The following is a 113,150-nucleotide window of genomic DNA, read 5'->3' as shown; positions in this document are numbered from 1 at the left end:
TATATAGGGTCCTTTGAGTATGTGTTGAGGTCAGCAGAGCTTTCGTTGGACTTGTCCCTATACCAATCATTGTCGCTTCCTTCGGCCCAGTCGCCATCTCTGTCACAGTCCCTGGTACTACAGCGCCTGTTCCTGTCTCTGTCCCTGTTACTAGAGCGCCTGTCCCGGTCTCGGTCCCTGTTACTAGAGCACCTGTCCCTGTCTCTATCCCTGTTACTAGAGCGCCTGTCCCTGTCTCTGCTACTAGAGCACCTGTCCCTGTCTCTGTCCGTGGTACTAGAGCGCCTGTTCCTGTCCCTGGTACTAGAGCGCCTGTCCCTGGTATTAGAGCGCCTGTCCCTGGTACTAGAGCGCCTGTCCCTGGCACTAGAGCGCCTGTCCCTGGCACTAGAGCGCCTGTCCCTGTTTCTGTCCCTGGCACTAGAGCGCCTGTCCTCGTCTCTGTCCCTGGCACTAGAGTGCCTGTCCTCGTCTCTGTCCCTGGTACTAGAGCGCCTGCCCCTGGTACCAGAGTGCCTGTCTCTCTCGCTGTCCCTGGTATCAGAGTGCCTATCTCTCTCGCTGTCCCTGTTGCTGTCTCTGGTACCAGAGTGTCTGGAACCAGAGTGTCTGTCCCTGTCCCTGGTACTAGAGCGCCTGTCCCTGGAACCAGAGTGCCTGTCCCTGGTATTAGAGCGCCTGTCCCTATCTCGCTCAGATTTGTCCCCGTCTCTCTCTCGGTCTCGCTCAGAACTGACCCAGTCTCTCTCTCGGTCTCTTTCTCCGTTTCTCTTAGATCCGTCCCTCTCTGTGTCCTCGTCTCGTTCTCTGTCCCAGTCTCTAGTTCTAGAGTGCCTGTCTGACGTCAAGGGACTCCTCTCCTGGTCTCTCTTCATCCCGTACAGCCTCTCCTTGGTCCGGTCTGACAGTCGGCCCAACTCCTCCACCCCCAGGTCTAGACCGATGGACTCCAGCAGGCTCTGGAGCTGGCCGTGTGGGAGATCCAGCCTCCTTTCTCCAAGAATGTGTGAGTGACTGTGGTCCTGTGGCAGAGCTCTACTGTGGGGTCCCAAGCAATCCTGAGAGCTCTGAGCTGGGGCCCCCTTATCCTCACTCCTGTAGGTAGTCTTGGGATGGCCCTCCTGCATAGGGGGTAACTCATTCACGTTGTTGACAATCTTTGAGAGCTTGTTGATGTCCACCCCTTTGTTGAGGACATTGAGGAAGCGCTGGAAGCCTGTGGCTGCTGTGTCCTGCTCCTGTGTCCTGAATGAGTAAATGGTGGATTCGTGTTGTTTATCCTTAGGGTCCTATCAGGAGACATGAGAGAATATCAATGGATAACCATCCACTAAGACAGCTGCTTGCTTTATACCTTAAAAATTGATGAAGGTTGACAAGATTCATACCAGTTATATGGTCAAGTGCTGCTAAGACAGACATAGGCAAAGTACAGTTGGCCCAGAACAGAGTAGCATGTCTGGCCCTTAAATGTACACGGAGGGCTAACATCCACAACAGACCGAGAACTTGATACTTCGAAGTTAGTTATTTATGAATTGTAGTTTAGAAAACGATCTTTCCGCAGAAGCGACTGTTACAGGATTGTAAAAACAGCTTGATTGCCATAGCTACATCCGGGAAACTGGTCAGAAGTGAGTTGTGCTTCAAATACAGCAGTTCTGCAACATCTTTAATTGTGCCTCTCATTCTCCTTAATTGCCGGCTTCAACACGTTACGGAAAGAAATTAACGTATAGGAAGCTCTAGGGAGAGGTCGTCTGGATACTGGACAGACAATACATTTGCAGATACAAACACAGATTATCATATTTAGCGGACAACCGTTCTTGAGGCTTGAACAATAAAAAGCGATTTGCGATTTCGTTCATACTGGTGAACCGGTGTTTGAGTTGTGTGGTTGCAAATATGAACAGTCCCTTATCTCAGGTATATCTTGGCATGTAATTATTCAAGAATAGGTTTACATTTTGTGCAGCGAAATGGACATAGGCCTATAATGCACCATGTCTCATGAAAGACTGTCTGGGTTGGCAATACAGTCGGGGCCGCAACCTGGATCTACAGGCTGCGGTGAAAAGATTTGCACACACACAAAAATGAGGACTTCAGGAGACTCTCTCAAGTTAGATTTCATATACCTTGAATATTGCAGCCCATTTGTGCAGGCTATTAGCCAGTCAAAACCCGCTGAGTTCAACAATAAATAGTGGCTGATTTTACCCTCAAGCCAAGTACTTTTTTCCAGTTTATTTTATTTTAACTAGGCAAGTCAGTTAAGAACAAAATCTTATTTACAATGACGGCCTACCCTGCCAAACCCTCCCCTAACCTGGACAATGCTGGGCCAATTGTGCACCACCCTATGGGACTCCCGATCACTGCCGGTTGTGATACAGCCCGAGATCAAACCAGGGTCTGTTGTTTCGCCTCTAGCACTGAGGTGCAGTGCCGTAGACCACTGCGCCACTCGGGAGAGAACTTGTTTGGCTATTTGATGTGTCATTTTTTATAAAAAGCAGCTAAATACAGTACATAGCTATAGAATGTACACTGAATAATGAAACAATCCCTAGTAAACTAGTGTTTTGAGGGAGGACTGACTATTACTTGGCATTAATAGACTGGTTTTACTCACAACAACTTTCTATCCAAGCTAGGAGAGAGCACTAGGACGGCTCATGTCATGCAGGTTCAGGTAGCCTATACAGGACAGTTGTATATTATTAAAAAATCCATTGGTAGGTGATTAGTATGCTGTTGCATAAAAACATTATTTTACCATCTGTAATGTTTGAATTTCCAACTTTGAGAAAATGACTACCAAATAGGCCTACCAATAAACATTTATCCACTAGCCAAAGCAAAGCTATAGATGCCCTCACAATTTCAGCACCATGGACAGCCATCAGTTTATTTTAGGGGGTGGGGGTCAAAGAAAAAGTACCAAACTATCTGTTCAATAAGTTAACACACAGCTCAGACACCCATACATACCCCACAAATACTAACCTTGGGTTTGTAGTAGTAGATGTAGTAAATAGTAAGTGAGAGAGTTAGCTGTGCTTGAGTTTTGTGTGTCGGAAATACATGGAGGAAACTCATACCTACACTCTGTTCTCTGTTCTGTATTTCGACTGCCAGCGCATGGAACAGAAGAATCCACTTGGCAAACCACACTATTTTCCTAACTTGCAAAATGTACAATATATGCATCTTCCAAATAAAACCTGAAGTTTGGTAATTGAGAGAATTAGTAAGGAATGCTTGCATGTGGATGTGCATGCATGTGGTAGATCAGACACAGTTTAGTTTGTTGTCATACCCGTTACATTGAATTAAACTTGTAAAAACATTATATATTTTTAAAAATCCAGTCCACATATTTTAGAAGCAGATCAGAGTTTCCTAGCAACTAGCTAGTTTACGTCAGATTAGCTAATGTTATTTTCAGAGCAGGCTGGCTATGTAAACATAAGTATGTATGCCAGTCAGGAAGGTACCGGCAAATAAATTAAATCACCAAATGTAAATAGTCACATTGCCAATACTTCTGGAAATGCATGTGCAAGAACTGACAAAAATGATTATTTACCTTCTCGCTTTTCCTCCTGGTAGCATCTCGCAGGTCTTCATCATATGTTGTGTGTCGTCTCATTCTGGATTTTGAGGGTTCAAAATTTTGATCGCCCTACCACTAAACTCTTTGACTTGAAAACAAAATTGTAGTATTATAGTAGAAATAAAAAGGTTTATAAACTGTGGTTTCACAGCTAGTTAGCTTTCCCAGTCATACCTTTCCAGTGGGGTGGGGAGAAAGCAGATGTTTCCGGTTTTCACGGATACAGTATTTTCAGCCTAATTTTCCGTTTCCACTGAAAAACAGATGTGGGGACTCCGTAAGGTCAGAGAGCAAGAGGCAAGACTTGAGGTTTTACTCCGCCCAAAATCTGGCAAAGAAAATAAACCCAGGAAGTGAGGAATTTTTGTAGTGAGGTCAATGAGAGCGTGTCAAATTTGGTCAACAAAAAATGTTATTCTAATTTGCTACGTTAGGCCTATTTGATCGAATAGAAGTTCCGTAGTTGCTAGATTTATGCGAATGCACCAATATAAGTGGATGCACGTGGCATTTCGGCAAATTAAAAACAGAAAGATTTTATATCAGAGTTGTGCCATAGAGCTAGATAGACACATCATGGATATAACCTGTTTTAGCATGGACATTGAACTTGAGGGCGTCCACTATTTTAAAGTAGTCAACTGGGTGGGCATTCCAATAAGTTGGAATAAATCAGACAACGCAAAATAAAATGTACCGATACAATAATTGAACAGATAAAGAGATGAGTCTTCTATCAATCTCTATGGCTGTTGTTAAAACGCGGATCTGCCCTCTCATTGGCTGAATGGTTCCACCTGGTCTCGCCGCCTCAAACCTGTATTCAATCTTTGAGGACATGTATTTCCATTTCCATTGTTAGAGCGGTCACTTAAAGATCTTGTCAATATAATAGACAATCTTTGGTTAGGTGACTTCTGAAGCTGTGAGCTAGGATATTTTATAAAGATTGGAAGTGCAACACTGCCACCATCAGGACGGAGTTAGAATTTCCTCAACTTCAACAAAACTACAACATTTGTTGAATTCTTTACTTAACTGTACTAAATACGTCAGTACATACTGAATTACTGAATTGAATACCGCAGTGTTTGTTTTAAACTACTGTGTTAATAAATACAGGACACATCAGCAGACAGAGCTAATATTTTATTAGTTAATTCTCATGGGGCAGTCAGTCAACTAACCCCCATTCACTTGTAACAATGAATTGCACATTTTACAAATGGTGTACTTACAGTAGGTGTTTTAATGTGAAACAGATCTACACATAGTCACATACATACAGTACCAGTAAAAAGTTTGGAACACCTACTCATTCAAGGGTTTTTCTTTATATTCACTATTTTCCACATTGTAGAATAATAGTGAAGACATCAAAACTATGGAATCATGTAGTTACCAAAAAAAGTGTTAAACAAATCAAATTATATTTTATATTTGAGATTCTTCAAAGTAGCCACCCTTTGCCTTGATGACAGCTTTGCACACTATTGGCATTCTCTCAACCAGCTTCATCAGGTAGTCACCTGGAATTCATTTCAATTAACAGGTGTGCCTTGTTAAATGTTAATTGATAGAATTTCTTTCCTTAATGCATTTGAGCTAATCGGTTGTGTTGTAACAAAGTAGGGGTGGTATACAGAAGATAGCCCTATTTGGTAAAAGACCAAGTCCATATTATGGCAAGTACAGCTCAAATAAGCAAAGAGAAAATGACAGTCCATTACTGGTCAGCCCATCTGGAACATTTCAAGAATTTTGAAAGTTTCTTCAAGTGCAGTCGCAAAAACCATCAAGCGCTATGATGCAACTGGCTCTCATGAGGACCGCCACAGGAAAGGAAGACCCAGAGTTCAGAGCAGATTGTGTGAATCAGGTCTTCATGGTCAAATTGCTGCAAAGAAACCACTACTAAAGGACACCAATAAGAAGAGACTTGCTTGGGCCAAAAAAACATGAGCAATGTACATTAGACCGGTGGAAATCTGTCCTTTGGTCTAATGAGTCCAAATGTGAGATTTCTGGTTCCACCCGATGTGTCTTTGTGAGACGCAGAGTAGGTGAACGGATGATATCCGCATGTGTGGTTCCCACCGTGTAGCATGGAGGAGGTATGATGGTGTGGGGGTGCTTTGCTGTTGACACTGTCAGTGATTTATTTAGAATTGAAGGCACACTTAACCAGCATGGCTACCACAGCACGCTGCAGCGATACGCCATCCCATCTTGTTTGCGCTTCGTGGGACTATCATCTGTTTTTCAACAGGACAATGACCCAACACACCTCCAGGCTGTGTAAGGGCTATTTTACCTAGGAGAGTGATGGAGTGCTGCATTAGATGACCTGGCCTTCACAATCGCTCGACCTCAACCCAATTAAGATGGTTTGGGATGAGTTGGACCGCAGAGTGAAGGAAAAGCAGCCAACAAGGGCTCAGCATATGTGGGAACTCCTTCAAGACTGTTGGAAAAGCATTCCAAGTGAAGCTGGTTGAGAGAATGCCAGGAGTGTGCAAAGCTGTCATCAAGGCAAAGGGTGGCTACTTTGAAGAATATCAAATATATAATGATTTGTTTAACACTTTTTTGGTTACTACATGATTCCATGTGTTATTTCATAGTTTTGACATCTTCACTATTATTCTACAATGTAGAAAATAGTCAAATAGGAAAAACCTTTGAATGAGTAGGTGTGTCCAAACTTTTAACTGGTAATGTACACTCCTGTAGTGGTCTATCACATACTCACTAATGTGGGGCGAGCATTGCTCCCTAAAGTGATACAAATGATAATGATGCTCCAATCCCATGGAACGTTAAGACATTTATATTCTGTGTTAATGATGGATGGAATGGCATCAGGGGGTTCGTATGCGTGAGATGGGAGGGAGCCAATCTAACAGGAGCACAGGATGTAACAGTCCCAGGGCCATCTCCTGCCGATCTGCAAGCACTAGCATTCTCCACATGAGGGCGCTGTAACAGAGAGAAATTGGAGGCAGCATTGGCGTAATGAGAAGGTTACTTGTGCTTCTGAGAGACACACACACACACGGTTCTTACCTCCTCACTGGTAGAACTTCAGCTCCGTGTCCACACAGTCAAAGAACAGGTCCCCCAGTTCCTCATCTGCTGGTATTTCTCCACTGAGCAGGGCTGATATGTCCGTCAGACACTGGCCCTCCAACATCCTCAATGTCTCCGTCAGAGCATTCCCTGCGTCCTGAGGGACAGAAACACACACACACAAAAATACACACATGAATGCCCCCCCACACACAAGCACAAGCAGAGAAGACCTGACAAACAGCAATTTGTGAAGTTTATAGGGAATTATAAAAGTTCAAAGTCGGTGATGTACGTAACACAATATCCATCAGTCTGTACCCACACTCAAAGTAAAAAATGTAACACTTAAAAAACTTTTTTTTTTTTATACTCTATGAAAGTGTAGCCTATTACATTCAGCCATGGCATATTCAACACATATTTCATTCTAACTAACCCCTTCTACACGTACCGGGTTGGTCTCCATAGTCTGCAGGGCCCCCTCATGGGCCTTGTACAGGTCGTGCCTGCGGTCCACTTGGCTCTGGAAGCGTGGCTGCTTCCTGACCGGGTCGTCTGGGCCGTACTGTGGGGAGATCACCCTCGACACTGGGGTCACAGACTCAGAGAAGATAAAAGGCTTGAAAACAGACCTGGCAGGATGGAGGACAGTCCGGTAGGAGGAGGAGGGCAGGGGGTAAGGACCAAATGAAACACACAGACACAGAGAAACTCCTATCAAGACGCAGTTTTGCCAAAGGGGGAAATGATGAAGATGAAAAAGAGCAATAGAGAGATAAACGGCAAAGAGCGAATCTGAGTCTGAATCTTAAGAAGCACTTCCAGATAGCCTGAGGGGTTCCTGGGCCTGGTTCCAAACCAATCCCTTGCCACTTCTCCTACACCCTTGTTGAGTCCCTCTTGCCAATCTGAAAGAACTGGAAAGGTATCAGCAAAATAGCAACATTACCACATAGCTCTCTGGTAGGCTAGGGGGAGTTTCCCAAACATTTCTCACACACTTATCCAGCTCATTTAGATCAAACACAAGGAGTAGACAACAATGGGGTTAGGGTCAGAGTGATTAGTTCGGGACCAGGCCGGTGAGGTGACGCACCTGGAGGGGTCGGGGGTGGCAGTGAGGAAGTGGATGCACGGCAGGCTGGGATCGCGGGGCAGGATGGACACCATGCTGCCAGTGGTGCGGAACCCCCCAGAGTCCATGCAGATCCCACTGGGCTTGTCCCTCAGGATGGACATCATCACCTCGGCCGTCACAGAACCTGGGGAACCCAGAAAATGTATTGTCTAAGTACGTTATTAGTCGTCTATTTTTATGGGAAAGCCGACCGGAGAGGAAATGGCAGGACATGAAATGGCAGGAGACAGGAAATGACATAGCTAGTTACATATAATGTACTTTCAATGGTAAGAGGGGATACCAGGCCTTTATTATGTGTAATAAAAATAGCTGTATAAGCAATACGGCAACCAAACCAAACCTGTATAGTGTTGTTAATAGTCTGCTTTAACATCATTTTGGGAGTTTTTACAGTTATAAGGAGTTGAAAGTGTTGAATTAGATTAGAATATAAAGAATGGTCTCCCTCACCATCATGCTGTTGGAGGAGCTGTGTGCCCCCACTGTAGCGCTTCTTGGCCAGTTCCATCCTGGCGGGGGGGTTTTCAGACTTGAACACCTCGTTGAAGCAGAACTCCCCCTCGCCGCTCCACCAACCCTGGGCCTGGGCCACACTCCGCAGCTCTGGGTGCTCAGCCGAGATATCCGTCCCGATGGTCAGCGCATTGGAGATGTTCTTCACCCCCTCTGTGGGAAGCAAAGACAGGCGGGGGGTGCACAGTTGTATACTGCTGGTAGAAGTTGCTCAGATATACACAGATATACACAGATATACACAGGGATATACCCTCCCCACTGTCCTAACCATAAGGGTAAAACCACAAAAATAATCTCCTGTGGGCAGATTTTGTTCGTAGACTGAATCATCTGCAGAGACTGAATGGGAGGTGTGAGATAAGGAGCAGCATTAGTTCCGGTTTTGGGGTTTTCCTCGCTGGTTATTTGCACGTATCATGATTGGGTGAAGGCGGTGCTAAAACTGCTTCAGTTGGGGGGCTTTGGCTGAGAGATTTCTTTATGCCAGGGTGGAGACTTCATATTTGCCACTCTCAATTTCTAACACGGACTGTATGAACAAAGAATTTAATCCCTCAACTGACCAAGTTACGTGGGATTTTACTTCTTAACAGAGATTAACCCAAAACTAACCTCTGATTCAAAACTTATGTCCATACTACAGCTCCAGTGATGTTAGAGCAATTTTCTCACCATGTAACTTCCTGTGCCACCCTCAGTTTCCCCCCCAAAGTCCATTCACACTACAGCTCCCACGGTGTTACAGCAGTTTCCTCACCGGTGACTTTCTGTGCCACCCAGAGCTTGCCGGCAGTCTCCAGGACCCAGGCCTCGTTGCGGTCCACCAGAAGGAAGGAGTTGTGGTAGCTGAAGGGCGCCGGGTCCTCCCTGCATGGCCCCCCCTGGCCGTGCTGCTCCAGCAGACCAGTGATCACACTCACCGCCCCCCAGGCACTGTCCGCACGCTCAAGCCCCAAGCTGTCAAGCAATAGAATAGAGTAGAGGAGTAGAGTAGAGCAGTAGAGTAGAGTAGAGCAGTAGAGTAGAATAGAATATAGTAGAATAGAGTAGAGCAGAGTAGAATACCTGGAGAATAGAACAGTGTTTCCCAACCTTGGTCCTCGAGTACCCCCAACAGTACACATTTTTTTGTTGTAGCTCTTGACAAACACACCTCATTCAGCTCATTGAGGGTTTGAAAATTAGTTGACAAGTTGAATCAGGTGTGCTTGTCCAGGGTTACAATAAAAATGTTTACTGTTGTGGGTACTCGAGGACCAGGGTTGGGATACTGGAACAGAATAGTGATAGAATAGATTATGAGTAGAATAGAATCAAATAGAACATTCTGTCTTATATTATTCCACTGACACCACATACACACAGTTGTGAGGCTGGTAGCAGCATAGGGCCAGCCAAAGAGCAGCATAGGGTCAGCCACAGAGCAGCATAGGGTCAGCCACATAGCAGCATAGGGTCAGCCACATAGCAGCATAGGGTCAGCCACATAGCAGCATAGGGTCAGCCACATAGCAGCATAGGGTCAGCCACAGAGCAGCATAGGGTCAGCCACAGAGCAGCATAGGGTCAGCCACAGAGCAGCATAGGGTCAGTCACATAGCAGCATAGGGTCAGCCACAGAGCAGCAGCCCCTGGAGTAGGTTAGTCCTGCTGCTGCTATATCACTGCTATATCACTGCAGTCAGTGGTACAACAGGACCAACCTGCGGCTGCCATTGCCAACTGTTAAAATGATTTGTTCAGCGTTACACTTCAATCCTTTAAATGTTATGCTTATGACAATGTAAAGACAGCTTTAGGACATAAGTGAAAACACACTTGGGCCAGATTCAATCAAAACTCCTATGGAAATGTTTCGGCAGTAGGGCCTATCTTTGTTTACACGACTAGTACCTACGCACACATGTAAGTATTAACCTGTGATGAAGGAAGTCTACCTAGTACATTTACAGTAGCACATCTGCTACTGCATAGCCCTATATTGCTTTTCTGACTACAGGCTGACTAAGTATATCTACTTTTCAACAAATTTACCAATTACAACAATGCATTGATTATTCACACCAAACTTTGAGTGATGTTAGTAAATTGATTCTCAAAGGGTAGTGCTACCCTATCGTTCCTGGTCCTGGGATCCAATGTTGTCTGACATAGCCAGACAAGTCATTCAATCAGACCGCTCGGTCAGGAACCTGGAACCTGACCATACAGCCAGCCAGCCCGTCTCTCCATCTTTCAGACCAGGAGGTAATTCTGAAGTTAGGATTCACTTGGCCCCCAAAACAACACTACTGTTTGGTATGCTGGCCTACGGTCAGCCGGGCTTACCGGACCAGGTCCATTCCTAGCAGGGCTTCCCCTGGATCGATAGCTTCGCGGGTCCACACAGCCTCGTTCCCGATGCAGACCCCCTTGTCGTTGGCCCCCATCTCGGCCCCCCACAGCCAGGAAGGCCGGCTGAGGACCACAGCATGGGTGTATTCTGCTTGGGGGATCTGAATGTACGTGCACTGCAGGACGAGAGATGGAGACTTACATTGTTGTTCAATTCTCTTTTTTTTGGATTGTAACATCAAATATACTGGCAAACCCTACCAACACACACTCAGCCAATACCTTAAGCCTGTCGTATAAACCGTTGATAACATAAAGGCGTGAAAATAAATATAAATTATAGTCTATCATTCAAACTTTAAACTTTGAGAATCGTAAATTAGAAAATGTTGATTGTGTATACCTAGGTGGGGTATTTTAGAGGTTTGATAACCCTTCTCAGTTCTATTGCCCAGACTGACTGCTCACCAGTGAAAACAACTCTAATCCAATTAGTGATGTTGGTCACAGAGCAAAACACCTGTTGTGAACATTTTTAACATAACTCTGACTACAGGCCTACATACAATGTTCAGAGGGCAGATGGATTTGAGTTCTTTAACCATGCTTCATCCAGGTTTAATCTCATTGAGATCAAATCTCTTTTTCAAGAGAGCCCTGATCCAAGATGGCAGCAGGCTTGTAATTTGCAGCAGGGTCAATCTATGGGGAGAAGTGAAGCTAGGCCTAGCTTACCTCCAGCATGGTCCCAGATGGGTGACTGGTTGCCGGGTAGTAAAGAACCTCCTGGACCTCATCTCTAGGACGGTCTGAGTTCTTCCCAAAAATCACGTGATCATCTTGCGAGCCGGGGGGCAAGGACACAAAGCAGTCACACGAGAGGGGTGGCTCATGCTCTGCCATCCTGCATGAACAAGAGGACAAAGCAAACACCAGAAATATATTACCAGAAAATAAACTGCTATCATATCGGAGGCCAGGAGTTTTTCCTGGTCAGGCCAAATTATCAGGAAAAAGTCCTAGCCTTAGTCATACATTGGTCAAATCTGGAATACTCATAGTTATGTTGGTCAATAAATTGTAGAAGCGTTTAAGCAAACTCAACAATATAGACATACTGTATATCGCTGTCACTATTCACTACCAATTAGTCATGTTTTTACAGCTTTTCAATTTAAATGTCTCACTCTGACTATTGTATATAGCCTAAGAAGCCTATACACTGTAAAGACACAGTATCTTTAGGGAAGTCTCAGGTATAATATGTTCTTCCTGTCAACTAGTGCATTGACCATCCCTTCTCAAACAGAGCGATAAGGAGGCAGTCTTGTGCACTGCACTTCTCGGTAATCTTTACAAATCCGAATGGTCCTTGCCGTCTCCTTCTTCTTATCAACATGGCTATTTAGTAACGCTGTCCTATTATAAAATTCGGAAACATTTTAACCAATGTGATCGAAGTCTTGTGGAGACATTATGGCCTAAAATGGTCTTTAGTCAAACGTTTATTTAAAATAGGGCCTATATAAACGGTAACGTTAGCGATGTGCCCTTGCTGTCCCTTCCCGGTTTCAGGAGATATCACGCTAAAATGCACAAATAAACGACTGTCATTTCACTTCAATCCAAGGGTTATCTGTCATTATAATCTGTTGAGCAATAGAGCTACTGATATGTTTCAAATTCCTACAGTAAAATCGTTACCTTTTTAATCGCAAAACCAGACGCGGTAGCAAAGAGAAGGCAGGTTGTCGTGGAGCTACCGTACCACGTGATCGTTTCCAAAGGTTGTATTTAAAGGTCTAGTCTCGTTGATTACTTGCTGCAAATACATAACAGAAAAACAAGTGTATAGCCCTTTTCAACAATTAGCCAACAAATGTTGGTGTAACAAGGCACAATGAGATTGTTCCACATAAAGTAATTGGATAGATTCCAGATGATTCAAGAATACATCATCACAACTTTTTAGATTTGAGCCCTCTATATTCTATTATCAAATAGATAACTGAATTGCTCAAAAAGAGCATATCCATCCCATCCATCGAAAATCCGACATACTTATTATTCTCCTTCTGTTTCCACCTGTAGCCCAAAACTGTAAAAGCAACCAACACCAAAACAACTTTAAAACGTGCAGGCTTGCTGTCTTCAGGTTGTAAGAACAATACTTTTTGATACTACTTATAGCTTACCTTTCACACTACAAACACTTTTGCATAAATCCCAATCACTTTTAATGGTCATAGGTTTAAATGGAGAGGATATGTTTAAAAAATGGAGCCCCTACTCCTCTAGAACTATTAAAAATAGAAACTCCATTCAACCTTTAAAACGTGCAGATGGTCTGGAATTGTGTGCTTGTTGATACTATGTATACTTTTTGAACGTAACTGTTTGAAATTAGCATAAAAGCTCCATAGATTTAAAGCAAAATGTGGATTTGCCACTGCTCTTGAACCGTTTCAGCTACAAACACCAACCCAAAGTTGACATGTGCAGACTGACTCAACTTAGATTGCTTTTCAGAAGATTGTTTATACCACATGTACTTTTTGAACTATAATCATTTTAAACACCAACCCAATGTGGACATGTGCGGACTGAATCAACACAGTTAGTTGCGACTATTCATACTTCATAAACTATGAAGCTTGTTATATCCCATTTCATTTTAAAGGCAGAATGCAGGTTTCAACATTCTAAACTGAAATCACTGCCACAAAACTTTCAGAATGTTCAAACTGAAGACCTTAGAGAGCTTAAAAACGCATAATATGGCTTATGATGCTGTAGTACTCATTCTATCTTACTATACTAGCCCACTATAACCCACTATAATAACTCCAAACCAACAAACCACCCCAAAATAGGTAACTATAACTAATCCCCGTAGCCTATGAAAACCCTATTACTACCAATAATACTTCTACTATTACTACAGCTGTTGCTACCACTACCACTATACTACTATTTCACAACCATAAATACTTCAAGACTTTCAAGCACACAAATTTATGTCATTTTCTAGTCAATAAAAGTTATATTTCAAGTAAGATTTGAAAACTTATGTATGAAGAACTTTCAAATTTGAGAGTCATTTGAGAGTAGACTCTCAAAAGGCTTTATGTTACTTTGCAAGATAAACAACCAATTGATAAGCTGCCTTTCTGGAAAGGTGGACGTAGCCTCAGTGGCCTCAATAGGCCTCTATAGCATGTTGCTGGTTCAGGGGCTTGAACAATGGAGCTAGCAATTATTTGGGTTTGGTCTGGTATAAAAGAAAGGGTTAAACCTGGTAGGAAGTCAGTTCGGGAGCAGCAACCAGCAGCACAGTTAGCAAACATGTCCACCACCAACATGAACAGAGGCAAGGTAAGCACTGGGAAAGTTTTGAAAATACATACCAACATTTTTCTAGATTGGTATACAAAAGGGCTCTAGCACTCTAGCACCCCAAACTAAATCATGAACGTTTGACTCATCCCAATATCCTGGTCGCCATTGGGACCGAATAGTAGACCATCCCAAATGTCTCAATTGTTTAATTCATAGAAATGATTCCATTTTATTTTCAGATCGTCTTCTATGAGGACAGGAACCTCCAGGGTCGTTCCTATGAGTGCAGCAGTGACTGCAGTGACATGGGCTCCTACCTGAGCAGGTGCCACTCCTGCAGGGTTGAGAGTGGCTGTTGGATGCTGTACAACCGCAACAACTACATGGGAAACCAGTACTTCATGAGGAGGGGCGAGTACCCTGACTACATGCAGCACCTCGGAATGAGTGACTGCATCAAGTCCTGCCGCATGATCGCCATGGTAGGTTGAAAATATTTCAGCTTAAAATTGTCACATCTTGTCATTGAAGGTAAAACATATTTTAATGGTCACACTCTCATATTAAACAATGTTCTAAATAATTATCTCATCAATGAAAGTTGTACTTTTATCCTAACAGCACAGAGGAAACTACAGGATGAGGATCTACAAGAGAGAGAACTTTTAGTGTGACGAAAAATGTGCCTGCTGATTTGTTGTTCACACACCTGCATCCCTTGTCATATACATTCACCTACATATATATTTGGGCAGTGAAGCTAAGAATGACAATTTTGAGTATTTTGGATTTGAGATCATATGTTTCATATGATGTGACAGTACATAAAGTCATGTTTTATTTGATGGTATTTTCATTTAGCGCAGGAAGATTCACAGCAACAACGGAGTGATCAAATGAAGATATGACATATGTGTGTATCTAGTTGTCACTCATTGTCGTGCAAAACATGCACTAGGCCTTCTATGCCAATTGTTTCAGTGCTAAAACTCTCAATGTTACATGACAGTTGGTGGTCTTGTAGCTGGACTAGACTGTCAGCCTCAGGACACTGACCCTGTCTGTGAGTTTACTTGTTTTGACAATGATACTCCATGGAAGTAGCTTGGCAATACAAAACGAAAATATATAAACCAGCCAAACAGCATTTCTGAAATTGTTGTCAAAATGAAGTTTAGGACATTTTTATTACATTCTGTAACTAATATGTTTGGCACCAGTAAAGGGGTTGAGTCCATTCCAAGTCTACAAGTATCTTCACTCTTTGATCAATAGCTAATGGATTTCCCTTTGTTGCCTAAGCCTAAGGGTGTCGTCCACACATATGAAATGATACCTGTGAAAGTGAAGTATAAACACAAACACCTTTAACCTTCAGGTTTTTGGCTTGTGATTCCAGTTGTCGTTGAACACTTGGCCATGTCAGTGCTCAGCTATGCCCAGCTTTGTTTGGGTGTTGAGTGTCTAGGAAAAAGGATGTCAAAGCACTAAGGTGGTGAAAGGTGTTTCCTTGTGACACTGTGCAGCACACATGGAATGTATGTAGAGGTGGAGGTGGAGGCAGCAGGCTCGGATTCTTTCAGGTAGACAGCCTGCTATCGGACTGGCTCGACTACCCCCCCGCGTTCTTTCATCTCATGAACCATGCTGACAACCTCTGCACATCCTGTCTGTGCTAAGACACAAACACTCAACTAAAAGCCCTGAAAAGTAAACACCCACCTCTGGCACAGACAGCCACACCCAGTTAACACAGCTCAGACTGACACACACACACACACACACACACACACACACACACACACACACACACACACACACACACACACATGTACACACAGTCAGACTCACACTTACGCACTTACGTATACCACACACAGACTAAACAAAACAGACACACTTTATAACAAACAAGCACACAGTGGGCGTACACCCCCCCCCCCCAAGTCACTCTCAAAACAACACCGGTTAATGACGTACACAGCATATTTACGTAAGTTAACATTACATCTCTATATTTAGTTGCATTATGATGAACAAAATGGTATTATAATCTAAAATGTTACATTTTCTGATTTAGTTCATATGAATAAAGTGAAAGGCTATCATTTAATTTGATTTCATCAACAAAAGGTGGGGGCCCTTCAAAATGTTTAGCTATGTGACACAAGGCTCTTCCCTTAAAGCTGTCTATACAGGTAATTCATTTTCATATAACCTCAATTATGACCAAATTCTTATTTACAAGGGCGGTCTGGCATGTGGCGATGTGAACACACTGACACTCCTGCTAATGGGCGTGAGGGCGGCTATTCTCTCATAGACACGCAGGCACTGCGACAATGCGGCCCTATGGCCCAGCCCCAGAGACTGACTACCATCTACCACTTGAACCAAGAGGCCAGCGGCCCGGGAAGATGAGGGGTGTTCTGGCACGGAAACAGCTGGTGGAGAGCGGAGAGGACATTAATCTAGAGGGGAAGACAGGATGGCAGGGATGAGAGGTTGGGTATTAAAGCCTGGTATTAAGGGCGAGGGGAAGAGGGCCTTTGTGTGTGTGTGTGTGTGTGTGTGTGTGTGTGTGTGTGTGTGTGTGTGTGTGTGTGTGTGTGTGTGTGTGTGTGTGTGTGTGTGTGTGTGTGTGTGTGTGTGTGTGTGTCTGGTCTGTTCACACTCTTTCTGTACTGTTTATACAACCTAAGACAGGGCAAACAACTCTGACAGCATTTTCTACTAAAGTTACCTCTGATTCTCACTTTCCTCACATTCAGGAGAATAGTCATGGTCTAGCTGATTTAGAGCTAGAATGTTATGGCTCTGCTTCCTGGCATGATGATTATTTTCTGATTCTTTCTGATTTACGCAGCTGTCACACACAGGAATTTGAGATTCAAAGTCTTTATCTACAACTGAGATACTTTGGAATGGTGGAATTTGGTTCCAATAGAATGGAGCTCGCCATACTCCGAGGCCAATTCAATTTCTCTTTTAAAATGAACTTAAGTGGAGGAGGAGGAGGGGAAGCAGGGCGGCATCAGTCTCTCAGACAGTAATGGCGGCGCCACTGCTGTTTAACAATCAAAGATGGGAGGCGGGGGCTACTGAGGAAGTCTCTCCCCAAAAATACAGGTGTTTGGTACAATCAAAGTAGCAGCTTGCAGAAATAACTGGGTTTGAAGTTGAAAGGGGAGGCAGAGAGCGAGGGAGAGGGGGCTGCTGTGGTGAGTGAGTGTCTAGGTGTGTTTGCATGAAGAAGGGAAGAAAAAAAAGGTGACTCAGTCAGACTCAGAACCCCCGGCAGCCGGTACCTCCTCTTATGGGATTTTGAATAGTAAACAAGGATATGGGAAGTCTACTACTGTACACTTACTGTGTACTCTAGTTGAGGGGAAATGAGGCTTTACCTGGCCAATCCCTCTGGAGGCTCCAACGGTGATATTAGGCTTTAGCCGAGACACCATTGAAGTTCCCATGGGACTCACGTAAAACATGCTTCATGGTTGGTTAGTCAATGTTAGGCTACTTACAACAGGTTACATTTAAATGAGATTTTTATCTCTATGAGACAAATCTGTACAAATAAAAGTTAAACAAGGTATAGACATAAACTAAAAGGAACTAGTACACCATAGACATGAACACATCAACTATGAGTACGATTATGACAATAATTGTCTTCTTTTATCATTTGCATTTTTTAAATGTATTTTTATCCATCTCGAAGCCTCTTAATGATATTGGAGGACGAAGGCAACGGTGTAACAGAAAACTACAAAAGAGAAGTTCCTTGAATTGTTTATCATTGGATACTTCAATGAAACGGCTGTAGTCCAAGGAGAACGGCCAACAATGTGACAACGATGTGATGGATGATTCATTTCATAGGGATTTGTGGGATTTTATTTCCTGCTGCATTCGACTAGAGAGATTCAGCTATACAGAATGTGCCTCAGGACTAGAGACATTCAGCTATACAGAATGTGCCTCAGGACTAGAGACATTCAGCTATACAGAATGTGCCTCAGGACTAGAGCGCTATATAAGTCTCGGAGAGTGTGAATGGATTTATATGACTTGACACATAGGGTTGATGAGGTCTATAGTGGGTCCTTGGCACCCGGGTTACAGCTGAAGGATTTAAGGTCCAAAATGATGGTGTGTCCTGTCCTGAAATGGAGTCTGTGAGACGGTGTACTGTCAGTATATACGATATACTATATATTTACAGTATATGACTAAGCATCTCCAACCAACTGCTAGAGGTTCAAGTCCAGCTGTGAACAGTGTAAAGGCCTACGAGCAAATCTACGCCTGAAAGAGGGCGGATCGAATTTGAGGTAAACCACCTTTGACATCTGAACAGACTACAGTTTAAGTACGAGCCCTATCAAATGGTCTTTGATGTCAGTTTGAGGGGTTGAAGGTCAAATCCACGAACATACTCAAGACAATTTAGAAACACACACAACCTTATGAAAGACGCTTAAAAGAATGCAATCACTGACAGAAAAGAGGCCAACATGCCGTCTAAACAGATTTAAAACCTTAGGAGAATTTGTAAGCCCCTTGTAATTGATCTTAAATGCACTGTAATTAAATGTTATTAAACAGTCTCTTTTGGAGTTGGAAGAATTTGATTCACAAGGAAATATGCCTGACTATTGAAAGACATTGGTAAACATCATTTAGGCATTGTGTGTGGTCCCCAATTCAGCAACTTGATCCCTCTCTGTGTACATGCGTATCCAGATTCATTTCACTAGTGAGAACGCACACAAGATCAATCCCCTATTGAAAGGAATTCTTTCTGTGTGAACTTTCCAATACAGGTTGGGAAAGCTAGTAAGTATAGAAGAAAAGCATACATCCCTTATCAAAGAAGCACTTTTATAGCACAGTGCATGTAGGCTACAGTTGTCTGTTGTAATACACTGTCAGTCTGTTTTATTGAAACACGCTACGCACATACAGGGCCTTCAGAAAGTATTCACACCCCTGGACTCTCCACATTTTGTTGTGTTACAGACGGAATTTAAAATGGATTAAATTGAGATTTTGTGTCTCACTCTGTGTGCAATAATAGTGTTTAACATGATATTTGAATGACTACCTCATCTCTGTACCCCACACATACAATTATCTGTAAGGTCCCTCAGTCGAGCAGTGAGTTTCAAACACAGATTCAACCATAAAGACCAGGGAGGTTTCCCATTGCCTCACAAAGAAGGGCACCTATTGGTATAAAATAAAATAAATCAGACGTTGAATATCCCTTTAAACATGGTGAAGTTATTCATTACACTTTTGATGGTGTTAATACACCCAGTCACTACAAAGATACAGGCATCCTTCCTAACTCAGTTGCCAGAGAGGAAGGAAACCCTCAGGGATTTCACCATGAGGCAAATGGTGAACTTTAAAAAAGTTACAGAGTTTAATGACAGTGATAGGAGAAAATTGAGGATGGATCAACAACATTGTAGTTACTCCACAATACTAACCTAATTGACAGAGTGAAAAGAAGGAAGCCTGTACAGAATACCAATATTCCAAAACATGCATCCTGTTTGCAACAAGGCACTTAAGTAATATTGCAAAAAATGTGACAAAGTAACTTTAATACAAAGTGTTATGTTTGTGGCAAATCCAATGCAAGATGTTACTGAGAACTACTCTCCATATTTTCAAGTATAGTGGTGGCTGCATCATGTTATGGGTATGCTTGTAATCGTTAAGGACTGGGGTGTTTTTCAGGATAAAAAAAATCTATAGAATGGAGCTAAGCACAGGCAAAATCGTAAAGGAAAACCTGGTTCAATCTGCTTTCCACCAGACACTGGGAAATTAATTCAACTTTCAGTAGGACAATAACCTAAAACACAAGGCCAAATTTACACTGATTACCTAGAAGACGATAAATGTTCCTGAGTGACCGAGTTATAGTTTTGACTTAAATCTGCTTCAAACTCTACGGCAGGACTTGAAAATGGCTGTAAATTTACAAAGATTTTGAAAACCATGTTTTCACTTTGTCATTATGGGGTATTGTGTGTAGATGGGTGTGAAAAAAAACATGCATTCATTGCATTTTGAATTCAGGTTGTAACACAACAAAATGGTTATTGTTCATGGTTATGATCAGGACCATTTTTTTTTTTTTTACTGAAAATGTGAATCAGTCAATATTTCATAATTTGATACAAAACAAAATACATCTGTATCCTATTATGTTGCAGTCCAACCATAGGCACAATGAACATGCATTATTGATACAAACTCAGCGTTTTAAAAACGGCTGCTTCAGAGAAAGAGAAGAAGACGGCAGTAAGTAAGTAAACCACTTCCCGCCGGTCTGTCTGTGGCCTCTGTTTGTCAGTTGATTTGAAGTCACTCCACCAACATGCTGTGACAGGAAAGGAATTAACTGAGAAGAGGGAAAAAAATAAAACACTTTAGAAGAAGAGGCTAATAAAACAGTGAAGAGCAGTGATGTTGGATTGGATTTAATCCGTATTTTCATTGGTATGACCGACAACAGTTAACAAGTGTTTCCTCTCATTTGGCAAACGTAAGAGGACCAGCTATGTATTTGGGCACCACTGAGCTTTGATAAGGCACCTATACTGCCTGTAACATGCAGAAGATGAAAGGATATGATACTGTTTTGTAAATTGTGGTTTCTTGACGGTTGAGAATTGAACTGATACTGAAGGTTATAGTACATTGTGTAACCTGTTTATACATTGTGTATAAACAGGTTACAGTACATTGTGTATGCATAACAATTAAGAGATACAATCTGTGCTATAGAGACCTGTTGCCAGTAGTTTACATAGGATGACATAGGAGCCTACATGGTGACCAGACCAGTGACAGTCATGACCAATGCAATGTTACCAGATGCCACTGTGTCAACATGGGGTCAATAAGATGGGTGACATGTATTGGTGAACTCAGCTTTGATGTTTTTTAATGATTCATAGTTTATTCAGTTATAAATGATTTATTATTTTTAACACACAATCTAATAAACGAGTAGGCTACTGTTTTGTAAGTGACTAGCTGCTAGTAATGCATTAGTGCATTGCGACATAATTCTTTATAGAATTGCTTTGAGTAAAGTTTTTCTGAGAGTAAGTCGCAGTGGGCAAACATTAGATCCATTTGAAATACAAGTATTATACACTGAGACAACCCCAAATGATGTAACAAGAGTGTTCAAAAAGTTGTCAACTTTCTAATGGGTCCGAATGTTGTAACGTAAGTGAGCCATGCCCATGTACCATCTTCAAAGGAAAGGCACACACCGAAAGAGGGCGGAGCCTGCGAAAAGAAAAAGAGACATAGCCTATTATAAACTTTGCCACCATTGAGTATGCTTACCTGTACGTGGAAGCGTTGTCTTGTCTCACCTGAACTGCTCGAGATGGAGGGAACTTTATGATATACCAGGATATCTATTTCTTTATTCGAGTTTTTTTTATTTTACCAAAGGCTTTTACTTGACTTCTGCCAAGGTGATTTATTTATTTTCATACCAGTGAATATAATAGGCTACAAAAAGCTATTCGTACATCGCGTCGGAATAGAACTACGGGCACCATTGGATAAACAGGTAGCTATATATGTTTCAATATAAAGGTTTTTGTTTCATAAGCATCGCATTGTTTACCAACGAGGTAACCGTTGCATTGTATTTCTTGTGTAGTGGAACAATATCGAAGTGACGGGTACATCCTTTTGACAGTTGCATGAACAATGAAACAGAGGACTGTACCTGGAATAACTAGAACCACTTGAAATAAAGAAATATGGTAAAAATTTAAGCATTTCTTTTTAAGAAAAAGTAAGAAAAAATATTGGAAATATCGTAGTGTAAGTATTTATATCTTCAATTTGTATTTTAATTTAGATTTGGAAAGACATATTTCAATTCATAATCTGTAATGAAAGTCGTGAAGTCATGAATATATATATAAATATATATATTATTGTAGGCCTAATTCAAATTAATTCCCCACTCATGGAAAGGATTGGGTTTGAGTGACAGGTTGTGCATTTGATACCATATTTGAAAATAGAAAAATGTGTACAATTTGCATCAAAATAAAGTATAATAAAGTAGAAATTTGAATAAATCTCCTTTCCAGTTTGAGTTCATATTTAGGGGAATGTTTCCTGGTCACAGATGAAACATAAAGCAGGAGGTAGAGTCCCTAAAAGGTTGTTGAATATCTCCTGTTTTTATGTTTTCACCACCCCAAAGACCTCGATTTAGAAATTGGTTATGCCACACAAGGGTATTCATTATGATTGAGGGGAACAATTAGCTCCAGTAATCTGTATGCCTTCCAATGTTGAAAAGCACACTGAGGATGATGGTGAACCATCATCACCATCAAAACCAACAATCAAAATCAACGAAAAAGCATTTTAGGAACTTTTTTAAATATTTTGTTTTACAATAAATGGTATTCCAATTATTAGAATATGTTATAGTGAATCTTTTACCAATTTGTATAGGGGAGTAGCCTATCTTGGACTCTCTCGTACAATATATTCCAATGCTGTAGTAGACTACAAAACTACAGTATGAATGTTATGGTGACTGAAATGCATAACAAGGTGACTTTTAGTTGACAGAAATAAAACAACATTACCTCATGCCTCACATAGAGCTCCGTAGGCCTGATTCTCTTCAACCCAAATTGATCCAAGACATTCAGGACCTTGATAATGTATCTGTAATCAACAGGGGCAGGGAACAACCCATTCAGTGAAAGGGAATGATATAATCCTAGGTGATTTAAAAAGAAAAAATGAAACAAGAAATCACGAATGTCAGAACTAATCCAGTAGACAACCCAAATAACACTGTATTAGAAATCCAAATGTAATCTATGCGTATATACACCAAAAACAATTTGTACAGCAGTTGATCGAGAATCCAGTATATGTAACAGAATGCAATGTACAGCAGTAGATACAGTGCCTTCAGAAAGTATTCACACCCCTTGACTTTTTCCACATTATTGTTATGTTACAGCCTACATTTAAAATGTATTCAATTTAGATTTTGTGTCACTGGCCTATAAACATTACCCCATAATGTCAAAGTGGAAAAATGAAAAGCTGAAATATCTTGAGTCAATAAGTATATTATCAAGCCTAAATAAGTTCAGGGGTAAAAATGTGCTTAACAAGTCACATAATAACTTGCATGGACTCACTCTGTGTGCAATAATAGTGTTTAACATGATTTTGGAATGACTACCTCGTCTCTGTACCCCACATACAATTATCTGTAAGGTCCCTCAGTCGAGCAGTGAATTTCTAAAACAGTTTCAACCACAAAGACCAGGGAGGTTTTCCAATGCCTCACAAAGAAGGGCACCTATTGGTAAAACGGTTTTAAAAAAGCAAACATTGAATATCTCTTTAAGCATGGTGAAGTTATTAATTACACTTTGGATCGGGTGTCAATACACCCAGTCACTACAAAGATACTGTCGTCCTTCCTAACGCAGTTGCTGGGGAGGAAGGAAACCGCGCAGGGATTTCACCAGTCCAATGGTGACTTTAAAACAGTTACAGAGTTGAATGGCTGTGATAAGAAAAACATATGGATGTATCAACAACATTGTAGTTACTCCACAATACTAACCTAAATGACAGAATAAAAATATTCCAAAACATGCATCCTGTTTGCAATAAAGCACTAAAGTAAAACTGCAAGAAATGTGGCCAAAAACACAACACATCACTGAGTACCACTCTTCATATTTTCAAGCAAGGTGGTGGCTGCATCATGTTATGGGTATGCTTGTCAAGGACTAGAGAGTTTTTAGGATAGAAATAAACTGAATAGAGCTAAGCACAGGGAAAATCCTTGAGGAAAACCTGGTTTAGTGTGCTTTCCACCAGACACTGGGAGACAAATTCACCTTTCAGCAAGACAATAACCTAAAACACATGGCCAAATATACTTACCAAGACGACATTGAATTTTCCTGAGTGGCCTAGTTACAGTTTTGACTTAAATCGTCTTGAAAATCTATGGCAAGACTTGAAAATGTTTGTCTAGCAATGATCAACAACCAACTTGACAGAGCTTGAAAACTTTTTAAAAGAATAATGTACCAATATCGTACAATCCAGGTGTGCAATCTCTTATAGACATACCCAGAAATATTCACAGCTGTAATCGCTGCCAAAGGTGACTCTAACATGTATTGACTCAGGGGTGTGAATATTTACACTACAGTTCAAAAGTTTGGGGTCACTTAGAAATGTCCTTGTTTTTGAAAGAAAATCTAATTTTTTGTCCATTAAAATAACATGAAATTGATCAGAAATACAGTGTAGACGCTGATAATGTTGTAAATTACTATTGTAGCTGGAAATGGCTGATTTTTAATGGAATATCTACATAGGCGTACAGAGGCCCATTATCAGCAACCATCACTCCTGTGATCCAATAGCACGTTGTGTTATCTAATCCAAGTTTATAATTTTAAAAGGCTAATTGATCATTAGAAAACCCTTTTGCAAATAAGTTTGCACAGCTGAAAACTGTTGTCGGATTAAAGAAGCAATAAAATTGGCCTTATTTAGACTAGCTGAGTAATTGGAGCATCAGCAGTTGTGGGTTCGATTACAGGCTCAAAATGATCAGAAACAAATAACTTTCTTCTGAAACTCATCAGTCTATTCTTGTTCTGAGAAAGGAAGGCTATTCCAAGAGAGAAATTGCCAAGAAGCTGAAGATGTAGTACAACGCTGTGTACTACTCCCTTCACAGAACAGCGCAAACTGTCTCTAACCAGAATAGAAAGAGGAGTGGGAGGCCCCAGTGCACAGCTGAGAAAGAGGACAAGTAAATTAGAGTGTCTAGTTTGAGAAACAGAAGCCTCACAAGTCCTCAACTGGCAGCTTCATTAAATAGTACCCGCAAAACACCAGTCTCAACGTCAACAGTGAAGAGGCGACTACGAGATTCTAGCCTTCTAGGCAGAGTTGCTAAAAAAAAGCCATATCTCAGACTGGCCAATGAAAAGAAAAGATTAAGATGGGCAAAAAAAACACAGACAACTGACAGAGGAACTCTGCCTAGAAGGCCAGCATCCTGGAGTCGCCTCTTCACTGTTGATGTCGAGACTGGTGTTTTGTGGGAACTATTTGATGAAGCTGCCAGTTTCCAGCTATAATAGTCAATTACAACATTAACAAAGTCTACACAAAAAAATTGCTTTTCTTTCAAAAATAGGGAATTTCTAAGTGACCCCAAACTTTTGAACGGTAGTGTCTGTAAATGAGATTTGTATGTATTTCGTTTTCAATACATTTTCAATATATTTCTGATTTTTTTCTTCACTTTGGCATTATGGAGTATTGTGTGTAGATGGGTGAGAAAAAAACATCTATTTAATCTATTTTGAATTCAGGCAGTAAGAAAATGTGAAATAAGATAAAGGGTGTGAAAACTTTCTGAATGCACTGTATATTACAATGCTATATGAAGCTATATGAAGAATACAGTATATGAATACACAGAGTAAACAAAAATATAAAATAAACGGTCCAGTGTTTAATGTCTCTATATACATGGGACAGCAACGTTGGCTGTGTGTGTGTGTGTGTGTGTGTACTATGTGCATGTGTTTGTGAGTTTGTGAGCCTATTTGTGAGACAGGAGTCTGTGTGTGTATGAGGTGTGTGTGTGCGTGTGCGTGTAAGCTTGTGTGTGTGTTTTGTGTGAGGGAGTGAGTCTATCTTTGTCTCTTACTACAGAAGATGGCTCGATGGATGTTGAACAGTCTGATGGCCTGGAGATAGAAGCTGTTTTTCAGTCTTTATGTCCCAGCTTTGATGCACCTGTACTGTCTCTGTCTGCTAAATGGTAGCAGAGTGAACAGACCGTGACTCGTGTGCCCCCGGTGATGTGTTGTGCTGACCGCACCACCATCTAGAGAGCGATTTGGTTGAGGGCGGTGCAGTTGCCGTACTAAGCGGTGATGCAGCCCGACAGAATGCTCTCAATGGTGCATCTGTAAAAGTTTGTGAGGGTCTTAGGGGCCATGCTGATTTTTTTCAGCCGTCCGAGGTTGTATAGATGCTGTTGCGCCCTCTTCACCATGGTGTCGGTGTGGTGGGACCAATTCAGGTCCTCAGTGATGTGCACTCCAAGGAACTTGAAGCTTTTGACCCTCTCCACTGGGAGAGGTCAACTCCTTTGTTTTTTTTTACATTGAGGGAGAGGCTATTTTCCTGGCACCACTTTGCCAGGCTCTTACCTCCTCCCTGTAGACTGTCTAGGCAGGTTTCCATTGACCCAGGATTATTCGACAAAAGCAATGTTGAATAAATCATTGCGACATGTGTAATGGAAACGGCAGTAATAAGCACATTTTTCTAAAGATCGACAACATTTTATTCCATTTGACGGGTGGATATTTATTTTGTCTAACTTTCTGTATTGTGACAAATGGTGATGGAAACTGTGTTTTTCAAATAAATGATGATTGACAAATAATTGTTTTTTATCATCACTTAACATAAAGCTCTTCAACCACTTCCTGTTATTCGAAGTAGGGGTGCGGAGGGTGCTGCAGCACCCCTTTGATAAATACAAATGGAATACAAATCAAACATTTCATAAATCACAAAATACTATTACTGCTGTGTGAACTAGAGCTTTTACTACTCCTGTATGAGCAAACAAAAAAATAGTCCTCAGTACAAGTTACATAGCTACTTGTGAGTTTGAGTAGAATACTGATCAATGGTAGGCCTACACAATAATCACTATACTAGCCCTACTTGTGTAAGCTCAACCTTGGAGATCAATTTAGGGCTTATTGTCAAACAGCTACAGTGGGGCAAAAAAGTATTTAGTTAGCCACCAATTGTGCAAGTTCTCCCACTTAAAAAGATGAGAGAGGCCTATGACAGACAACTATGACAGACAAAATGAGAAGAAAAAAAATCCAGAAAATCACATTGTAGGATTTTTAATGAATTTATTTGCAAATTATGGTGGAAAAAAAGTATTTGGTCACCTACAAACAAGCAAGATTTCTGGCTCTCACAGACCTGTAACTTCTTCTTTAAGAGGCTCCTTTGTCCTCCACTCGTTACCTGTATTAACGGCACCTGTTTGAACTTGTTATCAGTATAAAAGACACCTGTCCACAACCTCAAACAGTCACACTCCAAACTCCACTATGGCCAAGACCAAAGAGCTGTCAAAGGACACCAGAAACAAAATTGTAGACCTGCACCAAGCTGGGAAGACTGACTCTGCAATAGGTAAGCAGCTTGGTTTGATGAAATTAACTGTGGGAGCAAATATTAGGACATGGAAGACATACAAGACCACTGATAATCTCCATCGATCTGGGGCTCCACGCAAGATCTCACCCCGTGGGGTCAAAATGATCACAAGAACGGTGAGCAAAAATCCCAGAACCACACGGGGGGACCTAGTGAATGACCTGCAGAGAGCTGGGACCAAAGTAACAAAGCCTACCATCAGTAACACACTACGCCGCCAGGGACTCAAATCCTGCAGTGCCAGATGTGTCCCCCTGCTTAAGCCTGTACATGTCCAGGCCCATCTGAAGTTTGCTAGAGAGCATTTGGATGATCCAGAAGAAGATTGGGAGAATGTCATATGGTCAGATGAAACCAAAATATAACTTTTTGGTATAAACTCAACTCGTCGTGTTTGGAGGACAAAGAATGCTGAGTTGCATCCAAAGAACACCATACCTACTGTGAAGCATGGGGGTGGAAACATCATGCTTTGGGGCTGTTTTTCTGCAAAGGGACCAGGACGACTGATCTGTGTAAAGGAAAGAATGAATGGGGCCATGTATCATGAGATTTTGAGTGAAAACCTCCTTCCATCAGCAAGGGCATTGAAGATGAAACGTGGCTGGGTCTTTCAGCATGACAATGATCCCAAACACACCGCCCGGGCAACGAAGGAGTGGCTTCGTAAGAAGCATTTCAAGGTCGTGGAGTGGCCTAGCCAGTCTCCAGATCTCAACCCCATAGAAAATCTTTGGAGGGAGTTGAAAAGTTGCCCAGCAACAGCCCCAAAACATCACTGCTCTAGAGGAGATCTGCATGGAGGGCCAAAATACCAGCAAGAGTGTGTGAAAACCTTTTTATTTTATTTTTTACCTTTATTTAACCAGGCAAGTCCGTTAAGAACAAATTCTTATTTTCAATGACGGCTTAGGAACAGTGAGTTAACTGCCTGTTCAGGGGCAGAACGACAGAACGACATATTTGTACCTTGTCAGCTCGGGGGTTTGAACTTCCGGTTACAAGACCAACGCTCTAACCACTAGGCTACCCTGCCGCCCCTGAAAACCTTGTGAAGACTTACAGAAAACGTTTGACCTCTGTCATTGCCAACAAAGGGTATATAACAAAGTATTGAGTTAAACTTATGTTATTGACCAAATACTTATTTTCCACCATAATTTGCAAATAAATTCATTCAAAATCCTTTTTTTTCATTTTGTCTGTCATAGTTGAAGTGTACCTATGATGACAATTACAGGCCTCTCTCATCTTTTTAAGTGGGAGAACTTGCACAATTGGTGGCTGACTAAATACTTTTATGCCCCACTGTAAATACTTACCTCAAACATAGGTGTTTAAGAAGGATACCGTAATTTGTGATTAAGTCTAAAAGGAATTTGGGTGCCAAACCTACCAGAGCACTTGACTTTCTAAATGACATTTAAATGTCAAAGTTGACAGGCAATATGCCTCAGAGGACCCTAAGCCTCACAGGTTTTCACAATGGCTAGGGAGTTTTCCCATTCAATTACCATAGAAATGGGAAGGTGTATTAGAAGTTTATTTCGTTGTCTAATACAATGAGACAGGAGGTGTCATATCACTCGTGTACTCTATGTCCAACTGTCAACACATGGGTTGTGCTCCTCTGTGTAGACCTGTCTCGATATGAGTCATGATGATTTATTGACACACCAGTTGAGACACTTCCTCTACTCCATCTTCACATGTTGATTGAGTATTGGAATTTCGTGTCTGTGCAAGAGTGTTTACAAATATGCTCAAATTTGGACACATAATGCGTAACATTTACAACATTTGATGTAAAACCACATGAACATACAACAAATCAAGGTTGTTGCATTTGTCCATGATACTAGTAGACAAACAACTGTCAGGCAGTCACTATCCTACGGGAATCTTAGTCTTCTATAACGTATTGGAACCTGTGACGTTATATCACATATCAGACTAAACTACAAGATTTTCTCAACTCAAACACCATTCAAACACAAACACAGATATTTAGAAGTAGGCATACAGATACTTTATACTAAACTGACCATTCTAAATGTCTGTGTTTGATAGAAATACATTTTGGATGGTAAAAAAGAAAAGTATGGAGAATCCACAAACTCCGGTCCATTATCAGTTTTTATTCATTGGTGTGACAGTTAAGATTGGGAATCTTATTCTGCTATTAAATTGAATCTGTACTTTTCCCTTTACTGGCTGAATCAGAACGATAACCAACATGGAATAACCCTAAAGTCAGTTCGTCATCTACCGTGATGCGTTCCTCCCCTGGAGCACCTCCTCCTCTCTGGCAGACTAGTAAACCGGGGGGGGGGGGCTGTGCTGGGTCTTGGTAGGGCATAGCCTAGTAAACCTGGGACTTTGTTAGGTCTTGGTCGGGCAGGTTTTACGATGCAGCCCTGTCGTCCTGCACCTTCCTCCTCCCCGGCTCCCCACCCCCAGGGGCCCCATGCCAGCTGTTACTCTCAGGATACTCTTGAGTGTTCCAGCCAGCCACTTTTGTGAATGGAGGAGGATCGGCCACTTTCTTACTTGTTTACAGGGCTATTATATCAGAGAGCGAACGAGTGGAGGGGAAGAGAGGGAGAAAGAGGGGGACGCTTCATGCCACGGTGCATCTGACTCGCATTCCCCCAAAATTACAGAGCATCGTTGGAGCTCTGGCTCCAGGGCGACGTGAAATAAACCAGCTTGACCTTTAACACCAGACCTCTAATTCTGGAATTCCAAACTAATCGCTTTACGATTTCATTCCGACTCAAGAGCATCTCCTCTCTAGTGTCTGAAGAGGGCCATGGGAAGACCCGTTCAAAGCATAGCTCGTAATCCTGTTGGTATTCAAGGCTTTGTTTGTTGTCTCAGCAAATTGAAAATCCATTGAAGGGATCTGCGCTTGAGTTGGCCCCGTGCTCATTGGTAGGGAGTACCCACAACCCAAATGTTCTATTGCTTGAGTACCAGTACCTAACGTGTACTGATACCTTGTCCATTCCCTTTCAAGCACTGGAAGGGATAAGAGTGAATCTGAATCTCACAAGTTGTATGCTATCTTTTCAAAGTTTCTGTAAGTTGTGGAAATAGCTTGGCTTTAATGGTTTTGTGGACAAGGGACAGGATGCAGGTCTACCATTGAACCTTGACCTTTCTATTGAAGCTTAATTGTCTGGGTGCTGTATGGTCTCTCCCTCCCAGATATGGTATCACGACCTAGGATCTTCAGACAAACAAGATAGTAACCTCTTCCGACCCTTACAGCTTTACTGTTTCCTGCAGTAAAAATAATGGCATATATTTGGGGGGTAGACGACAACTCATAATTTTGGGCCAGAACATTTTTTGAATCATTTTTGTGACTTGAACCAAGTAAGCGTCTCCTGTAGATTGGGTTACAGCTTTTTGGCAAAAATGTCTCTCGACTCCTATAATTTGAACAGGTGCATTCCGTCACCTCTCAAAATTCTAAGGTAACCTAATTTGTGGGGTATGTATTATAGCATTTGTATGGTCCATTGGAGTTTACCCACTGCAATGCAATGGGGACAAGATGCTGACTGTCTTCGAGCATGCTGCCACAATTATATGGATAAAGTCATTGTTCTTGTGTTATTGTTGGACTTGTATTCGCAGGCTTCTGAAAGCCGTCAGTCAGAAACGGCTGCCGCCAGTGTGTAGGAGGCGGGTTTTTCATCGCAACGTCTCTTTTTTTGTTAGTCGCCTCGAAGGGATGTTGTTGTAAATCATGTGTGATTCATAAATAAAACTGGTTCTTCTGTCTGCTAGGCTTCATCTCTGAAAATCTCAGAGATGTACAAACACTGTAGATCTTGGCCCGCAGCCATTACCTCCCTGGATCTTCTTCCTTTTTTTTACCTCCGTCTCTGCACGGGGCTGTTCCTGTCAACACTCCTCTCTCTCTTTCTCGCTCTCCTCCTCCTTCCTCCACCACCTTTCGTATTTATCTCCACTCTGCCTCTGCCTCTTCATAGGGCTGCTCAAGTTGTTTTCTTTGTTTTCTCTTTGACTGTCCTCCACCATGGGAAGTACCTGGCATCGGATGCATTTGGCAGGTTTCTGTCCGGACACGTTTCTGTTCCCCTCGTCTCCTTCCCCTCATTCCGTCTGCTCTCTCCTCGGCCACGCAGCGTGAGAAATGGGGTGGGTGTCCATAAAGACGGGGGCGTGTCTGTTGGGTTTGGAGGGGAGGGGGAGGGGGGGGGGGGGTTACATGTGGTTGGAGGATTTGAAATCAAGTATTTGCATGTTTTGTGTTTGTTACATTGTAGCCCAACAGTATTTCAAGTCATTTGGCTAGAAGCAGTAATCTTACAAGAATTGACATTCCGTTTTTTTGTCCACAGGTCTGTAATCGTGGACAGAACCCTCAAGCTCTCCATCCAGCCATGTGGTAGTCTACACATCTTTACCCAGTTATCAGTCAGCCCACCACACCCCGGACCCACCCGGCTACCGCTCACTCCTCACCAGACTCAGCCTTCAACACCAGTATCCCACAGACAGCAGCTGGTCTCATGGCCCACCCCTATGAACCCTGGTTACGGACAGCACCCCCTGGTGGCAGCTCAGATGAGATGAACGTTCCCTCATGGTGGGACCTCCACACCGGGCCAGGGAGCTGGATGGACCTGCAGGCGGGCCAGGGTGTGGGCTTACAGGCAGTTGGTCAGAGCTCCATGGGACTGCAGTCTTCCCTGGGGCCTTACGGCTCCGAGCCCCAGCTGTGTTCTTCTGCTCAGCTAGCCCAGCTCGCCCCAGCCTCACACTCAGCTCACTCTCACCTCTACCCCCAGGATGGCTTCAAGATGGAGCCGCTGGGAGGACCTGAGCTCCTGCAGCCGGAGTCATACTCCCTGGAGGAGCCACAGGAGGGTGGCACCTCGGTCCGGCCCAAGCCCCAGCGCCGCTCTGCCTCCAGGGGCTCAGGCCAGTCTGTGTGCCGGTGCCCCAACTGTGTCCATGCCGAGCAGATGGGCCAGAGCACTGATGACGACCGGAGGAAACACATGCACAACTGCCACATCCCGGGCTGCGGCAAGGCCTACGCCAAGACCTCTCACCTGAAGGCCCACCTGCGCTGGCACAGCGGGGACCGGCCCTTCGTCTGCAACTGGCTCTTCTGCGGCAAGCGCTTCACGCGCTCTGACGAACTTCAGCGACACCTGCAGACACACACCGGTGCCAAGAAGTTCAGCTGCACCATGTGCCCCCGCGTGTTCATGCGCAACGACCACCTGGCCAAGCACATGCGTACGCACGAGTCTCCATCCGGTCCAGGGGAGGAGAGGATGTATGGAGAGGGGGGCCGGATGGGGAAGAGCTTTGACACACCTTCTCCTCAGCCCTCCCACGCCACTGCATCTGACACAGAGGCACCCCTTAAGCAGCCGAAATGTGAGAAAGACCCCTCTGGGACAGGACAGTCCAGCTAACTGTATCCCGTCCACATCTGGAATGCTATACAGATAACGTCGGTGGGCTACTATCAGCCCCTTTCTATCAGACAGAGAATCCATAGTTTATAATACATGTAGTCCAGTGGAGGTAGAATCATAGAGGGTTTTATATTATAAATTGATAGTTTATTTCTACCAGATGCATTGAACAACATAAGGCAACAAAGGCCCCTCTGATTTTAAGAATGCATCATATCACACATAACAGCACCATACAGCATAGACAGACATAAAACCAAAGAGCATATGTTACATCACCAACAGAGGACAAGCTGTCAAGTGCCTTACTGGAAGGATATCCATCTAAGGAATCAAGGAAAATGATTTTTTAGATGTTGTCTTCCATTTAAGGAAAGCTTTGGTGGCAACCAAACCAGAGCCAAAACTTGCTAGGTGCTAGGACTTCCGTTGCTGCTACTACTATTATACCATCTATCCATAGAGACTTTGAGAACGAGCTAAACTGAAGATGGTGCTTGATGTGTTTACAGTAAAACTACTAGCTACTTGGAGAGATATTTATTTCCAGGAAGCCATCAATCTCTCCAGTCTCCACTGCATACATCTAACTGAATTTAAGGCAATGGAAGTAGAGGGTTAGAATATGTTGGTATGTTGTGTTGGCTGCCTTTCCCCACCCTTTAACCCACCCCCTTGCCTTGCTGTGTATAATATACTGTACGTGAGTGTATGAACATGTCACTGGAAAATTCCACACTGTATTTTTGGTTTTGACCACGCATAATGTTGGCGTCAACCTTTCGCCAAAGAGCACCACAGTAAAGCACCACTAAAATTAATTTTGGTGCGGTATGTGGGCGGTTCAAATAAAAAGGACGCCATTTGCTCTGTAGACGGCAAATGAATTAAAAGTATGGCACTTGAAGTGCAGAGATGTCCCACTACAGCACATTACAGCATGGTATTCATACTCCATGTTTTACGTCAACAAATATATTTTCTGTTTAATGTACATTAAGAAGACATTAATTGTGTTATCCATGTATTCCACTTACAGTAAATGCACCGTATGTATCATCACGTTTAAATATCCCTCAGCTGTGACTGAAAAGCACCGTTGCTCATCTTTTGACACTCCTTATCTCGGCTATGCTGGTGTGAATGTCACATGATGACAGCGTATCTCATTCACAGGAAATGTGTAATTCCTTTGTCTTGTCGCTGATAGTGTACGATCCACACAATACCCATTTCACACTTCACAGAACCTACTGTAGTAACAGGCTGATAAGGATTTCCTTGGACAAAAGACAGGCTGGATACATCACTAATCATGAAATGTACGCTGGACTGAAATGTAAGCTGAACTGAAATCCCTAATTGAGAGGAATTTATGTAAACCATATTTTGTCACAACAACAACTTCCAGGATAAGCAACAATTCCTCCTCCAAGGTTGTTCAAGCATAAAGCCAAAAACAGATGGAGTGGAATTGTTTAGAACCCATTTTGATATTAATAGTCATAAATAACCATTTATATCTTGATAGAAGATGCACTTCGATAAAGTTTTAGGAATCCAGTATAGACCTTTCTAAATAGGCTTAGGCCTGTGTGCCGTGGTTTAGGCTTCTTAGCTTATAGTGCTCACTGTAAAACAAATTAGCCTTGTTAGGAAAACATTGTTGCATTTTGAGTCAAAATGTGCTTAGCTATGTAGAGATCTCTTACTGAGGTGTTTATTGTAGCCCCCATTAGAAACATCCCTAAATAAAATAAAATGTGTTTTTTTGATGGTTTTACTTGCCTTTTGTGTATCAAATGTGATGAAATGACATCACTTTGAGACTCATCTATTGCAAATCTCTTGGGGCCTGATTCAGACTTAGGAAATGTACGCCTTTGCTACACACGTCTTTCCTACGCACTTCACAGTAGTTGGTATTCAGTCTTACCTTATGCAGGTGCGGTTCCCTTGCGCGTGCTGATACATATAATTAAACCGCTGAAAACCCGCCCACTTGCTGGCCAATAAATTTTGTTGTGGAGTTTTCTTCCAATAGGGTTTCCAGTACATTTATCTAAAGCTATCCCTTTAAATGTGGTGTACCTTTAATAGAATTGTCTTGACAGACTCATTAGAATATATGGATAGAACAGTTCAGAATATTAGGGATCAATGAAAGAAAGCCATGTAGGCCTAAATACACGCATATTCATCTCCTTTTCAGCACCAATTGGTAGATCTTGTATATTATTTAGGGTTAGGAAAGTATTCATGAATAATCAGTTATGAGGGAATTAAGTCAAGACAAGGTTCAAATATGGCGTATCTGAGGGCCTCCCAAGTGGCACAGCGGTCTAAGGCACTGCATCGCAATGCTAGAGGCGTCACTACAGACCCCGGGAAGTCCCATAGGGCGCCGCACAATTGGCCCAGCGTCCTCTGGGTTAAGGGAGGGTTTGACCGGTGGGGCTTTACTTGGCTCATCGTGCTCTTGCGACTCCTTGTGGTGTGCCGGGTGCCTGCAGGCTGACCTTTGGTTGTCAGGGTTTGGCGGGTCATGTTTCGGAGGACGCATGACTCAACCTTTGCCTCCCGAGCCCATTGGGGAGTTGCAACGATGAGACAAGATCAAAATTGTGGAGAAAAATACTAAAATAAAAAGAACATGGCGTATCTGTAGACACACCTTCACCACACCTTCTTTTTTTAAAATGTCCACCCCAAACAAATAGCAAGTGAATAGCATGCTATTCTCATGCTTAAGTTCAAGGTCAGAATACCTGTAGAGAGAAAAGTGCATAAAAAAGGAATGACATTCCCTACTACACGCGCTTAACTCGGGTCAGAATTCCCCTGTTGTAGTGCATTTCCAATAGGCCTACCTAGGAACACTTGATACATGTATAAAAAAAGGCCTATTGGCTATCTCTATTATTATTATCATCAATGCTATTATTGAGTTGTATGTGTTAGATAGGAGCAGATTGAAGATTATTAAAATATTATTTAAAACTTACCTTATTTTAAGGATTACTGTAGTATGTTGTCGCAGTATATATGAATTTAAACAATATTTTGTAATAATTTAAGTACTGCTGTACTATTGCTTGGTTTTAAGACTTGCTTGTAATTTTAATAGAGAAATGTCCTTTATGGAAATTAAAATAGAAAGAAGTATGACGTATGTTGTCTATTTATTCAGTACTTCATCATGATTTATTATAAGACGCACTGCTGGAACCAGCTCGTGTGTGTGTGTGTGTGTCTCCTCTTACTCACAGAATGCGTTCAAGACAAGAGCCACATCAAAAACCTGTTCCGGGTGCGTTCAAGGACAATGCACAGCGCAGCATTGTCCTTGAACGCACCCGGAACAGGTTTTTGATGTGGCTCTTGTCTTGAACGCATTCTGTGAGTAAGAGGAGACATGGGGAAAGTTAAAGGAGCATTGAGATGTCTTAAAGAGGAAATGGGAGTCAGGAGAAGCAATGGATGCAGAGTTTTCTATGTTTGAGACGACAAGGGCGTTGGAGAGCTGTGGAGAAGATCAAGTGTGTTATATGATGTTTAAGCATGCACTGGACAGTGTGTTGGAAACAGTGTTAGGGTTGTATACCTGCTGGGTGGAAAATGTGCAGTGATATTGCCATCTGTAAAACCAGGTAAAGATCCGGCAGTTATAGGCCTATCGCACTTACAGCCAACGTGTAAGTTGATGGAAAAGATGATAGTGAGTAGGATTATGTATTTCTTGGGAGTTAGGGGTTTGATGAGCTTAGCACAGAGTGGGTTCAGGACAGTGGAGGCTGGTTGGAGGAGATATAAGAGGACAGGTTCATTGTAATGGATGGAATTGGATAAATGTAACGGAGTCAAACGTGGTTGCCATATGTTTGATACCGTTCCATTTATTCCATACCAGCTATTACAATGAGACTGTCCTCCTATAGCTCCTCCCACCTGCCTCCTCTCATTCAGGAGAGGGAGGTCTGCCATGGTTGCCCTGGTGACAGTTAGTACAGAGATAACCAAGGCCCTGACAATTAAAGAGGTGATGAGTGTTGTGTATTTTGACATTGAGAAAGCTTACGATATCGTGTGGAGAAAAGGGTTGTTGATCCAGTTGAGTTCATTGGGAATTGGGGGACGTCTGTATAACTGGATCATGGATTTCCTGTTCGATCGAGTCATACGGGTGAGGGTGGAGTTAGAATTGTCAATGCGGTTTGAAGTGGACAATGGTACTCCTCAGGGAAGTGTGGTTAGTCCGATGTTGTTCAACCTGATCATAGATGACAGATTTAAGGAGGTGGGACAGGGAGACTAAAGACGGAAGGAAGGAACGAAGACGGGCAGGTCGGATAGGGGAGACTTGTTGCTGTTAATGAGACTCGAAAGGATGGGAGTGGTGGCAAGCTTTTGTTTGGTTCCTGCCCACGTGAGTGTGGAGGGTAATGAGAAGGCTGATGTGGTGACTAAGAGTGCTGTGAGGAGAGAGGGGGTAGATATTCAGGTCCCACTGGGTCGCAGGGAAGTTAAGTCCTTGATCTGGGCAAAAGGGCTCAATTTTTGACAAAGGGAGTGGGATGCTAGTAGTAAGGGGAGGCCATTTTATTGCGTGCATCGGTCAGTAAAGGAAGAGGTGGGGAGTATGGGATGTAGGACAGAGGAAGTTGTGTGCAGTAGACTACGATTTGGGCACACAGGTTTGAATGCCATGTTGTGGATAATAGGAAGACGTGAAACAGGTCTGCATGATGAATGTTTAGTGGAGGAAACGGTGGAGCCTGTGTTGATATTTTGTGAATTGTATGACAGGGAGAGATTGTGTGAAAGGGTCTGAGAGGCTGGACGGGGTTGAGGTTTGGGTGGTGAAGTGGGGGAGGGAAGGGGAGGGAAGTGGTGACTACGGCTCTATTTCACTTTCTTAGAGGAACAGGACTAATGAAGGGAATTTAATATAGTTACACCGTGACTAGCCTCACACTCCAGTACAGTAGGTGGCGGTGTATGCACCTTCAAAGTTTGATGCTATCCGCCAACCCAATCCCCAAGAAGAAGAAGAAGAATCCAAAGAAGAAGAAGAAGAACGCACTCTTAAACAACCAGACAAATATTCAGAAAGTCCGGAAGTACAAAGAAAACACAACACGCTAACCTAGCATGCAAATGCCGATGTTATTTAGATAATAACATAGATGTGTTTTGTCAGATACAATAACCACATAGGTAGAGGACACGTTTATTCATATCTTATTACTCAATTGGACGATCTAAGTCAACATGGGAGGAGGTGACCTCGTAAGTATCAAATATTAGATTTAAAAGCTAACTAACTTAGCTAGCTACGCATGCTTGTTTTGTTTGTGTCTAGAAAGCTAACTAATCACAAAACCACCTACATGTTCGACACAATTCAATTACTGCCAACTTCTGAACTAGCGTTTAGTGAAGAGAAACGCTATTACTGCCACGACAACGATGGCTAGTTGGCGTAGCTAGTTAACTAAGTTGACCCTTAACTAATTACATTTTGAAGGTGTGTTTATTTAATATTTTCCCAGTTATGTTGTTACACAACTACCTAGCTAGTTAACGTCACTCAGAAGTAGTAATTCCTTGCCTTCCCTGAGGAACAATTGGAATTCAGAAATGATGGTTGTATTGATCAATTGTAGCTGTCTTTCTCTGTTCTGTTTAATTATATCGAATATCACTTTCTCTTATCTCTGTCAGAACTTGAAGAAGAGCTGGCATCCCCAGACTATGAAAAACATAGAGCGGGTATGGAAGGCTGAACAGAAGCACGAGGCTGAGGCGAAGAAGATCGAGGAGCTTCAGAAGGAGCTGAGAGAGGAACGAGCTCGAGAAGATATTACCAGATTCGCTCAGCAGACTGGGGCTCTAAAGTAATGCTCCCCTCACTGACCCTTGTGATGAGGAGGAAGTAATAGGTCTCACCTTGATAGAGAAACCACTGTCATGTCTAGGTTTAAAAGTCAAATGAGTTAGCTTTATTTGATATTATCCTATTTTCAAGTGTGCCCTCACCACAGACAAATGGATAGAGATACTCCCCTTGGATGTTGTCGCTAACACTCGACTGCTTTTTTGTTGTTTTACTCCAGGAAAAAAGATGACCGGTTGGACTGGATGTACCAGGGGCCAGGTGGTCAGGTGTCCCGTGATGAGTACCTACTGGGACGCCCCATCGACAAGCAGATCACCCAGCAGTTTGAGGAGCCAGAGAGCGGTCCATCCGAACAAACCGGCCTGCTGCCTGGCTCAATCTTCAACCCCTCCACCCCTGCATCCAACCTCGACATGGCCGCCAAGATCAGAGAGGACCCGCTGTTTGATATCAAGTCAGTCACTCTTGTCTCTTTCTTTACCATTTAGTGTGTCCAGCTAGCAACTGTTATACCATACACTGATGTTCTGCTGTTAGCCAAGAGCTGATGATAATGACACGTCTAATTTTTCAAGGAAACGGGAGGAGGAGAAGAAGAGGGAGGTCTTGACAAACCCAGTGAAAATGAAGAAGATCAAAGAAATGGTAAGTTGGATGGCTCCATTCAAACTGGGATGAAATCCGTTTCAGCCTGTTGTTGTTTCAGATTAACTGGGTTCTAAAGCAGCAACAGTTTTTCACTTTTTATTTTCTTTCAGCTGCGTCAGAATCTTGAAAAGAAAGACAAGAAAAAGAAGAGGAAGAAGGACAAGAAGGAGAAAAGGGAGGAGAAAGAGAGGAGAAAGGAGAAGAAGCGTAAGAGAAGGAGCTTGAGCTCAAGCTCTGTGGACGAAGACAAAATACACAGGTGCCCCTGAAACCTAACTTCAATAGAGGTTTCTCAGGATCAGTAAACAGATGCCAATATGACCAGATGTTCAATTGAACTGTTTTGATCTTGTAAGCATTTTGTGATAGTTTACAAAATATAGCTTGCCGCTTCTATTGTTGACAGCAACTTCTGGATGGGGTAGATTGTTTGTTTATTTAAAAAAAAAAGATATATTTAACCCAGTTAAGAACAAATTCTTATTTACAATGATGGCCTAGGAACAGTGGGTTAACTGCCTTGTTCAAATTTTTACCTTGTCAGCTTGGGGATTCGATCTAGTAACCTTTCGGTTACTGGCCCAACGATCTTAACCACTAGGCTACCTGCCGCCCCAATCCTATCAGTCCTTAGACCCCAGCAAAATTCTGCATGTCTAGCTCTTATGTTTAGCCTCTCAGTGAAGTGTTTTACTCTTTTCTTTTCAGGACAACCAGGGCTACAAGTAGAACACAAAACAATTTGACTTAAGTAGTTGCGTTAATTGACAAATGTCCATAAAGAAAAAAGGTCCGCCAAAGCAAAAACCTGATAAAAATTAATTTATATGAATGCTGTAATTACAGAAACCGTTTGCTCACTGGGAAATGGATATCCAACTAGTCAGTGACAACTGAGCTTATTTCAGTGTCATGGACACTATGTCTTGGGATGTCCTATGATATTCTATGTAGAAGAACCTCTTACCTTCTAATGACTCCTTTGTAGCTTGTGAGCGTCATAGAGCAAAACATGTTACGTGTGTGTGTTGTTGAGCTTTTCATAGATGGGTAGCTGAAACTATTCGGACTCTACAGACATTCGCCCGTGTCTCTCAAACACAGCTCTATCTCAGCCGCCGTTAATAATCACACAGACTAATGGTTAGCACCGACGGATGCAGAATAAGTAGATTAATCCAATGGTACAACCCATAAGTATGTAGCTCAAACACACCATGTTTAAAAGTGGTTAGAAGTCCAAAACATTCCAGCGTTGTGGTGGGACTCATTGGGTTAACTGAGTGATGGATCTTTACTTAGGCACCATTCTAAAGAGGAATCCAAAGAAACAACCCACTCACATTCCCACCATCGCAGTGTCCCCGCTGGCTATGGACTACAGGTCAGTACGGCTCAATCTTTATATATTGACAGTGAACGTTGTTAGATCTTAGTCCAATCAATTCAAAGTGACTTTAATCCTCATGAGAGAGATGTGTACCGCTCATCGCCTAATTTCTTTCCTCAGTTTCCAGCTGGGAGGCATCATCAGTCCTCAAAGCCCACCAACCACTTAAGGCACCGTTCTCAGGAGAGGAGCCGCTCTCGATCGCCTCAAAGGACAGACTGGAACGGCCATCATTCCTCTCACAGGACAGACAACCACTCTTCTCACAAATCAGAGAACCACTCATCCCACAGGACAGACCAGTTTAAAGTTCCACAGTTCCAGCGCCCCAGCGCCCCCCCCAGCCCACAGAAAGATCGCTACCAAAGGCGTCAGAGCAGTACTACCAAGTAAGAGTCCACAGCACCTGTTTATACAAGTATCACACCTGGGTTCAATCATCAGTGAACTAATGGTAATCCCACCACCCCATCCTAAAGGGTTTTCTTATCCCTATATTTATCTGCCTGATATTCTCTTAGATGTCTCTCTGCTGAAGAGCTGGAGAAGAAGAGGAGAGAGATGATGGACTTTGCCAAACAGAGAGACGAAGAGCGCGAAAGCAACATTAGAAGTTACAAACGACAGGATGAACAGGAGAAGGAGCGGGAGAAAGAGAAAGGCGGCAAGCATGACCGCAACGCTGGCTTTATCCAGTAAGTATCTCACTGACTGACACGCACGTATGGCATGCTTCCTCTGGCTGTTGTCTGGTCCTCTAAAACTGTTGCGTCCTTCCCTGCAGTAACATGAAGCTGGAGAGTGCCTCCACCTCTTCCTTGGAGGATCGAGTCAAGAGAAACATCCACTCCATACAGAGGACCCCCGCATCCCTGGAGAAGAATTTCATGAGGAGATGAGAACTAGAAGAAGCAGGAATGGGTTGATTGAGGAGAGAGTAAAAATATGCACCAGCTACCACACTGAAATATGTGCACCGGTTTGCCAGGACTGCCAACTAATTTATAATTTAATAAACAAAACAGACACTGCAGAGGCACCATGTATTTGTACTCGGAGCCCTGTGAAACTTCCCCTTAGCCATTGCCCTGACTAAAGCAATGCAAAGGATCTGACTTCCTCTGTAATGGAAAAACTCACCCGTGCCATTCACCAGCAACAGCAAGCCATACTCACCTTTTATAGAATGAGCAATGTTGGATTTATTTTAAGTGGAAATTGTATATTTTGTTCTCTGTAATGTTTAGGATTATTCAAACTTATCAGACACAACCCTTTTGTAAATGATGCTTCTTGGAAATCTTTAGTGTATTGCTGTAACGGAGAATAATTTTGGATCTTAATAAAACATTGTTCCTAGAGCTTCTATTGAGATGGGGGCTAACAAACTAAATACTCTGAGTTTACATGTATGTGATGCTGATTACTGCTTTGATACACCTTCAGAAAACTATAATAATTGAAAACGTCCTATGAAGACGAAATTCTCAGGCACACTGCCACCAGCATCATCATAAAGTAGACGTACATTGTTCAATGAAAGCCTTTTGTTTTATAGGATAATAATGCTGGATTTAAGAGGTGCCCATCGCCAGTGGTTCGGTGTTTTAGTCACAGGCTCATAGTTTACTGTACATTTTTTTTTCAAAGTTTGGTCCCATAACTTGTCTTTATTTTCATTGTTTCACTTTTGCACGCTTCAAACAAACTAGGAACGTTAGCACAGTCCCCTAACAACCGTCAACGATAACACCAATGGCCACCCGGAACTTTTTACAGACCCAATCATCGTGTAGTACAGAATGACGTTTCAAACAGCAAGGGTGGCTGATTTCCGACTGTTCTAAATCGTGTAGTCACTGGGATTGTTATCCGCAGTCATTAAAAATAGTGAACATTTACAAGATATTTCACGACTAAGGAAGATACCTCAACGTATTCACAATGGTAAGACGATGTCAAATAATGTATGCATGTAGCTTGTGGTCCGTAGATTGGTTTGTAAAACTAGCTTAGCTAACGTTAGCAACCGGCTGCCTAATCAGTATGGTAGCTAGCATTTAGCTTGCTAACGTTAGCTAGCTAGTTACCATTGCAGGGGACTTTTGGCATGGCTAACTAACTTGTTCAACGAAAATGTAACTAGTGTTAGTCATTTTCCAAACATAACTACTATATTAACTCGCTACCTAGTTAGCTATAAACTGGATTCTTGTCACTAACGCAAGTCTATGAATGAGCTGACTAATGTTATCACTAGTTATCTGAAGAGGGATGCAACATCATGCAACTTGAGTCTGATGGAAGTTTAGAATCTTGTCGTTAATAGGTATGCCAATGTTTCTACTAATTCACCTATGTTTGAAGTAATGAGGGTCACCCGTCAAAGTTAGTAACTCAATAGTTAGTGATGGAAACAATGTTTGGGTTTTGAAATTGTCCCATGATTGCTACTCATAACTTCTCTCCCTCGTTTCCTTCCTTGTGTTCCATCTCCAGTCTATTATGTCCTATAATGGTGGTGCCGTCATGGCGATGAAGGGTAAGCAATGTGTAGCCATTGCAGCAGATCGAAGATTCGGTGTACAGGCTCAGATGGTGACCACAGACTTCCAGAAGATCTTTCCCATGGGAGACAGACTCTACATTGGTCTGGCTGGCCTAGCTACTGACGTACAGACAGTGTAAGTGTGCACTGGTCCATCAGTGCACGTCTTCTCTCCCAAGTTCCAGAGTATTTGGATGGTCAGTGGAACAGATTGACCTTGCAGGTGATATTAATTGTCCACTTTGTTTTTCTAACAGTTCCCAGAGGCTCAAGTTCAGATTGAACCTCTATGAGCTGAAGGAGGGGCGTCAGATCAAACCCAAGACATTCATGAGCATGGTCTCCAACCTGCTGTATGAGAGGAGGTGAGTTTACTGATGTGAAGAAGCACAGTATTTCATATACAAGTCTCCACTTCCGCCTTGGTGGCAAGTCTGTGACTGATCAAACGTGTATCCCTCGTCTTAGATTTGGACCATACTACATTGAGCCTGTGATCGCTGGGCTGGACCCCAAGACCTTTGAGCCATTTATCTGCTCGCTGGACCTGATTGGCTGCCCCATGGTGACAGAGGACTTTGTTGTGAGCGGCACTTGCTCAGAGCAGATGTACGGCATGTGTGAATCTCTCTGGGAGCCAGACATGGTAGGTTGTGTACTGTATTGTAAGATAATACATTGACTGTGATAGTTGATTATATCTCTATTTTTTATTTACAATGGTTATTTTTGACACCTGCAGGAACCAGAGGACCTGTTTGAGACCATCTCCCAAGCCATGCTGAATGCAGTGGACAGGGATGCTGTTTCAGGCATGGGTGTCATTGTGCAAGTCATGTAAGTACAGTCATACTTTTCCTCTTCCACTGCCTACATTTTTTATTAAATACCTGCTAAATGTGTAATTAATCAGAGGATTCATACAAATGACATTTAGATGGTGATATTAATAATGCTCTGGTCAGTGTTGTTGTAGTGACAGTACCTTGATTAACTTATTTTTACAGTGAGAAGGACAAGATCACCACACGTACCCTGAAGGCCAGAATGGATTAAAGCTCCTCTCCCTCATCTCTACCACCTCCTATTTTGTATGAAAATGATCAACACTGCGTGTACTGTTTTTCTTAAGATACTGTTCAATAAAATTAATATTAGTGTTACAATGACTCTGGTGTTCCTGGTATGTTATTTGTGAGCAAGTAATGAAAGATGAGGGCTTAACTTTGTTAAATGCCAGATTTATCAGATTGATAATTGTGTGGATTATCCGTGCTGTAATGACTTAATAAAACGGAAAGATAGCCAGTAACCTTGTGAGAAGAACAGTCTCCAGGGACTAATTTGAATTAATTGAGCGGCTAAACAGCTATTGACACTTGTCTCTCGACACGGAATAAGTCATTATAATAACCTAATTTAAAACCATCGCTACAAAGCACAAAAGAATGATCTTTGTTAGTCAAAGGTGAGAAAATGAATTACATTCAGGAAAAAAAACAATAACTCCCTTTTAATATGTAATGAATCCTTTTCAAGTAACTTTTCTGATCTAATGTCTGTTACAAAACAATACTGTATACAAACACAAATGCTACATTAATGTAAACGAGATATAAAAATGATTCATATGGTAATAAAACAAGCATTTGCTTTAGTATTCCCCTTTTTTATGTGGATTTTCCTTTACCAACCAAGTTCATGGTAAAAATGTCAAAAGTTTTCAGAACAATATGGCAACGTAACATTCAGACACTTGTTTTTTTCTTTTTTAGTCATAATGCTCAGATGCTAAATTCAGTGGTTTGACGTTTCAACTAACTGGCAGAGTCATGTACATTTCAGCCATGCATTTTGATATTGCATTTATTTACGTAAAACCCTTATTAATCTCCTGCATTTCCAATTTTGATACTGTCGGCTGCGGACCTCCTGACAAGTCAAGGAGGCAGAGTTCGGTCAAAAGATTCATGCGATCTGACCGCTTCTGTGTCTGTGAGAGGTTTGTGTGTGTCTGAAAATAATAACGAACAGACGGTACTAAACAGACTCCTACTGCTGAAGCTGACACTCTTTCAAGGCATTAGTGAGACAGTTCCCGTGCTGGCGTGAGGACTAGTATAAGGTGGTGGGGAAGGCAGAAAGGGGGAGGGTCTCAAATATCCTATTGAACTCTGTTTCACAAGCCTTCCTTGTCGAGCGCTCAGATTGAGGTGGCTGGGGAGTGGGACATGGGGGTGGAGAAGAGACACGTTGCTTTTTTTTTTTAAGAAAAAGTCCGGCGCCCCCTCTCTGTGGGTCAATGTAACAGGCTCTTCGTCTGTGCATCCTTTCAGTCTGTCATCCCCAGAGTGAGTAAGGGGTGGGGCTAAATCAGGTGGGAGGGGCAGGAGGAGGGAGAGAGGGGTGGGTGTGGCTGATGACAGGATGTGATTGGCTGGGGTAGGAGAGATGATTCTATGACAGGATGTTGGACATGAACTCAAAGAATCTTTTGGAGTACTGCTCTGGGTTTACGGTGGAGATCTCTGCCCCAGCCTGAAGGAGGGAGAACAGAGTTCAGTGTAAACACATGCACATTAGGAACATACAACTACAATTTATATTTAATAACACATCTTCTCCTTGAAACTACTATATGATCTAGCATCTTTGCAGCCTAATCACTTGGCTTCATGTTTGGTCAAAGGTAGTCCATTACTCACCCCATGTTTCACAGTTTTGGCAGCATGTGCAGCTTTTTTCTTAGCATCGTAGTGTGTGAGGATGTCGATGATAGCCATGAAGTACACTTCTTTCTTCACAGCACCTACCACAAGGAGCAAGACAGTGCATAAGAGTATAAATAGCAAGTATTACGTTTCACTGGGCAGTCCCATTTTTTAATTTTTTTATTTCACCTTTATTTAACCAGGTAAGCAAGTTGAGAACAAGTTCTCATTTACAATTGCGACCTGGCCAAGATAAAGCAAAGCAGTTCGACACATACAACGACACAGAGTTACACATGGAGTAAAACAAACATACAGTCAATAATACAGTAAAAAAAAAAAAAAGTCTATATACAATGTGAGCAAATTAGGTGAGAAGGGAGGTAAAGGCAAAAAAGGCCATGGTGGCAAAGTAAATACAATATAGCAAGTAAAACACTGGAATGGTAGTTTTGCAATGGAAGAATGTGCAAAGTAGAAATAAAAATAATGGGGTGCAAAGGAGCAAAATAAATAAATAAATTAAATACAGTTGGGAAAGAGGTAGTTGTTTGGGCTAAATTATAGGTGGGCTATGTACAGGTGCAGTAATCTGTAAGATGCTCTGACAGATGGTGCTTAAAGCTAGTGAGGGAGATAAGTGTTTCCAATTTAAGAGATTTTTGTAGTTCGTTCCAGTCATTGGCAGCAGAGAACTGGAAGGAGAGGCGGCCAAAGAAAGAATTGGTTTTGGGGGTGACTAGAGAGATATACCTGCTGGAGCGTGTGCTACAGGTGGGAGATGCTATGGTGACCAGCGAGCTGAGATAAGGGGGACTTTACCTAGCAGGGTCTTGTAGATGACATGGAGCCAGTGGGTTTGGCGACGAGTATGAAGCGAGGGCCAGCCAACGAGAGCGTACAGGTCGCAATGGTGGGTAGTATATGGGGCTTTGGTGACAAAACGGATTGCACTGTGATAGACTGCATCCAATTTGTTGAGTAGGGTATTGGAGGCTATTTTGTAAATGACATCGCCAAAGTCGAGGATTGGTAGGATGGTCAATTTTACAAGGGTATGTTTGGCAGCATGAGTGAAGGATGCTTTGTTGCGAAATAGGAAGCCAATTCTAGATTTAACTTTGGATTGGAGATGTTTGATATGGGTCTGGAAGGAGAGTTTACAGTCTAACCAGACACCTAAGTATTTGTAGTTGTCCACGTATTCTAAGTCAGAGCCGTCCAGAGTAGTGATGTTGGACAGGCGGGTAGGTGCAGGTAGCGATCGGTTGAAGAGCATGCATTTAGTTTTACTTGTATTTAAGAGCAATTGGAGGCCACGGAAGGAGAGTTGTATGGCATTGAAGCTTGCCTGGAGGGTTGTTAACACAGTGTCCAAAGAAGGGCCGGAAGTATACAGAATGGTGTCGTCTGCGTAGAGGTGGATCAGAGACTCACCAGCAGCAAGAGCGACCTCATTGATGTATACAGAGAAGAGAGTCGGTCCAAGAATTGAACCCTGTGGCACCCCCATAGAGACTGCCAGAGGTCCGGACAGCAGACCCTCCGATTTGACACACTGAACTCTATCAGAGAAGTAGTTGGTGAACCAGGCGAGGCAATCATTTGAGAAACCAAGGCTGTCGAGTCTGCCGATGAGGATGCGGTGGTTGACAGAGTCGAAAGCCTTGGCCAGATCAATGAATACGGCGGCACAGTAATGTTTCTTATCGATGGCGGTTAAGATATCGTTTAGGACCTTGAGCGTGGCTGAGGTGCACCCATGACCAGCTCTGAAACCAGATTGCATAGCAGAGAAGGTATGGTGAGATTCGAAATGGTCGGTAATCTGTTTGTTGACTTGGCTTTCAAGACCTTAGAAAGGCATGGTAGGATAGATATAGGTCTGTAACAGTTTGGGTCAAGAGTGTCCCCCCCTTTGAAGAGGGGGATGACCGCAGCTGCTTTCCAATCTTTGGGAATCTCAGATGACACGAAAGAGAGGTTGAACAGGCTAGTAATAGGGGTGGCAACAATTTCGGCAGATAATTTTAGAAAGAAAGGGTCCAGATTGTCTAGCCCGGCTGATTTGTAGGGGTCCAGATTTTTCAGCTCTTTCAGAACTTCAGCTGAATGGATTTGGGAGAAGGAGAAATGGGGAAGGCTTGGGCGAGTTGCTGTTGGGGGTGCAGTGCTGTTGACCGGGGCAGGAGTTGCCAGGTGGAAAGCATGGCCAGCCGTAGAAAAATGCTTATTGAAATTCTCAATTATGGTGTCTGTTCTAAAATTAGTTTAATGTTAATTAAAGATGCACTATACAGAAATTGCTCTAGCATTTCCTGGTTGCTTACCCAGCTATACACAATACCCCATAATAACAAAGTGAAAACATGTTTTTTGCTAAGTATTGAAAATGAAATATCTAATTTAAATAAGTATTCACACCACTGAGTCAATACTTTGTAGAAGCATCGTTTGGCAGTGATTACAGCTGTGAGTCTTTAAGGGAAAGTCTCTAAGAGCTTTTCACACCTGGATTGTGCAACATTAGCCCATTATAAATTTTTTAAAATTCTTAAAGCTCTGTCAAATTGGTTGTTAATCACTGCAAGACAACCATTTCCAGGTCCTTTTTTGCAGTATTATTTAAGTGACTTATTGCAAACAGGATCCATGTTTTGGAATATGTTTTATTCTGTACAGGCTTCCTTTTCACTCTACCAATAAGGTTAGTATTGTGGAGTAACTTCAATGTTGTTAATCCATCCTCAGGTTTCTTCTATCACAGTTATTAAACTCTGTAACTGTTTTAAAGCCACCATTGGCCTCATGGTGAAATCCCTGAGTGGTTTCCTTCCTCTCCAGTTCGGAAGGACACCTGTATATTTGTAGTGACTGGGTGTATTGATACACCATACAAAGTGGAATTCATAACTTTACCATTCCTCAAAGGGACATTCAATGTCTGTATGTTTTGTATAGCTATCAATAGGTGGCCTTCTTTGAGAGGCATTTCAGATTTCAATTTTTTATTAATATGTAAACATTTAGAAAAACACAAGCCCACTTCGACATTATGGGGCATTTGTGTGCAGGCCAGTGACAAAATCAAAAATGTAATCAATTTGAAATTCAGGCTGTAACACAACAAAATGTGGAAAAAGTCCAGGTGTGAATACTTTCTGAAGGCACTGTAGATAGAGAGTAGCACAAATATAGCATAATTGCATAGAAAAATCACTTGACAACTCAAGAAAGACAGTCTCTTACTGTCGTTGCTCTTAATTGCGTAGACGTCCACGGAGGGGTCGAACTCGCCAGGGCCAAAGAACCCGCCAAAGTTGAGGGGGTTCCCAGGGCTGTCTGGAGGGGTGCCGAAGGAGCCGGTGAGTGCTCCTCCCATCCCATCGTTCTCGTACTCCTCCTCCTCTCCTCCTGCCTCCACCTCCATCTCCTCCTGCTCTGCCCGGTCCACATCATGGATCCCCACCAGGAGACTGTAGTCCATGATCTTTAGAGTGGCCAGGAACTATGTACACAAACAGGAGAAAGATGTCAGATATTGTAACAAATGTTCTTTTGGGAAATTTGGAGGACATTAAACTCACTATTCTTTTTCTATTTGTCAACCTAAAGTCATGTCTTTGTTCACAGGTGAAACTGGTTGAAAGGACTAGAAACCAAACATAATGTGCAGAAGTCCATTTACGGATATTTTCACAATGACTGTAATAATAATAAAAACATCAAATCGAGCAGCCGTGAGATGTCTCCTACCTCTACGTCGCGCTTTAGTTTCTCCAAGAAGTACTTCTTGTTGTCATCTCCTATCTGCAGCTTCTGGCCCTCGTTCAGAAAGTCGTTGTCCTTAAAAGTGGGGAGTTCCTTGGCCTGAGCAGAGTGATAGAAATTAGAATCAAAATATTCTGAGATTGGCACAAATGACAGAGGTCTTGATTTAGTTTCCACTCATTATCCTTGGATTGATTTTTTAGGAAGAACAACCATTTCAGGTATTTCCTCTCGGTGTAATGGTTTAAGACGTTGGGTTTCTCGAGCGAGAGGTCCGCAGTACGAATCCGACCAGTGACATTGGCTTCACCAGGTTCTGTCCGTCCCTCACTGGGTGTGAACCAGCAACCTTCTGTTCCCAACAACAACTCAGCAGAGTCACAAAGCAGTATCACGCACCGCTCTACAAAAGACGTAACCAGGAAGGGAAATAACTACTTCTAGGTTTCAGAGCGGGTAATGTAACTGACATGGTGGATACTACTAGAGCACACACAGCTAACTATTCCACATGGACTACACTCACCCCCTTTTGACTTCCCCCTCTGCGCAGCATAGACAGCAGTCGGACATGGCCCAACTGTGGATGTGTTATTTAATTTGTGCTTCATTATCATTAGATGGAAAAAACAGTATTTCCGTACTTTTCTAAAAAGTATTTTGACCTGTAAATGAGTTTTGTTTTTAGCTGGTTAGTTTGATGCTTTTTTTTAGCACGATCCACAGTTATTTTTAGGGTGCTGTCATTGTACCCCAACACTCCTCTCATCATCGTATATATGTAAAAGAACACACCTTCTCTTTGTCACTGGCTTCCCTTGAGACTGTGGAACCCTGAATGAGAAGGAAAAGAAGATCATTCACAGAGATGTAACGGAATGCAGAGTTAGAGACAGACATTCTTTGCATCTTTGTTCCCCCTTTGTTTCTCCTGGACTTGACAGTATGGTTATAACATTGTCATATTTCAGAAAGCAGAACTGTTTCCCCCTGAGAATGCCTGGCAGCGACAGAGTTGTTTGTTGTACGGGAAACGGTGTTCTGAGAGCCAATAGGCATGCACGCCGTCACACCTCTGTTCTCAGTGTTGTTGCCCGTGCACAAAGAGACCGATTTGCTGAGCTTTTCCACAAGAGCAGCATTCTTAACCATTTCCCCTTCTAGATGCTCCAGAGTGGTGCAGCGGTCTAAGGCACTGCATCTCGTCACTACAGTCTCTGGTTCGATTCCAGGCGGTATCACATCCGGCCGTAATTGGGAGTCCCATAGGGGAGGCACAATCGGCCCAGCGTTGTCCGGGTTTGGCCGGGGGTAGGCCATCATTGTAAATAAGAATTTGTTTTCACCGACTTGCTGAGTTAAATAAAGGTTAAATAAAAATGTAATAAAAAAATAATACATCACAACCATTGGAGCAGAAAATAGTCTGGCTCAAGTTCTACTGGGAACCGGAATACTCTGCAAGCACCCTATGCATTGAGCTTGTTACAAATGCCCTTAGCCCAATGAGCACCAACAGTGTTACAGCTGGAAGTGTGCTCCTAGTGCCCTACTGAAGTTAGTGTACTACCAGTAAGTGTTCTCCCAGTTGGTTCCCTCCAAGCTAGTGTGCACATCGACACCTACCTTCAGGTCGTACTTGCGGTGCACGGTGAGACGGTGGCTGAATACATTACGGGTCACCACCATGTACGTCTCAACCCCGTCCACTGTTAGCCGATACATTCCCAGGAACTGGGGGAGCAGAGTGCTGCCATGACACTCCACTATGAACTGAGGAGACCCAGAGGAGGAAAGGAGAGGGGAAAGAGGAACGGGAATGAGTAATGCAAAGGAAACAGGGAGAGAGCTCCAGTAATGAAGTCGGCATAAATTGTTAGCTATTACAAAAGGATAGTCCCACCAAATGGAACAATTCAACGATATTTCTTCAGCAGCACATTGAAAGGTCCTCAATATTTTAAGCCAACATGCTCCCTTCAACATGTATTAAGAGGGCGTATGTTTGTACAGAAAATACATTTAAAAAATTCAAACGTGTTATATTTGTGCCTGTGGTAACTCTCCCACCTGGTGGTACTTCTTGAGGATGTTGTGCATCTCGGCGATGTCTTCGCTGGACACCGTCTTGATGACGAAGCGGTGGTCGTAGCTGGACAGGAAGCGGTTGCCAAAGCGCCCCTGGGAGTCGCTGTTCAGCGGGGCGCTCCTCGTCAGAGAGTTCTGATGATGATCCACCACAGGAGGGAGCCCGGGGGAGAGAGACATACAGAGCAGAAAATTGAGGCTTTGACATGAATGAAAAGCCCTCTGTAAAGAATGTTTCATAATTATTTCACGAGTTAGTAATGGATCAATGGATTTCATTTACATAGAGCTATTCCAAGCTAAACAAAAAACACTTCACATAGCGATCCAGTCAGCAAGGCTACCAAGTTAGTTGAACTTAATGTAATAAACTATGCTTGGTATCGCTAAACACTAAAAACACCCACTGTTTACATGTGAGAACTCAGTAAAAAGGGGACAGTCTTTTAGTTCTATATCAACAAATGCTGATAAAGCCTTACTATATTGGGCTGAGGGATGAAATGCTAATAAAGCCATACTACATTGGGCTGAGGGATGAAATGCTGATAAAGCCATACTACATTGGGCTGAGGGATGAAATGCTGATAAAGCCCGACTACATTGGGCTGAGGGATGAAATGCTGATAAGGCCTTACTACATTGGGCTGAGGGATGAAATGCTGATATAGCCTGACTACATTGGGCTGAGGGATGAAATGCTGATATAGCCTGACTACATTGGGCTGAGAGATGAAATGCTGATAAAGCCTTACTACATTGGGCTGAGGGATGAAATGCTGATAAAGCCTGACTACATTGGGCTGAGGGATGAAATGCTGATAAAGCCTTACTACATTGGGCTGAGGGATGAAATGCTGATAAAGCCTGACTACATTGGGCTGAGGGATGAAATACTGATAAAGCCTGACTACATTGGGCTGAGGGATGAAATGCTGATAAAGCGTGACTACATTGGGCTGAGGGATGAAATGCTGATAAAGCCTGACTACATTGGGCTGAGGGATGAAATGCTGATAAAGCCTGACTACATTGGGCTGAGGGATGAAATGCTGATAAAGCCTTACTACATTGTGCTGAGGGAAGAATTGACATCTGCTATGAGTCAAACTGGGCAGGGAACAACAGGGAGTTCCCTCTGGTACTCTGATCTGCACTCTCCTTAATTGTCCTCTACCCGTTTGACATTACTGAGCCGTGCCAAGCAAACGTCTATCCTCATTCTGTCTTTCAGTTCACTACTGTTAACCCATCCTCAAATGGTCTTTCTCTTCAGTTAACCCATCCTACATTCTTCCCCTTAGACATCTCCACACAGGAGACCATATTTTACCTGATAATCCTGGTCATCGATGCAGAACCTCTCCCTCAGGTTGCGGAACACCATAGGGCAGTACTCTTTGAATTTAAAGCGGCTGGGCAGGTTTTCTCTGAGAGATACAAAGGTATTGACGAGTGTTAATAGAGAAGAGTGTGTTAGCCCATTAGCATTCAGAGTGTTGATGTCATCTGAGGAATCATTGGACTAGATAACGGAAATGTGAGAATCTCTTGACCAGCATACTAGAGGTGCTTCACTATGAGGATGATTTGCATTGCAAAGATGCTCAGTTAAGTTTTGAATTAATGTTCTGACAACAACATCAGTGTAGTGTGGCGTAGTGGAAATCGCCAGAGGCATAATCTTGATTTTACTTACGCAGGAAAATCAAAGTAAGGAATGTGATATATCAGAAGATGTGTAATATAATTATTACCAACCTAAAATAGTCATATAATCATACAGATCATCCGGCTTTTAAACACATTTTCGGTAAAAATAGCTTCTAAAATATATGTAAACAGACCATTATTTTTAACAGACCAATTTGTGTTGTTTTCTTGGAGTGCTATTACATGACACAATATAAGTACTTGTTATATTACAACTTGTCTAAGTCCTATCATCAACTGATTTCAGCCAGTTTATGGCTGTGGATTGATTGCATCGTTTGAATGAAATGTTGGCATTTTGGCAGTTCGTTTGAAAAATGTATGGAATCATTCCTCTAAAACTGTCTGGCTAGCTAAATTCTTCAAATGCATTACTTTACACAATATCTCATCACAGCACTGGCAAATCATGGTTGACCAACTCTCTGACCCAAATGGCTGACTGTTATCCCATCATATGAGGGTTCATGTCCATTCTAGTATTCTAATTCTATAGTTAGTCCATTAGCAGAGTGTTGATGTCATCGGAGGAACCCACTGGACTAGATAATGGAAATGTGAGAAGCTCTTGACCAGCATACTAGAGGTGCTTCACTACGAGGATGATTTGCATTGCAAAGCTGCTCAGTTAAGTGTTAAATTAATGTTTTGACTACAACTCCAGTGTAGTGGGGATCGCTAGACCCATGGTGAGTTATATTACAGGTGATAGAGGAGCTTGATCTTGCTAGTGATTTAACCACGTCATAGACCATTGGGCCAACCAAGCCAAGACCTTCTCTCTCCTAATCAGTAGCATAACATAGTGTTAACAGACTTCAGGTCTGTACTGTATATTTCTAAACAATGCAGCTAAACTGGCCTCTTGTTTGAGTTTATATGGGCAGTAATATGGTATGGCAGGTTGCAAAGTTAGAACTCAGGATACCTACTTGTTAAATAGGTGGTTGTCCACTTTGATCTTACTGTAGGCTTTAAAATCATCAGGCATCAGCATTACTGGTACAGGAACGTTACTTAACTCGTTGATCTGAAACAGAGGGGAGATAGAAAGAGCAGGAGATCAGAAGATCAGAATAGAATTGTAGAGCAGGGAAGAGGAGGTCAACACGCTAATCCCCACACCAGACCAAACTGCAGTGAACCAGTGTCTATTTACTGACAATCATTCACTTTGGACCAAAGTGAACTGACAGCAGTGCTCTCTGGCTGAGTCCCCTTGTCACATTGTTGATCTTATCTACCGAGACAGATTCACTGTAAGGAACAGACTGATTCCCCGAGCGAGCCCTCTCCATAGATGTATAAACTCCAGACAGTAAGAGGAGTGGCAGGGAGGGAACGTGAATAAACACTTCAAAGAAAAAAGGAGACAAGAACACATCCAGGAGACGCAGACATGGCTAAAATAGGGGAGACATTTGAAAAGTTATCTTGAGGTGGGAAAATAATAGCATATGGAACACAAACACATTGAATTGTATGGAATATGCAGGACATAGCCTAGTCGCCTCTCATAGAGCTGCTGCTTCAAGGGATAGACTCTCATTCAACTGTCTGACATGCTATGAGGAATCACTGTTTAACATGCCCACAGGTTAGGCTCTGGTAGATAGTGTGTCCTTCAAAGGTATCATATTTATTTGTCATTAGAGGCATAGCTTAATGCCTTCAGTAGGCAGACAATCGATATCCTGACTATATGTTGGATTATGTCTAATCAACCTACACAAAAAGTTTGATGAAGGTGGTCCGTTGTCTCTCAGTTGGTAGAGCACAGCGCTTGTAAAGGCAGGGTAGTGGGTTCGATTCCTGGGACCACCCATCCGTAAAATGTATGCACGCATGACTGTAAGTCGCCGAAGATATAAGTGTCTGCTAAATGGCAGATTTTATTTTAAGTATGACGAAGGCTCATATCAGATTTGAAGATGTAGGTTATTCCCGGTGTTGGAAAGCCTGTAAGGCTGGCATTATCTACCATCAAGACTGAATCCGTTTTTGAAGGGAGTTTCAATTAAATCTGTATTTGGCTATATGCTCCGACTGACAAAGGTCTTCTCTGAGCAAAAGCTTAGCTTGGAACTGAATTCATTCAAATTTGTGACGAGCAGAACAATGTTACGACTGACTACCAAGGTGAAATATATTGTGGTTAAGACTAAGGTTATGGGAGCCTTGAGGAGAAGGCTCTTTGACGTCTTTCTTGCAAACGCCTAAATTAGCCTGCCGCCTACACCTTGAATCTACACCCAGCATCCACAACACACTGAACTTGTCCATGATGATTATTGCAGAATGCGTCACAGGATGATTATTACAGCTTCACTAAATATGCAAATTGGTTAATTAAATGCCATTGTCTTCTCCATACAATAACTGTCCGTTTGACTATAGTCTATATTTATCCTTATCTTTCTTATATAAGGTATTGAAATATACATAAAATAGCCTCACTAAAAACACAGCAAATAGAGGGGGAAATCAAGAATAATTACAGACAATAGTACATGCAAGATGTAATGTACATGTTAGTGTAGGCAACATATTGAAATGCATGCAAACATTGGAAGTGAAATTATGCATCAGCACTGTTATTCAAATAGTGAATGAAGCGAATCAAAAACTGCAAGCCTGGGGCATCATATTCATGCCAGAGATATTGATCTGGAGGTGTCAGTCAAGCAGGGAAGGGGGTGTGTTCGCCTACTACTGCTGGCCACAAAAATGGAGCCTTGAAGCTCTCTGCAATCTATTTGGTGATCGCAGCATTCATTTGAGTGAGAAACTTGATGCATTTGGTGAAAAACAGTATCAATAAAGTGTCTTTTAGGATGTGTTGAAGACACTGTCCATCCTTCTCCCACTCAAATTAGACTGTGAACCTATTATTTTTATGGTTGAGTGTTCGAATGTGTACTTCACACTAAACCACATTAAATCAGGAATATAGGCTAGAATATGCAAAATGTTAGATTTGCCGCTTTCTCATTCATTGATGCCTGTAAAACAATAGGCAGGCAGGCTGCGGTTGAGGCTCAATGCAACCTGCTACTCTCCAACAGTCACACCCCTCTCTGGCCTGCGCTAGACATAATGAATGCTTAGGTTGGAGCAGTGCTCACGACCTCCTCTCCTAACCAACTAACTAGCTCACTGCAGACCACCACACATCCCACAGAACAGAATACGTTATGCAGCTTGTGCCAAATAATGCCTGCAAATTGCGCGGGTAATGTGAAATGTTTATGTTCAACGTCGCAGCTATTTGCTGCACATTTTTAAAGCGCACGCGACTGGCACACCAAATAGCTAGATTGTTGCTACATTTATATTCCTGACCAGGGAGGATGGTGAATGAAGGGTTAACAGCTTTCACCTGAGCATCAGACTAAGTACCTGGCTAACACCCATACACTACAGACGATGGATGAGTTCTAAAATTGGCTTTTGTCAATCAAGCAGCTGGCTAACTATCGCGTTACCGTTAGCTAGTCAAAACACCACATAGACAAACAAGCTAACTTGGGAACATGAACAAAAATACATTTACCGTATGGTTGACACCCCACATTAAAACGCTGAGAATAGGCTCACTTGCACGGAATAATTTTACTTTCTGTCCTATAAAATGTTTCTTTTTCGTCTTCGTTTTGCTAGCGCTCACCGGCGCAACGCTGGTACAGTTGGATGACATGTCTCCTGTTGGGAATAATTTAGGCAACGCAAGACAGCACTGTAATCAAACAGGCTAGTTGGGTCTTATCACTCCAGACAACGAAATTTGCAGTAAGAGCGTGATATCTATACATGCATTGTCGTATCCGCTATCCGATTTGCAGGGTCTTTGAATCAAATTAGATTCTGTAGTAAATTAACGGGATTGCATGTTGCGCGGTCACCACCCTTCCTCCAGAGCAGGCCGCACGGTTTCAGTCCGGAGCGGCACACAGACCAGTTTCTGGCATAGATTGTTAGCCGGCCATCCAGCTACAGGCAAGGTTGCCTTTAGCTAAGCCGCAGTCTTCTTTGATAAGTAATACACTATTGGTGGACGACTCCTCTCCTTTCTGGTGTCGTTTGCTACCCACAACGATTTGAGGTGATTTTATTTAGAGGTTAGTAATCCCATTATGATGCGCCTGAGATTGTTGTCACCAGTTTTGGGGTCTCCTCAAGATGGCGTCTAAGACTTGAACGTAGCAAAGCGAAGTGCGCCCCCAAGAGGCAGAGAGTAGAAGCGCGTACTGTAGTTGGTACCTTGAAAGTGCAGCGACATTTTGGTCAGTAAATCTCTGTATTTGTAAAAGCTGCTGATGGCAAAATGAATACTATAAATCATATATCAGGATTTATCAGAGTAAATGTCTAATTCTAATTGAATGGTGATGAAGCAGAAAATGCATACATTTCATGTGTAGGCCTATGGCTATGAAGCTTGCACTTTTTACAGTCAAATTGACCCGCAACATCCTACAATAAATCCAATAATATGGTAAAAACTTCAGGATTCTCTCTAGAGGAGCTAGGGGGGCGTGGTTGTCCGTCTAGGGATGGTTGTCAAAAAGAAGATGCATGCAATGACTCCTTCATGAACAAATGTGGTTAATGTATAGGGGGGGGTGGGTGTTTTAGCGACTTATCAGCGACAGCTGTATTTTTTTTTAATGTAGCAAATACATCGTATATGGCAGGCGGCAGGGACTGGAAATAATATCACGTGACCACAATGGGCGGTCCTCTGACTATGTGGGGGAAAAAAAGCCATTTTCTGGCGCTGCTGCAAAATCTAACGTTAACCGACTCAAAATAATTTACCTGTATCCACGTCGGGCGGTACTGGTGTTTTTCATGTCAAATCAGGTAGGAAGCAAAGAAAGGCATCAATTGTTTTTATTCGCATAATGCGATGCACAGGTACATCAACTCACAAACTGAGGTACTCGGTGTTATGTTTGGATTCTCTCTTGTTCGTTTCTCATATCCAGTCCTGTCACTGAATTTAAGATGGCTGCTTTGTTTCCCACTATCCAGCTAAGCTTATTTTTCGTCTATCTTTACATAGTTTTTATTAGATTTTTCTATAATGCATAAGAACCCACTGGTACAGGAGGGGCTCATTGTGGGTCTTCTCGGGGTTTGGGGTACGTGCCTCACCGTGCACAGGAGGCCCCACTGGGGTAGTCGGGTCTAGACTACAGCAGTTCCAAACGTATTTTGTTAGATTGTTGGATGGGTAATATCTAAAAAAAAAACAACCAGGCTGGAAATAATTACAAAATAAATGGTCATACACTAGTAGCCATTCTATGTAGTAGCTATGACACTGGTCCATTACAAGAAGCATAACTGCTTCTAACAAAAAAAGTGATCCATATTATTATTATAGACAATATCCGTGGACCACATCAATATGTCAGTACACATTTTGTATGTGTAGGCTTTGTGTTTGAAAACATGTCAACAACAGCAAAAAAAGGTCACTAAATGTGTCATGTACTTTAGTGGTTCAAATCTTGCTACCCAATAAATAATCAGTCATTCTTTGGCTGATGGTTGTTCTTTTTGCAGATCCTTCCAGATGGATAAAATGCAACCCAGTCGGCTAAAAATCACAGAGCTGAATCCTAACCTGATATGCCCACTGTGTGTGGGCTACTTCATCGATGCCACAACCATCGTGGAGTGCTTGCACTCATGTAAGATTCCTAAGTCCACTGCATTATTCTAAATGCATATGGGCTAGACTATATGGCCTATAAACTGATGTAGAAAAGGAATGTAGATTTACAATGCATTTTCGTTTCATAAAAAGTCCTACAGTAAGTCACCTGCTTTAAGTCTGTCTGTCTGTCTTACTTCAGTCTGCAAGACGTGCATTGTTGCCTTCCTGGAAACCAACAAGTTCTGCCCCAGATGTGATGTGCAAGTACACAAGACGTGTCCACAGCTCAGCATCAGGTTAGTCACATTGCATGTGTGTGCGCGCGCACACGTCTCTCTCGGAGTACTTGTGTTATTATCTGTCTATAAGTGCAACCAACATGGTCTTATCTTTAGTAAGTGGCTTTATCATTTGCATATCCTTTCTCAGGTCAGACAAGACTCTACAGGACATTGTATACAAGTTGGTGCCTGGATTATTCAAAGGTAAGACCATATATCTTGAGTAAGGGGTTTTCTATACAAATACTGAACAAAAAATATAAACGCAAACTATTTCAAAGATTTTACTGAGTTACAGTTCATAGAAGGAAATCAGTCAATTTAAATACATTCATTAAGTCCTAGGTCCTAGGTCCTAAATTCATTAAGTCGGATATGAAGGTCTTGGGGCTGGCATGGTTACTCATGATCTGCGGTTGTAAGGCCGGTTGGATGTCCTTTTTTAGGGGGTAGATCAGCTTTAATATTGAAGATTGATAGAAGCCACAATCTATGTAATTGTCTGCATCATTTCCAAAAACCTATTTATATATATAGGCTATATATTATATATATATACACAAATACAGCTGTCATCAAGGCAAAAAGGTGGCTACTTTGAGGAATCTCAAATATAAAATAGATGTTGATTTGTTTAACACTTTTTTGGTTACTACATGATTCCATATGTGTTATTTCATAGTTCACTATTATTCTATGTTGTAATGAGTATGTGTGTCCAAACTTTTGACTTCTCTGTATGTGTGTATGTATGTATGTATATATATATATATATATATATATATATATATATATATATAATTGTGTATAATAATTTTAATTTAACTTTCGCTGTCATTTGTGTATCTGTTTTTAAGCAATGTGCAATGGAATCAGTACATCCCTAATCTCTTCACAACTATTTTGCAATCTGTATGGCACAGCTGTCAATTTTCTGGTCCTTAAATGAAACGGGGATACTTTTTTAGCACAATTTCCTTTAACCAATTATGGTCTTTAATGCAGGGCCGACACAGGTTTTTCCCCCCATCCTCTTGCCTCTTCCATTTTTTGTGGTAATGCTGCAATTAGTTGGTTGTAATTTTGGATAGAGCAGACCTTTCCATATATTTTTGTTAGCTGCTAGTGTGACTCCACCAGTCCTATTTATGATATAATTTACAAAGATTATACTGTTTTCAACTCCATTTTTTATTTTATCGGTTAGTATATTTGTTGTAATATTTGTTCAGTCTTTTCTGGTGGATTAAACTGAAATTACAACCAACTTTAAGATTTGTTTTAAAAATGGCAATATTTCTTAGATTATTTCATTTTCAAAATACCGAAAGTGAGAGGTTGTAATCTGTTGGATGTACTTCCAAATTCTCTAAAACAATGTATGAGGTGGCTTATGGTAGAGAAATTAACATTAAATGCTCTGGTAACAGCTCTGTTGGACATTCCTGCAGTCAGCATGCCAATTGCACGCTCCATCAAAACTTGAGACATTTGTAGCATTGTGTTGTGGCCTTTAATTGTCTCCAGCACAAGGTGCACCTGTGTAATGATCATGGTGTTTAATCTGCTTCTTGATATGTCACACCTGTCTGGTATCTTGGCAAATGAGAAATACTCACTAACAGGGATGTAAACAAATGTGGGTGCACAATTTGAGAGAAATGTTTTTTGTGCGTATGGGACATTTTTGATATTTTATTTCAGCTCATGAAAAATGGGACTTTACATGTTGCATTTATATTTGTGTTCAGTGTACATTGCAGTATTTTACAAGGAGCATATTTAGTGCTAATTACAGTACAATAAGCCTGTTTGAGCCCGTGAACAGTTGCCCCCTTTTCATAATTAAAAGCGGACATATGCCAACGTCTTTTTCACTCTGACTTTTTGTTTACATCAGATGAGATGAAACGAAGGCGGGACTTCTACACAAACCAGGAAAACCAACACCTGGAGCCAGGAGAAGTGGTGGAGGAGCCAACTATTATTGCAGAAGATGAAATCATCAGTCTCTCCATTCAGTTCCATGAGAAGAACAAGTAAGTTCTAGAATGTGTGATCTCTTAGTCTTTTTCATGCAACCAATTAGATAGGATGTTTCCTGTAGAACAGACCAAATGTGTTATAATAGGGCTGTTTCCTGTAGAACAGACCAAATGTGTTATAATAGGGCTGTTTCCTGTAGAACAGACCAAATGTGTTATAATAGGGCTGTTTCCTGTAGAACAGACCAAATGTGTTATAATAGGGCTGTTTCCTGTAGAACAGACCAAATGTGTTATAATAGGGCTGTATCTCTACGTGCTAATAAGTTTGTTAACAGAAAGCTGGGTAAAAAAGCATTTCAAAACAAAGCTATGCTCATCTTAACCCATGCTGTTTTTCCATTTTCTTATAGAAGTGACACACAACCTATGAATACAGAAGGAGACAATGTGAGTGATTCAACCATAAAATGCTAACCCAGTAAATGCTGATGTAAATTTGTCACCCACACTATCTAAATGATAATACATTTAATTTAAAAACGACTGTCATGCGTGCATACATTGCAAGCGCCATGCTCTACCAACTGGGCCATACAGGACCACATTTGTCTAACCTTTCATATTATGTCCTGCCCTTACCCTCTAGTTATAAAATCGGTTCTAACCACACGTACTGTTCTCTTCATTTTCAGACCAACAGCAAACGCTTCCTGCAATGCCCGGCAGCCATGACCGTCCTGCACTTAGCCAAGTTCCTGCGTAGCAAGATGGACATTCCAAACACCTTACGGGTAATTCCTACAGGCTGCACAGAACCGCCTCACAACTCCATAGATAGCCATAGCATACACCAACAACGGCTTTGTCGCAATACTGTATTTTAGTGACAAGCTGCATTCCTATACAGTGGATCATGTGTGCTTTCACTTAGGTGGACTAGCCCCATACTTCATACTTATTCCCATACTTCACACCCTTCTCTTGGACTTGTGTGCTATTAATGTGTAATAGTGCTCTCTACCTTGACAGATTGAAGTGCTGTACGCTGATGAGCCCTTAAAGGACTACTACACGCTGATGGATATTGCCTACATGTATTCTTGGCGACGTGTAAGTGCCAACTGACACACTGGCTATAACAACAACACTGACCAAGCTTCAGTTGTCACTTCCAACCCTAATCCCAACTTCACTAAACATCTACGTTGCTAGGTCCTAGGATCTGAGTGATCTTTCACGTGTCTGGAGAGTTCTCATCTTCTCTCTGTGACTCTTTGCAGAATGGCCCCCTCCCCCTGCAGTACTGGGTCAAGCCCACCCGGAAGCGTCGACGGCTGTCCCAAGGTGCCGCCCAGGCTCACTCTGACGGTGTCAACACAAGCCCCACCTCTGAGAGCGACTCCCACAGCGACAAGGCCCTGAGCCCGGCTGGTCAGGCCCCCAGAGCCTCCACCCTGCCCAGCCCTGCCCTCCGAGGCCAACCCTCTACCCTTCAGAGCCCCAGCGGTACCACAGGACCCAACGGTACTCAACGGCTCCCTCTAGCCTCCAAGTCAGGGAGCAACGCCCGCAAGGTGAATGTCAACGGCAAAAGCAATGGAGCGGCGACTGAGACTAGGGGAGGGGACAAAGGGGCTGTACCGCCACCAACCTAAATCTAATACATCCCAGAAACATGGAGAGTGGAACGGAATTGCCCCAAAATGTCGGAGTAGCCCCTCAATGGACCAATGGACAGACAAGGAGAAAATCTGCCAAGAGAGTACTAAGAGAGAGGGCGATTGTGATCAGCAAAAAGACTGTCAAGTGCAGCCAAATAGACATTTAATTTCAATGTGTGTGTGTGACTGTGTGTTAGAGTAAAACATACATACAAAATGTACAATATGTATCCAATGTGAGCATTCGTGCATACCTGGTCATGTATATAGAGTATCTTTTATACAGGATATTGTAATTGTTTTGTAACTGTATAATATGCAGTCGGTTCAACGATTCCTTCCCCCAAATCTTCAGAAATAATTTGGCTTTAAAATATCAATTTTGACAAAATGCTGAATGGCATTGCAAAGCCAATGTCCATATATATAAATATTAACTAGAAATAAAAAAGCAAGATGTCTTCTTGCCGTCAGTCATACTGTATATAATAACTCTGGTGTATGTAGATAGATGCAGTACTTTCTACTGGTAATGGCCCCAATCACCAAGGACAATAGATATGTACGAAACGTTTGATGCACTTTCTTTGAAATGCAGATTACAGTATACGAGTACTGAACTTCCCTGTGCTTTGACATTAGAAAGCCATTATTTATCAAGCCCCAAGCAGCACTACAATTGTCTGAAAAAACGTAGCTTACCGTACATGTTTTTCAACATTACATACTGGTACCCGTTCTACTTACAGAGAAATGAGCTCAAAGGGAATTGTATATCTGACCATGTACACCATGTTGTATTTTCATACACTTTTGACATTCCCTCAATGTATATTTTGACCATTCAATGATATTATTCTAAAATATCAGCCATATGTGCATGTTTAGGTCATTAAAAAGTTTACTTACTTGGTTTTGAGTTCAGTGTCCCATTCTGATTAGTTTGAGTTATGTTCTCGAGTAGTTCAAATATCAGAACTTGCCAGTGCTCTTGTGATTAGTCTCCATTTGGACCTTTAATACATATCTGAAATTGCTATCAAAAACATTTCATAAGTAGCAGAGCTTTTCATTATGCTGCTATTTAGAAATGTTTAACTTGATTTTAAGTTGGGATCCATGGCAACTATGTGCTCTCCAAAGAATCTGGATTTTCATGATTTCAATGCAGAGGATGTTTTAGGTTGAAACGTTGCATTTCTTCATAAGTGACATACAAAACAGGTTATAGCATGGCAAAATGTGACCGTAATTAAGAGAAATTTTAAAAAGTATTTGATCATTTTAATTTCAACACAGACAGAATACACCATGGAGGGAATAATACATCTTAAACAATTCATCTTACAGCAAGCCTATGATTTAGTGTTCTATTACAATACTTGATTTTGAGAAACAGTCCATCACAATACTTGTGCGTATCATTAGCGGAGCATTAACATTTTAAATATCTGTTTCATCACAATTTACAGAAGCACCAGTGCATACCACACACAGGGCAATTCCACGGTAACATAATGATTTTTCACTTTAAAATGTATGCCAAACAAACCAATGATTGCAAAGAATGAGAAACTGATTATGTTACCTAACTTTGCATCTGCACTCTTCAAGTAAATGTTTTTTTGTGGAAATTGTTAAAACTAGCCATTGTGCATAAAGTTGAATGGTTTGATTAACTTTAATCATTGGTTTTTACATTTTAAAAGTAAATCTCAGCATCATTCTGTTATCTTGGAATTGCCCCATAACAAGTATCACTTTGCAGATTGCCTATCATAGGATGAATCCTTAATTGAGTTGTTCACAGCGCTCTTATGTCATGCAAATCTTGTATGGACGACAATGGGAGATTTGTTCAAAGCTAGTGCTAAGCCAAGAGTTTCCCATTATATTATAATGGGGTTCCTAACGCTGCGTTTAGACATGTAGCCCAATTCTGATATTTTTTCCACTAATCAGTCTTTTGACCAATCACAGATCTTTTCACATCAGATCTAAGCATGTCACAGTATGTCAGATATGTACATAAGTCATCTGTTTGCCATCAATCACCCAAGTGCAGAGCTACTTTCTGAACCAGTGATTCTGGTCCTACATCTCCAGGACCAGAACTCACGAGGACCCACAGCTCAGTGAATTGGACAAAAACATATTCAGCGCCTAGCCATTCAGGAGTCTGTGTTCTCTGGGAGCAGGGCAGACTGGATGAATTCCTGCTTGTGAGTGCCATCGCAGTATGGTGGGTTAGCGGTGTACTTGCAGCCACACAGCCAAGCTTTGGAGTCCTTCTCAGGGATGAAGCGCAGAGGCATCAGGCCCTGGGCTTTAGTCTTGTGGGTTCCATCACAGAAAGGCTAAGACAGAAAGATGGGAGAAACACGACAGCGTTTGAGGACCTCAAATTCTAAATTAGTTACTGCTGCTAGATTCTGTGTCACTGAATAATCTGCTGCGTTGGTATGCTAAAGCAAATCTGATCCAATTCCACATGACAGAGTTCAATTAACCTGTTTCATTGAAAGTAGAGTGATGGGCGCATGGTGACCAATGTAAAGCATGATTGTAGTGCCCTCACCTGTTTCTTGCTGTGTCCACAAGTGCACCATGAGTAACGCTTTCCCCCTACAAGCTCCACCTTGAAAGGCTTTTTGGAAGCGATGACAGGCTCACTGGATAGACTGGAGAGCTGGACCTGTAACGATAAGTTTCAGATTTAGGGTAGCAAAACTGATTTCTAATATGCAAATTCTGTGAATGCATCCTACAAATGCCTGTGTGTGGTCAGCAAACAAGAAAATGGAAAATTATATTACGGCAGATAACAATAAATCACTTCCTCCCAATGCTATAGAGTAGGAGTAAATCCTCACCTCACAACATTGTAACCCACCATTTGAATGCAGGCTGCCGTTGCAACCAAAGACAACTTGTTTACATTCACAAGAGAGATTGTGTTTTGTTGTTAACCATGTGAAACTTCTTCCTTGAGACTTTAATCGTTTGCTTACCTTTGGGGCAGTAATAATCGGCCAGGTCCAAGGTTGTATCAAGGTTGCAGAAACTAATTTGCGCACTCTGTCTGACATGATCGTGTTCATATTTGGTTGTGGGTGCGTGCTATTAAGTAGCCTGCGGCTGCTACTCTGTGGTCTGTATATTGTTATTTATAAATAAAGCCTTCAAATTCAACGTATTCATATTAGTGACAGACAATTAGCAACAAAATGAAAATGGCATCAACAACCAACGTTAGCTTCACTTGAGATAAGGACGAGCGGAACTTTGTGTAGCTAACGGGTGGTCATGTAGAGGTGGCTTCCGGGAATTAGTCACGTGAGCCGCTGCATGCGCTTCTCTCCAACCAAGATGCGCAGCATTGAGGGGATTCGATTATCTGGCCTAGGTTACCCCGTTGGAAAGAGTTTCACCGGGTGAAAGGTGAATTAGTTTAACCCTTTAACCTAACTCATAACCTTGACCCTAACTCCAAGCCTAGCTAGGTTGCCACCTAGCTAACATTAGCTACAACAAATTGGAATTCGTACCATATCAAACGTTTAACAAATTTGTAACATATTATAAGAATTGTAATCCGTAAAGTATCATACACAATGGATTATGGATATCTGAAAATTAATACATACCATACGAAATGTAATGTATACTAATTGAGTATCCCGGATTACGTTTACTATGTTACATATACCCCAGAGTCCAGGTTGCAAGCCCAGGAAGCAGCCCAGTTCCATAAGGTAGGTAGCCTGGCGGTTAGAGAGGTGAGCCAGTGGCCGGAGGGTTGCGAGTTTGAATCTCAGGTCCGACTGAAAAAATCTGTCGGGAAGTGAGCTGGCAACAATTGGTTGCTGGCATTACATTCCTAGATGCCATTTGCCTGCTGTTGTGGCCCTGAGAAAGGCACTTGACCCTCACAACAACAGCTCCCAAAGTGTTCAGTGTGGCAGCCACCCTGCACCTCTCCAAAACCTGTGTTTTTTTTCAAGGGGTTGGGTTAAAAGTCACATTTTGGTTCTATTTATATATTTTTTGTTACACATTAACTTAGTTTAATAACGATCATCATATATCAGCTATATGAACTTGCCCGACGCCAGCATGTTAGACAAATATGAATACAACATATTTTTATTTATTTGTTGCAGTAGGCCTATTTCACTATCCTTGCATCATGTCTTGCCTCCAGTTTGAGCTCAGGCTCCTTGATGATTTCCTTTGAACATGAACATGAGCTTTGTTCTATGTAGGCCAAAAGTCACTGTTTTCTTTTAATATCTACATTGCCTGACTGTTTCTCAAAATAATGCATGGTTTAAGGGAAAAAAAAATAAGAATGACACAATGTGTATTGAAATAGTAGGCTGTTATTTATTACCCTATGGACAGTGACAAAACATAAATGCCTTTATCCATTTATCATAAATAAAATGTTTGTCAACAAGTGATTTATGAACAATCAATATAGGCAGTACAGTATACGGAAGTTAGCAGCTTCATGACATGTTTTATTTATTTTTTTACAAGTTATTCATTTTAAACACTTTTTTTCCCACTGAGCTGACTAGATGCTAGAAGATGACCTTGAAATGTGTGCCATCACAGTAAGGTACATTTTTGGTTTGCTTACAGGGACACAGCATAAGGGTGCTGTCCTTCTCGGGAGTGAAGTGTGGTGGAGAGATACTGGGTGCTTGAGTCCTGTGAGCACCGTCACAGAAGGGCTGACAGAGAAAGGGCGTCAGAGAGAGAGAGAGAGGTAGCGAGACTGTCAGAGCTATTGTTTCACTGATTTAATTTGTAAATTATAGCACAGATTACAATCTGAAACGTCATTCTCATGTAGAAGACCTAAAAATAGCATATAGGCATAAATCACCTCTGCTGGAATTGGAAAGGGTTAATATTGCATACATTTTGGCTCATCAGTTCTAACCCTTCTTTCGTTTTTTCGTTTTTTTACATTCAATGCCTTGAACTAGAACTCTGCTACACGACCCGAGCCCGACAGGCCCCGACATTATACATCAGGTTAGTCAGGCCTGTTTTTTCATCAATAACTAGGGTACAGGCTAGAGTTCTGCACAGTATTATTCGCCTACCTCCTCATGCCTTTTGCACACATTGTATATAGACTGCCCATTTTTTTCTACTGTGTTATTGACTTGTTAATTGTTTACTCCATGTGTAACTCTGTGTTGTCTGTTCACACTGCTATGCTTTATCTTGGCCAGGTCGCAGTTGCAAATGAGAACTTGTTCTCAACTAGCCTACCTGGTTAAATAAAGGTGAAATAAAAAAATAAAAAAAGGCAGGAATTTTAAGCCAGAGTACTCTACTTTGAACATTCAATGCCTAACACTCACCTGTTTCTTGCTGTGTCCACATGCACACCAGACATAGCATTTGCCTCCAGTCACTTTTCCCCTGAAAGGCATCTTGGCAGTAACGACTGGCTTATTGATCTGAGCGGAACACTGCATCTGAGGAAGAGGTAGTTTAGTCACACAATAATAGAGTATTGCTTAGTCTTGTCGTATGACAGAAGTGTTGATCCTGGCACTGAGAACTCATGGTGCAGTGGTTCCCAAACTGTAGCAGCCCCCCCATAAATGTTATTTAATTTTAAATGTACTCTTGAAAGTTGTAATAGTAGAATGCGCAAGGTGACATTTAGAAATGGGATAGTGCATCATCAGTATTCTTCTTGTCATGTCAGTCATTGCATACCTTAGAGAATTATTTATAACAGAAATGTCCAGATCAACTAGCCCATGTCAGCTAATGTTTTTAAGCTAAGTTTTTTTAGTCCAAAGATTTTGTAGTAATGGTCAAGTCACTCAATATTATATGACTACACATTAGAAATGGCAAAATGTATAGAATTACAAGAAAATTAGCTTTAAAATGGCAAAATAATTATCTGCACCCCATGACAAAATGTGTAGAATTGCAGAGAAAAAGTTTCAAATATGCAAAATGTTCTCTCCTTGAAAAAGAGGAGTTTGAACACAGTTTGTGTCATGAACAGTGCTTGTGATAGAAATAGGTGGGGGGTCGCGGCATGTTCCCCAATGCTGGAAGGGGGGCTTGAATTAAAAAGTTTGGGAACTCCTGCCATGGTGGACAATCTTTTTTGTTCCAACCCAGCACCACGAAAACGTACTAAAATAATGTAACTTGGAATTTAATAGCCTCTTCAGTGGACCTGCCAAATAACTGTTAAACTTTGCTTTAGCTATTTCATTAAGGATTGAGATGTAATGGCACATTGCTGCTTCACTAATTATTTTTTTTTAAATGTATTTATATAGCCCTTCTTACATCAGCTGATATATCAAAAGACTGTACAGAAACCCAGCCTAAAACCCCAAACAGCAAGCAATGCAGGTGTAGAAGCACAGTGGCTAGGAAAAACTCCATAGAAAGGCCAAAACCTAGGAAGAAACCTAGAGAGGAAACAAGCTATGAGGGGTGGCCAGTCCTCTTCTGGCTATGGAGATTATAACAGAGCATGGCCAAGATGTTCAAATGTTCATAAATGACCAGCATGGTCAAATAATAATAATCACAGTAGTTGTCGAGGGTGCAATAGGTCAGCACCTCAAGAGTAAATGTCAGTTGGCTTTTCATAGCCGATCATTCAGAGTATCTCTACCGCTCCTGCTGTTGAAACTGGAGCAGCAGCACGGCCAGGTGGACTGGGGACAGCAAGGAGTCATCATGCCAGGTAGTCCTGAGGCATGGTCATAGGGCTCAGGTCCTCCGAGAGAGAGAAAGAAAGAGAGAGAAAGAGAGAATTAGAGAGAGCATACTTAAATTCACACAGGACACCGGATAAGACAGATATAACAGACTGACCCTAGCCCCCCCGACACATAAACTACTGAAGAATAAATACTGGAGGCTGAGACAGGAGGGGTCAGGAGACACTGTGGCCCCATCCCAAAAGCACAGCCCCCACACCACTAGAGGGATATCTTCAACCACCAACTTACCATCCTAAGACAAGGCCCAGTATAGCCCACAAAGATCTCTGCCACGGCACAACCCAAGGGGGGCACGTTAGTGACTCAACCCACTCAAGTGACGCAACCCTCCTATTCACTACCATATGAATGGCAGTTCTGTGCCATGGGTGAATAAGGTGTGTTCTCTAATGACTATGCAGGTTTTCTTTGAACAGTTGCCCTTCTGTTATCTACTATGAAAAACATACGTTGTTATTTCATACAGTGCCTTATAATTAGTCTTTAAATGCTAGAATCTAGATTTATATATTCAAATATATAATAATAATAATATAATTGAATATATTTATTAAAATACACATGTCAACAGTGATACTTTAATACTCATATCGTCTATTTCAAGTATTTTAGTGAGGCTTTACAGAGAGGCTGGAATCCAGATCGCACCAGAAAGCTGACAAAATGTGTTATTCTATAACTACTGCACTTGCAGTCAAATCTCACAAGCGACCTACTTACAAAAATGGATTTGCCTTGAGTTTATACATACGCTTGAATTGGTAACAGCTGCAAATAGCCGAGGTTGCCTCAAAATTGCGACGGTCCCATTACGCCTTGTTCCTATGATCACGTTTATTCTTCCTGAAGCGGCGCGCGAGCATCTTTGTTTGACGTCCCGGTTTTTAGTAAGGCTACCTCCTAAGAAAAGTCAGACAAAACAATCTCCAGTAGCTTTCACTTCACCCTTTTCACAAAAAAATGAATTAAAAAGACAAGTTAGACCGCCCACAACAAGTATCAACTTCCAAATGGGTTTATATCGCCAATGACAATGATTGTAGCAATATTTTGTAACACAGACAGGTAAGCTATTGGCCTATAAATGTAAAAAGGTCCACTTCCATACAAATCAAATTTTATTAGTCACATACACATGGTTAGCAGATGTTATTGCGAGTGTAGCGAAATGCTTGTGCTTCTAGTTTGGACAATGCAGCAATATCTAACATGTAATCTAACAATTCCACAACAGCAACCTAATACACACCCATCTAAGTAAGGAATTGAGTAAGAATATATACATATAACACCGATCCCGAAGAAGTTAAAGTGACTAGTGATCCATTTCTTAAAGTGTCCAATGATTTCATGTCTCTATGTAGTGATGTCTCTCTGTGTTAGTGATGGCTGTTTAACCGTGTGATAGCTTTGAGATAGAAGCTCTTTTTCAGTCTCTCGGCCCTACCTTTGATGCACCTGTACTGACCTCGCCTTCTGGATGGTAGCGGGGTTAGCAGGCAGTGGATCGGGTGGTTGTTGTCCTTGATTATCTTTTTTGGCCTTCCTGTGACATCGGGTGCTGTAGGTGTCATGGAGGGCAGGTAGTTTGCCCCCGGCGATGCGTTGTGCAGACCGCACCACCCTCTGGAGAGTCTTGCCGTTGTGGGAGGTGCAGTTGCCGTACCAGGCGGTGATGGGCGGGCTGACAGGATGCTCTCAATTGTGCATCTGTAAAATTTTGTGAGGGTTTTCGGTGACAAGCCAAATTTATTCAGCCATCACCAATCATAGAGGAAGATAGAGGCCTCTAGTGGCCAAAAGCCTGTTTTAGCAAGGGCTGTGCCATTGAGGGTTTCAAATCTAATCAAACTTGATTTGTCACATGCCCTGAATACATGCCCTGAAGTGTAGACCTTACCGTGAAATGCTTAATGACAAGCCCTTAACCAACAGTACAGTTCAAGAATAGTTAAGAACATATTTACCAAATAAGCTAAAGTAAAACATTATAAAAAGTAACACAATAAAATAACAATAACAAGGCTATATCCAGGGGGTACAGTACCGAGTCAGTGTGAGGGGGTACAGGTGAGTTGAGGTCATTTGTACACGTAGGTAGGGGGTGAAGTGACTATGCATAGATAATAAACAGCGAGTAGCAGCGTACAAAACAAATGGAGGGGGGGGGGGGGGTGGGCATTTGATTAATTGCATTCTTATGGCTTGGGGTAGAAGTCTAGGATACTTTTGGTCCTGCACTTGGTGCTCCGGTATCTCTTGCTGTGCAAAATCAGAGAAAACAGTCTCTGACTTGGGTGATTGGAGTCTCTGACAATTTTATGGACTATTTTCTGACACCGCCTATTGTATAGGTCCTGGATCGCAGGAAGCTTGGCCCCAGTGATGTACTGGGCCGTATGCACTACCCTCTGTAGCATCTTATGGTCAGATGCCGAGCAGTTGCCATACCAGGCGGTGATGCAACCGGTCAGGATGCTCTCGATGGTGCTATCACGTTTTAAGTTAAGACCCAGATGCAGACTGTGTCGAAGTAACAATGTTTATTACAAGAACAGGGACAAAGGTACAGGATGGCAGTCAGGCTCAGGGTCAGGTCAGGCAGAGGTCGGTAATCCAGATTAGTGAGGAAAAGGAACAGGAGGGTAGACAGGCTCAGGGTCAGGACAGGTAGAAGGGTCAAAGCCGGGAAAAACTAGAAAACAGGAACTAATACAGGAGCAAGGGGAAAAACCCTGGTAGGTTCTATGAACAAAACGAACTGGCAACAGACAAACAGAGAACACAGGTATAAATACACGGGATGATGGTGAAGATGGGTGACACCTGGAGGGGGGTGGAGACAAGCACAAAGACAGGTGAAACAGATCAGGGCGTGACAGGTGCAGCTGTCAAACCTTTTGAGGATCTGGGGACCCATGCCAAATCTTTTCAGTCTCCTGAGGGGGAAAAGGTTTTGTCATGCCCTCTTCAAAACTGGCTTGGTGTGTTTGGACCATGATAATTCGTTGGTGATGTGGACACCAAGGAACTTGAAATTCACGACCCGCTTCACTACAGCCCCGTCGATGTTAATGGAGGCCTGTTTGGCCCGCCTTTTCCTGTAGTCTACGATCAGCTCCTTTGTCTTGCTCACATTGAGGGAGAGGTTGTTGTTTGTCTCTTTCCACCATACTTCCAGCATTTTGAAGTAGTCAAATTAGTCAACTGGGTGGGGATTCCTATGGGTTGTAGCCTCGTTGGCGCTGCCCATGCTGTCACAGACGCTACAATGGTACAGATATAAAGAGGAGTCCTCTATCCAATGGTGAAAGTAGAATGTGCAAACATGTTTATGGGCCTGATCATAGAATTACATATAGATTCCCTATTAATTCAATAGGATTTCTGTGGGCCTAGTCGTAAATAATTGTCATTTCATTTTAAAAATGTATTAACTTTATTGTGGAATAAACACAACCAGTTATGATGTTTTCATCTGATTGTCAAATAATCACTTCAAAGGGCTCCTTTACTCGGCTACCTGTGTAAGTTCATCCACTTGTAAAATATTCCCAGCCTCCAAACAGTGGTGAATGGAAAGAGACACCTGTTACACAGAACACCAAAAAGTGTCATGAGATTTGGCGATTTCCATTAGGCCAGAACTGTCCGCGAGCGTCTCCGTGTCGGCCACTCATCTCTGCCTTTGCAAAATGTCAGTATTCTCATCTAACCACATCACATTTTGGATCGTAGGCTATACCACCCATTTTCAAGTCCATTCACTCATTTTTGCTCATGTTTTACCGATATGGCCTTCCCCCACTATTTATTTTGCCGGGACCATACCGCCTTACTTGCTCCTTCTCTAGTGTTTTGACTGGTTCATGACACTGTTATTGTTCCAGATTCCCCTGGCTTTGAGTTTTTTAAACTTCATGCAGCTAACTCCACCCATCCCTTGGCGGTGCCAGAGACTAGGCCAGGGACATGTGGGTACGCAGACCCGGGAGCAACTGCAGCCCCTCATGATGAATTCAGATTTTTTTGTGTCTCCTACTTCCATCAAAGTGACCCATCCCTGGACTAGGGGATCATAAACTGTCTCCCCACACTACTCATTTGTCTTGTGCTATTACTCAGAACCACATCCATCTCATAAATATGTTCTCTGGAAATAACATTTTATATTGTGTGTAACTCTCTGTGAGGTTTCCTTATTCCTCTGACTGGAAAATGTGTCAGTGCGTCACAGGCCAGCCCAACTGGGAAGCCGCTCTCTTTCAGTTATGACTGTTCATAACACTGTTATGACTGATTCATGAAGGCATTATGACAGGCTGCTTCAAGTAAGTGATGCAACACAATGAGGACTTTGTCAATGCCGCGGTCTGTAAATAAAGCTTTGAAACCAAGAGAACATGCAAATCAACTCAGTAAAATACATTTATTGACAGTAAAAGTTCAGTCGTCTTAATTGTGCCTTTTTAATTTTTACACAAAAATATCAAAATACTTTACAGGGCATTAAATCTGAATATTGGCAAATTCATTGTTGATTAATTCTCTCAAACAAATACACTGTACATTGACAACAATGCTTGTCTTTTCTCAAATGCAGTGCTCAATTTAAATTTCATAAAACATTTTTTGAGAACAATGCATTTAAAAACTCTGCGTAGTCTAACTTGGTATTTAGCTACTGATTTGCGAGACTTAACTGCATTTCATGCATTTTATGTCCCAAGAAGTTAGTTCCATTTTCATCAAACTTCTTTGAGAGAGAGGTGCTTAAATATGCTGTAATACATAACAGATACACATAACGACATACATACCGTACATAACAACATGGATTATCTTGGTTACCCAACTTCAAAGCTTAGAAAATGAATGTGTCTATACACAAACACATTAAAGTATACAATTTGTACTCAAACAATAAAAAATAACAAAAGTATATTAAAAAAATGATTTACATTTCATTGGGCCAAATCGCCCCAGTGCAACATGGGAAAGATTCCCTTTCAAGATTCCTTCGCAGTACTCTGTCAGTCAAAAACAATCTCTTCGACATGTTCTTTCCTAGATTATTACCTTAATCGTACAACAACTCATAAAGGACGTACTTGTTCAACCGCAGATCTCCTTCGGAAGTCCTGTCGATATGGAGGAATAGGCTCATGTGTTGTCAACGTTAACATTCCCTTATAGTCTCGTTGCTACGGTATTTTACCAACTAACATAGTCGCTTGAAAGTTCCTCACTGACAACAAACTACAAAAAACAGAACAGTTCCAATACTTACCGACATCACATGTACGGGAGGTCAATATCGAGGTTGCAAACAGAAAACGAATACACATTTGGAAATGATCTTCGACCATATTTAAATGAGGAAATGATCAAATAAGATGAGTAACGGACACCACAATGGGAAAATATTATTCCAGTCCAACAGTGAGTTGAAAGACCTGGGAGAACGGCCAATGATAATAGATTAGCTTGATCCCAGCACAGAAGGACCTGTTATTATGTGCCACACAGGAATGTAGATGCAGCAGGCAGTAAAGAAAGCTACATATTAGAGTTCCCGAGTTGCCTATGTGTTCTGAATGGTAACATGTATGACTTGGCATCATGATCTCAGTAGTAAGACATACTGTACATAATGGTGTTACTAGAATGACGTAACAGATGTCATGGGCAGTCGTATCATAACAGATAAAGTCAGCTGATGACAATTGATTCAACACTGACCCGATGAAAGCAATAAGAGTTTGAGTCACAATTGTATAAGAACATAGTCACAAATACCATGATTGCTATGTCATTGCTATGACAGCATTTTATAGATCTTAAGACAAAGTAAAGTGAGACCATCTAACATGGGATGTTGCTTGTCAGCTCTTCTAAAAAACAGAACATTGAGCAGCATCTTAAGACACAATTACAGATGATTTCAGACTTACCAATAAACATATTTTCATTTTACAATTGTTGACATTATCACCGTTGCCTATCAATAGTATAAATGGTCAGATTGAAAAGAGTGCTTTCACCTAAATCTGAAATAACGGTAAATGTAACCAGAACAAAAACTAGACTAAGAAATGGATAAGAGAAAAGAAGCTGCCTTTTGGCTGTTAAGGGTGAGTTGATTTTCCTCAGTAACTCTAGCATTATTTTAAGGCATTGACAACTATACAGTATTGCTAAAAGAACAACTAGTTTTCCGGGCATCAAAAGAACAATATGTACAACCGAAACAAATAAGAAAACACTAACACTTCAGGATAGAGTGCAAAATATTCTTACTAATCAATCACTAACTTGTCAGTTCCAAGTAGCCTAGAAACAGTAAGTACCAAATGTCCCTTATTAGGTTCTATATCAGCAAAGTACACATGGGTTGAGGAAACAAAAATATTAATTTCTTACATATTTACTTTGACGATTTTCAAATGTTTGGTTTCGTTTGATTAATCTCGGCAGTGGCACACATATTGAACATCATACATTCTCTCTAAATTCTCAGGGGTGGACTGAGGCATAGTTAGCATTCTACACTGTCAATGCCAGTCCCCAGATCATTTGGTGCCAGTCTGTAGCTGTGACATTTAATAGGAAAGAATAGGAATATCGTAGTTGTACAATATATGGGAGGGAAGAAAATGAAAGGAAGACAGACCTTGAGGAAGACAGTTGATGTTTAGAGAGGTGTCAGACAGTTTGTCCTCAACAAGGATGTTTGGAGGGATACATTGGTTCCACAGGGGTATACTTGCTTAAGTGGAGGGTCAGTGCTTCAGTAAAGTTATGGCCTAAGGACACTTTGGCCCAAAACACTCACACCCAAATTCCAAGTCGACACTTAGCCCTACCCATAGGCACTCCAGTAGATCTAAAAGGATTGGATAGGTTTAAAGTTACAAGGTAGTTGATTTACCTTGTCTTCTGATTGGCTAGGTGGAATAGTCATCATATTGTTTACGCCCATCTAATCATTTCAGATCTCAGGAAGTGCCTTGAGAGTAGCGGCTAGGGGTTGATTTGGAATTGATCACCAGAGTCCAATTTCTATGCTGGACCCCAATACTCTCCACATTTACCGTCAGGACTCCAGAGTCTCTGGCTCTGCTACAAGAGCAAACGCAATTGGTCTATCTAACAGATTAGTGCAATTCAATTACAGACCACTGTATTCATGCTCTCTGAAAGCTGCCTACACACACACAGACCTAGAAGAAAAAAACGTCCTCAAATAAAAGGAATTCAATGCATTAAAAAAAACATAACCGTTTAAATTGAATCCATTATACATTCATAAAAGAGGGGGAAAGACAGAGATGATAGAAGACAGAGAGTTCAAGAGTCTTTCAGGTGGAGATTAAAGGTGACATTAGTTTCTGATGGAACAGCTCAATTACTTTCCTTTCCCCTGTTATAGCTGCTGTTATAGCTGCTGTTACAGCTGCAACAGTTCAGACATGAAGATGACATGTCAGCCATTCTTGTCTCCGCCCTTCTCTCCCACCCCCTGAAATCAAACACATGTAAAACTGACCTGTGAGTTTAGATGTTCGGCCCACACATACATTTATCAACATTGATGAGGTATACAGCTACAGTATATCGTCCGGTTTAACAGCGTTACAAAGCAAGTCAACCTCCTACAAAGCAGTTTATTTTTTATAGCTTCAGTTGATCAAGAATTGACCTATACAATGGTCTATTCAAATAAGGAGTCTCGAACAACTGCATATCGACACTCACCCCGGGCTTGTGAAGTGCATTATCCTGCAGGCCGAAGAGTGGGTTTCCCTGGCCACCCTGCAGTGGCGAGGCCCCCAGGTTGGGGGACTGGGAAGTGGGGGTGGAGGTGAGGGCCCCGGTTAGTGTGAGGCGCTGTAGCTCCCTCTGCCGCTGCTGCTGCAGCATCTGAAAGACCACCACCTGCTGCTCCTGAGACACACACAGCACAAGACATAAGGGACTTGAAAATGTGTAGTGATATGCACATCCAAAATGAATCCAACGGTGCTGGGCCCAAAAAAAGACTGCAGCATATACTGTATGCTGTTTTTCTTCTCCATTTATTTTTTGGGATCGAAATAAACTTGGCAATGGTCACACTCATTGAATAATTAGGGGTTAACAGCCAAGCAGATTGTTAACTTTTTTAAATCATTTGGCACTAGAGGCCATGAGCAACTTGGGCAAAAATGGTCCTATAAACCGATTGGCCTATAGGTGGCACTGTTATAAGCAGTCTTACTTAAACCGTCATATCCACCGCCCCATTTGACCTCGAGTCTTGAAACTTTGTATGTACAGTCCCTTCAGAAAGTATTCAAGTGTTACAGCCCAAATTTAAAATGGATTAAATTGAGATTTTGTGTCACAGGCTTACACACAATACCCCACAACGTCAATGTGGAATTATGTTTTTAGAAATGTTTACAAATTAATTAAAAATGAAAAGCAGAAATGTCTTGAGTTAAGTATTTAACCCCTTTGTTATGGCAAGCCTAAATAAGTTCAGTAGTAAAAAGTTGCTCAACAAGTCACATAATACATTGCATGGACTAATAATAGTGTTTAAGATGTTTTTGAATGACTACCTCATCTCTGTACCCCACACATACAATTATTTGTAAGGTCCCTCAGTTGAGCAGTGAATTTCAAACACTAGGGAGGTTATCCAATGCTTGGCAAAGAAGAGCATATATGATGAGTAACATTTTTAAAAAGCAGACATTGAATATCCCTGTGAGTATGGTGAAGTTATTAATTACACTTTGGATGGTGTATCAATACACCCAGTCACTACAAATATACAGGTGTCCTTCCTAACTCAGTTGCAGGAGAGTAAGGAAACCGCTCAGGGAAAAGAAGAAAGACTGTAAAGAGTAAACATATTCCAAAACATGCATCCTGTTTGCACTAAGACACTAAAGTAAAACTGCAAAGAAATGTACTTCATGTCTTGAATACCAAGTGTTATGTTTTGGAAAATCCAACACAACACATCACTGAGTACCAGTCTGCTTTCCAACAGAAACTGTGAGACAAATTGACCTTTCAACTGGACAATAACCTAAAACGCAAGGCCAAATACAGTTGAAGTCAGAAGTTTACGTACACCTTAGCCAAATACATTTAAACTCAGTTTTTCCACAATTCTTGACATTTAATCGTAGTGAAATCCTAGCCATTTTGCCACAACTTTGGAAGTATGCTTGGGGTCATTGTCCATTTGGATGACCCGTTTGCGACCAAGCTTTAACTTCCTGACTGATGTCTGGAGATGTTGCTTCAATATCCACATCATTTTCCTCCCTCATGATGCCATCTAATTTGTGAAGTGCACCAGTCCCTCCTACAGCAAAGCACCCCCGTGCTTCACGGTTGGGATGGTGTTCTTCGGATTGCAAGCCTCCCCCTTTTTCCTCCAAACGGTCATTATGGCCAAACTATTCTATTTTTGTTACATCAGACCAGAGGACATTTCTTCAAAAAGTATGATCTTTGTCCCCATGTGCAGTTGCAAACGGTAGTCTGGCTTTTTATGGCGGTTTTGGAGCAGTGGCTTCTTCCTTGCTGAGCGGCCTTTCAGGTTATGTCGATATAGGACTCGTTTTACTGTGGATATAGATACTTTTGTCTGTAAACAATTGTTGGAAAATGTATTGTGTCATGCACAATGTAGATGTCCTAACTGACTTGCCAAAACTATAGTTTGTTAACAAGAAATGTGTGGAGTGGTTGAAAAACAAGTTTTTATGAATCCAACCTAAGTGTATGTAAACTTCCGACTTCAACTGTATATACTGGAGTTGGTTACCAAGATGACATTGAATGTTCCTGAGTTGCCTAGTTACAGTTTCGACTTAAATTTCCTTTAAAGTAATAATGTGCAACTATTGTACAATCCAGGTGTGCAAAGCTCTTAAGAGACTTACCAAGAAAGACTCACAGCTGTAATCGCTGCCAAAGGTGATTCTAACATGTATTGACTCAGGGGTGTAAATACTTATGTAAATGAGATATTTCTGTATTTCATTATCAATACATTTGCAAACATTTCTAAAAACATGTTTTCAATTTGTCATTATGGGGTATTGTGTGTAGATGGGTGAAAAAAACAAATATTTAATACATTTAGAATTTTGGCTGTAACATAACAAAATGTGGAATAAGTCAAGGGGATTGAATACTTTCTGAAGACAACGTAGGTGTCTTTCTTCATGCTGAACAAATTTGCCCCCAGGACCCATAACGTCCGTGAGGACAGATTTTCCTCCATCTTGGAAATTTTGGAAAACCTTGGAAAAACATATTGTCATGAACCATAAATCCAAATACAATTCGTTATGTAGACCCATTTCTTAACTTAGTTTGAGAAAAGCTAAGGGATTGGTTGAGAGATGGCTGAGTTTTTGAAATTGAAATCCTTTGTAAATCCACTTCACAATGGCCTATCAACTTTAAACTTTTTAGGTCATCAAAGACATTACCACGAAGAACCATAAGTTTGGCATTGATATCTTAAAACAATATGGAAACTATTAACAATTCACTTTTTGACGCTAATGCTTAAAATAGTCATAAAAACATTTTATTCTAATGGACTAAAAATCAGATTCAGTCCAAATTTGGTTTGAGAAAGAGTTTGAGAAAATATCATCGATGCATTCAAAGATGGTCACACTATATTTGTTACAAAGGCTCATGGCAGAAGCCAGGTTTCCCCTCTACTCTGGCCACGCCCCACCCTTGCCAATCACCTCACCTGCTCCATTCTGCTCATTAGCATCCTTGACTATTTAAGCAGCAGTTTCTCCCTCCAATCTTCCTTATCCCTGTTGGTGAATGCATGGGGTGGCAATCTCATGGTTTCCTGTCCATGTTGTGCATGACTGACAAGTGAGTACTTTATATTATTGAAGATGTATAAATGTTAATATTAAGATCCTTTTTAGTTGATGTTAAAGTTGTATACTGCTGCCAAATGACTTAATACAAATTCCTGTCAGTCTGGCATGTGAGATGCATGTCATTTATTTATCCCTTCTGAGCTTGTCAGTCATGCTTATGTTAACATGTGTTTGTATCTCCCTCTTGTATTTCCCTAGTAAACCACAACATAATCCTGCAACCTTTCCCCATGCGATCCCTATTTCCGGTCACAACTTGCAGACTTGTTTACGTGCTGCTGTGCATTTTGTTGCTAACCTTACTTTGCTACCTGACAACTTTATGGTTTTTACTTTTTAATTACCGTTTATATTTTTAGTTTTCCCCCACTCAACTTTTTTTCATTAAACTTTTTCACTCCGGACGCTTTATCTGGACATTATCAGGACCACTACCAGCCGACGCTAAGTAGTAACATTAACATGATGCCTTCTAATTGCAGTCGCTGTACTCATAATATACAGGAGAATGATCGCCTTACGGCGAGGATAGCTGTGCTGCAAGCCCAGCTTCAGACGCAATTGTTAGGCAAGGGTAATTTCAGTGTAGGAAAGGATGAAACGGTGTCACCAGTAAGTACAGAGAGTAGTATAAATCCCCTCGCACGGTCCCTGCAGCCGGACAACTTTCTCATGGCTTCTGGAGGGAAATGCTGTAGGAATGCTCAACCAGTGTCGCTCATTCAGCCGGCAAACTTTCAACCGGTTCTCCCCATTAACTTCTTAAGGATGACGCAGAATATAGTTCCCATGCAGGAACACCAATCAGCGGAAATTCAGAGCGCCACCTATAGTTTTTGATAAAACTCAAACTTTCATTAAAAGACACATTCAAGGTAGTGAATTAAAGCTACACTCGTTGTGAATCTATCCACCAAGTCAGATTTGTAAAATGCTTTTCGGCGAAAGCATGAGAAGCTATTATCTGATAGCATGCACCCTCAAAATACTGCAACGTCACCTAACACGACAGATTTTGCGGTAGCCATCTTTCTGGGACCAAGCCTGGCCTGTTGAAGAGTGACGGACTCCATCCTAGCTGGAGACGTGCTCTCATCTTATCTACCAACATAGACAGGGCTCTAACTCCTCTAGCTCTACAATGAAATAGGGTGCAGGCCAGGCAGCAGGCTGTTAGCCAGCTTAGTGGAGTCTGCCACTAGCACAGTCAGTGTAGTCAGCTCCGCTATCCCCATTGAGACCGTGTCTGTGCCTCGACCTAGGTTGGGCAAAACTAAACATGGCGGTGTTCGCCTAAGCATTCTCACTAGAATAAAGACCTCCTCCATTCCTGCCATTATTGAAAGATTGGGATACCTCACATCTCAAAATAGGGCTACTTAATGTTTGATCCCTCACTTCCAAGGCAGTTATAGTCAATGAGCTAATTACTGATCGTAATCTTGATGTTATTGGCCTACCTGAAACATGGCTTAATCCTGATGAATTTACTGTGTTAAATGAGGCCTCACCTCCTGGTTACACTAGTGACCATATCCCCCGCACATCCCGCAAAGGCGGAGGTGTTGCTAACATTTGCGACAGCAAATTTCAATTTACAAAAAGAAAACCTACGTTTTCGTCTTTGGAGCTTCTAGTCATGAAATCTATGCAGCCTCCTCAATCACTTTTTATAGCTACTATTTACAGGCCTCATGGGCCATATACAGCATTCCTCACGGAGTTCCCTGAATTCCTATCTGCCCCAGTAGTCATAGCAGATAATATTCCAATTTTTGGTGACTTTAATATTCACATGGAAAAGTCCACAGACCCACTCCAAAAGGCTTTCGGAGCCAACGTCGACTCAGTGGGTTTTGTACAACATGTCCCCGGACATACTCACTGCCACAGTCATACTCTGGACCTAGTTTTGTCCCATGGAATAAATGTTGTGGATCTTAATGTTTTTCCTCATAATCCTGGACTATCGGACCACCATTTTATTACGTTTGCAATCGCAACAAATAATCTGCTCAGACCCCAACCAAGGATCCTCAGAAGTCGTGCTATACATTCTCAGACAACTCAAAGCTTCCTTGATGCCCTTCCAGACTCCCTCTGCCTACCCAGAGGACACAAATCAGTTAACCACCTAACTGAGGAACTCAATTTAAATTTGTGCAATACCCTAGATGCAGTCGCACCCCTAAAAACATTTGTCATAACAAGCTAGCTTCATGGTATACAGAAAATACCCGAGCTCTAAAGCAAGCTTTCAGAAAATTGGAACGGAAATGGCGCCACACCAAACTGGAAGTCTTCCGAGTAGCTTGGAAAGACAGTACCGTGCAGTATCGAAGAGCCCTCACTGCTGCTCGATCATCCTATTTTTCCAACTTATTTGAGGAAAATAAGAACCATCCAAAATGTATTTTGATTCTGTTGCAAAGCTAACTAAAAAGCAGCATTCCCCAAGAGAGGATGGCTTTCACTTGTGTATATGTATTGATATGTTATGCTGTGTGTGCCATTTTTCAATTGATGTAGTTCTGTCCTTGAGCTGTTCTTGTGTATAATGTAATGTATTTCATGTTTTGTGTGGATCCCAGAAAGGGTAGCTGCTGCTTTAGCAACAGCTAATGGTGATCCTAATAAAATACCAAGTAAAAGGTCATGAATATGAAAAGTTAAATGACAATTCTTTACGACTAGGCCCACAGTGATCCTATTGAATTAATAGGGATTCTATATGTTACTACATTTGTTTTGGTGCACTACAGGACGTCCCGTACCGGGAATAAATTAATTCTACTTTCACCCCTGCACAGGAGTACAAAGAATCTGAGGAGGAACAAATGGGAGACTTCAAAGTTCAACCCTAATCCAGGTCCAAACCCCATAACCGGACACCAAAGACAACCCATGACCTCATCCATCATAGGTCATGACAATCCCATCCACAAAAAGCTATGATGCAAGCTTTATAGGCAACTGTTGAAAATCATGGAGTAATCTTGGAGAAGCTGTGGTTTCAGATAGCACCCTCTAGCACAAATTTCAGTCCAAAACAGTACACCAACGCAGCTCCCGCTGTTGGCATTAGCTACACCTGATCAAGCTCAGTCAACACCTGAACCACCAGCAGTGGGCCGCCATTCCAGGGCTGTAGCTGCAGCCGCCCCCTACCAATCACCTCTGCCACCTCAGCCTGTAGCGCCCCCCCAACAAGCCTCTAGCTTAAATCTCTTAAATCTGATTTCACATGTCCATTTAAAACACTGTAAATCCACTCCACAGCGGCCTATCAACTTGAAACTTGTCATCACTATCATAGACATCCCTGAAATGAACCACACTGACTTTGGTAATGATATCTAAAAAAACAAGAAAAATATTAATAACAACTCATTCTTTGCGTATGTAACACTAATGCTCAAAATCATATTTTCCTCGTGAACCACACGTCAGATTCACTCCAGATGTAGTATTTAGAATCATGATTGCCCATAAAGGAAGATAGTTCCTACATGATTGAGTGCTTGCTTTGTGAACCCCGTTCATTGCTGCTCGCAGCTATATTTTAATAATGTATCTCTTATTTCGGTCCTGGCAATTCATCCATTAATACTGTTTCAGTTTTATCTTAACTTCATATGATAACCATCTTATTATCACGGTTGTGTTGTATTGCGTTACCAAAGATCACGAGTGTGTGCTGCAAGTGTTTGCATGTCTGAGTGTGTTTGTAGGGCATGGTAGAGTCATTACTGGAGTAAAGTTCTGCTGGAGAAGGAGCTGCTTCTGCTGCTCAGACAGGAGAGAAGACCTGAAATACAACCATGTTAAATATTACTCATCATGGGACACTTCCAGTCCAAACAACACTTACCCAACCAACCCATTAGTCACAACAAAAATAAATGACAGTAACAGTCTAGACCAGAATCAGTCAGCACAGCCAGTAACAACAAGAAATCAACTGTCTGTCACTATCAGACTATATAAAAATGTATCACTGTCACAACAACAACTGATCAACAGCAATCAACCAACAACATCCTCACAAAACAATCAACCAACACTATCACCAATCATTATACTTTTCTGGTGATCAGACATGGAGGAGGTACTCACGGACTCATGCTCTTGGGGAGCTGCAGGCCCTGTGCCATTGCTTGTAGGCCCAAAGGAGGAGGCTGGGGCCGCAGGGCCGGTAGGGTGGGCTGGGGGCCGTTCTGGACAGGTGACTGGATCACCCCGTTCAGGCTGCCCAGCATGCCGTTCATGTTCAGCTGGGGACTTCCTGCTTGGGAGGCCATGAGCCCGCCCACCATGGAACTGCTGGCCTGACTGAGGCCCCCCAGGCTGTCAGTCAAAACCCGCCCACCCAGCCCGTTCAGCAAGGGCTGGCCGAAGGAGGCGGGGCTCTGCTGAGGGGGCGGAGTGCTCTGGAAGGAGAGGGAGGAGCTACTGCGGGAGGGACTACCAGAGTGGAGCTCCTAGAGTCGGAAGACAAAAACACAGGGTAAAACTAATGGGACAGTTATGGTTCATTTACAGGTGCAATCTGTAAGTTTAATTTCCCCATATTTCATATATTAACATTCCCTCAATGTAATAACACGCATCTCACGCCCACCTGAAGATCTGTCTTTTTCAGTCATCTATTTCCTGTGTTTGAGGGATGAAAATCCACTTGTCACTTAAATCTCGCTGGATGAATTGCTTTCATTTGATTCCTGCGACTCTTTCATACTCTTGCTTAACGTTACGACCGTGGAAACGTTTGTAATGACCTGTCAAACACACTCTGGTAATGGCTAAAATGGGCTCAATGGAATAAATTGTCTTTACACGGATTCTATAAAAAACGCTAAAACTTCTTAAGGGATATAACGCACCATCTTGACACTTAAATCACAAGAAAGATAACTTGATTTCAATGGGCGTTAATTTTTTGTGGAATTTTAAAAAGTAATCCTTTCATACAGTTGAAATGTTTACAAATGAGATGCGTTAGGTTCTAATTCTCAGAGTAAAACACTCAACGGACACTGTGAAAGCTTAAGTTGAATTCTTCCCAGAGGATCAATACAGCTGCATTAGACAAACACATTTTCACACAAGCACTGATATTTAACCGTTCCTCATAGGCTGAGTCTCCTCCTACCCATCTGTACAAACATCGTTCTTTACTGCTAGGCAGGACACTAGTGATTCCAGGCCATAAACTTTTATTTCTCCCTTAAGGTGACCTGACCTCAACCCCCCTCTATCACCAATCCATGGCTCTCTCCCCTTATCAATGCCTGCCACATGTAATCACTTCCCTGCACTCAACACATTCCAAGCTTAGTTGCACACACTATATACCTTCCTCCTATAACCCTTAACTTCTGGTGTAGACCCTCTAAACCTCAGCACTCCATCAGTGACACGAATAAGTATATTTTCATATTCTCAGAACCCAACAAAAGCAACTTTCAAGAATGAACACTTGGATTAAAGTGATATTATGATTGATCTCGCAAAAAAAATGCAAAGTATGTTTAGATACTGTAGGTGTAATCTAGAGCCAAGCATGTTGATTTTAATCTGAGGGTATCCTGCTATTGACACACTTGTTGAATTATGCAAGTGAACGTGAGAACAACAGTAATTAATGGGGCAGTCTAGTCAGCGCAGGTGAGTGCAGATAGGGTAGACAGAGGTAGTGTTTGGGGGATGCTGCCCTGTGCCACCCCTTTATGTTAATTTACTCGTATATGCAAATAAACCTGGTGTATTTATGCAAACGATGCACATAGAATTGTCTTTATTTTAACACAAAATACCCCCCAAAATACCTAATACAATAAGAACATTTATATGTGAGTGCATTCTAATAACAAAAATACAATTTCACAATAAATTGAATACCTGAATTCCCACCTAAATCCCTAAACTCATTATTTTTCCGTGCCAGTAAGATGTTTTACGTGCTATAACTCAGTCAATATCTGATGGATTATAAACATTCTAAAAGTATCTTCATCCATTGTCCTTCTGTTGCATTTATTAGAATAGTTTTAAAAACCTTTTTAACAATTTAGATGACCGTTGCTACTCAATGTACAAACAAGTAGAGGCAGCACCTTTGATTGGAAATGAAACTCAGATGTCATCTTTAATGCTACAGTTTGGGATAAAGGGTAAGAGTGTTGTGTAACTAACTACACTTTGGGTTCAGGTATTGGCCGGTTCTAAGTAAGGCGTGGTGGGCACAAAGGGGTTCTCACCTCGGATGAGGTGATGAAGGAGGTATCATTCAGGAAGAAGCTTTTAGACAGGGGACTCTTATTGGTGCTGAGGGGGTCTATAGGGAGAAGAGAAGTACACACACAGGGATATAGAAACAGGGACAGGGAACCAACTACAAAAACACAACACACAACTGTCCAGATTATAATGACAAAAACAAGGTTTGTGTTTGGGGATGGTGGCACTCTTTTCAGACTAGCAAACTAACTCTAAGAACGAATGAGGTAAGGAGGATGGAAAGCTTCTGAGAGGAGGTGAATGAGGAGTGGAGGATGAGGAGGGCTTTCTGAATCTGACCGTATGCGGAGGAGAGGAAGCTGATGTGGGTGGTGGTGGGCACTAGGCCCTGGGCGGAGTGGTGGGAGTGATGGACCTGCGGGGGGAAGGGACAGGCCAGCTCCACGTTGAGCAGCTGCAGCCGCTCCTTCTTGGCCGTCAGGCTGAGAATCTGGTCCTGGAGACGCTGGTTCTCCTGCTGCAGCGAGTGGAGGGACTGGAGCATCTCTACAACTGGAGGAGAGAGAGAGAGACGGAAAGGGGGGAGGGAGGCGGGAGAGGGGGGAAGAAACAGGGAAAAGGGGTAGGAAAGAAAGTGAGAAAATAAGAGAGTGAGAGTATGGCACTGTATTCGAGTCACTTCCGTTTTTTAGTACACCTTCCATACTGAGTGTTGTGTCACAGTACTGTTTGTGCAAAGACAGGTCCTAAGGGATACACTAATGATCATCGCTGAACAGCACAGCACATTTTAAAGGATCTGAAAGCAAGTGTATCAGACTGACTCGGGTTGATAAGAATCCACTTCCTCTTCAAAGAGTCCAAAAATACATTTGACATCGGGTGTGTATGACAGACGCTGTCAAAAAGGCAAACACATCGCCCAAAAAAGACAGACTGAAATTTCTCAAAGAATGATGATATATTATAGACTGCCACAAAGCATCCCAGTGTACAGTGCTTTGCAAAAGTATTCATCCTCCTTGGCGTTTTTTCCTATTCTGTTGCATTACAACCTGTCATTTAACTGGATTTTTATTTGAATTTCATGTAATGGACATTCACAATATAGTCCAAGTAGGTGAAGTGAAATTTTAAAAAGAACAAACGGAAAAGTTGTGCGTGCATAAGTATTCACCCCCTGTGCTATGAAGCCCCTAAATAAGATCTGGTGCAACCAATTACCTTCAGAAGTCACATAATTAGTTCAATAAAGTCAAAATGTGTGCAATCTAAGTATCACATGATTTGTCACATGATCTCAGTATATATACACCTGTTCTGAAAGGCCCCAGAGTCTGCAACACCACTAAGCAAGGGGCAACACCTAGCAAGCGGCACCATGAAGACCAACGAGCTCTCCAAACAGGTCAGGGACAAAGTTGTGGAGATGTACAGATCAGGGTTGGGTTATAAAAAAATATCAAACATTTTGAACATCCCACGGAGCACCATTAAATCCATTATTAAAAAATGGAAAGAATATGGCACCTCAACAAACCTGCCAAGAGAGGGCCGCCCACCAAATCTCACGGACCAGGCAAGGAGGGGATTAATCAGAGAAGCAACAAAAAGACAACCCTGAAGGAGCTGCAAAACGCCACAGCGGAGATGGGAGTATCTGTTCATATGACCACTTTGAGCCATACACTCCACAAAGCTGGGCTTTACGGAAGAGTGTCCAGAAAAAAAGCCATTGCTTAAAGATTTTTTTTTTTGCTGTTTACCAAAAGGCATGTGGGAGACTCCCCAAACATACGGAAGAAGGTACTCTGGTCAGATGAGACTAAAATTTAGCTTTTTGGCAATCAAGGAAAAAGCTATGTCTAGCACAAACAAAACACCTCTCATCATCCCAAGAACGGGAACAGTGAAGCATGGTGGTGGCAGCATCATGCTGTGGGGATGTTTTTCATCAGCAGGGACTGGGAAACTGGTCAGAATTGAAGGAATGATGGATGGCTCTAAATACAGGGAAATTCTTGAGGGAAACCTGTTTCAGTCTTCCAGAGATTTGAGACTGGGATGGAGGTTCACCTTCCAGCAGGACAATGACCCTAAGCATACTGCTAAAGCAACACTTGAGTGGTTTAAGGGGAAACATTTAAATGTCATGGAATGGCCAAGTCAAAGCCCAGACCTCGAGCCAATTGAGAATCTTTGGTATGACTTAACTTCTTCGAGATAGGGGGCGCTCTTTTAATTTTTGGATAAAAAACGTTCCCGTTTTAAACAAGATATTTTGTCACGAACAGATGCTCGACTATGCATGTAATTGACAGCTTTGGAAAGAAAAAACTCTGACGTTTCCAAAACTGCAAAGATATTATCTGTGAGTGCACCAGAACTAATGCTACAGGCGAAACCAAGATGAAGTTTCATACAGGAAATGCCCCAGATTCTGAAGGCGCTGTGTTCCAATGTCTCCTTATATGGCTGTGAATGCGCCAGGAATGAGCCTGCCCTTTCTGTCGTTTCCCCAAGGTGTCTGCAGCATTGTGACGTATTTGTATGCATATCATTGGAAGATTTACCATAAGAGACTACATTTACCAGGTGTCCGCCCGGTGTTCTGCGTCGAAATTATTGCGTAATCTCTTGGTCCATGCGCGTTCCATTTCTTCAGAGGAGAAAGTCAACTGCCACGAAGGATTTATCATCGATAGATATGTGAAAAACACCTTGAGGATTGATTCTAAACAACGTTTGCCATGTTTCTGTCGATATTATGGAGTTAATTTTGAAAAAATTCGCGTTTTAATGACTTAATTTTCGTTTTTTTTCTTACCCAAACGTGATGAAGAAAACGGAGCGATTTGTCTACACAAATAATATTTTGGGAAAAACTGAACATTTTCTATCTAACTGAGAGTCTCCTCATTGAAAACATCTGAAGTTCTTCAAAGGTAAATTATTTTATTTGAATGCTTTTCTGGTTTTTGTGAAAATGTTGCATGCTGAATGCCAGGCATAATCCTATGCTAGGCTATCAATACTGTTACACAAATGCTTGTTTAGCTATGGTTCAAAAGCATATTTTGAAAATCTGAGATGACAGTGTTGTTAACAAAAGGCTAAGCTTGAGATCAAATATATTTATTTCATTTCATTTGCGATTTTCATGAATAGTTAACGTTGCGTTATGGTAATGAGCTTGAGGCTGTATTCACGTTCCCGGATCCGGGATGGCTAGAATCAAGAGGTTAAAGATTGCTGTACACCAGCGGAACCCATCCAACTTAAAGGAGCTGGAGCAATTTTGCCTTGAAGAATGGGCAACAATCCCAGTTGTTGGCTAGATGAGCCAAGCTTATAGAGACATACCCCAAGAGACTTGCAGCTGTAAAAGCTGGCTCTACAAAGTATTGATTTTGGGGTGGTGAATAGTTATGCACGCTCAAGTTTTCTGTTTTTTTGTCTTATTTCTTCGTTTCACATTAAAAATATTTTGCATGTTCAAAGTGGTAGGCATGCTGTGTAAATCAAATGATACAAACCCCCAAAAATCTATTTTAATTCCAGGTTGTAAGGCAACAAAATAGGAAAAATGCCAAGGGGGTGAATAATTTCACAACCCACTGCACTTACTGTTGGCTCCCATCTCTCCGTTGCCATGCTTCTCCAGGAGGAGCTCTATGTGGGAGCTGGATGGAGGGACGTTTTCAGGGCGACCTCTGACCCCAGGGCCCACGCCCTCCCTCTGGTCAAACAGTAAGGGCAGACTGCTCATAGGAGACCTGAGAGAATAACAGTGGTAAATCAACAGGGATATGGCTACAGAGAACGGAAACAGATTGAAATGGAATGAATTTGGTACACAAGAGACAGAATGAAATGGAATGGTAAAGTATACAAAAGTAAAAGAGATAGTGTTGATAGTGGCAGTGATAGTGTTGATAGTGGCAGTGAGAGAGAATAGTGTTGATAGTGACAGTGAGAGAAAATAGTATTGATTGTGACAGTGAGAGAGAACAGTGTTGATAGTGACAGTGAGAGAACAGTGTTGATAGTGACAGTGAGAGAACAGTGTTGATAGTGACAGAGAGAGAACAGTGTTGATAGTGACAGTGAGAGAACAGTGTTGATAGTGACAGTGAGAGAACAGTGTTGATAGTGACAGAGAGAGAGAACAGTGTTGATAGTGACAGTGAGAGAGAATAGTGTTGATAGTGACAGAGAGAGAACAGTGTTGATAGTGACAGTGAGAGAACAGTGTTGATAGTGACAGAGAGAGAACAGTGTTGATAGTGACAGTGAGAGAACAGTGTTGATAGTGACAGTGAGAGAACAGTGTTGATAGTGACAGAGAGAGAACAGTGTTGATAGTGACAGTGAGAGAACAGTGTTGATAGTGACAGTGAGAGAACAGTGTTGATAGTGACAGAGAGAGAACAGTGTTGATAGTGACAGTGAGAGAGAACAGTGTTGATAGTGACAGTGAGAGAGAATAGTGTTGATAGTGACAGAGAGAGAACAGTGTTGATAGTGACAGTGAGAGAACAGTGTTGATAGTGACAGTGAGAGAGAACAGTGTTGATAGTGACAGTGAGAGAACAGTGTTGATAGTGACAGTGAGAGAACAGTGTTGATAGTGACAGTGAGAGAGAATAGTGTTGATAGTGACAGTGAGAGAACAGTGTTGATAGTGGCAGTGAGAGAGAATAGTGTTGATAGTGACAGTGAGAGAACAGTGTTGGTAGTGACAGTGAGAGAACAGTGTTGATAGTGACAGTGAGAGAACAGTGTTGATAGTGACAGTGAGAGAGAACAGTGTTGATAGTGACAGTGAGAGAGAACAGTGTTGATAGTGACAGTGAGAGAGAACAGTGTTGATAGTGACAGTGAGAGAACAGTGTTGATAGTGACAGTGAGAGAACAGTGTTGATAGTGACAGTGAGAGAGAACAGTGTTGATAGTGACAGTGAGAGAACAGTGTTGATAGTGACAGTGAGAGAGAACAGTGTTGATAGTGACAGTGAGAGAGAACAGTGTTGATAGTGACAGTGAGAGAGAACAGTGTTGATAGTGACAGTGAGAGAGAACAGTGTTGACAGTGACAGTGAGAGAGAACAGTGTTGATAGTGACAGTGAGAGAGAACAGTGTTGATAGTGACAGTGAGAGAGAACAGTGTTGATAGTGACAGTGAGAGAACAGTGTTGATAGTGACAGTGAGAGAACAGTGTTGATAGTGACAGAGAGAGAACAGTGTTGATAGTGACAGTGAGAGAGAACAGTGTTGATAGTGACAGTGAGAGAGAATAGTGTTGATAGTGACAGTGAGAGAGAACAGTGTTGATAGTGACAGTGAGAGAACAGTGTTGATAGTGACAGAGAGAGAACAGTGTTGATAGTGACAGTGAGAGAGAACAGTGTTGATAGTGACAGTGAGAGAGAATAGTGTTGATAGTGACAGTGAGAGAGAATAGTGTTGATAGTGACAGTGAGAGAACAGTGTTGATAGTGACAGTGAGAGAACAGTGTTGATAGTGACAGTGAGAGAGAACAGTGTTGATAGTGACAGTGAGAGAGAATAGTGTTGATAGTGACAGTGAGAGAGAATAGTGTTGATAGTGACAGTGAGAGAACAGTGTTGATAGTGACAGTGAGAGAGAACAGTGTTGATAGTGACAGTGAGATTGAGAATAGTGTTGATAGTGACAGTGAGAGATAAAAGTGTTGATAGTGACAGTGAGAGATGAGTGTTGATAGTGACAGTGAGAGAGAACAGTGTTGATAGGGACAGTGAGAGAGAATAGTATTGATAGTGACAGTAAGAGATAAAAGTGTTGATAGTGACAGTGAGAGAATAGTATTGACAGTGGCAGTGAGAGAGAATAGTATTGATAGTGACAGTGACGGTGAGTGAGAACAATGTTGATAGTGACAGTGAGAGAGAATAATATTGATAGTGACAGTGAGAGAGATTTGTGTTGATAGTGACAGTGAGTCATAGAGAAACTTACTGTGAGGAAAGGCTTTCTCGTGGCGAGTTGTCGTGACATGGGAAGCGACAGTCGTCCATCTCGGACTCTGAGAGGAGAGAGAGCAATCCCGATAAACTACCAGGTAGCTACAGTAGGGGAGAGTGGGGTAAGTTGAGCCATTTTTTTACATTCAGCATCACTCCATCAAGGGAAATATAGTATGCCTTTCTGTTTTGAAAACATAGCTTGTCAAAAAAAAGTGGTCTTTTGGCACAACTTAGTTGAGCTGTGGGACAGGGAAAGTTAAGTTGAGCTGTGGGACAGGGTAAGTTAAGTTGAGCTGTGGGACAGGGTAAGTTAAGCCGCATACACATTTCTGTACTAAATTAAATATTACCACTACCCTTTTAAAAACATGTCTATCTTCATTTCCCAAACACAATTCAACACAATCACAATCGTTTTTTGCCTTTTAATAATTTTAAGGATCTTTTAACAGAGGCTTAACACCTAAGGCCCTGTTGTTACCTCATATCTCAGAGATAATGCCTTGATTTTTTCTGCCTGGGAAGAAAACACTTCCATTTGCTCAACTTGCCATTGGCTCAACCATTGGCTCACCTTACCCAATGGTCATTGGATCAACTTACCCCATGGCCATTGGTTCAACTTACCTCATGGTCATTGGCTCAACTTACCCCAAGGCAAACATTTTGACTATATTATCCCACACAGGTACAAGGATCTACTTTCATGCTAGGTTTAGGACCTCATATTGAAGCGTATAGAGACCCCAACTGATGTATAGAACAATCTGCAAATGATCTACTTTGGTTTAGACACAAGCATCATGAAACCTCTAACACAATAAATTCAATTGACTTGGTGTTTTTTACATTTTTTTTTACCTAACTTGCTTACCACTTTATCCATGTGACCTCTTCCTAAATATTTGGTCAAATTATTAATTTTGTGCATGGTTTCCTAGAAACAAGGGTGGCTCAACTTACGCCTTTGTCTCACTTTACCCCACTCTCCCCTATGTACAGTGGGGCAAAAAAGTATTTAGTCAGCCACCAATTGTGCAAGTTCTCCCACTTAAAAAGATGAGAGAGGCCTGTAATTTTCATCATAGGTACACTTCAACTATGACAGGAAATAAAATCTAGAAAATCACATTGTAGGATTTTTAATGAATTTATTTGCAAATTATGGTGGAAAATAAGTATTTGGTCAATAACAAAAGTTTATCTCAATACTTTGTTGTATACCCTTTGTTGGCAATGACAGAGGTCAAATGTTTTCTGTAAGTCTTCACAAGGTTTCACACACTGTTGCTGGTATTTTGGCCCATTCCTCCATGCAGATCTCCTCTAGAGCAGTGATGTTTTGGGGCTGTTGCTGGGTAACACGGACTTTCAACTCCCTCCAAAGATTTTCTATGGGGGTGAGATCTGGAGACTGGCTAGGCCACACCAGGACCTTGAAATGCTTCTTACGAAGCCACTTCTTCATTGCCCGGGCGGTGTGTTTGGGATCATTGTCATGCTGAAAGACCCAGCCACGTTTCATCTTCAATGCCCTTGCTGATGGAAGGAGGTTTTCACTCAAAATCTCACGATACATGGCCCCATTCATTATTTCCTTTACACCGATCAGTCGTCCTGGTTCCTTTGCAGTAAAACAGCCCCAAAACATGATGTTTCCACCCCCATGCTTCACAGTAGGTATGGTGTTCTTTGGATGCAACTCAGCATTCTTTGTCCTCCAAACACGACGAGTTGAGTTTTTACCAAAAAGTTATATTTTGGTTTCATCTGACCATATGACATTCTCACAATCTTCTTCTGGATCATCCAAATGCTCTCTAGCAAACTTCAGGCGGGCCTGGACATGTACTGGCTTAAGCAGGGGGACACATCTGTCACTGCAGGATTTGAGTCCCTGGCGGTGTAGTGTGTTACTTTGGTCTCAGCTCTCTGCAGGTCATTCACTAGGTCCCCCCGTGTGGTTCTGGGATTTTTGCTCAACGTTCTTGTGATCATTTTGACCCCACGGGGTGAGATCTTGCGTGGAGCCCCAGATCGAGGGAGACTATCAGTGGTCTTGTATGTCTTCCATTTCCTAATAATTGCTCCCACAGTTGATTTCTTCAAACCAAGCTGCTTACCTATTGCAGATTCAGTCTTCCCAGCCTGGTGCAGGTCTACAATTTTGTTTCTGGTGTCCTTTGACAGCTCTTTGGTCTTGGCCATAGTGGAGTTTGGAGTGTGACTGTTTGAGGTTGTGGACAGGTGTCTTTTATACTGATAACAAGTTCAAATAGGTGCCATTAATACAGGTAACGAGTGGAGGACAGAGGAGCCTCTTAAAGAAGAAGTTACAGGTCTGTGAGAGCCAGAAATCTTACTTGTTTGTAGGTGACCAAATACTTATTTTCCACCATAATTTGCAAATAAATTCATTAAAAATCCTACAATGTGATTTTCTGGATTTTTTTTCTCATTTTGTCTGTCATAGTTGAAGTGTACCTATAATGAAAATTACAGGCCTCTCTCATCTTTTTAAGTGGGAGAACTTGCACAATTGGTGGCTGGCTAAATACTTTTTTGCCCCACTGTAACTTCATAGCAAACATAAGTATCTCACTAACGACTGTGTGTGTGTGTGTGTGTGTGTGTGTGTGTGTGTGTGTGTGTGTGTGTGTGTGTGTGTTACCTTGAAGTGAGGTCTGGGCTTGGCTCAGTAGTGAGGGCAGTGTACGGGCAGTAGAAAGGATCCTGCTAAATGGCTGAGAGGAGCTAAGGCTGTAGGAAGAGCTTGAACATGGGTGCACCTGCAAGTGTTTAACACAGAACAAAGTTAGGATCTCATTTACCCTACAACTGAACACATTTGGGATACTATTTTAGTTGTAACATCATATTGTTGATAAGCTCAGTAAAAAGCTCAGTAAAAATGGCACTATATATTCCCTGCATAGTGCACTACAAAGTACACTACAGATGTAAGATCTGTAATTCACTGTATCACAATTCCAGTGGGTCAGAAGTTTACATACACTAAGTTGACTGTGGCTTTAAACAGCTTGGAAAATTCCAGAAAATGATGTCATGGCTATAGAAGCTTCTGACAGGCTAATTGACATCATTTGAGTCAATTGGAGGTGTCCCTGTGGATGTATTTCAAGGCCTATCTTCAAACTTAGTGCCTCTTTGCATGACATCATGGGAAAATCAAAAGAAATCAGCCAAGACCTCGTAAAGAAATTGTAGACCTCCACAAGTCTGGTTCATCCTTGGGAGCAATTTCCAAAAGCTTGAAGGTACCATGTTCATCTGTACAAACAATAGTACGCAAGTATAAACACCATGGGACCACGCAGCCGTCACACCGCTCAGGAAGGAGACGCGTTCTGTCTCCTAGAGATGAACGTACTTTGGTGCGAAAAGTGCAAATCAATCCCAGAACAACAGCAAAGGACCTTGTGAAGATGCTGGAGGAAACAGGTACAAAAGTATCTATATCCACAGTAAAACGAGTCCTATATCGACATAACCTGAAAGGCCACTCAGCAAGGAAGAAGCCACTGCTACAAAACCGCCAGACTACGGTTTGCAACTGCACATGGGGACAAAGATCATACTTTTTGGAGAAATGTCCTCTGGTCTGATGAAACAAAAATTGAACTCTTTGGCCATGATGACCATCGTTATGTTTGGAGGAAAAAGGGAGAGGCTTGCAAGCCAAAGAACACCATCCCAACCGTAAAGCACGGGGGTGGCAGCATCATGTTGTGGGGGTGCTTTGCTGCAGGAGGGACTGGTGCACTAAACAAAATAGACGGGGAAAATTATGTGGATATATTGAAGCAACATCTCAAGACATCAGTTAAAGCTTGGTCGCAAATAGGTTTTCCAAATAGACAATGACCCCAAGCATACTTCCAAAGTTGTGGCAAAATGGCTTAAGGATAACAAAGTCAAGGTATTGGAGTGGCCATCACAAAGCCCCGACCTCAATCCTATAGAACATTTGTGGGCAGAACTGAAAAAGCGTGTGCGAGCAAGGAGGCCTACAAACCTGACTCAGTTACACCAGTTCTGTCAGGAGGAATGGGCCAGAATTCACCCAACTTATTGTGCGAAGCTTGTGGAAGGCTACCCAAAACATTTGACCCAAGTTAAACTATTTAAAGGCAATGCTACCAAATACTAAGTGAGTGTATGTAAACTTCTGACCCTATGGGAATGTGATGAAAGAAATAAAGGCTGAAATAAATAATTATCTCTATTATTCTGAAATTTCACATTCTTAAAATAAAGTGGTGATCCTAACTGACCTAAGACAGAGAATTTTTACTAGGATTAAATGTCAGGAATTGTGAAAAAAACTGAGTTTAAAAGTATTTGGCTAAGGTGTATGTAAACTTCCGACTTCAACTGTAGGTAATAGGGTGCCATTTGGGAAGCAAAATAAAGCTCTGCTACCTGACCCGAGCTCGACGGGCTCTGACATTATACATGGGGTTAGGGCCGGGTGGGGCCTGTTTATTCATCAATAACTAGGGTACGGGCAGGGTTTAGAGCGATGAAAAGTATCTAACAGCTAACTGCTCTCTCATGTCTCTTCATTGAGCAGAGTAGCCCAAGTGGAGCCGTTGCTATGGCTACTCACAGACTCAGAGCCGCCATGAGCAGAGCAGGGAGCTCGTGACAGACAGAGAGGAGCAGCTAACGGATTGACTAACACAGGAAGTTATTTCTGATTTCGGCAAGGGCCGGGCCTTAAATTTGGCAGAAGCAACCGGGCCTGGGTAGGGTAGAGCCTGAATGCCGTGGGTATGGGTAAGGCTCTAACGCAGACATGATGTTGATTTCTGGAGTACCTGGGTGTTGAGGGCAGAGTTGACTGGTTGAAGTGGCAGCGTGGAGACGTGAGATGGCAGGAGTCCTGAGGAGAGAGCGGTGCTACATACGCCTCCGCCCAACGATAGAGGGGTGTTACAGACACCCCCACTCAAAGACAGAGGGTCCTTGTGGCTGGTGTAGATTCCTAACCAAGAGAGTAATATCAGACTTGTCATAAGCAAACAAATGTATTCATACAAGGGTTCTTCCCTCTTATTTTTACTCAATCTGTTACACTTCTTCATCCTTTTCTTTCTCTGTAGTGCAAATATGTACAAGCTTAAATCTGACCGCCATTTTCTAAATGAGGTATCTTGCTTCCTGAACATCTCTAAATACACATACTTATAATGTGTACATTCATCATCCACAGCCACAATACACAGAAATGCTGTGTATTATTTTCACGTGCAAGTGCATGCTTGCAGTCACTCATGCGCACACAGGAAGCTAGAGGGCTACCGCACAGAGAGTACGCCCACTCAGACAGATCTGGTGAGACTCACCGGAGCCGCGGCCTGTGGAGAAACTGACGCTCGAGGAAGTGGAGGAGGAGGGGAAGGAGGAGGAGGAGAGGGAGGAGGTGGGCAGGGTGGAGGAGTACGCTGTGTGGGGGAGGGTGGAGGAGCTGGGGAAGAGCGAGGAGAACGAGGTGGAGGAGGTTAGGGAAGGAGGTGGAGCAGGAGCCGTGTGGTGATGGTGCTGACGGTACTCCTCCTCTAGCCTCTCCGTCCGCTCCCGGTTCTTGCTCCCCCGCGGGCGCCCCGGTCCGTGCCGGCTCTTCTTGTTGCCACGGTGCCTCCTCTCCCGGTGTGTTGGCAGCGGTGGTGGGGGCGTGGCCTTGTCTTCCTCTAGGTCGGCCTCCTCCAGTATAGGGGGCGTGGCTAGGTGCGGGGACTTGAGAAGCGACTTTGAAAGCTTGTAGTCCCCCGAGGAAGAGGAGGAGGAGATTTTGCGGAGCTTGCTGCTGCTGCCGCCTAGCCCACCCGAGGAGGAAGTGATGCGCATGATGGAGCCGAAGGTGGAGATTGTGACCTTGGTCTCAAAGGAGTTGGCCTCTCCCTCTGATCTCTCATGACCCTGCGACGACTCTCCGTGAGGTCCGTCAACTGGGGTCAGGGCCGGGGGCTGCAGAGAGGCCTTGTTGTGATATTTACTATTGTCCAATTCCTCCTCCTCTTCTTTCTCTTCTTCCTTTTCCTCCTCCTCTTCTTCGCTATCTTCCTCAGGCGCTGTCCACCTGGTCCGCTCGTCACGGTGCTCCTCGGCACCATGCTCGTCCGCTCCTCGGTCGGGGTCACACTCCAAACGAGAGGTAGAGGAGAACGGGGGGAAGTCTTGGGAGCCGCCACCTGGGTATACACACCGTAGTTATTCCTAAACACAGCACAATAACCAGACAACACTATACGGTAGAGTTATACCTAAAACCATTATAAAACACACGTTCAGACTAAACACAGTGAAGTTATACCAAAACAAAGAGTTCTGCACTAGAGAGTTGGTTATTCACAAACAGAACTGACTGAGAAGTTGCTTGGACAGAAAATGGCCGGTTAGTTGGCCCATAAAGGATTAGCTTTGTACCCGTGTTGAAAGGACTGGAGGAGCAAGAGGAAGAGGAGCAGCTCTTGCCAATGCTTCCTGTCTTCTTACTGCGGTGTCCCAGCTGGCCGTGAGAGCTCAACCTCTTCGAATTCCCCTCGCTGTCCTTGTTGCTGTGGTGACCCGACGACAACTAAATCAACAACACAGAGAGGCCACGGGGGAAAGTGTATCATTATGGATTGAGAAGGGGTTTGATGTCATAGATTAAAGCCATTTACGCTCGTTAGAAAGTATTGCAATACGGTCCTGTTAGAGAGTTCAACCAAGGACCTCACCTGAAAAAAACCATTCTCTCAAATGTATCAACTTAGCTATAAGCAATAGTTCAAACTATTTAGGAGCCCAAATGTTATACTAGAACAATGAAGAGAGACAGATAGGATGGGTGGAGGTGGGGAAAGACTAGAGAGAGAGAGAGAGAGAGAGAGAGAGAGAAGAGAGAGAGACAGAAGAGAGAGAGAGAGAGAGAGAGAGAGAGAGAGAGAGAGAGAAGAGAGAGACAGAAGAGAGAGACAGAAGAGAGAGAGAGAGAGAGAGAGAGAGAGAGAGAGAGAGAGAGATGAGAGGTTAGAAAGAAAGAGACAGAGACCGAGGGCATTTAGGGGTGTACATATTGGGGTTGGCTTTACCTTGTCCATGCTGCTGGACAGTGAGGACCCCAGACCATCAGATGACTTTTTATGCCGCTCCTTTTGCCTCATCTTGTCCTTGTGACTCTGAATGAAACCAAAGGGAAAGGCTGAGGATTTGACCATTTATGCAAATACAGGAACGCGTATGCGCGCACACACACACACACACAATACACACACACACACACACACATACACACACAATACACACACACTCACCTTCCTGAGCCTGTGGTGGTGGGAGCCGTGTTTGTCCTGGGCGGGGGACGTGGAGCGCCCCCTAGAGGGGCCGAAGGAGCTGCGTTCTGTGTTCTCTCCACTGGAGCGCATCTTCCTTTGCTACAGGACCCCGCAGAGGAGAGGCAGAGAGTCACACTGCTGCCAACCATAATGGTCACAGAGGCAAGTACAGCTAGATGGGCAATAGCTAGATGGGCAATAGCTAGACGGGCAATAGCTAGACGGGCAATAGCTAGACGGGCAATAGCTAGACGGGCAATAGCTAGAGCTACAGGGGCAACTAGGGGGAAGAAGCTATTTCTCCACGCCGGCTTGAAAAGCTCTGTTTCCTTGCCTTCCTCAATGCAGTATGTGAATGGACGTTACCAATCCAAGAGGAGGTTGTAAATCCTTTCCAAAGTCTTCTTATTACACTACACTCTTATAACACATTTCCATATTTCATTCCATTCAAATAAAGAAGAATTGGAGATCTCCTAGAAAGTTGAAAACAGACATGAATACGTCTCTTACCATCTTGATGTAATGGTGCTTGCAGTAGCCACAGTACTTGACGTTGTCAGCCTCAGGGCCCTCCTCCTCACACAGCAGGCCAGCCATCTGAGCACTGCACAGGGTCAGACAGTCAGACAGATGGGAGAGGACACACACACACGCGCGCACACACACACACACACACACACACACACACACACACACACACAGACCACTCACCAGGTGACGTGGAAGGCTTGTCGACAGCCCTGGCGGTTGCACGTCATGCAGGCTCCACAAGCAGCCTTGCTCTCTCGCCCATGGTCCTCACAGATATAACACGTCTAAAGAGAGGGGAGGAGGAAGATGAAAAAGGATGACGACTGACCAGAACATATCTCCTCTTATCAACGTCAGATGTCATGTCCACCTGAAATCCCTCGCAGATGTAAAGGGCAGACTTGACCGACGGTAAATCGGTCATTCCATGAAATGAGTGCTTTTTGCATCCCTTTGATTTATTAAGTAGGAATTGTGCACAAATATTGCATTTCAAAAAAGTGTGTTATTTGACTGTAAATGAAGACCACATGGAACATTCAATGCATCTGATTTTTTATATGAATAAAGACTTGCTAAAGTGCCAAAATTCAGCAATATGCCATGTCTCTCTGTGCATCCTCTGTGACTTATATGAAGATTTTAACCCATGTCTCTCTGTGCATCCTCTGTAACTTATATGAAGATTTTAACCCATGTCTCTCTGTGCATCCTCTGTGACTTATATGAAGATTTTAACCCATGTCTCTCTGTGCATCCTCTGTGACTTATATGAAGATTTTAACCCATGTCTCTCTGTGCATCCTCTGTGACTTATATGAAGATTTTAACCCATGTCTCTCTGTGCATCCTCTGTGACTTATATGAAGATTTGAACCCATGTCTCTCTGTGCATCCTCTGTGACTTCTATTAAGATTTTAACCCATGTCTCTCTGTGCATCCTCTGTGACTTGTATGAAAATTTTAACCCATGTCTCTCTGTGCATCCTCTGTGACTTGTATGAAGATTTTAACCCATGTCTCTCTGTGCATCCTCTGTGACTTGTATGAAGATTTTAACCCATGTCTCTCTGTGCATCCTCTGTGACTTATATGAAGATTTTAACCCATGTCTCTCTGTGCCTCCTCTGTGACTTATATGAAGATTTTAACCCATGTCTCTCTGTGCCTCCTCTGTGACTTCTATGAAGATTTTAACCCATGTCTCTCTGTGCATCCTCTGTGACTTCTATGAAGATTTTAACCCATGTCTCTCTGTGCATCCTCTGTGACTTCTATGAAGATTTTAACCCATGTCTCTCTGAGCATCCTCTGTGACTTATATGAAGATTTTAACCCATGTCTCTCTGTGCATCCTCTGTGACTTCTATGAAGATTTTAACCCATGTCTCTCTGTGCATCCTCTGTGACTTCTATGAAGATTTTAACCCATGTCTCTCTGAGCATCCTCTGTGACTTATATGAAGATTTTAACCCACTTAACCCCAACATTTCTGAGTGGGTCGAGCATAACACGTCAACCCTATTATCCAGAGATAGACTAGAGATGTATTTTTTAATTTTATTTTTTTAAAGTGAAGTAAGCATATAATTGCCCCTATCTGTTGCTGTGTACAAACTTTTATTCCCCGTCACAAGGAGATTTATGACTGATTTTAGATGAAGTCGTCAACCATGTTACTTTATTTGGCACCTAATAGATACTTACAATAGTATATTTATATATTTACTGTCTGGAGATGGGGGAAAAAGTGTTTTCTATTAAGTTGAACATGTGCTCTTTATGACAGAATGATCCAATTAAGTGAAATAAAAAGTTAGACTACTCAAAAGGTAGCTAATTGGTGGAACGAGCCAAATCTAGATGTCTGTAGGTGTTTCCCAAATGGCATCCTATTCCCTATAGAGCGCACTCACTACCTTTGACCAGGGCCCATAGGGCTAAAAAGTAGTGCACTATACTCTGGGTTCTGGTCAAAAGTAGTGCACGACATAGAGAATAGGGCTCCATTTGGGACACAGCCAGTGTGATACTGTTCAACTGTATGGGCCTCACCAGTGCCCAGAGTCCAACCCTAGCCTGTCATTGATAGCAGGCTGTTATGAAACATTCTGCCCCCCTCCACACCTCGCTCCCCCACGGCTATTACCCAGACAGAGACAGAGGGGGCTGGCTGTCTGCCTAGCAACAGGTGCTGGACAAAGGAACAGCGGGCTCCTTACCTTTCTTCTCATCTACCCCTCCTTCTCTTCATCTACCCCTCCTCTCCCCTTGTGAGCCATAAGTATCATGGGCCAAAGGGAAACAGAGAAACGGCATCTGGAGCTACTGTAAAGGAGGGAGGGTGGTGGGGCTTATTGAACCTTCACTCATCGCCTGCGTCCCAAATGGCTCCCTATTCTCTGTGTAGTAAAGCTACTTTTGACCAGGCGCCCATAGGGGATAGGGTGCTATTTGGGACACGGCCATTGTCCAGTCAAACGCTCTCTAAGAATGGAGGGCAGCAAATCCGGATGAATGGCTCTGACAATCCAGACCAGAGAGGTGCAAGCCATTTACTGTAGCTGCCCCTGACACTGTAACATGAGACCACTACAAGACAAGCACTCACTATTGTACAGCAGCAAGCGTTTACGTAGCTTCCCATTGACTCTAATAGAACTGTAATCCAATCGCATAAAAGCTTTCATTCCAAAAAATCTTGTCTGGTGGGCATATGCTGTATATAGATTTTTCCACAATAGCGATCACTCAAGACCATTAGGCCTAAAAGCATGCAGACTGTGGTGGGATACATGGCACATGATCATCCAGATGCCAACTCTAAAAGAGATAACTTGCAGAGAGGACTTGAAAGAGAGGGCTTAGGAAAAACTCTGGATGATCTCATGAAAGCTTTGCCTGTGCAAAAAATACATTGTATACTAATGACTGCTTGCAAATCACAGAATCGGACAAAAATGCCCCCACACGTTTGTGTGGAATATTGAAGATAGGCATATAGATGGACAACCATTTACTCTGGCTAAAGAAACAATATATCCAAATTGATTAAATCTTCATAGGCCTGTAAAATGCATTTTAAATGACGGTCAAAACATCCTTCACAAAAGACAAACAAGCTTATCAAAAGTTGAAGTGAACAGTGAAGAATACCTTGATGTATCTGTCGTGAGGGACATACTGTAGTACGATAGGCTCCATGGTGAGAACGTTGGCAAACTGCACCTCGGGAATATAGAGTGCACAAACCACATGGGCCCAGCCTGGAGCGAGAACAGCTCACATTAGTACACACACACACACACACACACACACACACACACACACACACACACACACACACACACACACACACACACACACACACACACACACACACACACACACAAGCACACGCTGACGTGCATACACACACATTAACACAAACACATCATATATTTGTAAGACAAGGGAAACGTGGAGGATGGCGGGATTGATGGAAAGTGGGGGATGAAGAATAAAGGAAAGAAAATCTGTGTCCAGTAGATTACCTCCACTGTCTGTCCTCTTGAGGGCGCCATCTTTGTGAGGGCACAGCTCACATCTCTGATGAGAAATGAGAGCACACCTCACAATAACCAACTACGCACAGTAGCTTCAATAGCATGCTGTACTACCAGTGTTATTACTGCAACAGGCAGGGATATGCTGTACATTGATAGACATGCAGTACATTGATTTATTTGAATGAGTATACGGATAATATATTGATATACTGGACATATATACTCACCACTCTGGCAGCTCTCTCCTGAGACTCACATTTTCGACAGAACCATGGTCCAGTTGGCACCTGGACGATGCCATAGCACGCTGTGACACACACACACACACACACACATAAATAGAGACACAAATACAGACATCTTTAGTCTACCACTCAAATGAATGAGACACAAACAAAGGAACAAAAAACAGTTACCTAACTTATTAGTTATGTAACTAACTAACTTCTTGGTATACCTTCAACTTTTTTTCTTTTTTTTTTTACTGTTGAGAACAAGCATAGAGTAAGTAAGTAGCCTTGGCTTGTGCGAGGCCCGGAACGACACATAGGAGAAAGAGCCCATCTCCTGTTTCTGTAGCGTGAAGCAGCTTGATGTACAAGTTCACCCCCTGGACAGGATGCTAGTCTATCACAGGGCTTTACCCCCAATCTATCTCCTTAATGCTGAGTGCCAAGCAGAGATGCAGCAGGTCCCATTTTTACAGTCTTTGGTATGACTCGGCCGGGAATCAAATTCCCAACCTTTTCGGGACAAACACTCTTACCACAAGGCCACTGATTGAGAGAAGGCATAGTCAGGGAATGAAGTTAAGTGTGACAATGATTTATAGATTTGTTGTCACAAATATTCTGAGATTATACAAATATTGATAGGCTATTGGTGTATGTCAGCTTTTTCAAAGAGTGGTGGTGTTTTGAACGCAGCCATATTGGTTTTACTTGGCAAGACAGGCTGATTTATAATAATCTGACATTAATAACAGTTTATAAACTCAGATCGTATTGTGTGTCAGCTACATAAGATATTGTTATTGATGTTTCCTACAAAACACAATAAATAAAAGCCACGGGGGGATATACTGTGAAAGTGTGTACAACTGTTATAGCCTTTACAACTGTAAATATTTACACATTAAAACATAATTAGTGGCTCTTATTCAAATCAAAACTCATGGACACATTGAGTGGATACGTTGTTGCATTGCTGAGATACAAAGATGTCAACAAAGAAGGTGAATATATCGTTGTGGAAACAATTCATCCGCAAGGCCGGATAGGCCAGCTCGTCTGCTGCTCCAGTAGTAGCAAATGCTTCCTAACGGTGCGTAACTTTGGATCGAATAAAAGCCATTCTACAAAAACCGCATTAGTCCGCGCCATAAGGGCTTGATGTCATTTTATGTCTCCTCTCGCGGTCGCACCACGTCAACGCGTGCAGAAGGAAAACACCCCCTCCCACATAAATACAGACAGACCCACACGCACGTAGGCACGCACCACCCCATCCTTCCCCCAACATCGTAATTACATTGTAAAATAGCAAGCTAGTTACCCTGGTGAACAGCGACGCTGCATCCGTGCCCATCACAGTATACAAGAGGATTTTCAGCCCAGCCTCGCTCATCGGAACACACGCAGCAACCTCCAACCATTTCCCGCATACTGTTCCCATACGGTATTGTATACGGTTTTGCGGCGACTTAAATCGCCAGGGTGTCAAGTAGTCCCTGACTTCAACGGTGTCTCAAACATGGTAGTCGTGCTACACTGCAATCAAGAATGAATTTCAGCGTGGGGTTCGGGTACAGAGAGTTTTTCCGTGATGTCTTCCCGTCCCCCGTAGAACCGATGCAGTGCGCATGCCCACATCTGCAGAATAGTCTCACTGTGTGAAGATGACAATATTTCCATCCCTTGAAGTTGTGTGTCCTCAGTTGTCCATGCTCAATGGCAATATGTATGTTCCCTTTCTACATTAATAATGACAAAACGGCCCCGATCTCCTGCTTGTCGAAAAGCAATAATGACAAGTGTAGACTAAAGCGTGCCTCTTCTCTTTGAACGGTAGATAAAAAGCACTTTAAATGCATAGCGCCATCTTTAGGGATCAGAGAAAACACAAATGTCTAGGCCTACTGACCGAAATTGAATATCCAGACATAGTTTGAGGAAACTGTTAATATCATTCAGCAATATGTAGCCCAGGTCAACTACTTTGCCGATTTATTTAGAAACTTTCTAAATACTATATCCAATATGTAGGCATATTAAAAAGTATTATCATAATAATAGTCCATAAACAGAATCAGATAACTATGTTGTGCTAGAGGCATTATAAAGATAATGATGGTTGCTTAATCAGAGGTCAATAAAATACAATTGTAGGTTTATAATGCGTTGTATTAGGCACTTGTGTGATGTGTAATGTAAAGCATTGTTGTAAAACCTTAGACTGCAAAGCCTTACATGACTTATTACATGATGATGATGATCTTTATCCGAAAGTGAAGTGAACTATAATGTTAGAAATGAATGCATGAACATGTGCAAAAAAACAATACAATATAACAATGTCTGTAATATCCTACAGATTACAACTATTGTTTATGAACATAAAATTAAATTGTAATCCAAAGATTTAATAGGAGTTTATGGCAGAACTCAAAAACAGAAGATGTGATTCTATTTCCTTGTAATGACAGACTGCCAGTCAGCCTGTGAGACTTTAATAGCCATGCTTTTTGAAATATTAAGCTCTGGCCACAACATCATTGGAATAGTCAAGCCTTTTTCAAGGACAGCTTTTTCCCATCTACGTAACATTGCAAAAATCAGAAACTTTATGTCCAAAAATGATGCAGAAAAATGTATCCATGCTTTTGTCACTTCTAGGTTAGACTACTGCAATGCTCTACTTTCCGGCCACCCGGATAAAGCACTAAATGAACTTCAGTTAGTGCTAAACACGGCTGCTAGAATCTTGACTAGAACCAAAAAATGTGATCATATTACTCCAGTGCTAGCCTCTCTACACTGGCTTCCTGTTAAGGCAAGGGCTGATTTCAAGGTTTTACTGCTAACCTACAAAGCATTAGAAGGGCTTGCTCCTACCTATCTCTCTGATTTGGTCCTGCCGTACATTACTACACGTACGCTACGGTCACAAGACCCAGGCCTCCTTATTGTCCCAAGAATTTCTAAGCAAACAGCTGGAGGCAGGGCCATTTTTATGGAATGGTCTGCCTACCCATGTGAGAGACGCAGACTCGGTCTCAACCTTTAAGTCTTTATTTAAGACTCATCTCTTCAGTAGGTCCTATGATTGAGTGTAGTCTGGCCCAGGAGTGTGAAGGTGAACGGAAAGGCACTGGAGCAACGAACCGCCCTTGCTGTCTCTGCCTGGCCGATTTCTCTCTCTCCACTGGGATTCTCTGCCTCTAACCCTATTACAGGGGCTGAGTCACTGGCTTAGTGGTGCTCTTCCATGCCGTCCCTAGGAGGGGTGCATCACTTGATGGGTTGAGTCACTGACGTGATCTTCCTTTGTGCCGTGGCGTAGATCTTTGTGGGCTATACTCGGCCTTGTCTCAGGATGGTAAGTTGGTGGTTGAAGTTTGTGCTTTGGCAAAGTGGGTGAGGTTATATCCTGCCTGTTTGGCCCTGTCCGGGGGTATCGTTGGATGGGGCCACAGTGTCTCCTGACCCCTCCTGTCTCAGCCTCCAGTATTTATGCTGCTATAGTTTATGTGTCAGGGGGCTAGGGTCAGTCTGTTATATCTGGTGTACTGTGTGAATTTAAGTATTCTCTCTCTCTCTCTCTCTCTCTCTCTCTCTCTCTCTCTCTCTCTCTCTCTCTCTCTCTCTCTCTCTCTCTCTCTCTCTCTCTCTCTCTCTCTCTCTCTCTCTTCTCTTCTCTCTCTCTCTCTCTCTCTCTCTCTCTCTCTCTCTCTCTCTCTCTCTCTCTCTCTCTCTCTCTCTCTCTCTCTCTCTCTCTCTCTCTCTCTCTCTCTCTCTCTTCTCTCTCTCTCTCTCTCTCTCTCTCTCTCTCTCTCTCTCTCTCTCTCTCTCTCTCTCTCTCTCTCTCTCTCTCTCTCTCTCTCTCTCTCTCTCTCTCTCTCTCTCTCTCTCTCTCTCTCTCTTAGAGACAGCAGGAGCCAACTGATATTTACTCCTGAGGTGCTGACCTAGGTTTCTTCTTATGTTCTGGCCTTTCTAGGGAGTTTTTCCTAGCCACCGTGCTTCTACACCTGCATTGCTTGCTGTTTGGGATGTTAGGCTGGGTTTCTGTACAGCACTTTGAGATATCAGCTGATGTAAGAAGGGCTCTATAAATGAATTTGATTTGAATAGTCCCCTCCAGTGGTTTTAGCGTCCACCTCCTCATATGAGGAGATGCTGCCAGGCCCCATATTGTAGTCTGCCAACGCCCCTGAAAAACATAAACACAATAGGTTAGTAGTTGCATACAGTACTACAACATGTATGATTCATCAACTCAATCCAGAAGTGGGTCAGTAAGTACCTTTCAGCTTCTGCTCTTTGGTCCAGTGAGGATATTTTTTCTCAACATCTGAATAGGAGCCACAATCTGTGCGTCTTGTCCGATATGCTCCTGACTGTCCCATGCCCCCTGTGGACGGTGGCAGCGCTTGTCAACCTAGAAAAACCTAGACATGACCTCCTGGGAAGCAGTTGCACAGTGGGTAAAAAAAAATATAAAAAAATGTTTGAAATTCAACAGCCAGATTACAATAATGGGTGTACAAATGACGTCTCTACAACCTGCATACAATCCTGATTGTAATGATGTTATTTCAACCCCTGATCCAGAGTCTCACATTCATTCTCACGCAAATGTTTATATTACCTGCATTAGCCCATGGACATTTCCATTGTCCCCTGAGCCATTGACCAGTCCTGTCCCACCCCTGGACTCTAGAGATGATACCACCGAGGACAGCTGGGTCCACTCCATACCTTTGCTCTGCGTTGGTGATGCGGCCCTTGTACTTGTCCACGTAGGGGCGATTATTCCCGAACACGCGGTGGTTTGCTCTTAGTGGGACTATCATTTGTTTTTCAACAGGACAATAACCCAAAACACACCTCCAGGCTGTGTAAGGGCTATTTGACCAAGGAGAGTGCTGCCTCAGATTATTATATATACTTTTTAAATTCAACCTTTATTTAACTAGGCAAGTTAGTTAAGAACAAATTTCTTATTTACAATGACAGCCTACAACCCAGACGACACTGGGATAATTGTGTCACAGCCAGTTGTGATACAATCACAGCCAGTTGTGATACAGCCTGGATTTGAACCAGGGTGTCTGTACTGACACCTCTAGCACTGAGATGCAGTGCCTTAGACCACTGCACAACTCAGGAGATTACCTGGCCTCCACAATCACCCGACCTCAATCCAATTGAAATGGTTTGGGATGAGTTGGACAGCAGAGTGAAGGAAAAGCAGCCAACAAGTGCTCAGCATTTGTGGAAACTCCTTCCAGACTGTTGGAAAAGCATTCCTCATGATGCTGGTTGAGAGAATGATGTTATTTCAACCCCTGATCCAGAGTCTCACATTCATTCTCACGCAAATGTTTATATTACCTGCATTAGCCCATGGACATTTCCATTGTCCCCTGAGCCATTGACCAGTCCTGGTTGAGAGAATGATGTTATTTCAACCCCTGATCCAGAGTCTCACATTCATTCTCACGCAAATGTTTATATTACCTGCATTAGCCCATGGACATTTCCATTGTCCCCTGAGCCATTGACCAGTCCTGTCCCAGAATGCCAAGAGTGTGCAAAGCTGTCACCAAGAAAAAGAGTGGCTACTTTGGAGAATATCAAATATCAAATATATTTTGATTTGTTTAACACTTTTTGTGTTATTTCATAGTTTTGATGTCTTCGCTATTATTCTACAATGTAGAAAATAGTACAAATAAAGAAAAACTCTTGAATGGGTAGGTGTGTCCAGACTTTTGACTGGTATTGTATATATAACAGTTGTCAGAAACCACATACCACTGGAACTTTTCCCGTCAGCATTTGCTGTTGCCCATGAGGCACCGTTAGTGTCAACTTTGCTAATGTCGCCGTAACGATTTGCTAAAATAAAGACAATTATTTATTATTTGAGTGCATACTAACTCATACCACAACATAATCATTGATGGTTATTTTTCAATAAGCCCTGCTGTTGGCTTATATTCCAGACACAATGTTTAGAGAGTTCTACTACACACACAGGCAATTCACATCCTACAAATACAGAAAGATATGACATGATCTTTTAACTGGTTTTAGTAAATTACAATTACAATATTATGCACCCTGAATAAAGCTCACCCATGTTGATGTTTTCTCTTAAAATTCTTGAAACTGGAAGATCCTCAAAATGATACAGCGTGGCTGTTTCACTGAGAACTGACCTCGTTGAGAAAGTTCAGTTTGTACATCTTCGTGGACACAGTGGGATTTCCCTTTATATAGGCAGGTCTTGATGAACCATCTGACTTCATAGAAATCATGTCTGAGTCCAGAAAAAACCCAATCCTCCCTACTAGGTCAAACTGAAAACAATGATTTGAGTGGACATAGTAGGAAATGCGTGCTTGAAATCTAAATTGAGCACGGTGCCTAATTTTAACAGAACAATAGCCTCCAGCCAATAAAATGGACCACAGGGGTATTAAAAGGGATAGTTCACCCAAATTACAAAATTACACATTTGTTTCCTTACCTTGAAAACTATTTATGAAAATAATTACTTGTGGTTTTTGTGAACTATCAATATTCTCAAACTCTTTATTTGTGTAATTATCAACCGAAGCAATTTCTTGGACGAAAATAAGTTAGACCTTGATTCAGTCAGTAGATGTCACTGTGAGCCCTATTCCATTGTGCATCGTATGTTCTCCATGGTCAATTTATTACTTCGGTCTCTCACTGTGTCAGGGTTTTCATATGGTGAAGGAGAGTCGGACCAAACTGCAGCGTGTCGATTGCAATTCATGTTTATTAAACAAACGTAAAACACGACTAAACACGAACACTACAAAACAATAAACGAAACGAAAACCGAAAACAGCCTATACATGTGTCAACTAACAAGGACATAAAGACACTCAGGTCAATCACCCACAATACAACCAAAGAATATGGCTGCCTAAATATGGTTCCCAATCAGAGACAACGATAAACACCTGCCTCTGATTGAGAACCACTTCAGACAGCCATAGACTTTCCTAGAACACCCCACTAAGCTACAATCCCACTAACATACACACCAAAACCCCAAGACAAAACACACCACAATACAAAAACTCCATGCCACACCCTGGCCTGACCCAATACATGAAGAAAAACACAAAATACTTAGACCAGGGCGTGACAGAACCCCCCTAAGGTGCGGACTCCCGAACGCACCTCAAATCAATAGGGAGGGTCCGGGTGGGCGTCTGTCCATGGTGGCGGCTCCGGCGCGGGACGTGGACCCCACTCAGTAAATGTCTTAGTCCCCTCTCCTTGCGTCCCTAGATAGTCCACCCTCGCCGCCAACCATGGCCTAGTAGTCCTCACCCAGAACCCCACTAGACTGAGGAGCAGATCGGGACTGAGGTGAAGCTCGGGACTGAGGGGAAGCTCGGGACTGAGGGGAAGCTCAGGCAGGTTGATGGATCCACCAGATCCTGGCTGACTGGCACATCCTGGCTGACTGGCAGATCCTGGCTGACTGGCAGTTCTGGCAGATCCCGGCTGACTGGCAGATCTGGAAGAGTCTGGCTGACTGGCAGATCTGGAAGAGCCTGGCTGACTGGCAGATCTGGAAGAGCCTGGCTGACTGGCAGATCTGGAAGAATCTGGCTGACTGACAGATCTGGAAGAATCTGGCTGACTGGCAGATCTGGAAGAATCTGGCTGACTGGCAGATCTGGAAGAATCTGGCTGACTGGCAGAATCTGGAAGAATCTGGCTGACTGGCAGAATCTGTCTGACCCATGCTGACTGGCGGTTCCGGCAGATCCTGGCTGACTGGCGGATCCTGGCTGACTAGCAGATCCTGGCCGACTGGCAGATCCTGGCAGATCCTGGCCGACTGGCACTTCTGGCGGATCCTGGCCGACTGGCACTTCTGGCGGATCCTGGCTGACTGGCACTTCTGGCGGATCCTGGCTGACTGGCACTTCTGGCGGATCCTGGCTGACTGGTGGATCCTGGCTGACTGGTGGATCTAACTGATCCTGACAGACTGGCGACGCTGGGCAGACTGGCGGCACTGGCGGCGCTGGGCAGACTGGCGGCACTGGCGGTGCTGGACAGACTGGCGGCTCCTTGCAGACTGACAGCTCTGGCTGCTTCATGTAGACTGACAGCTCTGGCTGCTCCTTGCAGACTGGCAGCTCCTTGCAGACTGACAGCTCTGGCTGCTCCATGCAGACTGACATCTCTGGCTGCTCCATGCAGACTGGCTGCTCCATGCAGACTGGCAGCTCTGGCTGCTCCACGCAGACTGACAGCTCTGGCTGCTTCACGCAGGCTGGCAGCTCTGGCTGCTCCATGCA

At 42.4% G+C, this 113,150-nt stretch overlaps 8 protein-coding genes and 1 long non-coding RNA gene across 15 annotated transcripts; 4 read left to right on the top strand and 5 right to left on the bottom strand.

Moving 5' to 3' along the window:
* Positions 1-4,756: 4,756 nt before the first annotated feature.
* On the bottom strand, positions 4,757-12,471 carry LOC115142563 (secernin-2-like). 4 transcript variants are annotated; one of them, XM_029682103.2, is made up of 9 exons: positions 12,390-12,471; positions 11,421-11,589; positions 10,680-10,861; positions 9,109-9,308; positions 8,286-8,501; positions 7,791-7,956; positions 7,146-7,326; positions 6,689-6,848; positions 4,757-6,601 (listed from the first exon to the last, which is right to left on the bottom strand). In XM_029682103.2, exons 2-8 carry the CDS (start codon positions 11,586-11,588, stop codon positions 6,693-6,695), a joined length of 1,269 nt encoding a protein of 422 aa, XP_029537963.1. In that variant the 5' UTR covers position 11,589; positions 12,390-12,471; the 3' UTR covers positions 4,757-6,601; positions 6,689-6,692. The 4 variants fall into 4 exon arrangements, with proteins under 4 accessions (XP_029537963.1, XP_064857615.1, XP_029537964.1 ...); XM_029682104.2 differs by lacking the exon at positions 4,757-6,601 and having other exon boundaries at positions 6,731-6,848; positions 7,146-7,259; XM_065001543.1 differs by lacking the exons at positions 11,421-11,589; positions 12,390-12,471 and having other exon boundaries at positions 9,109-10,073; positions 10,680-10,769.
* An 8,932-nt stretch (positions 12,472-21,403) lies between these two features.
* On the top strand, positions 21,404-34,599 carry LOC115142562 (transcription factor Sp6-like). The gene is made up of 2 exons (XM_029682101.2): positions 21,404-21,639; positions 31,733-34,599. The coding sequence occupies exon 2, from the start codon at positions 31,904-31,906 to the stop codon at positions 32,819-32,821; it is 918 nt and encodes a 305-aa protein (XP_029537961.1). The 5' UTR covers positions 21,404-21,639; positions 31,733-31,903; the 3' UTR covers positions 32,822-34,599.
* A 3,300-nt stretch (positions 34,600-37,899) lies between these two features.
* Positions 37,900-42,154, top strand: LOC115142561 (pre-mRNA-splicing factor CWC25 homolog). The gene is made up of 9 exons (XM_029682100.2): positions 37,900-38,113; positions 38,549-38,721; positions 38,941-39,177; positions 39,299-39,368; positions 39,482-39,630; positions 40,674-40,755; positions 40,882-41,150; positions 41,283-41,456; positions 41,546-42,154. Exons 1-9 carry the CDS (start codon positions 38,096-38,098, stop codon positions 41,658-41,660), a joined length of 1,287 nt encoding a protein of 428 aa, XP_029537960.2. The 5' UTR covers positions 37,900-38,095; the 3' UTR covers positions 41,661-42,154.
* Positions 42,155-42,570: 416 nt separating this feature from the next.
* Positions 42,571-44,478, top strand: LOC115142560 (proteasome subunit beta type-3-like). Its single transcript, XM_029682099.2, has 6 exons — positions 42,571-42,708; positions 43,261-43,445; positions 43,567-43,674; positions 43,778-43,955; positions 44,052-44,146; positions 44,317-44,478. Exons 1-6 carry the CDS (start codon positions 42,706-42,708, stop codon positions 44,363-44,365), a joined length of 618 nt encoding a protein of 205 aa, XP_029537959.1. The 5' UTR covers positions 42,571-42,705; the 3' UTR covers positions 44,366-44,478.
* Positions 44,479-44,807: 329 nt separating this feature from the next.
* On the bottom strand, positions 44,808-57,791 carry LOC115142558 (phosphatidylinositol 5-phosphate 4-kinase type-2 beta). 2 transcript variants are annotated; one of them, XM_029682097.2, is made up of 11 exons: positions 57,146-57,791; positions 54,525-54,622; positions 53,213-53,309; positions 51,862-52,014; positions 51,418-51,564; positions 50,587-50,625; positions 50,318-50,371; positions 49,777-49,890; positions 49,270-49,528; positions 46,015-46,118; positions 44,808-45,847 (listed from the first exon to the last, which is right to left on the bottom strand). In XM_029682097.2, the coding sequence occupies exons 1-11, from the start codon at positions 57,287-57,289 to the stop codon at positions 45,767-45,769; spliced, it is 1,290 nt and encodes a 429-aa protein (XP_029537957.1). In that variant the 5' UTR covers positions 57,290-57,791; the 3' UTR covers positions 44,808-45,766. The 2 variants fall into 2 exon arrangements, with proteins under 2 accessions (XP_029537957.1, XP_029537958.1); XM_029682098.2 differs by lacking the exon at positions 50,318-50,371.
* Positions 57,792-58,321: 530 nt separating this feature from the next.
* On the top strand, positions 58,322-64,100 carry LOC115142556 (polycomb complex protein BMI-1-like). The gene is made up of 9 exons (XM_029682094.2): positions 58,322-58,455; positions 59,164-59,291; positions 59,457-59,553; positions 59,687-59,742; positions 61,439-61,577; positions 61,937-61,973; positions 62,219-62,317; positions 62,556-62,636; positions 62,807-64,100. Exons 2-9 carry the CDS (start codon positions 59,174-59,176, stop codon positions 63,179-63,181), a joined length of 1,002 nt encoding a protein of 333 aa, XP_029537954.1. The 5' UTR covers positions 58,322-58,455; positions 59,164-59,173; the 3' UTR covers positions 63,182-64,100.
* A 349-nt stretch (positions 64,101-64,449) lies between these two features.
* Positions 64,450-67,160, bottom strand: LOC115142557 (CDGSH iron-sulfur domain-containing protein 3, mitochondrial-like). Of its 2 annotated transcripts, none has more exons than XM_029682095.2 (3): positions 66,835-67,160; positions 65,766-65,882; positions 64,450-65,544 (listed from the first exon to the last, which is right to left on the bottom strand). In XM_029682095.2, the coding sequence occupies exons 1-3, from the start codon at positions 66,937-66,939 to the stop codon at positions 65,359-65,361; spliced, it is 408 nt and encodes a 135-aa protein (XP_029537955.1). In that variant the 5' UTR covers positions 66,940-67,160; the 3' UTR covers positions 64,450-65,358. The 2 variants fall into 2 exon arrangements, with proteins under 2 accessions (XP_029537955.1, XP_029537956.1); XM_029682096.2 differs by lacking the exon at positions 66,835-67,160 and adding an exon at positions 66,199-66,550.
* Positions 67,161-74,387: 7,227 nt separating this feature from the next.
* On the bottom strand, positions 74,388-106,598 carry LOC115142535 (protein AF-17-like). Of its 2 annotated transcripts, XM_029682074.2 has the most exons (20): positions 106,127-106,597; positions 104,800-104,879; positions 104,558-104,612; positions 104,181-104,290; positions 101,203-101,306; positions 101,002-101,095; positions 100,468-100,587; positions 100,246-100,332; positions 99,596-99,746; positions 98,515-99,360; positions 97,987-98,153; positions 95,817-95,934; positions 93,138-93,204; positions 90,762-90,910; positions 87,474-87,686; positions 87,155-87,231; positions 85,011-85,375; positions 84,645-84,702; positions 77,731-77,919; positions 74,388-77,494 (listed from the first exon to the last, which is right to left on the bottom strand). In XM_029682074.2, the coding sequence occupies exons 1-20, from the start codon at positions 106,233-106,235 to the stop codon at positions 77,459-77,461; spliced, it is 3,195 nt and encodes a 1,064-aa protein (XP_029537934.1). In that variant the 5' UTR covers positions 106,236-106,597; the 3' UTR covers positions 74,388-77,458. The 2 variants fall into 2 exon arrangements, with proteins under 2 accessions (XP_029537934.1, XP_064857614.1); XM_065001542.1 differs by lacking the exon at positions 74,388-77,494 and having other exon boundaries at positions 77,501-77,919; positions 106,127-106,598.
* A 2,064-nt stretch (positions 106,599-108,662) lies between these two features.
* LOC135560182 (uncharacterized) lies at positions 108,663-109,602 on the bottom strand. Its single transcript, XR_010458752.1, has 2 exons — positions 109,097-109,602; positions 108,663-109,003 (listed from the first exon to the last, which is right to left on the bottom strand). It is a non-coding gene; the product is annotated as an uncharacterized LOC135560182 (long non-coding RNA).
* Positions 109,603-113,150: the final 3,548 nt, after the last annotated feature.

This window comes from Oncorhynchus nerka, linkage group LG15 (assembly GCF_034236695.1).
Source record: "Oncorhynchus nerka isolate Pitt River linkage group LG15, Oner_Uvic_2.0, whole genome shotgun sequence".
Taxonomy (NCBI): domain Eukaryota; kingdom Metazoa; phylum Chordata; class Actinopteri; order Salmoniformes; family Salmonidae; genus Oncorhynchus; species Oncorhynchus nerka.
The sequence above is the reverse complement of the archived record's forward strand: the minus strand, read 5'-3'. Positions and strand labels throughout refer to the sequence as shown.

Excerpts from the sequence above, each read along its gene's own strand:
- LOC115142556 (XM_029682094.2), top strand. The coding sequence starts at position 59,174 with ATGGATAAAATGCAACCCAGTCGGCTAAAAATCACAGAGCTGAATCCT. Across the intron at positions 59,743-61,438 it reads GGTGCCTGGATTATTCAAAG|ATGAGATGAAACGAAGGCGG; the intron begins GTAAGACCATAT and ends TGTTTACATCAG. Across the intron at positions 62,637-62,806 it reads ACATGTATTCTTGGCGACGT|AATGGCCCCCTCCCCCTGCA; the intron begins GTAAGTGCCAAC and ends GACTCTTTGCAG.
- LOC115142535 (XM_065001542.1), bottom strand. The coding sequence starts at position 106,235 with ATGCGGGAAATGGTTGGAGGTTGCTGCGTGTGTTCCGATGAGCGAGGC. Across the intron at positions 104,291-104,557 it reads CAAGAGGACAGACAGTGGAG|GCTGGGCCCATGTGGTTTGT; the intron begins GTAATCTACTGG and ends TTCTCGCTCCAG. Across the intron at positions 100,588-101,001 it reads AGCACCATTACATCAAGATG|CAAAGGAAGATGCGCTCCAG; the intron begins GTAAGAGACGTA and ends GGGGTCCTGTAG.
- LOC115142557 (XM_029682095.2), bottom strand. The coding sequence starts at position 66,939 with ATGGAACTGGGCTGCTTCCTGGGCTTGCAACCTGGACTCTGGGGTATA. Across the intron at positions 65,883-66,834 it reads TATACATTACATTTCGTATG|GTCCAGCTCTCCAGTCTATC; the intron begins GTATGTATTAAT and ends TTATCGTTACAG. Across the intron at positions 65,545-65,765 it reads GTGGACACAGCAAGAAACAG|CCTTTCTGTGATGGAACCCA; the intron begins GTGAGGGCACTA and ends TTTCTGTCTTAG.
- LOC115142562 (XM_029682101.2), top strand. The coding sequence starts at position 31,904 with ATGGCCCACCCCTATGAACCCTGGTTACGGACAGCACCCCCTGGTGGC.
- LOC115142560 (XM_029682099.2), top strand. Across the intron at positions 43,675-43,777 it reads AACCTGCTGTATGAGAGGAG|ATTTGGACCATACTACATTG; the intron begins GTGAGTTTACTG and ends CCCTCGTCTTAG. Across the intron at positions 43,956-44,051 it reads CTCTCTGGGAGCCAGACATG|GAACCAGAGGACCTGTTTGA; the intron begins GTAGGTTGTGTA and ends TGACACCTGCAG.
- LOC115142558 (XM_029682097.2), bottom strand. The coding sequence starts at position 57,289 with ATGTCATCCAACTGTACCAGCGTTGCGCCGGTGAGCGCTAGCAAAACG. Across the intron at positions 54,623-57,145 it reads TGTGGGGTGTCAACCATACG|ATCAACGAGTTAAGTAACGT; the intron begins GTAAATGTATTT and ends CCTCTGTTTCAG. Across the intron at positions 52,015-53,212 it reads TCGATGACCAGGATTATCAG|AACTCTCTGACGAGGAGCGC; the intron begins GTAAAATATGGT and ends GATCATCATCAG.
- LOC115142563 (XM_029682103.2), bottom strand. The coding sequence starts at position 11,588 with ATGGCAGAGCATGAGCCACCCCTCTCGTGTGACTGCTTTGTGTCCTTG. Across the intron at positions 8,502-9,108 it reads GGTGGCACAGAAAGTCACCG|AGGGGGTGAAGAACATCTCC; the intron begins GTGAGGAAACTG and ends TGCTTCCCACAG. Across the intron at positions 7,957-8,285 it reads GCTCCTCCAACAGCATGATG|GTTCTGTGACGGCCGAGGTG; the intron begins GTGAGGGAGACC and ends TGGGTTCCCCAG.
- LOC115142561 (XM_029682100.2), top strand. Across the intron at positions 39,369-39,481 it reads TGAAGAAGATCAAAGAAATG|CTGCGTCAGAATCTTGAAAA; the intron begins GTAAGTTGGATG and ends ATTTTCTTTCAG. Across the intron at positions 40,756-40,881 it reads CCGCTGGCTATGGACTACAG|TTTCCAGCTGGGAGGCATCA; the intron begins GTCAGTACGGCT and ends TTCTTTCCTCAG.